The 124548-nt window shown below is 42.6% G+C and overlaps 31 non-coding genes across 31 annotated transcripts; 29 read left to right on the top strand and 2 right to left on the bottom strand.

Moving 5' to 3' along the window:
* Positions 1–31378: 31378 nt before the first annotated feature.
* Positions 31379–31452, top strand: trnai-gau (transfer RNA isoleucine (anticodon GAU)). Its single transcript has one exon. It is a non-coding gene; the product is annotated as a tRNA-Ile (tRNA).
* A 1444-nt stretch (positions 31453–32896) lies between these two features.
* trnas-aga (transfer RNA serine (anticodon AGA)) lies at positions 32897–32978 on the top strand. Its single transcript has one exon. It is a non-coding gene; the product is annotated as a tRNA-Ser (tRNA).
* A 2835-nt stretch (positions 32979–35813) lies between these two features.
* trnai-gau (transfer RNA isoleucine (anticodon GAU)) lies at positions 35814–35887 on the top strand. Its single transcript has one exon. It is a non-coding gene; the product is annotated as a tRNA-Ile (tRNA).
* Positions 35888–38472: 2585 nt separating this feature from the next.
* trnas-cga (transfer RNA serine (anticodon CGA)) lies at positions 38473–38554 on the top strand. The gene has a single exon. It is a non-coding gene; the product is annotated as a tRNA-Ser (tRNA).
* Positions 38555–39486: 932 nt separating this feature from the next.
* On the bottom strand, positions 39487–39559 carry trnap-agg (transfer RNA proline (anticodon AGG)). The gene has a single exon. It is a non-coding gene; the product is annotated as a tRNA-Pro (tRNA).
* A 2530-nt stretch (positions 39560–42089) lies between these two features.
* On the top strand, positions 42090–42171 carry trnas-aga (transfer RNA serine (anticodon AGA)). The gene has a single exon. It is a non-coding gene; the product is annotated as a tRNA-Ser (tRNA).
* A 10666-nt stretch (positions 42172–52837) lies between these two features.
* Positions 52838–52919, top strand: trnas-aga (transfer RNA serine (anticodon AGA)). The gene has a single exon. It is a non-coding gene; the product is annotated as a tRNA-Ser (tRNA).
* An 11667-nt stretch (positions 52920–64586) lies between these two features.
* Positions 64587–64657, top strand: trnag-gcc (transfer RNA glycine (anticodon GCC)). The gene has a single exon. It is a non-coding gene; the product is annotated as a tRNA-Gly (tRNA).
* A 558-nt stretch (positions 64658–65215) lies between these two features.
* Positions 65216–65289, top strand: trnai-gau (transfer RNA isoleucine (anticodon GAU)). The gene has a single exon. It is a non-coding gene; the product is annotated as a tRNA-Ile (tRNA).
* Positions 65290–66783: 1494 nt separating this feature from the next.
* trnag-gcc (transfer RNA glycine (anticodon GCC)) lies at positions 66784–66854 on the top strand. Its single transcript has one exon. It is a non-coding gene; the product is annotated as a tRNA-Gly (tRNA).
* A 558-nt stretch (positions 66855–67412) lies between these two features.
* trnai-gau (transfer RNA isoleucine (anticodon GAU)) lies at positions 67413–67486 on the top strand. Its single transcript has one exon. It is a non-coding gene; the product is annotated as a tRNA-Ile (tRNA).
* A 1445-nt stretch (positions 67487–68931) lies between these two features.
* trnas-aga (transfer RNA serine (anticodon AGA)) lies at positions 68932–69013 on the top strand. Its single transcript has one exon. It is a non-coding gene; the product is annotated as a tRNA-Ser (tRNA).
* A 2834-nt stretch (positions 69014–71847) lies between these two features.
* On the top strand, positions 71848–71921 carry trnai-gau (transfer RNA isoleucine (anticodon GAU)). Its single transcript has one exon. It is a non-coding gene; the product is annotated as a tRNA-Ile (tRNA).
* A 1444-nt stretch (positions 71922–73365) lies between these two features.
* On the top strand, positions 73366–73447 carry trnas-aga (transfer RNA serine (anticodon AGA)). Its single transcript has one exon. It is a non-coding gene; the product is annotated as a tRNA-Ser (tRNA).
* A 2834-nt stretch (positions 73448–76281) lies between these two features.
* On the top strand, positions 76282–76355 carry trnai-gau (transfer RNA isoleucine (anticodon GAU)). The gene has a single exon. It is a non-coding gene; the product is annotated as a tRNA-Ile (tRNA).
* A 1444-nt stretch (positions 76356–77799) lies between these two features.
* trnas-aga (transfer RNA serine (anticodon AGA)) lies at positions 77800–77881 on the top strand. Its single transcript has one exon. It is a non-coding gene; the product is annotated as a tRNA-Ser (tRNA).
* A 2206-nt stretch (positions 77882–80087) lies between these two features.
* trnag-gcc (transfer RNA glycine (anticodon GCC)) lies at positions 80088–80158 on the top strand. The gene has a single exon. It is a non-coding gene; the product is annotated as a tRNA-Gly (tRNA).
* A 557-nt stretch (positions 80159–80715) lies between these two features.
* Positions 80716–80789, top strand: trnai-gau (transfer RNA isoleucine (anticodon GAU)). The gene has a single exon. It is a non-coding gene; the product is annotated as a tRNA-Ile (tRNA).
* Positions 80790–82233: 1444 nt separating this feature from the next.
* trnas-aga (transfer RNA serine (anticodon AGA)) lies at positions 82234–82315 on the top strand. Its single transcript has one exon. It is a non-coding gene; the product is annotated as a tRNA-Ser (tRNA).
* Positions 82316–84522: 2207 nt separating this feature from the next.
* Positions 84523–84593, top strand: trnag-gcc (transfer RNA glycine (anticodon GCC)). The gene has a single exon. It is a non-coding gene; the product is annotated as a tRNA-Gly (tRNA).
* Positions 84594–85148: 555 nt separating this feature from the next.
* trnai-gau (transfer RNA isoleucine (anticodon GAU)) lies at positions 85149–85222 on the top strand. The gene has a single exon. It is a non-coding gene; the product is annotated as a tRNA-Ile (tRNA).
* Positions 85223–86666: 1444 nt separating this feature from the next.
* On the top strand, positions 86667–86748 carry trnas-aga (transfer RNA serine (anticodon AGA)). Its single transcript has one exon. It is a non-coding gene; the product is annotated as a tRNA-Ser (tRNA).
* A 2206-nt stretch (positions 86749–88954) lies between these two features.
* On the top strand, positions 88955–89025 carry trnag-gcc (transfer RNA glycine (anticodon GCC)). The gene has a single exon. It is a non-coding gene; the product is annotated as a tRNA-Gly (tRNA).
* A 558-nt stretch (positions 89026–89583) lies between these two features.
* trnai-gau (transfer RNA isoleucine (anticodon GAU)) lies at positions 89584–89657 on the top strand. The gene has a single exon. It is a non-coding gene; the product is annotated as a tRNA-Ile (tRNA).
* Positions 89658–91101: 1444 nt separating this feature from the next.
* On the top strand, positions 91102–91183 carry trnas-aga (transfer RNA serine (anticodon AGA)). The gene has a single exon. It is a non-coding gene; the product is annotated as a tRNA-Ser (tRNA).
* A 2206-nt stretch (positions 91184–93389) lies between these two features.
* trnag-gcc (transfer RNA glycine (anticodon GCC)) lies at positions 93390–93460 on the top strand. Its single transcript has one exon. It is a non-coding gene; the product is annotated as a tRNA-Gly (tRNA).
* A 558-nt stretch (positions 93461–94018) lies between these two features.
* Positions 94019–94092, top strand: trnai-gau (transfer RNA isoleucine (anticodon GAU)). Its single transcript has one exon. It is a non-coding gene; the product is annotated as a tRNA-Ile (tRNA).
* A 2585-nt stretch (positions 94093–96677) lies between these two features.
* Positions 96678–96759, top strand: trnas-cga (transfer RNA serine (anticodon CGA)). The gene has a single exon. It is a non-coding gene; the product is annotated as a tRNA-Ser (tRNA).
* Positions 96760–97691: 932 nt separating this feature from the next.
* trnap-agg (transfer RNA proline (anticodon AGG)) lies at positions 97692–97764 on the bottom strand. Its single transcript has one exon. It is a non-coding gene; the product is annotated as a tRNA-Pro (tRNA).
* Positions 97765–100294: 2530 nt separating this feature from the next.
* trnas-aga (transfer RNA serine (anticodon AGA)) lies at positions 100295–100376 on the top strand. Its single transcript has one exon. It is a non-coding gene; the product is annotated as a tRNA-Ser (tRNA).
* A 23046-nt stretch (positions 100377–123422) lies between these two features.
* Positions 123423–123496, top strand: trnai-gau (transfer RNA isoleucine (anticodon GAU)). Its single transcript has one exon. It is a non-coding gene; the product is annotated as a tRNA-Ile (tRNA).
* The last annotated feature ends 1052 nt before the right edge of the window (positions 123497–124548 follow it).

Below are 124548 nucleotides of genomic sequence, written 5' to 3'. Positions count from 1 at the left end.
GAGAAAGCACAGAAAACTGGCAGTTAGATTGATCAGATTAGTATTAAAAGTCATTTAGCAAAGGGAATTAGAAGAGTGACAAACTAGTATACTTTAGATCTTTTTTTCTGAACCAGGGACAATCTGATCATGTTTCCCTATAACAATAATAAAAAACTTTATTTGATATATCACCATTAAAGGTGGCATCTCAAAGCAATACAGTAGATGTAAAAACAGATGAAAGGACCACAGATTACAAAGTAAATGCATATAAGAAAGACAAGCAGTTAGAGGTGCTACCAAAATTAGAAAATGAAGCAGATACAGACACTAAGTCTTCTGAAAAGAAAGGTTCTGAGGTTAGATTTAAACTGGCCTTGGTGTGTGTGTGTTTGTGTCTGTCTGTCCTGTGATGGACTGGCGCTATGTCCAGGGTGTATTCTGCCTTGTGTCCGTCGCTTACTGGGATAGGCTCCAAATCCTCTGTACTGGATAAAGAGATTAGAAATGGATGGAAGTAAAGGCACTGTGTGGATGGAACTATACACAGTGTTAGAAACCCACTATGAAATGGCAGCATCTCACTGAGAATAAAACATTTTATTATTTTATTAAAATATTTTATATCTTAAGGAAACAGCCTTTCCACCTCTCTTGCACATCAGTATCCATACCTAGTTATTTAAACAAATTGCCTCTAATTATAAACATCTTAATATGCTGGCTCTGTGGATCCGCATCAGCTATGTTTGCCCATTCCTTCAATTCATGTGCATCCAACACAGTTCAATGCCAGCAACTACACATAATCTAAAATACAATCCTTATTTCAGTATCTATGTAAACATATAGTCTGTTAACTTCATCATCTTCATCAAAAGTATGCCTAACCCCATTACGAAGTGTTCTTGTTATAAGTGTATTCCTCAGCTTTCCCCAAACTATCTTCTTCTTGCCACCATCTCTAGTCTTTTATCCTGCAATAACTCAGCCAACACTTAAATCTCCAAAAGCTGCTTGTGTTAATTTCTTTAAATCACAAATATCATGTGTAAATACTGGCCATGTAATACTCTGCATTGTGGAATAATAGTTTATTTTAAAGGGAACTAGAGAAACTAAGAACTAGAGAAATCTAGTTTTTTTCTAGAATTAATAAATGCACATCCTGTTCACTGAGGAAATTAAATCCACACTGAGCAATCTTCAATATGTTCAGAATATGACAGCAAGAATCCTATCAGGGATGCATTACACCTGTTTTCAAGTCCTTGCACTGGTTACCTATCAGATTTCGAGTCAACTTCAAAATCCTTATCCTCCTTATATACTGTCCTACAACTGTTATTATTGATCTCCGAATTATTGTACTTGACATGACTTCATTCAGCCTTTCCTGAACGTCTATGACAGGCAGAGAGAGTGCTGTTTCTGGTGCGATCTTTTACAGCTGACATTTCACTGTTTTAAACGAACAAGAAATTAGATTGCTCATAAATCACTTATTCTATATAAACACAGCGTAATTGCCCTCCGAAAATCTTCTTTTTCTTGTTCGTTTTAGAGACCTTGATCGAAACTGATTTTAGATGTCAGAAAGGATTTATTTTCTCTGTATTTCCTACATTGCTTTGTCGAGATTTTAACTTTATATCTAACTTTATATCTAGGCTCAGATTTCAACTATAAATCGTACAGTAATTAATAGCAGTAAATACTGATGTTTATACATAAAAAAGTCATGCCTTGGAGTATAGACCCCCAAAGGAATGCCATAGACTCAAACTGCAAAATAAACACATACAGAAAGAAAGTATTTGTATTGTAATTGCAAATCCTGGTACTGTATGAGTGATTGGTATGACTTTCCTCATTACAAATCTCTTTTTAGAATTTACATTTCTCTGTAACTCCAGGTCAGAACAGAGAAAATGTAACTGCCTTAAGGAGTTTACGATTATGAAAAATAGAAGGATAAGCATGATACGTATGTCTTCTGTCATTTTCTAAGTCATGTTACTGAGCACCAAATCGTATTGAGAATATGAATCCATTTAAGGTTTATACCATTAAAGTAACGGTTTATTCCATGCTGAAAATGTTTGTACCAGACTTTTTTGAGGCCTGTTTAATTGTGTCTGAAGTCTGATGTTGTAAATTTTATTGTTAAAAAGATCCATGAAAATGTCACTACTAAAGTTAGCTGGTACTGTTGGTACTGTAAGTGGCAAGTAGAGCTCATATTTTAGATTTTAAGGAAGCAACGGACACAAGGCAGAATACACCCTGGACATAGCGCCAGTCCATCACAGGACAGACAGACACAAACACATACCAGTATGTTTTGGAGTGCGAGAGGGAGTCATATCACACATATGGAGAAAAACCATGTAACCCAGAGAGAACATGTAAACCCCACACACACAGGATGGCAGGAATTGAACCTAGGACCCCAGTGCTGCAAGATAGCAATGCTAACCACTTTGCCACCATTATAAATGGATGGATATCTTAGTTATCTTTCTAGTTCACAGGTTTGCATGCATAATTTAATTTTGAAAGCCACTGAGACATCAGGTACTACTGTTGTATTTATGAAAAAGAAACAAAACAAAAAACATACTAACAACTGTGCCATCCTACTCCTTAGCTAATACATTTTATTATTCATAAACAGTTAACATTGTTAGCAAAATATTTTGAATTATATTTAACCCTATTTTTTCTTTAGTTTTGTATTTAACTTATTATATGATAGTCAGACTTAATGTATATTTGAACAATGAACATATATTTTTACAAGATTTTACATTAAGCACTTAAAATTAATATGGTTAATAATAGTAAACTGTAACATGCTGTAACAAGATCGGTTAAACTGCGAAGAAAATGCTTTCAGAGAAAATGTTTCAGGTGTGAAGAACATAGATCTCCAATGCAATTTCAACCAAACCTGTTCCCACACACCCTGCCCCCACTACCATTAGAATATACACAAAGCACTCAAATCTTTCGAGCTAATGATCAGGTGACCCGAGAGAGAGCGAGAGAAACACCAAGGGGTGCGGAACCAGGGAACTATTTACATGGAAAACGGGCGATTTCCCAGACTGTCCGCCCGTTTCACTGTTACCTGGATACCTCTTTATTTAGAACTCACAGACACTGATTTTTAGTTTAGAAGGATTCAAGTAGGGTTTTAGATGAAAGGCAGCGACCTTAATCAAGCCCAAATCACACTTGAACCCATTCAGAGCCTACATTACATTTTAGCGTTTCATTCTGAGCAGAAGACCCTCACACCTGAAGAAGGGGGAGGTGTTTTTCGCTGTAAATCTCGCCTGCTTCTACTTTACAACCGGAGTGCTGGCTGTGACGAATTAAACCGGTTTTACAAGTTTCAATCACAGACCATGTGACATGGGAGTCAGGAAACTCCACCGGATTTGATAACGCTATAAAAACGCTATAAAATAATGTGACTTGGCACAGAACAAGTTTACAGCACAGTTCAATAATAAATGCTGACCATGACTTTAGAAGCATAAATTGCCTTACACTCAATTTAAACACAAGCTGTCTTTAGCCCTCTAAGCTGGTTCATACAGAAATGTAGAGATCTAGGCTCAGAACACACAGCTTCATTAGCGAATACATATGCAGGACAACTAGAGAAGACGTTTTACAGAGGATGGATTTTTGAAAACATCCCATCAGTGACATCACTGAAGTCAACTCCTAGGTACTGTAACTGTCGTGTGGATAGTTTCACAAGAATCAGACAAAGGTTTAAGCATCGCTTGTTCTAGATAAAACTGCAAAAAAAACAACAACAACCCATAATGTACTTCTTTGCGGCTCTGTTTGCCCAAATCATATATTCACAACGTGAAATCTAGAAAATAATATTACGTAACCAAAATCCGCAATATGGAAACAGAACCTGTGTAATTGTTGATAGATGATGTACTCGTAACATTTTTTCAAGACGAACTACAACATTTAAAAAATGACTTGTATGTACTTGATATCTCTAATCAATCCACGGGTCCCAGCACAAAACGAAACTAAAACGCATACCGTTTCGCGCTTCTTATTAGTTGCTCAAAAGTAATTTGACCGTATGAAATGTATAATATAAACCTAGAAACATATACGTGAGCAGTACTTAAGCACTGTAGTATCGGTGTTAAGACATACCTCTCAGTCTCCTCCTCTCTTGCCAAAACCCGTTGCTTTCTTGGTGTGGTGAGATTGGTGGTAATGCAAAGACGCCACATACTGCCGACAGACGAGAGTGTTGTGGGAGAAGAGAGAAGTGATGGAAGATTGAAGAGTGTCCTAGGTGGAGCCAAGATGAAGTGTCAAAATTGCCTAGGGGAGGATTTCAAATGTTTAAGATGGTTAAAATAACCGGAAGTGATCCCCCAGTCCGGCACAGTCTGACGTACTTCTGTCATATAAAGTGAAACTAGATGTCGAACTGGAGCCTCACCATTTGCATAAGTGAGGCTCCAGTTATACATCTAGTTTCACTTTAAATGACAAAACTGAAGAGACTTAAAAGAGCTGGAGAGGATTTCTTACAACTTTTGAGCCGGCACAGTTTTCGAAAACGTTTTCTTCACGCTGCACTATACAACACAGACAGCCAAGAGTCTCCAAAACAAAACGAATTGACAGATAGGAGAAAAGTCCCACTCGTCCTAAAGTTCCCAAAATCCAGCACTGAGCGTAAACAAAGTGTTCAAGTAGCGTGGGAATGCTACCCCTAATCCTAGCTGGAGTTTGAGCGTCTGGTTCAGAGTTTGCTCAAGAGTTTACCTTTCACAGATGCGCAAAGATGAATGTTGAGGGTGCACGCTTCAAGGCGCCTTACAGTGCAGGGAGTGATTAGAGACGATTCGTGACGTGTGCTCGTTCCCATATACCGTACGCCCCGGGTTGCAGTGCTAGGATGACGTCCAATACCGCTTCGGCACGTAACGGCATTATATTCAAGTGCAGGACATAAGGGTTTTATTTTGTTCGTTTTGTTCTGCTCTGCTTTGCTTTGTTTTGCTTTCCATGGCGTTCGTAAGAGCGTCAATAAAAAGGCGATTCCTGCGTCTAACACGAATGTAAGAGCTATTTCAAGTGCGGCTTCTAAAATGCTTGTAGACATTTGTCTGTTGTTGATTGTTTTTTTGTGTCTAACAAAGTGCCATTTTCCTGTCCGGACGGGGAGACTTTATCATTCCCACATGAAGCAACCCTTAATTCCTCGGAGGCATGTCTGTCTGCAAGGTTTGTATTTTGGAAAGGTTTTTTTTTTTTAACGGAGAACGACTTTGAAAAAGATTTCCGCCGGCGTCTCGCGATCCATGTGAGATTGTAGCAAGAACATGGTGCGGCTTCTTAAATGCTTGTGGACATTTGTCTGTTGTTGATTGTTTCTTTGTGTCTAACAAAGTGCCATTTTCCTGTCCGGACGGGGAGACTTTATCATTCCCACATGAAGCCACCCTTAAATCCTCTGAGGCGTGTCTGTCTGCATGGCTTGTATTTTGGAAAGGTTTTTTTTTTAATGGAGAACGACTTTGAAAAAGGTTTCCGCCGGCGCCTCGCGATCCATGTGAGATTGTAGCAAGAACGCAGCAATAGCGGTGCTTGCTGTAGTCGTGGCCGAGTGGTTAAGACGATGGACTAGAAATCCATTGGGGTCTCCCCACCCAGGTTTGAATCTTGCTGACTACGGTGTCCTCCTCACGTCGTCGTGTGCCGGCGCAAGCAAGGAAAAGTGCCTTTCTGCTTTTCCTGGTGGTTTTAAAACGCGAGATCGCTTGTACCCGCTGCCTTGGAAAGAAATGTCTACATGTTTACTTGCGCAATGTCTATTGTTTGTTTGTACATTGTCTTGATGCACTGTTTGCACTTTGTCTTGTTTTTTACACTTGTTTTACAATCGAGAGACCTTCTGGAAGTAAGAATTCCATTGTACCAGTACCGGTTACATATGGCAATAAAGTTCAAGTTCAAATGCTTCAGCGTCCGCAAACGGCATTTTGCAGCTGGAAGCAGATGGCGACGCTTTTTGCGGTCGCGTGTCTTGTGCCCCATTTCCGGCCTTTAACATCGAACCAATAAAGCTGTTAGAACCGACACCATAGGTGCTTTTCTTACAACTTTTGATCTGACTCAGTTTCGGAATGCAATTCCTGAACACTGCGAGAGACAACCTACAGATGCAGCCATTCAAAATGAGCGGTAAAAACCCGTGGTACAGTAACCAACCTGCATGGCACCGTAGGGCACCGTGATTGGCTGGCCAAAATGACCGACAGGGGCACTCGTGGTGCATTGGTTGGTAGTGAAAAGATTTAATCATTTAATTTCTTTACTGTGCACATTTCAATCCGCTTAGTTTTGAATATTTATATGGAATTTTACCACTAAAGGGAAATTTTAGTAGCTGAGCATAAAAAGAAGAGGAGCATAACGCATCTGAAGGTCATAAACGATATTAATTTAGGAACATAAACATTACTGTATGTACATAAACTGTACTGTGTATGGCTGGTCTTGATAGTGTAGTGGTTTGATGGGTTTACTGAGACAATTATCAATTGTAGCAGTAATCACAAGGTTGTTCGTTGGGGATTTTAGAAAATCAATCGTCAGAACAACTAACAACGCACACACACGGGTTCAATACACGAGATACATTTATTAATATAAACTGTGCACCAAACATATACTAGTCTGCCTGGATACGAGCGGCAGACCTTACTGTGAGGGTTATCAATATACAAGGTATATAATCTCGAAGAGATGCAAACACAAAGAGATACACAACAGAGAATATATGTCAATATATATCGTTCGGTAACCAAATCGCTAATCAGTGTTATTACCCACTGTTACTCTAAACTCAGAAGTAAATACATTACTCATGAATTAAATTGATAACATCTTGTGTTGAGGTACAATTAAATTCTCGAGACGCAATGTAGAACATGGGGTTTACTTATCCACTGTGTTTGGATTTGGAATTTCCCGGCACGAACACCAAACCAGCTGACAGGCTCTGTTGCAGCGGTTGTCCAATGGGCGTTGTGTCGGCGTCCTCTGGCTACCGGCCAACCAGTCGAGGTGCAGCTCGGAGTAGGACGGGCGGAGGAATCTGACTGCGGCGCACAGGGCAGTCGTTGCTCCGAGGGGATCTACCAGCAGTCCGGCTGGCTAGTAGAAAGTCTCTATGCACAGAGTGTGACCGCGAGTCCTCACAAGTCACTCTTTTGCCTGGGAAGAAGCTGGTTCGTTCCCGGTCCAGCGCTGCTTCTGAATAAGCTATTCAGGTTGTCGACGAGGGTCCAACTGTAGGCTGCCGTTGATCAAGCGGAGCATTCACGTTGGTAGAATTCTGAATACGTACGGGATCCTCGGCCTCGCGCTTAGAACAAAGTCCAAGTCCTTTTGCAGACAACAGCAGTTGTCACGTGATTGTCTCTGAGGATGCGCGAAAATGGCCAAGGAGAGCCCAGAACTGAGCTTGCGCTCCCTTTTTGATCAAGACCCAGATGTGTGCTGATTGGTTGAGAGTTTGGCGGGCATTGGAGACCCACGTGGTATTACCATGCCCTGCCAGTCCCTGATTGGTTGGTCAAGGTGAGATATAAGTCACTTACTCTTGACACTTAGAAATGCAGTCCAGATGTCCATTCGGCACTCCCTAGACTGATAGGCGCCAGTGGATGACCATTGATCATGATAGCCAGGCTTAGCTAATTGCATCCCCGTCTGGGAGCTTGCTTCTTATCAAAAGAAAAACATCTTAAATCAGCTTGCATGAATTCTTTCTCTGTGGCTGCACCACAGAGATGGAGGGTGAGATGGGGCCTCCTTTAGGAGCATACCAACGCTTAATTCTGTCTTATTAACAAGCATTGCCGCTACATATCCCCCCTTTTTGAAGGTCACGAGGTCCTGAGGCGTTGTTGCCTTCAAAACAAAAACAGAGTTAAGTGATGTTTGTTGTACCACGGTGGATTCTACCACCCAATATTCACATTACCTCTCGAGAATTTGTACAGGAAATAGTGTTGGAAAGAACGTTGCGTATACCTGCTCTCAGTTATAAGGTACCTAGGAATGAGGCATTGGGCATCATCATTAGCTCTAGACCTTAAACTTCCGGCAGTTCACTATCTGTATCGGATAGCTCTGCAGCAGGCAGACGTTTGGGAGTGGTTACCTGATTTCGGTGATAAACCATTGCTCCCTTTGTCTCATTCAAACTACCCCGCAAGGCTTTGATACAAGAGAACAGCATCCAACACATTACCCCAGCCATGATCCAGCTACCCAGCAGCAGTGTCAAGATGACCACGTTTATTGTTCCTAGCGCCCCAGAGGATCCACAACGACTGTGCTTGGGACCTACCAGTGTAGTTTTTAAGTTTGTGTCGTTAAGAACAAATTCGACTACCTGTACACCCTCAAGACTTACTGTCTCTTGGATTCTCTCATCCAAGTCAACGCCGTGTCCTCTGAAAGCGTCCACAATCTCGAGTTCCGTTTCGTACAGTTCTGACTCCAGGTGATACAGTGCTAAATCGTTGAGATGCACTATCGCTCCTTCAGGAACTTGTAGAAAAACTGTTTGGTTGGGTAGCTGCACTTCGGTAGCTGTATCATGCCTGTCATATGTTATTGTAACCGTTAACTGTGGTGTGCTGACCAGCCATTTCTTTCCCACCTGCTCAACCTGGGGTTCGTTAACCTCACTTTTGCTCGTCACTGTGGCTTTACACTTTTCAGTGGCAGCCCCCTTTCTGATACCACACAACCTCTGAGTTGTGTCCCTAAGGAATGGCTTACTTGGGCATACCCAGTGGATATCCTTGGTTGATATACACAGTTCCAGGTTTGGAACAAGATACAAATTTGGATCATCCTCCTGGTAAGCTACGAGCGGTGGGGTGGTCAACTTCACATGCATGTCCCCCCTCCAGAAGCCAACGTTCGATATAGACTTGAGTCTATAGATATCCTTGCCACTCACGATGGGAAGGTTCAACAGGAAACCTAGTTCCTTGGCTTCGGGGTTGACATGTATAGGAATGGCACTGCCTAGACTGTATGCAAGATGTACCTGTTTTGGCTGCACCATCTCAAAAGTGGTTGTCCTAAGTACTTCTTCTACTAAGGACAGTGGAACCAAGTAAGTTGGAATCTGTCCCATGGCTAGGCTAGTTATCGTGGCACTAAGCTCCCTAAGCAAATCCTGCATCAGCATCCTGACCTGTTGCACGTAAGCATAATCCCACTGTAACACGTCGACAATCCTGCCCACGGTGTGGAGGGTGTTATTTAACACTGCTGCATGAAGGTTTACTGCTAATATTGTGCCCTGTAAGGTTTTCCCTAGGCTTTCCAGCCGCTGCTGCTGTTGATACAGCCTGTCCTGAATTTCTGGCATTTCCTTAAGTAACCCAGACACCTGCCTTCTCAGGGTGGTCAGGGTGACAGTGTAAGCAGCAAACAGACCAGCTGAAAATAGCGAGCCCACGGCGGAGGCCGCAGCAATCAGACCCCCCAAGAACCTTTTGGGGCGGCTGAGGCCTGTCATCTCCTCCTGGCTGACTGTTGCCTTCCTCAGCTGGCGGAGCATGTGTATAGTGTCTAGCTGGGCATGCCATACAGCATCCTTAGCCCACTGCCTGCCATGATGGGACACCCTACTGTTCATGTTGATGTGCTTCCGAAACACATCACTTGGGTCCAGCCGCACATACACTCGCTGAGTATATGTTCTGCAATTTGTTAACAACAATCCGGGAGCGTCCTGCAGGACTATGCCGGTAGGAGGACCGGGTTCCACAACTTCAAGGGGCTGTGTCGAAGCGATCCACAGCACTGTCAGGACCAGCCGTGGCAGTTTTAGGATTCCCATTCTGGAACACAGATGAGGCACATGGTACAGTTCCACTATAATTTTGAATATATTTTCCTAGGAGGACCTACACTACAGTACCTAACTACCTGCAGCTACAAAAGGGCACCCCCCTCTTGATCGGGTTTAGACTTTTAACCCTATTCTGTGTCCTCCGGCGCCATTTGAGGTGGGCGATACAACCGGAGGTGGTTGCGATGCACCCACTTATAGACCAGAGATTGCCTTCCTTTTTCAATCCGAATTCGATAAGCTACCGGTGATACCTTATCGACAATCTCGTGGGGTCCTGTCCAACTGGGTAAGAATTTCCGGGCCACCCCTGTGGGTTTGGCAAATTGGAAGTACAGGACCTTGTCTCCTACTTGGAGTTCCTGGTTAACTGCCTTTCGGTCATAGTATGCTTTCCTACCCTCTGCACTCCTTCCCAGATTGTTCTGGGCAAAAGCAAAGGTTGCCTGCAGATGTGCTCGCTGACACATACTGATGGGCCGTAGCAGCCCCCGTCGTGCTCAGGTCCTCCACCCCATAAAGACAGTGTAGGGGAAGAGTCATCTTCCGAACTGTCATCATCTCAAAAGGTGGGACCCCCGTAGAGCAATGGGGCGTGGCTCGGATGGCCATCAGAACCAGGGGCAGCTTAATGTCCCAGTCCCTACTGCTGGTGGAGACAAACTTTTTGAGCATACTAACCACCGTTCGGTTTGCCCTTTCTGCCTGGCCCGAGGATTGAGGGTGGTAGGAGATATGCAACTGGGCCTTGACCCCAAGCATATTCCACAGGGTTGCCATTACTGTAGCTGTGAAATGGGTTCCCCGATCCGAGTCCACGGTCAGGGGGAGTCCCCATCGACTGAACACATGGTTCACCAACAGCACTGCAGTTGTCTCTGCCGTGTCGTTGGGTGCTGGGAGGCACTCAATCCATTTTGTGAATGCACACGTAACCGTGAGGAAATATTTGTTCCCTCTGGATGACCTCACCAGCGGCCCCACCCAATCCATTTGTAGATTGGACCAGGGGAATGTCATGCCCTTTTTCTGGAGTGGTGCACGGTGCAAGGGCCGTGATGGTTGGAACTGGCTACACGTCAGACACCCCTTTACATACGCGGCGATGTCTTGGCCCATGTGAGGCCAGAATGCCACCTGCTGGATAGTGTCGTACGTGGCCTTGATTCCCCGGTGACCCCCACAGGGCTCGTCATGAGCGTGTTGGATCATGACCCCCCGATGGCAGCGGGGAACTACCCACTTTGGGACACCTTGTGCAACTGGTACACAAACCAACAACCCCTTTATAATTTTTAGGTTGTCTTTCACCTCTGCCAGCTCCTTCAGCTCTGGAGACTGGCTCAGCACCTGCTCCGAAAGAGGTTGACGCACTGGGTCAGCGATATGCTGATACATTAGCCCAATTGCTGGGTCCTGTTTCTGCATTTCCGCAAGATCGGTGTTAAAACCCTATGACCCAAGCACTACAGATTGAGGGTCAGCTCCGACATCCTGTCTAGCCCTGCTTCGGGTGACCGCCTTGACCTCAGCCACGGTTTCTGGGGGTAGCCATTCCTGCTGGAACTGCCAGGGTTCACCCTCTAAGGCGCCAGATTTAGCCAGCCGGTCGGCCTCATCATTCCCGTCTTTGTCGGGTCCCTTCACCTGGGAGTGTCCCTTCACCTTCCTCCAGTAAACCATCATTCCAGCCTCGGTCGTGAGCTTGTCACTGGCCAGGAACAACTCTTTGTTCTTTACTTCCTTGCCCCGGGCATTTTTCATGCCGGTACCCTTCCAATACGGAAGATGGGACACGAAGCTATGTCGGGCGTAGTTCGAGTCACTACAGATGACAAATTGTTTAAGGCCATTTGTCAGGGCCTGCTGGAGGGTGATCAGCACCCCAGCTACTTCCGCATACTGACTAGTCTTTGGTCCTAGCTTATAGCGGGTCGGCCCACAGGGAGTATTGTCTTGCCAGACTACTCCTACCCTGCTAGCACCTGCTGTTCGTGGCGAAAAGAGCAACCGTCAACATAGGCCATGGGTAAGCCCTGGCCCACGTTTTCATCGTAGTACTGGTGATTGTTCGGTAGCTCAGCAGCGGGAATTGTTTCTGGAGCTTCCATGTCAGTGTCACAGCCGTGACACACTTGGCCCAAAGCCAGGCCCTGTCCCAGGTACATTTTCTTGCTCTGTGCATAACGTACCTCTATCTCATAGCCTTGTAGGGCCATCATCCATGCCACAATCCTGCTATTTGACACCCTGCCCGCTTTCAGTCTCTGGCTATGCAGGAATGTCACAGGTTGGTGGCAGGTTTCGATGATGATCTTTTGTCCCCCTACATAACTACGGAAGTGTTCTACTGACCAGATCGTAGACAACAGGGCCTTCTCGCAGTCCAAGAACTTTTGCTCCACTGGGCTCAGGGCTCGACTGGCATACGCCACCACCCTTCGCTCTTGGTCATATTCCTGACTCAGAGCAGCCCCAAGGCAGTGCTCTGAGAACCCTGCTTCAAGGTAGAAGACCTTATTTTTGTCAGGGTAGGCCAAGCACGGCGCACTACCGAGTCTGCGCTTCAGCTCCATCACAGCCTGTTCTGAGGAAGGTCCCCACTCAAAGGGCACGTCTTTCTGCAACAGCTTGTGGAGGGGCCTTGCTATTTCAGCGTAATCCTCAATGAACTGCCGGGAATAATTACATACTCCCAGAAAGCTGCGCAGTTCAGACAGGTTAGTGGGCGACTTCATATTCTGGATAGCTTGGACTCTGCTGGACTGTGGCTGTATGCCTTGGGCTCCAACCAATAGTCCCACGTACTCCACTTGGGTCCTACACCACTGTCCCTTAGCCAGAGACAGTTTGGCCCCTGCACGGGAGAGCTGGGTCAACACATGCCTGATCTCGGCCATGTGTTCTTCCCAGGTCTGACTCCGCATCAGAATATCGTCCACATAGACCAGGTTGCCCCTGGCGGCTGCATCACTCATGGCTTTGTGCAGAAATATGTTGAACTCCGCTGGGGAGTTGGAATACCCAAAGGGGCATCGATTCCAGGTGAACTGCCTGTTTCCAAAGGAAAAGGCCAGTTTGTACTGGTCTGTCGGTTCTACCTTAAGGGTCCAGAACCCATTGGCCACATCCACTGTGGTGAAATATTTCGCTGTTGTCACCTTGGCTAACTCCCGATCTAGGTAGATCATTGGCCATTGTGACAAAGGAACCTGTTTATTCAACTGCCGGTAGTCAATGGTCAGACGCCACTTACCATTGGGTTTCAGCACCGGCCACAGTGGGGAGTTATAAGTGGAGTTACACTCCCTTATGATCTGACGCTCTAGTAGAGCATCCAACGTCTGCTTTATGGACTCGTATGCCGTGAGGGGAATGCGATACTGCCTGACATAGGTTGGGCGGGCGCCAGGGGCCGTAGGAATGCGCACTGTGTGCAAATCCGTCACCCCGCAGTCAAAGGCGTCCCGTGCAAACACTTCCTGGAAATCCTGGAAGATCTGATGCAGCTGCTGACGCTGGCTTTCCGTTTCCAGGGCATCTGCCTTACCAACCTGTTCCTGTACCTGCTCTAGGAACCCCGCTTTTGACGGCATGGCGGTATCCCGGGTCGCACTCTCGGCTGAGTGGTCCGTCGGAACCCCTGCGTGTACTGTATACACAACCATCTCATCCTTATCGCTAAGGTCCACTCTGCACACCTCCTGGTTGCAGAATCCCTCTATTGGCATAATTGCAATCATCCGCCGGGGGTAGGTGTAGTACACCTGCTCGGTCCCCCCCTCCCTGGCCAAGGGACCAGGGAGCTGCCCCAGTACTGGGATGGCCAGTTCGAAATCATAGAACCCATTGTCAATTACCAGTCCCATGTCAGTGCGAGCAGGGATTTTGACATCTTGTTTTGCTATGTTTTGCACCAACAGGCAGGTGGCTCGGCCATTCCTTTCCAGTCTGGGGGTACCACAGACTGCTAGGTTCAGTCTGATAAACTGAGCTGATGGTTGGAAGAAAACTCAGCATCCATCCTCTGTCCCTTCTTTAGGACAAGGCGTACCGGAAACCCTGCTGTTGACGCAGGAACGATCAGGTCCGATTCGTTTACTACCTGGCAGGCCTGAGGAATCGTCTGACCTGACCGAATGTTCTCGGGGTCGCCGCTTAGAGAGTGGGCATCTGGGTTCACCCGTGTCCACAGCACACTGTTACTGTGTCCAGCTGGGCGCCCAGTCGAACCAACAGGTCTGCACCAATACAGACCGAATGGGTCAGCTGAGGTGCTACCTGGAAGTAGTGAGCAAACTTCCTTTTTCCGATGGAGATGGAAGCTGCACAGCTTCCTTTGCTCCAAATGGACCTATGAGGTGGGGGTGCCCACCACAGACCCTGTGATTGCGTCACCAGGGTCACCTGACGGCTTCGCGACAGGTCCTCGAACAGACCTTCACTGATTATGGACTTCTCAGAGCTGAGGCTGAGAATTACATCATCAACCTGCACTTCTGCCACCTGGACCCCTCCCACCACCATGGGGTGGTAGTCCTTGTCCCCCTGAGGTACCAGGGCGCACAGAAAGGACTCCCATTCATTACCGGACAGGGAGATCCACTCTTCTTCAGGGATGAAAAAGGGGTGTGCTTTACCTGGCGGGTCAAGCAGCTGCTCGGAGCACTGCTCCTGTAGTTGGGAGACCGTGGGAGTGCTGGCCTGGGCAGGACTTCCCTGTAGTTTTGGAAAGCAAGAAGAGACATTTATTTCTCGTCCAGAGGAACCAGGAGGATCCTCCAACTCAGCTATGGTGTTCAGTGGGCACTGTATGATCACAGCATAACCACTGAACCCCCCTTTTTGCTGTACGACAGGCTTAGGGTGCTTGACCTGAGCCCACAATTTTCCACGCTGGCAGTCCACCAGAGGCTCCAGCCTGTCAAGCAGGTCTTGGCCAATGAGTAGTGGCTCTGTTTTAAACCTAGAGATGTAAACAGGATGCACCACGTTCATTGGCCCGAACCTAAGTGCCACCCACACTCGGTGTGTGATCCTGGCATGATCCTGGGTATAGCTGGAAATATCTATCTTACACGGTTCTACCTTAAGTCTGATGCCTTTTCCTTTCGCTACTCGTTTGAGCTCGCTGAGTAGATCGGCTGACATCAAACTAATTTCAGCCCCAGTGTCAACCAGTGCTTCTCTATCTAAGACGTTTTCAAGAGAAACCTTGATATAAATACGCCTTGCTTTGCCTTTCTGGCTGAGATTCCCTAAGAATTGTTGGAAGCCTGCCTTTTCTTTGACTTCAGGGGCGGGGTCAGCGCCCAACTCAGAGTCACAGCCTTCTTCCAGGCAGGAACCCTCCCACCCAATCAGATAGACTGAGGGAGGGGTTTGGGATGGATCCCCGCCTCCTCCAGTGAGAAGGGGCGTGGTCCCCCTAAGCTCATTCACGCTTCCGGCATTCGGTGCGGAAGGTTTACCCTGTCCTGATCTCTCAAGCAGGGCTTGTTCAAGCCTGGCCAGGCGGGTTGCAGTCGACTCCCTTCGTCCAGCCTTCTGATAGGCTCTGCCTGTGCCCTTGCCTTCCCCGTAGCGCTCACGGCGGCTCTGACGCTTAGTGCGGTCCTGCCTGCCTATTTTGCGCCGGGGCTTAGCGGGCTCAGGAACCTCAGCTCCCTCGAGCTGAGGCGAGTCGTCAACCCTGCTGGCTTTAGTGGCTAACACGGCCGTTTTAGCAGGTTTTCGCTCTGAGGAAGCAGAGACTTCAGCTCCCCAGGCTTTTTGAGCCAACCTTCTAATGTCAGCCATTTTCATCGCTTTTGCATCAGTGTGCATCACAATCATTTTCCTGAGGGATGCAGATTAGCAATGAATAAACCTTTGAAATTCACGTTCTCTTCGCAACCCTCTTCATTCCCCCCTGCAAAATAAGTGCGCCTAAGCCTCTCATAATAGTCGCAAGGGGCTTCAGCTTTTTCGTGCTTAATATGGTGCGCAGCGGCCACGGCAGCTATGGGATCGATAAAAGCCGAAAATTCTCCGATCATTGCCTGACACAGCTCCTCAAAGCTATTACAGACCTCCGGTCCTTGTCTAGACATCCACTCGTGGACCGCTCGGCTAGTAGTTTTCCTTACTAACATAGCCTTTTCCTGTTCGGACGCTCCGGGCATAAACTGCAAAGTATGTCTCAGCTCATCGATGTAGGTTTCCACATTATTCCCTGACACTGACGGGCCAAACCTTTCTACATCTTTGGCTAACTGCCTCAGGGAGTGGAGGTTAATTTTTACGGTTTCTCCGCGGGCAGGGGGGCAGCCGTGATCAGGAGCAGGGGGTCTATGCCTGAATTGCATCGCCCTTGCGTCTCGCGCAGGACTCGGCGATCTCCCCCATGCCGATCCGACCACAGACCCTGGCCGGGAGAAACCTCCTCCCGGCGCGCTGGGTGAGCGCTCCGGGCTGCTAGGTGGGCTGGCATGCAAGTGGGATCTAGCCTGTTTTGCTTCCAGTACGGCAGCATCTAACTCCTTTTGCCTTTCCTGGCTGAGCTCATTTAAACGCTCAATTTCTTTTTCTTTTTCTTTCAAGCTCGCTTCCAGGTCTCTCCTAGCTACCTCAGCCGCAGTTTCTCTAGCAGACAGGTCATCTAATTTACCTAAAACTTCCCTGAGTCTGTCTTCACTTTCCTCATTTTTCACTCTCTTTTCTCTGATTATATCCAACAACTCAACTCGCTCCGCCTTATATCTTTCTAGCTTTCCCTGAAGCTTTTGAAACTTTGTCAGCTCGGACAAAGACAGTTCCAGCTGTTTAGCTAGATTTAAGGCAAAACTCGATAGGACCTGAACTGCGTTCACGGACCCTCCTGTGTTAAGCTGGTTCGCTACCTTAGCTACTAAATCTACTTGCAGCTTCTCAATATCATCAAAGTTCAACTTTTCGATACCGCTCCAGTAACCAGGATTGTCGTCGCTAGAAATAGTACTTATAAGCGACTCCACTTCAGACATTTTAGCAGCCATTGTCATTACGTCAGAGAAACTTTAAGAGTATTACTTTTTTTTCTTTTACCAAAATACAGTATGGAATCTAAACACCCGAGCAGATGGATTTCCAATCAGTACACGTTACACTAAACGCTAGAAAACAGGGGGATTTCTTTACGCAGTTATCAGCACACCCGGTATTCGCGTATAGAAGCCGCGGTGCTGTGCTGAACTTGAACTCACAGCAATATCAGTTATTCTGTGCGATTGATTCTCATTTCATTCTAAACTCGCCCACCCAGGGACGCCATTAAATGTAGTGGTTTGATGGGTTTACTGAGACAATTATCAATTGTAGCAGTAATCACGAGGTTGTTCGTTGGGGCTTTTAGAAAATCAATCGTCAGAACAACTAACAACGCACACACACGGGTTCAATACACGAGATACATTTATTAATATAAACTGTGCACCAAACATATACTAGTCTGCCTGGATACGAGCGGCAGACCTTACTGTGAGGGTTATCAATATACAAGGTATATAATCTCGAAGAGATGCAAACACAAAGAGATACACAACAGAGAATATATGTCAATATATATCGTTCGGTTACCAAATCGCTAATCAGTGTTATTACCCACTGTTACTCTAAACTCGGAAGTAAATACATTACTCATGAATTAAATTGATAACAACTTGTGTTGAGGTACAATTAAATTCTCGAGACGCAATGTAGAACATGGGGTTTACTTATCCACTGTGTTTGGATTTGGAATTTCCCGGCACGAACACCAAACCAGCTGACAGGCTCTGTTGCAGCGGTTGTCCAATGGGCGTTGTGTCGGCGTCCTCTGGCTACCGGCCAACCAGTCGAGGTGCAGCTCGGAGTAGGACGGGCGGAGGAATCTGACTGCGGCGCGCAGGGCAGTCGTTGCTCCGAGGGGATCTACCAGCAGTCCGGCTGGCTAGTAGAAAGTCTCTATGCACAGAGTGTGACCGCGAGTCCTCACAAGTCACTCTTTTGCCTGGGAAGAAGCTGGTTCGTTCCCGGTCCAGCGCTGCTTCTGAATAAGCTATTCAGGTTGTCGACGAGGGTCCAACTGTAGGCTGCCGTTGATCAAGCGGAGCATTCACGTTGGTAGAATTCTGAATACGTACGGGATCCTCGGCCTCGCGCTTAGAACAAAGTCCAAGTCCTTTTGCAGACAACAGCAGTTGTCACGTGATTGTCTCTGAGGATGCGTGAAAATGGCCAAGGAGAGCCCAGAACTGAGCTTGCGCTCCCTTTTTGATCAAGACCCAGATGTGTGCTGATTGGTTGAGAGTTTGGCGGGCATTGGAGACCCACGTGGTATTACCACGCCCTGCCAGTCCCTGATTGGTTGGTCAAGGTGAGATATAAGTCACTTACTCTTGACACTTAGAAATGCAGTCCAGATGTCCATTCGGCACTCCCTAGACAGATAGGCGCCAGTGGATGACCATTGATCATGATAGCCAGTTTAGCTAATTGCATCCCCGTCTGGGAGCTTGCTTCTTATCAAAAGAAAAACATCTTAAATCAGCTTGCATGAATTCTTTCTCTGTGGCTGCACCACAGAGATGGAGGGTGAGATGGGGCCTCCTTTAGGAGCATACCAACGCTTAATTCTGTCTTATTAACAAGCATTGCCACTACAATAGTTTAAAGAAAAAATACACACCAGTCTTCCATTTCTCCCTAAACATTTTAAGCATGAAAGTTTTATGAAAGAGAGGACATTAGCTAGCCAATATGATAAAGAAATAAATGATTATTTTATTTCTTTTGCATATTTATTTGAACATTTCCATCGATTGTACAAGCACTTGGAAACTGTCCAATCCCTAGTTCATCAAGCATTTACCGGTCTGGTGCCGGTCTGTGTCTTCTAGGATATAATGCCAGCAAACTCTCGTTTTTATGTCCACTATAACTACGCTGGGCAAACGTTCCGAGGTCAAATTCTTCCAGCACGGGGGTACCTTTAAAGCGGAGACGACGGCACCGAAATTTTTTGGCGCGCCTTCTCTTTAAAGCCCTGGCCAAATATGAAGACAGTACGTACAGTTATAATTCAAACGGAATTAAAAACTACACATCCCAGTTACCATGGTGGTGCTTGTGATCATTGCGTTTAACCAACGAAACAGGGCGAAAAATCAGTCACATGACTTTGGGGCAGAGTTTCGAAAGCTTAACCTATCAGCAACAAAGCGAAATTTACACGATAGGCTACCTCAAACTGTCAGTTACACGACTGTGTATGTCGCTTAAGCCACTCCTATTTGGCATTTTAGTTATGGAGGCGAGAAGACGCCCCCCCCCCCCTCTCTGGGTGTCTGATTTGCCGCCATCTTTAACTGTTCGGTGTCCGAATCGGAGTAGCTACGCGTACGAAATATAGTTAATCCCAACTACAAAACATATATTTTTGTGGTAAGAGGGCGCAAAACATCAGTATTTACTACTATTAATTACTGTACGATTTATAGTTGAAATCTGAGCCTAGATATAAAGTTAGATATAAAGTTAAAATCTCGACAAAGCAATGTAGGAAATACAGAGAAAATAAATCCTTTCTGACATCTAAAATCAGTTTCGATCAAGGTCTCTAAAACGAACAAGAAAAAGAGGATTTTCGGAGGGCAATTACGCTGTGTTTATATAGAATAACTGATTTATGAGCAATCTAATTTCTTGTTTGTTTAAAACAGTGAAATGTCAGCTGCAAAAGATCGCACCAGAAACAGCACTCTCTCTGCCTGTCATAGACGTTCAGGAAAGGCTGAATGAAGTCATGTCAAGTACAATAATTCGGTGATCAATAATAACAGTTGTAGGACAGTATATAAGGAGGATAAGGATTTTGAAGTTGACTCGAAATCTGATAGGTAACCAGTGCAAGGACTTGAAAACAGGTGTAATGCATCCCTGATAGGATTCTTGCTGTCATATTCTGAACATATTGAAGATTGCTCAGTGTGGATTTAATTTCCCCAGTGAACAGGATGTGCATTTATTAATTCTAGAAAAAAAGCCTTTCTTGATTTCTCTAGTTCCCTTTAAAATAAACTATTATTCCACAATGCAGAGTATTACATGGCCAGTATTTACACATGATATTTGTGATTTAAAGAAATTAACACAAGCAGCTTTTGGAGATTTAAGTGTTGGCTGAGTTATTGCAGGATAAAAGACTAGAGATGTTGGCAAGAAGAAGATAATTTGGGGAAAGCTGAGGAATACACTTATAACAAGAACACTTCCTAATGGGGTTAGGCATACTTTTGATGAAGATGATGAAGTTAACAGACTATATGTTTACATAGATACTGAAATAAGGATTGTATTTTAGATTATGTGTAGTTGCTGGCATTGAACTGTGTGTTGGATGCACATGAATTGAAGGAATGGGCAAACATAGCTGATGCGGATCCACAGAGCCAGCATATTAAGATGTTTATAATTAGAGGCAATTTGTTTAAATAACTAGGTATGGATACTGATGTGCAAGAGAGGTGGAAAGGCTGTTTCCTTAAGCCAGCACTATTAAATATTTTATTCTCAGTGAGATGCTGCCATTTCATCGTGGGTTTCTAACACTGTGTATAGTTCCATCCACACAGTACCTTTACTTCCATCCATTTCTAATCTCTTTATCCAGTACAGAGGATTTGGAGCCTATCCCAGTAAGCAACGGACCCTGGACATAGCGCCAGTCCATCACAGGACAGACAGACACAAACACACACACACCAGGGCCAGTTTTCCCATAAACCAATTAACTTACCAGTATGTTTCGGAGTGCGAGAGGGAGTCATATCACACATATGGAGAAAAACCATGTAACCCAGAGAGAACATGTAAAACCCCCACACACAGGATGGCAGGAATTGAACCTAGGACCCCAGTACTGCAAGATAGCAATGCTAACCACTTCGCCACCATTATAAATGGATGGGTATCTTAGTTATCTTTCTAGTTCACAGGTTTGCATGCATAATTTAATTTTGAAAGCCACTGAGACATGTCATGGAAATATAACTATCAAGGAAGCCACAAGAGAGAGTTCTCACCTGAGTAAGGTCTTTATTTCAATATTGCAATATTGGGAGCCCTGCTACCACTTCGCAAAGTGCAACCAAAGACTCAATTTGTTACAAGCAGTATAGGGTTTTTATAAGACGTTGCGCTGTAAAAAAGTTCAGCACGTGGTCCCTTCTAAAACTTCCCCTTTCTCTAAGAGAAAACAGATTACATCATAGAGCGAGAGAAGAAAAACTAGATTTGTTATTCAAAGCTTATCAGTTACTTTCAGCTAATTCTAATGACCCAGACAGCATATATTGTTTTGGTACATTGTCTTCTAAACTAACCTAAACAGTGTACTTTGTTGACAAACTGTTTTCTAAAATTCTGCACGTACTGTAGCACAGCAGTTACATCCTTGAAATATATTATCTAAAAGCACCAATATATTTTTTTCAAAGCTCTCTACATTTTTAAGAATCAATTTACTTATTAGATTTCCACTTCAATTCCCTCCTTTTTATTCTTGAAAATGATTAAAAGTTAGATTCTTCATATGGACTCCCAGGAGGCTCCCATACTTCGGATTCTTGCGTTCTTATCAGAACATACTGATGCACAAACATATTCATTACCATATTTCAAAGCATTGGAATAATATATTTCGTACAGCAACACAAAAACAGGAAGACAAGTATCACAGCCCCTATAATCGGTGTTAGTAACTTAAAGAAAAACATTCCCCCTGGCCCAAACCGTGATTTTAACCAGGAGAGAAATGGGTGAGGCTGTAGAATGAGGCATTAAAGCACATACATAACAAGATGCATTACATTTCTTTAACTTTACTGTATGATTTATAAATTTATACCACAAATTACTCCTATCCCCCTCATTATCAGTTTCATTCAGCCAGTTTGTATACAAAGAGGCTTCGCGTTTAGATTCTTCCTCTTTCTGGGTGGTGACAGGCTTCCACATAAAAAGGAAAAAGGCTGGGCACATCAGTCCCAAGCATGTGATCCCCATCTGTGCTTGTGCACTTTGCTCAGTTCGTTTACAGTGGGAAGCATGAATCCAGGGAACCCTTTCCGTGACTTTCACAGCACTCGCAGTGGTCAGCAGCCTTGGTACGGCCCCCTCCACCTGAGCGAACACCACCTCTTTTTCCTGTCTTTCACCAGAATCCAGTCTCCTTATTCATGCATTAGTTCTTACAGCACAGGTAAATCCCTGTGGGCTGGAGCCCAGCATTTTTCTTAGGGTTTTTTTTTTACAAGATTGGTCAACAGCTGGGTCACCTAAACAGCTGTCTATCACCCTAATAGAGAATGGCCTGAAACTGTGATTATAGCGAGGAGCATACAGTTATTTCCATTCTAATACATCTGAGTTACACTCAGACTAAAAGCAGGGCTATTTACCCATGCCAATAAACCTAAATAATCACCTCTATCAAAGGGGATTACTCCCATGAGCATCTTTTATAGCAATACAATCCCAACATGAGCTCTGATTATTATTTGTGGCTGACTGATAAAGTATTGATTCCATATCCCCATTTTATCAAAGTAAAGCTCCTTACACTTAACAGGTACACTGTCGCCCCCCCTCAGGAAGCTCAACAAACACAGAAACAGTGACAATATAATAATTAATGTTCACTCAGTCTCTGGTGCAGTGGTTCGGTGTCGGCGCAATGCGTAGATCCAGCGATCTCATCCTGTCACTCAGATGGCAGAGTCGGTAGTCAGTTGCACTTGATATGGTCCTTCCCAGCAGGGTTGCAACATCAGGCAGGGTATATCTTCCTCACCACACCCACTCGCCAGGTATCAGGTCGTGTCTTCCCTCTACTGGAGGTCTCCAAGTGTCCAGCACCTGTTCACCAGCCCCGTGCACCACTTCAATTAACAACCTACAAAAAAACCTACAATACTACAATAGAGAATTAGCAAATTCAACAATCCATTAGCCAAATTCGTCCCTCCAGGAAGTTTCGTTGATTGGCCTGTGATGATATCAAACAGGCTCTATTACACAGTTCTGTTTGATCCAGCCCGCATCCCATGGCGCTCCTTCAGTCTGATGTCTAGTCGATCTTTTAGAGTTCTGTTCCTTCATTCCACTGTTCCAGCAGACTGAGGGTGATCTCAGTCCATCTCACCCCGAATAATCCAGCCACAGCCTGTCCCTTGATCATAATACAAGCGGTAGGGCAGTGCCCACCGAGGGCTTATCTCTGTTATCAAGTGTTTGGTAGACACAGAGGCAGTGGCAGCAACCCACTGGGAAAACAGATTATAAGAGCCCAGGTTTCTCTTGACAATTGTCAATTTGCCAGTGCATGAAAGGTTCCTCAGGAGCAGGCCTTTTGAGCTGTAGCACCCGCACCTGAACTGTAGCTGAGTTCCTTTGATAAGCATCACATTGAGATACCACATAAGTGGCTACTGCTTCAAACACGGTCCCCACCCAGGTTTGGGTAACCAGCACACCATTTCTCACACCCAGGTGTCCGACAGAGTGCATTTGTCGAGCTACAAAGGGCATTAGGCTGTGAAGGCATGCAGGGCGTCCAGTGTGCTGGCAGCACCACACCCAATCATCATGAAGCACCACACTCTTTTCTAACCATGTCCTTTTCTCTGCTTTAGAGGCCTCAGCCTGAATATCCTGTAGCTGTCCCCTTTTCACCAACAGAGGTCTCACAGGGGTCTCAGACTCCTGCTCTACCAGGACTGCTCACCTGACAGCTGCATCTGCAAAGTTGTTCCCTCGAGTTACTGGAAACATTTCTTTATTATGTGATTTACACTTTACCACAGCTACTTCAATAAGCAGCTGCAAAGCTTCTAACAGTTCAGAGACAAACCCAGCATTCTTAACTGGAGTCCCTGCCATGTTGGGGAAATCCCTATTCCTTCACTGCCATCCAAAATTGTGGCATCCACCAAATGTATATATACAGTCTATATAAATTGCTACAAGTTTCCATTTAGCATATTTACAAGTTTCAATTAAATATTTTCATTCGGTCTGCTAGTTCTACACCAGATTATTCACAGTTTATACAGCCAGGCAGGTAACCTGCACAACACATAAACACGGCCCCTTGGCCACCGCATCAAGGGGTCCTGAATAATAATAACCCACCAGACGATGCCTATCTCCATGCTCCTGCACCAGCACAGCAGCTCACAACCCATTTCTTTCACTTACATACAGATTACATACAGATGATCCGTCTGAGGGAATCCAGTCCAGGGCCAGTGCCTGCAAGAAAGCTTGTCTCAAAACATCAAAACCGGTTTCTGCTGCAGGGGTCAAGGCAATTTTGTCTTTAGACTGCACTACCCCCCTTAAACCAATACGTCACTAGACAAGCTCGTTCTGAGAAGGCATTCACCCTGGCTTTATCATGTAGTTGGTTTTATACTCCTTTTTTTTCAAGATCCAGTACTTGGAGTAGCCCGGCCTTATGGATTCCCTCATTAGGTAAAACAATCACAATATCACATAACTCTATTAAGTTAGTTTACATAAATGCTATTTCATGCAGTAATTCCTTATAAAATGCTGCAGTCTGGGCCTAAAATAGGTCTGGGGTGTCCCCCACCCACATCAGTAGTTGAAACTGTACATCTTTACCCAAGCAGACTGTGACAGCTTATATTTGCTTTAAACACAACCCTTGCACCCCTTCTCCTGTAGCCTCCTGTTACCCGTTAGAAAACTTTATATCACATTTTTATGCTGTTTTAGTCTAAAAGTAGGACAGCTGTGCTCCTGTGTCCCCCAGTTACTGCACACTGTAAAATTATTTCACTTTTATTTCAATCCTGAGATAAATTTAGGAAGGCTACAGAGGGGTTTACTAGATTAAAACTTTTAGTTCACGCACGGCTCTCGTTTCAGCTTCTGACATGTTCTTTAATTGTGAATTCAAGCCTCTTTCTTCCAATTTCTCCAAAAAACACCTTTTTTTTAGTAACTGCACACCAGCTTATTAGTAGTTTTGTCTTTGGGGTTTTATATCTCGGTATAACATGAAAGTCGCACAATAATTTCGACAAACTGGCGGCTCCCTTTTCTCCTCCTTGGGAGTCTTTTTACCTCCCATTTGCAGCGCTCGCACTTCTGCATGCATGCTTCGCGAGTTATTAAATCAAATCTCTCTCCGCTGTCCGTAATATCAGGAAAGCATAGTTGTACATTCTTGGCAACATCAGGTTTAACACACTCAAGTAAATTTGTTTTATTACTGTGGAAGTATCTTCATTCACTTCCTTTTCATCGGCTAACCCCGAGTATACTATCCATAAAGCTATAAACCTTTCTGTAAAATCTGAAAACATCCTCACTTCCTTCTGCTGACATGCTGTTACTTTTCTCTAATCAGTTTTCGGTGGGTAATGCTCTTTCAAAAATCTCCACACTGATTCCCACCCTTCTCCCAGATTCTCTCTCAAGGCGTTCTATTTCTTCTTTTGCTTTTTCTTTTTCTGCATATATAACTTCCTTTCGTTCAGCCATTGCTTTTAGCTTTTCCATCAGGGATTTTTGCGTCTCATCTATGATATTCTGTTGAATTCTCAAATATTCCTCTAACTATTGTTTATTTTTATCCAAATGTTCATACACTTTTCTACATTCCTGTTCAGCCTAAATTCCGTCTGACAGTCAATATTTCTTTTAAGTTTCACTTTGGATTAATCAAACTTTTTTTCTTCACACCAAACCATTTTCACGTCTCCCACGCGCCCCGCGGAATCCCCCAGTCGAGACAAACTGACGAACTATCACAATTCGGGAACACGGACCAGGTTCCAAATCCTGGCTTTAAATACACAGTTGAATCGAGTTACCATTTTTGGCTCTTCTGCGAGTACAGTTCTAGTTATTACCTTCAGCCGTACTGCAGTCGTGTACCAGGATGCAACACCTGGATTTTTTCGCACGGGCAGGGCGAGACGCTACTCCTTCAGCAATCCCTCTTTTTCTACCCCACCTTCACAAAACAGGCATCTAAAACACATACACCATAACTCATTTTTTCTGTTGTACTTGCTTCAGCTTCAGGAAAACCCTGAACCCGCCACAGCAACATGGAGAGGACAAGGGACTTTTTAGAAAAGAGGAGTCCTTACCTCTTTTTAGAAGCGTCCGCCTATCTTTTCCTCTCCATGTCCGTGTGGTTTAATTTAGATGGATACTTCTTCATCATTTGGGTCATGTATCCGCCAATCTGCCTCCTCCTTTTTAGAGGACGTTGTAAACCTTTAGGAACAATATGATCTAGCAACAAGGTTATGTCACTGTAATTAGGCTTAAGACAATCGAGAACAAGGCTTGCCTTTCTTCTAAATTCTTTACGGTCATCAGGCAATTTAGGAAAAGACTTAACTAATGCAAATAATTCACTAGGAGACCAATGTCAATGTACATATGCTGGAGTTCCTTCTGGACCTGGAAAAGTGCACATTGGCATTTCACAAACAAGTGAAAAGGCTTTGGCTCCGGACCGCTTTCTAATTTCGGTGGAGACTTTTTCTTTTTAGTACGCATGGCCATGACTTTAGCTGCAGCTTGCTGTTCTTTACTTTCAAGACTAGTCTTTTTTGAAGCTTCCCATTATTTCTGTGATTCCTCTTTCCATTCCATAAGTTTTCCAATTCAATTTCTTTCCTTTCTTCTCCTTCTCTTCTAAGTTTCCCCTTCTTCAGGAAACTTCTTTTTCCTAATTCAACTTTCCTCTGTCGATTCTGATTCACTTACAAAGATAGTTATAGTTATAGTTATATACTTCATAGTTATGGGCCCCTAATTATCATATATAAATTATGTGCAAGTTCCCTTACACCTATTACCCTAGCTTTACAGTTCATGAACATAATTTTTTTTTTTACTCTAACCCAGGCTATAATTGTTTCTCTGAATTTGTCGTACATGTACTTTTGCTGGACTGCTCGGTCCCATTTTCGTCTCTGAATTTTAATTTCCCATTTTTACCGATCGGTGCCTTACTTAGAACCTTATCACATTAACTACTCCGCAGAGCAAAAACCACACGTCTGTGTTAAGATAAGTTCTTTATATGAGTCCTGGACTCATCAAACCCGCGTGAGAACACCCCTGTGGCTCGCTTCTCAAACTATTAATTTTAAAGGATCACTTACTTACTTACAGACAACTGCCAATTCTCCAGACGCGTCTCTGGAAGGATAAACAGTTTATCCTCCGAGGTTCGTCCAATTTGCTAAAATTGTCCGGGTCCGGATGGAGTTTCAGCAGCCGTTCGCGCTCAGGTTTGTGATCCCGGACGAGCCCCCAAATTGTCATGGAAATATAACTATCAAGGAAGCCACAAGAAAGAGTTCTCACCTGAGTAAGGTCTTTATTTCAATATTGCAATATTGGGAGCCCTGCTGCCACTTCGCAAAGTGCAACCAGAAACTCAATTTGTTACAAGCAGTACAGGGTTTTTATAAGACGTTGCGCTGTAAAAAAGTTCAGCACTTGGTCCCTTCTAAAACTTCCCCTTTCTCTAAGAGAAAACAGATTACATCATAGAGCGAGAGAAGAAAAACTAGATTTGTTATTCAAAGCTTATCAGTTACTTTCAGCTAATTCTAATGACCCAGACAGCATATATTGTTTTGGTACATTGTCTTCTAAACTAACCTAAACAGTGTACTTTGTTGACAAACTGATTTCTAAAATTCTGCACGTACTGTAGCACAGCAGTTACATCCTTGAAATATATTATCTAAAAGCACCAATATATTTTTTTCAAAGCTCTCTACATTTTTAAGAATCAATTTACTTATTAGATTTCCACTTCAGACATCAGGTACTACTGTTGTATTTATGAAAAAGAAACAAAACAAAAATCATACTAACAAGAGTGCCATCCTACTCCTTAGTTAATACATTTTATTATTCATAAACAGTTAACATTGTTAGCAAAATATTTTGAATTATATTTAACCCTATTTTTTCTTTAGTTTTGTATTTAACTTTAATTTAATATTATTGATTGCTAATAGTTTATGCTAACACCTAACTTTCTTAATTAGATGTATTTAAAACAGTGAACTAAGTGTAACATACTATTCAGAAATACAATCGAAAATAGTTTTGTGGTGTTTGTATGGATGAAACGTTTCTAAAATGTATAACGTAACAAAATTAAAGACGATTAAAATCTGTAATCTTTCCACTTGTAATGTCATTAGACAGAACAACACGTTTCTGGTTTGTTTTAATTAGTATTAGTTAGTAGTTAGTAGTTTTAATTTAATTAGTATTGCAATTCGAACTGATTCCCTTGCGAAGATATGGACTTAAGAATATTCGTGCCTGGTCAAAAAATGGCATTAAGCACTTAAAATTAATATGGTTAATAATAGTAAACTGTAACATGCTGTAACAAGATCGGTTAAACAGCGAAGAAAATGCTTTCAGAGAAAATGTTTCAGGTGTGAAGAACATAGATCTCCAATGCAATTTCAACCAAACCTGTTCGCACACACCCTGCCCCCACTACCATTAGAATATACACAAAGCACTGAAATCTTTCGAGCTAATGATCAGGTGACCCGAGAGAGAGCGAGAGAAACACCAAGGGGTGCGGAACCAGGGAACTATTTACATGGAAAACGGGCGATCTCCCCAGACTGTCCGCCCGTTTCACTGTTACCTGGATACCTCTTTATTTAGAACTCACAAACACTGATTTTTAGTTTCGAAGGATTCAAGTAGAGTTTTAGATGAAAGGCAGCGACCTTAATCAAGCCCAAATCATAATTGAACCCATTCAGAGCCTACATTACATTTTAGCGTTTCATTCTGAGCAGAAGACCCTCACACCTGAAGAAGGCTTGCGTTTTCTCTCTTCTCTTTTAAGCATGTGTACAATGTGTAATACAATTACAATGTGTAATTACAATGCTGTAATACAATTTGAATCGTATGAGGGTGGGGGGGAGGTGTCTTTCGCTGGAAATCTCGCCTGCTTCTACTTTACGAGCACAACCCCCTCTCTGCCGGAGTGCTGGCTGTGACGAATTAAACCGGTTTCACAGGTTTCAATCACAGACCATGTGACATGGGAGTCAGGAAACTAACACACAGCGTCACCGGATTTGATAACACTATAAAAACGCTATAAAATAATATGACTAGGCACAGAACAAGTTTACAGCACAGTACAATAATAAATGCTGACCATGACTTTAGAAGCATAAATTGCCTTATACTCAATTTAAACACAAGCTGTCTTTAGCCCTCTAAGCTGGTTCATACAGAAATGTAGAGATCCAGGCTCAGAACACACAGCTTCATTAGCGAATACATATGCAGGACAACTAGAGAAGACGTTTTACAGAGGATGGATTTTTAGAAACATCCCATCAGTGACATCACTGAAGTCAACTCCTAGGTACTGTAACTGTCGTGTGGATAGTTTCACAAGAATCAGACAAAGGTTTAAGCATCGCTTGTTCTAGATAAAACTGCAAAAAAAACAACAACAACCCATAATGTACTTCTTTGCGGCTCTGTTTGCCCAAATCATATATTCACAACGTGAAATCTAGAAAATAATATTACGTAACCAAAATCCTCAATATGGAAACAGAACCTGTGTAATTGTTGATAGATGATGTACTCGTAACATTTTTTCAAGACGAACTACAACATTTAAAAAATGACTTGTATGTACTTGATATCTCTAAGCAATCCACGGGTCCCAGCACAAAACGAAACTAAAACGCATACCGTTTCGCGCTTCTTATTAGTTGCTCAAAAGTAATTTGACTATATGAAATGCATAATATAAACCTAGAAACATATACGTGAGCAGTACTTAAGCACTGTAGTATCGGTGTTAAGACATACCTCTCAAATACTGTAAATCAAGTTAAAAATATCTCAAGACCGATTCTGGTCATAATGAAACCATGTTTCGTGTATGTTTTCTTTAAAGTACCGAGACCAGCCATATACTGTATGTTTATGTTCCAAAATTAATATCGTTTATGGCCTTCACACGCGTTGCAGTATGCTCCTATTCTTTTTATCCTCAGCTACTAAGATTTCCCTTCAGTGGTAAAATTAGATATGAATATTCAATACTTAAACGGGCACAGGTAAGACATTAAATATACATATACATACTGTATACAGTACAGTTTTCATACGGTAATATGTTTATGTTCCTAAATCAATCTCTTTTATGAGCATGTGAAAGGCATGGTGAATCGATTCTCAAAAATTACTGTACTTTGCATGATTGGAAACAAATGCGCGATTGCGAAATGCTGTGGTGTTACTTTTACAAAGACGGTCAATGAAAAAAAGAATGTTGACCAGGGCAATACTTTGAGTTTACACTTACAGCTTGTCCAAGGTCATTCATTATTAATACTATTAGTAATATCTTCGTTAAAGACTTTGATGGCCACAGCTCAAACATGAGAGGTTGAGCTTTATTAGCTCCACCTTGCGGAAATTCCGGATACTATTATTTTGCTTGTCGTATTATAGGAGAATTTACGGTAACTCGCGGTATTTACCGGTAGCTTGCGGTAGACTGCGTACAGCGTACCGCAAAATAATGCGTTATCGCCCGCGCATTTTGAATGGCTGCATCTGTAGGCTGCCAAAAGTCTCCGAAACCAAATTTTGATAGCAGAAAATTCTCACTCGTCCAGAAGTTCCCTTGGGACCCAACATCCAGCACAGAGTGGTAAAAAAGCGTCTTTTTTGGAGACCCTTGCAGCGTGCATTGGTGGTTCAGTGGCAGAATTCTCGCCTGCCACGCAGGAGGCCCGGGTTCGATTCCCGGCCAGTGCAGTGGCTTTTGCAGTGAGCGGCTCCATCACTTGCATCCCCTTTCAACTCGCAACTGAAAACCCACTGAAGCTTAGAAGCTGTGAGCCAGGTCAGTACCCGGATGAGGGTGAACTACAGGGAAAAGCAAAGCTTACAGCTGGAAGCGGTGTTAATGGAGCCAGCGGTGGGGTGCTCACCCTGAGGTCTGTGCGGGTCCCAATGCCCCAGTATAGTGACGGAGACGCTGTGTGGTAAAAAGGCGCTGTCTTTTGGATGAGATGTAAAACCGAGGTCATAGCTCTCTGTGGTCATTAAAAGTGACCACCAAAACCTTTGACAAAAGCTCTTGGTAATTGATGGTCTTCAATAATGCTTCTCCTTTAGGTACATTTGAAATCAGCTGAAAAATGCTGTGAAATGGGGGGGCACTTCAGGCCATTGTAGGATTTGGGTTACAAGAACCATTAAACAGCACGAGAAAGCCCGTACACTGAATCGCAGGGCTTTCTATTCAAAGAAGGACAAAAGAAACTTCCCTGAATTCCATTTTTTGCAGCACAGAGAGGACAGGGGGCACGAGGCCTGTTAGCTCAGTTGGTTAGAGTGTGGTGCTGATAACGCCAAGGTTGCGGGTTCGATCCCCGTTCGGGCCAGGCAGTCTCCTCCTCTCTTGCCAAAACCTGTTGCTGTGGTGAGATTGGTGGTAATGCAAAGACGCCACATACTACCAACAGATGAGAGTGTTGCGGGAGAAGAGAGAAGTGATGGAAGATTGAAGAGTGTCCTAGGTGGAGCCAAGATGAAGTGTCACAATTGCATAGGGGAGGATTTCAAATGTTTAAGATGGTAAAAATAACCGGAAGTGATCCCCCAGTCCGGCACAGTCTGACGTACTTCTGTTATATAAAGTGAAACTAGATGTCGAACTGGAGCCTCACCATTTGCATAAGTGAGGCTCCAGTTATACATCTAGTTTCACTTTAAATGACAAAACTGAAGAGACTTAAAAGAGCTGGAGAGGATTTCTTACAACTTTTGAGCCGGCACAGTTTTCGAAAACGTTTTCTTCACGCTGCACTATACAACACAGACAGCCAAGAGTCTCCAAAACAAAACGAATTGACAGATAGGAGAAAAGTCCCACTCGTCCTAAAGTTCCCAAAATCCAGCACTGAACGTAAACAAAGTGTTCAAGTAGCGTGGGAATGCTACCCCTAATCCTAGCTGGAGTTTGAGCGACTGGTTCAGAGTTTGCTCAAGAGTTTACCTTTCACAGATGCGCAAAGATGAATGTTGAGGGTGCACGCTTCAAGGCGCCTTACAGTGCAGGGAGTGATTAGAGACAATTCGTGACGTGTGCTCGTTCCCGTATACCGTACGCCCCGGGTTGCAGTGCTAGGATGACGTCCAATACCGCTTCGGCACGTAACGGCATTATATTCAAGTGCTGGTCGTGAGGGTTTTATTTTGTTCGTTTTGTTCTGCTCTGCTTTGCTTTGTTTTGCTTTCCATGGCGTTCGTAAGAGCGTCAATAAAAAGGCGATTCCTGCGTCTAACACGAATATAAGAGCTATTTCAAGTGCGGCTTCTAAAATGCTTGTAGACATTTGTCTGTTGTTGATTGTTTTTTTGTGTCTAACAAAGTGCCATTTTCCTGTCCGGACGGGGAGACTTTATCATTCCGACATGAAGCAACCCTTAAGTCCTCTGAGGCGTGTCTGTCTGCAAGGTTTGTATTTTGGAAAGGTTTTTTTTTTTTAACGGAGAACGACTTTGAAAAAGATTTCCGCCGGCGTCTCGCGATCCGTGTGAGATTGTAGCAAGAACATGGTGCGGCTTCTTAAATGCTTGTGGACATTTGTCTGTTGTTGATTGTTTCTTTGTGTCTAACAAAGTGCCATTTTCCTGTCCGGACGGGGAGACTTTATCATTCCCACATGAAGCCACCCTTAAGTCATCTGAGGCGTGTCTGTCTGCAAGGCTTGTATTTTGGAAAGGTTTTTTTTTTAATGGAGAACGACTTTGAAAAAGGTTTCCGCCGGCGCCTCGCGATCCATGTGAGATTGTAGCAAGAACGCAGCAACGGCGGCGCGCGCTGTAGTCGTGGCCGAGTGGTTAAGGCGATGGACTAGAAATCCATTGGGGTCTCCCCGCGCAGGTTCGAATCCTGTCGACTACGGTGTCCTCCTCACGTTGTTGTGTGCCGGCGCAAGCAAGGAAAAGTGCCTTTCTGCTTTTCCTGGTGGTTTTAAAACGCGAGATCGCTTGTACCCGCTGCCTTGGAAAGAAATGTCTACATGTTTACTTGCACATTGTCTATTGTTTGTTTGTACATTGTCTTGATGCACTGTTTGCACTTTGTCTTGTTTTTTACACTTGTTTTACAATCGAGAGACCTTCTGTAAGTAAGAATTCCATTGTACCAGTACCGGTTACATATGGCAATAAAGTTCAAGTTCATTCTGAGCAGAAGACCCTCACACCTGAAGAAGGCTTGCGTTTTCTCTCTTCTCTTTAAGCATGTGTACAATGTGTAATACAATTACAATGTGTAATTACAATGCGAATCGTATGAGGGTGGGGGGGAGGTGTCTTTCGCTGGAAATCTCGCCTGCTTCTACTTTACGAGTACAACCCCCTCTCTGCCGGAGTGCTGGCTGTGACGAATTAAACCGGTTTCACAGGTTTCAATCACAGACCATGTGACATGGGAGTCAGGAAACTAACACACAGCGCCACCGGATTTGATAACACTATAAAAACGCTATAAAATAATGTGACTAGGCACACAAACAAGTTTACAGCACAGTACAATAATAAATGCTGACCATGACTTTAGAAGCATAAATTGCCTTACACTCAATTTAAACACAAGCTGTCTTTAGCCCTCTAAGCTGGTTCATACAGAAATGTAGAGATCCAGGCTCAGAACACACAGCTTCATTAGCGAATACATATGCAGGACAACTAGAGAAGACGTTTTACAGAGGATGGATTTTTAGAAACATCCCATCAGTGACATCACTGAAGTCAACTCCTAGGTACTGTAACTGTCGTGTGGATAGTTTCACAAGAATCAGACAAAGGTTTAAGCATCGCTTGTTCTAGATAAAACTGCAAAAAAAACAACAACAACCCATAATGTACTTCTTTGCGGCTCTGTTTGCCCAAATCATATATTCACAACGTGAAATCTAGAAAATAATATTACGTAACCAAAATCCGCAATATGGAAACAGAACCTGTGTAATTGTTGATAGATGATGTACTCGTAACATTTTTTCAAGACGAACTACAACATTTAAAAAATGACTTGTATGTACTTGATATCTCTAAGCAATCCACGGGTCCCAGCACAAAACGAAACTAAAACGCATACCGTTTCGCGCTTCTTATTAGTTGCTCAAAAGTAATTTGACCGTATGAAATGCATAATATAAACCTAGAAATATATGCGTGAGCAGTACTTAAGCACTGTAGTATCGGTGTTAAGACATACCTCTCAAATACTGTAAATCAAGTTAAAAATATCTCAAGACCGATTCTGGTCATAATGAAACCATGTTTCGTGTATGTTTTCTTTAAAGTACCGAGACCAGCCATATACTCTATGTTTATGTTCCAAAATTAATATCGTTTATGGCCTTCACACGCGTTGCAGTATGCTCCTATTCTTTTTATGCTCAGCTACTAAGATTTCCCTTCAGTGGTAAAATTAGATATGAATATTCAATACTTAAACGGGCACAGTTAAGACATTAAATATACATATACATACTGTATACAGTACAGTTTTCATACGGTAATATGTTTATGTTCCTAAATCAATCTCTTTTATGAGCATGTGAAAGGCATGGTGAATCGATTCTCAAAAATTACTGTACTTTGCATGATTGGAAACAAATGCATGATTGCGAAATGCTGTGGTGTTACTTTTACAAAGACGGTCAATGAAAAAAAGAATGTTGACCAGGGCAATACTTTGAGTTTACACTTACAGCTTGTCCAAGGTCATTCATTATTAATACTATTAGTAATATCTTCGTTAAAGACTTTGATGGCCACAGCTCAAACATGAGAGGTTGAGCTTTATTAGCTCCACCTTGCGGAAATTCCGGATACTATTATTTTGCTTGTCGTATTATAGGAGAATTTACGGTAACTCGCGGTATTTACCGGTAGCTTGCGGTAGACTGCGTACAGCGTACCGCAAAATAATGCGTTATCGCCCGCGCATTTTGAATGGCTGCATCTGTAGGCTGCCAAAAGTCTCCGAAACCAAATTTTGATAGCAGAAAATTCTCACTCGTCCAGAAGTTCCCTTGGGACACAACATCCAGCACAGAGTGGTAAAAAAGCGTCTTTTTTGTAGAGCCCTGCAGCGTGCATTGGTGGTTCAGTGGTAGAATTCTCACCTGCCACGCGGGAGGCCCGGGTTCGATTCCCGGCCAATGCAGTGGCTTTTGCAGCGAGCGGCTCCATCACTTGCATCCCCTTTCAACTCGCAACTGAAAACCCACTGAAGCTTAGAAGCTGTGAGCCAGGTCAGTACCCGGATGAGGGTGACCTACAGGGAAAAGCAAAGCTTACAGCTGGAAGCGGTGTTAATGGAGCCAGGGGTGGGGCGCTCACCTTGAGGTCTGTGCGGGTCCCAATGCCCCAGTATAGTGACGGAGACGCTGTGTGGTAAAAAGGCGCCGTCTTTTGGATGAGATGTAAAACCGAGGTCATAGCTCTCTGTGGTCATTAAAAGTGACCACCAAAACCTTTGACAAAAGCTCTTGGTAATTGATGGTCTTCAATAATGCTTCTCCTTTAGGTACATTTGAAATCAGCTGAAAAATGCTGTGAAATGGGGGGGCACTTCAGGCCAGTGTAGGATTTGGGTTACAAGAACCATTAAACAGCACGAGAAAGCCCGTACACTGAATCGCAGGGCTTTCTATTCAAAGAAGGACAAAAGAAACTTCCCTGAATTCCATTTTTTGCAGCACAGAGAGGACAGGGGGCACGAGGCCTGTTAGCTCAGTTGGTTAGAGTGTGGTGCTGATAACGCCAAGGTAGTGGGTTCGATCCCCGTTCGGGCCAGGCAGTCTCCTCCTCTCTTGCCAAAACCTGTTGCTGTGGTGAGATTGGTGGTAATGCAAAGACGCCACATACTACCAACAGATGAGAGTGTTGCGGGAAAAGAGAGAAGTGATGGAAGATTGAAGAGTGTCCTAGGTGGAGCCAAGATGAAGTGTCACAATTGCATAGGGGAGGATTTCAAATGTTTAAGATGGTAAAAATAACCGTAAGTGATCCCCCATTCCGGCGCAGTCTGACGTACTTCTGTCATATAAAGTGAAACTAGATGTTGAACTGGAGCCTCACCATTTGCATAAGTGAGGCTCCAGTTATACATCTAGTTTCACTTTAAATGACAAAACTGAAGAGACTTAAAAGAGCTGGAGAGGATTTCTTACAACTTTTGAGCCGGCACAGTTTTCGAAAACGTTTTCTTCACGCTGCACTATACAACACAGACAGCCAAGAGTCTCCAAAACAAAACGAATTGACAGATAGGAGAAAAGTCCCACTCGTCCTAAAGTTCCCAAAATCCAGCACTGAGCGTAAACAAAGTGTTCAAGTAGCGTGGGAATGCTACCCCTAATCCTAGCTGGAGTTTGAGCGTCTGGTTCAGAGTTTGCTCAAGAGTTTACCTTTCACAGATGCGCAAAGATGAATGTTGAGGGTGCACGCTTCAAGGCGCCTTACAGTGCAGGGAGTGATTAGAGACGATTCGTGACGTGTGCTCGTTCCCATATACCGTACGCCCCGGGTTGCAGTGCTAGGATGACGTCCAATACCGCTTCGGCACGTAACGGCATTATATTCAAGTGCAGGACATAAGGGTTTTATTTTGTTCGTTTTGTTCTGCTCTGCTTTGCTTTGTTTTGCTTTCCATGGCGTTCGTAAGAGCGTCAATAAAAAGGCGATTCCTGCGTCTAACACGAATGTAAGAGCTATTTCAAGTGCGGCTTCTAAAATGCTTGTAGACATTTGTCTGTTGTTGATTGTTTTTTTGTGTTTAACAAAGTGCCATTTTCCTGTCCGGACGGGGAGACTTTATCATTCCCACATGAAGCAACCCTTAATTCCTCGGAGGCGTGTCTGTCTGCAAGGTTTGTATTTTGGAAAGGTTTTTTTTTTTTAACGGAGAACGACTTTGAAAAAGATTTACGCCGGCGTCTCGCGATCCATGTGAGATTGTAGCAAGAATGCAGCAATAACAGCGTTTGCTGTAGTCGTGGCTGAGTGGTTAAGGCAATGGACTACTAATACATTGTGCTCTGCATGCATGGGTTCAAATCACACACCTGTTGCTCTCCATGTCTGACACGTGTGGTACAAAAGCAGTACGTTTTCCAGCGGTGGCTGAACATGGTATAGTAGGCTAACGTTAGTATCAAGCAGTGACAATAACAGTAGTTAAGTGCCGCTACTGCCAAGTGACTCTGGGTTGAGACTGTGTTTTCATTTACTTGCAACGCAAATGGAGAAAGAGATTTTTGACAGTCTCTCGAGAGACTGCGCTAGTTGTTTAGAGATAGACTTTGTCAGTTCCCCCTGGAATGATGGCCTCTCAAATAGTTTGTGATTCCTCTAGACGTTTATACAGTAGAAGCATGGTTCGTGGCTTAAATTCAAGCTGACCAAGACTTAGGAAACGAGTTAGAGGTCTGATGCAGAACTGCGAATTCAGTGAACGGGAACACTACAGTACATTGCACTGCATGTGTGAGGAAAGCTGCCCACTTCAGTCCCTTGTCGACCGAACAGAGGACTGTAAAGGATACCACCAAGAAACTTTAGGATGCTGGTTGGAATTCAACTCCAAAGAAGCCCCTTTGGATGTTTTGTCATCAAAAAGTAAGAACAACGAATCTCCCTTTGATCAAAAGCGCAACAAAACTGTTTTCTGTGGAGCAGGTTTCAGACCCGTAGACCTGTTTCATTTTTAGGGCAGGGCGCATTCCCAAACGCGAATCTCCTGTTTTAGAAATGCTTTGGGCGGCGTGAAGTGAAAATAAGAAATGAACTCCAGATGCACATGGAAGCAATCAAGTGTTTCATCCGAGCTGTTTCAAAACTGCTCAAGAGCTTTCCTTTCACAGAGGCGCAACGATTAATGATGGCGGTGCACCCTTCAATGCGCCTTACAACTCTAGGGAGTGATTGAGACGATTCGTAGCGTGTGCTCATTTCCCTATATTCCCCGTGCTGCAGTGGTAGGATGACGTACGTTACTGCTTCGACACGTAACGGCATTATATTCAACTGCAGGAGCTGAGGGCTTTCGTAAGCGCGTAAACCAAAGGCAATTCCTGCGTCTAACACTAATTTAAATGCTTTTCAAAGTGCAGTGTGGTGCAGCTTGTAAAATCCTTGTCCACATTTGTGGTTTGTTGATGTTTTTTCTGTCTGCCAAAGTTGCATTTTGACATCAGGACGGGGAGACTTTATCCTTTGAACGTGAAGCCACCCTTAAACCCTCGGAGGCGTGTCTGTCTGCCGGCACGTATTTTGTCAAAGGTATTTTTTTTTAACGGGGAGCGACTCTGAAAAGGTTTCCCCAGCCACCTCGCACTCGTGTTAGATTATAGGAGGAATGCGGCAGTGGCGAGCTCGCTGTAGTCGTGGCCGAGTGGTTAAGGTGATGGACTCGAAATCTGGTGGGGACTCCCCGCGCGGGGTCAAATCCTGCCGTCTACAGCGTCTGCCGCCTGTTGTAGTGTGCCTGCGCGGCAGAGGCGAAGTGCCGCTTCTCCTTTTCTGGTACTATAAAAACGCTAAATCGCTTGGACCCGCTGCCATGGAAATCAATTCTTCAGATAACCACACATTTTGCGTTCGCACGTCTGGTGCTCTACTTATGCCTTTGAAAATCGGATCAATAAAGCTCAAAGAACCGACAAGATAGGTGCTCGTAAAGCACGCAGTAAAGAATTCTTATCAGCGAGGGTTTCAGTGGGTTAACTGAGGAGAAGGCGTGATCGCTAATTGTTGAGTTTTTATTTGGTGTTAGAAACACTCTTACTGTGCATGAAGTGCAACAAATGTAGCCACAGAAATTGCATCGTGCTTTCATTTATGCTATTGCAGACACCAACGTTGCCTAGATAGAAAACCGAAAAAGCCGTGGGTTTGCTTGCCAGTCTGAAGGATCTCTCTTCGAATCTCTATCATTTGTCAATGGAAGTAAAAGGCGCTGCAATCTGATACGTTCACATTCAAACCCTCAGCTGTTGTTCGACTTTATTTCTTGACTAATTATAACTGAGTGTCGCATGAGCAGTTACGTAAACTTGTCTGCTATATTTGAACACAAATGCCGTTCTTCAATTAAAACTAACAGTACATTGTCAGGGACATTCAGTTATATACAAACAAGAGACAGACGAGAATATTTCTACCTTTCATGTGGACTACGTGTTGACTTACTGATCGGAATAATTGAAATGTTCGGGTTCATAGCCGATGCAGTGCGTGCTAATTAGAACAGCAATGCTGGGCTCTCAGCACCGTACTGAGCCCAGGTGCAGTTCATTTACATGAAGGAAATCTCGTACTGGGTACGATTACACCCACATACAGTAAGTAGCACAGGCTACTTAGGGAGTAGCCTGATGCGTTTAAAAGTGACCCGAGCCAGGCAGGAGTCGAACCTACAATCTCCTGATCCCTAGTCAGACGCGTTATCCATTGCGCCACTGGCGCTGGTGTCACACTGCACGACTGCAACCCAGTGAGCTCAGCACTGCAACTAGTAAAACATTACCCCCGGTCCATTCTTTTCCAAAAGTGAGAAACACCTGTTTTCTACATTGTGTCTGTTTAAAACCATATCTCTTTAAACCAAACCAAGAGTTTGTCCTTTGCACTGATATTCTGATTCATTTCGATTTCAAAGAAAAAAAAAACACTTTCTTCCAAAGCATCATAAAATTGTCCCTTCTTCCAGACTCTACTTCTCTCTTGTAGTAGTACAGCAGACCTTTCCAGGTGAGCAGATCACAGAGTCCGAAATGAGCTTCCTCCATCCAGCAAAGTACCTGAACATGACTCTGTCATCATAAAAGCACCCCTGTAGTAAAGCAATTAAATCCGAAATCAAGAGGGCAATTGCCTACTGAAGTTCAAGAAGTCATCAATTTTAACCTAGCAACACATTAAAGGCTGCATCTATACAAGTACGATTCTAGAAATGCTCACCAGATTACGTTTTAAGAAGGAACTGCGGCTCAGGTTCCGCCGAGATCTAAACTCGGATGGCAGGATTCAGAGTCCAGAGTTTGGACGGGTGGCGCACAGAGGGTCCATATACTGTAGATCCCTCAGTGATCTTCCGCGTGTTCAAACCGCCAGCGTGTGACTCCCCTGTCCCCGTGACCTCATTGCTCTGCTCTCGCCTGTGTGCAACCGAGCCCGACTCACGGTAAAGTGGAAAAAAAATGCCCTCAACGTGTGATTTACTCTGGAGCGAGGACAGATGTCACCTTCTTATCATTGAACAGGATGTATGTGATGTGGCGACTAGGTTCAATTTTTTATCCTCTTTAAAAGATTAAGGACTGGGTGAGCCTGATTTACCACCCTTTCAGCTAAGAACCCGACGTGCGGACCGTTTAAGCTACGTAGACTCGGTCGTTTAACTCTTCTCCATTAGCAGGGTTAAGGTTAAAGAAAAAACATTGCTGACTTCTTTTTTGTTTTCCAGCCGCGAGCGCTGATTAGCAAGGTTTGCATTTCATGTTTTGCAAGTTGCATTCTAAGAAAAACAAGTCGTTCAAGACAGGAAATGAATACTTGCATTTAATTAAGTCTAGCCGTAGGCGGTTGTCCATAATGACCAGTCCTGTTCGAGAAGACAGAACAAAAAAAGGAACCGCTGGGATTCGGACCCGGGATCTCCTGTTTACTAGGCAGGCGCTTTAACCAACTAAGCCACAGCGCGCCAGGAGCTCTGTCCTTTTGCAGCCACTTGGACACACAACTCAGACACATCTGCATTCGCTGTGCGCTCCGCCTGCTCGCTGAGCAAGTTGCCACCTTTACATACAATAGCAACATCGACACCAAGAGAAAGGATGACAAATGGCTTTTAACTGGAACTTTTCATGTCCAAGGAGCTCAATGTGCTTTCCGTGTACAACAGGGCCACTGAACTCCACACCGGCCACTGAAGCACAGCAGTGGCTTGCTGGCTTGACATCTCCCAAGGAAGATGTTGAAATTGCATGTGGAACAGGAAAATGACCCTCGAGTACGAGGGAAAAAAAAGAAAAAGAAAATCTGGAGCGCGCCAACTCATGTCCGGACAGCCTGGTTTGAACAAAGTGTTCAAGTAGCATGGGAATGCGACCCCTAATCCTAGCTGGAGTTTGAGCGTCTGGTTCAGAGTTTGCTCAAGAGTTTACCTTTCACAGATGCGCAAAGATGAATGTTGAGGGTGCACGCTTCAAGGCGCCTTACAGTGCAGGGAGTGATTAGAGACGATTCGTGACGTGTGCTCGTTCCCATATACCGTACGCCCCGGGTTGCAGTGCTAGGATGACGTCCAATACCGCTTCGGCACGTAACGGCATTATATTCAAGTGCAGGACATGAGGGTTTTATTTTGTTCGTTTTGTTCTGCTCTGCTTTGCTTTATTTTGCTTTCCATGGTGTTCGTAAGAACGTCAATAAAAAGGCGATTCCTGCGTCTAACACGAATATAAGAGCTATTTCAAGTGCGGCTTCTAAAATGCTTGTAGACATTTGTCTGTTGTTGATTGTTTTTTTGTGTCTAACAAAGTGCCATTTTCCTGTCCGGACGGGGAGACTTTATCATTCCCACATGAAGCAACCCTTAAGTCCTCTGAGGCGTGTCTGTCTGCAAGGTTTGTATTTTGGAAAGGTTTTTTTTTTTTAACGGAGAACGACTTTGAAAAAGATTTCCGCCGGCGTCTCGCGATCCGTGTGTGATTGTAGCAAGAACATGGTGCGGCTTCTTAAATGCTTGTGGACATTTGTCTGTTGTTCATTGTTTCTTTGTGTCTAACAAAGTGCCATTTTCCTGTCCGGACGGGGAGGCTTTATCATTCCCACATGAAGCCACCCTTAAGTCCTCTGAGGCGTGTCTGTCTGCATGGCTTGTATTTTGGAAAGGTTTTTTTTTTAATGGAGACTGACTTTGAAAAATGTTTCCGCCGGCGCCTCGCGATCCATGTGAGATTGTAGCAAGAACGCAGCAATGGCGGTGCTTGCTGTAGTTGTGGCCGAGTGGTTAAGGCGATGGACTAGAAATCCATTGGGGTCTCCCCGCGCAAGTTCGAATCCTGCCGACTACGGTGTCCTCCTCACATCGTTGTGTGCTGGCGCAAGCAAGGAAAAGTGCCTTTCTGCTTTTCCTGGTGGTTTTAAAACGCGAGATCGCTTGTACCCGCTGCCTTCGAAAGAAATGTCTACATGTTTACTTGCACATTGTCTATTGTTTGTACATTGTCTTGATGCACTGTTTGCACTTTGTCTTGTTTTTTACACTTGTTTTACAATCGAGAGACCTTCTGTAAGTAAGAATTCCATTGTACCAGTACCGGTTACATATGGCAATAAAGTTCAAGTTCAAATGCTTCAGCGTCCGCAAACGGCATTTTGCAGCTGGAAGCAGATGGCGACGCTTTTTGCGGTCGCGTGTCTTGTGCCCCATTTCCGGCCTTTAACATCGAATCAATAAAGCTGTTAGAACCGACACCATAGGTGCTTTTCTTACAACTTTTGATCTGACTCAGTTTCGGAATGCAATTCCTGAACACTGCGAGAGACAACCTACAGATGCAGCCATTCAAAATGAGCGGTAAAAACCCGTAGTACAGTAACCAACCCGCAGGGCACCGTAGGGCACCGCGGTAAGTGATTGGCTGGTCAAAATGACCGACAGGGGCACTCGTGGTGCCTTTACTGTGCACCTTTACTAATGTCTTTACTGTGCACATTTCAATCCGCTTAGTTTTGAATATTTATATGGAATTTTACCACTAAAGGGAAATTTTAGTAGCTGAGCATAAAAAGAAGAGGAGCATAACGCATCTGAAGGTCATAAACGATATTAATTTAGGAACATAAACATTACTGTATGTACATAAACTGTACTGTGTATGGCTGGTCTTGATAGTTTAAAGAAAAAATTCACACCAGTCTTCCATTTCTCCCTAAACATTTTAAGCATGAAAGTTTTATGAAACGGTACCCAAATATGTGATTGCTGTATAGAATGAATTTTAATTTTTAAAAATTATTTAACACGAAAATTAAGCTGTTTACATCTTCCGCCTGAGAACAGTCACCCGTTGCTACCCAACGCAGAAACACAGCCATTAACTATCAAAGAGAGGACATTAGCTAGCCAATATGATAAAGAAATAAATGATTATTTTGTTTATTTCTTTTGCACATTTATTTGAACATTTCCATCGATTGTACAAGCACTTGGAAACTGTCCAATCCCTAGTTCATCAAGCATTTACCGGTCTGGTGCCGGTCTGTGTCTTCTATGATATAATGCCAGCGAACTCTTGTTTTTATGTCCACTATAACTACGCTGGGCAAACGTTCCGAGGTCAAATTCTTCCAGCACAGGGGTACCTTTAAAGCGGAGACGACGGCACCGAAATTTTTTGGCGCGCCTTCTCTTTAAAGCCCTGGCCAAATATGAAGACAGTACGTACAGTTATAATTCAAACGGAATTAAAAACTACACATCCCAGTTACCATGGTGGTGCTTGTGATCATTGCGTTTAACCAACGAAACAGGGCGAAAAATCAGTCACATGACTTTGGGGCAGAGTTTCGAAAGCTTAACCTATCAGCAACAAAGCGAAATTTACACGATAGGCTACCTCAAACTGTCAGTTACACGACTGTGTATGTCGCTTAAGCCACTCCTATTTGGCCTTTTAGTTATGGAGGCGAGAAGACGCCCCCCCCCCTCTCTGGGTGTCTGATTTGCCGCCATCTTTAACTGTTCGGTGTCTGAATCGGAGTAGCTACGCGTACGAAATAAAGTTAATCCCAACTACAAAACATATATTTTTGTGGTAAGAGGGTGCAAAACTTCAGTATTTACTGCTATTAATTACTGTACGATTTATAGTTGAAATCTGAGCCTAGATATAAAGTTAGATATAAAGTTAAAATCTCGACAAAGCAATGTAGGAAATACTGAGAAAATAAATCCTTTCTGACATCTAAAATCAGTTTCGATCAAGGTCTCTAAAACGAACAAGAAAAAGAGGATTTTCGGAGGGCAATTACGCTGTGTTTATATGGAATAACTGATTTATGAGCAATCTAATTTCTTGTTCGTTTAAAACAGTGAAATGTCAGCTGCAAAAGATCGCACCAGAAACAGCACTCTCTCTGCCTGTCATAGACGTTCAGGAAAGGCTGAATGAAGTCATGTCAAGTACAATAATTCGGTGATCAATAATAACAGTTGTAGGACAGTATATAAGGAGGATAAGGATTTTGAAGTTGACTCGAAATCTGATAGGTAACCAGTGCAAGGACTTGAAAACAGGTGTAATGCATCCCTGATAGGATTCTTGCTGTCATATTCTGAACATATTGAAGATTGCTCAGTGTGGATTTAATTTCCCCAGTGAACAGGATGTGCATTTATTAATTCTAGAAAAAAAGCCTTTCTTGATTTCTCTAGTTCCCTTTAAAATAAACTATTATTCCACAATGCAGAGTATTACATGGCCAGTATTTACACATGATATTTGTGATTTAAAGAAATTAACACAAGCAGCTTTTGGAGATTTAAGTGTTGGCTGAGTTATTGCAGGATAAAAGACTAGAGATGTTGGCAAGAAGAAGATAATTTGGGGAAAGCTGAGGAATACACTTATAACAAGAACACTTCCTAATGGGGTTAGGCATACTTTTGATGAAGATGATGAAGTTAACAGACTATATGTTTACATAGATACTGAAATAAGGATTGTATTTTAGATTATGTGTAGTTGCTGGCATTGAACTGTGTGTTGGATGCACATGAATTGAAGAAATGGGCAAACATAGCTGATGCGGATCCACAGAGCCAGCATATTAAGATGTTTATAATTAGAGGCAATTTGTTTAAATAACTAGGTATGGATACTGATGTGCAAGAGAGGTGGAAAGGCTGTTTCCTTAAGCCAGCACTATAAAATATTTTATTCTCAGTGAGATGCTGCCATTTCATCGTGGGTTTCTAACACTGTGTATAGTTCCATCCACACAGTGCCTTTACTTCCATCCATTTCTAATCTCTTTATCCAGTACAGAGGATTTGGAGCCTATCCCAGTAAGCAACGGACACAAGGCAGAATACACCCTGGACATAGCGCCAGTCCATCACAGGACAGGCAGACACAAACACACACACACCAGGGCCAGTTTTCCCATAAACCAATTAACTTACCAGTATGTTTTGGAGTGCGAGAGGGAGTCATATCACACATATGGAGAAAAACCATCTAACCCAGAGAGAACATGTAAACCCCTCACACACAGGATGGCAGGAATTGAACCTAGGACCCCAGTGCTGCAAGATAGCAATGCTTACCACTTCGCCACCATTATAAATGGATGGATATCTTAGTTATCTTTCTAGTTCACAGGTTTGCATGCATAATTTAATTTTGAAAGCCACTGAGACATCAGGTACTACTGTTGTATTTATGAAAAAGAAACAAAACAAAAAAACATACTAACAACTGAGCCATCCTACTCCTTAGTTAATAGATTTTATTATTCATAAACAGTTAACATTGTTAGCAAAATATTTTGAATTATATTTAACCCTATTTTTTCTTTAGTTTTGTATTTAACTTATTATATGATAGTCAGACTTAATGTATACTTGAACAATGAAAATATATTTTTACAAGATGCGGGGGAAAGTGCAACAGCTTATTACAGTGCTAAATTTAATATTATTGATTGCTAATAGTTTATGCTAACACTTAACTTTCTTAATTAGATCTATTTAAAACAGTGAACTAAGTGTAACATACAGATGCAGCCATTCAAAGTGCGCGGTACAGACACCGCGGTACAGATACCGCAGGTATGATGACACGGGATACCGCGGTGCGTGATTGGTTGACCGACAGGGCACTCGTGGTCCATTGGTCTGTCGTAGAAAGACTTACTGTAAACGTCTTTACTGTGCTCGTTGTAGATATTGAATTTTACCACTGAAGGGAAATCTTAGTAGCTGAGCATAAAAAGAATAGGAGCATACTGTAACGCGTGTGAAGGCCATAAACGATATTAATTTTGGAACATAAACATACAGTATATAGCTGGTCTTGGTACTTTAAAGAAAAAAATACACACCGGTATTCCATTTCTCCCTAAACATTGTAAGCTTCGAAGTCTTTAACAAACGTGATACCGGAGTCAACAAGCATACTTTTAGAATTTGATTAAAAGGGAATATAATATGGAATCGCGTATCTCAAGAATTTAATAACGGTATGATTATATCCGTGTACTGCGGCAGGGCTGTGTAGGGCTGTTTCGCCTGCCTGATCATGCGAGCTGTCTTGTAGCCTACTGGTCTAGGTGTGTGACTACCAACTGGCAGGTTGTGTGTTCGAATCCAGCTGGTGCTGGACTTTTATTTTAACAAACATTTCTTCGAAAAAATAGGTAAGCGATATTATGGACAAATCCATTTCCTTTTTCTGATCACTCGCTTTCTGGCTACACATCTCACCTGTCCTGTTCTTTGTTTTCCTGGTTTGCTGATTATGCCTGCTGCGGTCCACTCCTACCCTCACACCTAAAGAAAACTATTTTAAATTTCTTGGCGCAGTTCATTAACCCTTGTATGTGCTGTCCGCGCCCAAAATGCAATTTTAAGAAAGTCAAAAACCGTGCTCAAATGCAATTTTCAAAGTGCAATGAAATACAATATTGTTGTCGCTGCTGTTCTGGTTGTTTTTATCCCGTAAAGCGTTTTGAGAAGCCACCTTTAAAGGCGATATATGTTGTAGAACCGCTGATTCTTATGGAATGTGTTCCGCAGGAGATTCAAATTTTTATTTATTTTTTAATCGCGTATCTAAGGAAGCCTAAGTATAACTTTGTTCATGAACAAACAGTGGCATGTTACATTGTCATTGTTTTTTTTAACAAGGCTCGCCAGCTAATGTGAATCGAAACCTGTCTTGCTAGCTTTTAAAGTCGTGCATGTGTAAACGACAATTGAAAAAGAGAAAAAAAGACCTGACTGACAAGCCGATACATACTCTTAGAGTTTGATTAATAGGGAATATAATACGAAAAAACCATAAGGGACTTAAAAGCTAAAGGAGATGCTTCATATTGCTTGACTAATTTTAAAAACTAAGTTATAAATGCAGACGCTCCCTCGGTGACGCGCCGGGTGTAAATATCAAAGTATACATTCCCAACAAGAATTGTACCCATCTGTCATGCAAATAAAACACCTTGAATTGAATTGAATTGAGGGAGATAGGGGGACAAATATACTGTAGACAGGCCTCAAGGCAAATAAGATACTTATGGGTACGCAGGCATTCAAGACAGCAACATACAAAACGTTTGCACGTACTGAGTTAAGTTATTACTTGGTTTTCAAAGTGCAATGAAATACAATATTGTTGTTGCTGCTGTTCTGGTTGTTTTTATCCCGTAAAGCGTTTTGAGAAGCCACCTTTAAAGGCGATATATGTTGTAGAACCGCTGATTCTTATGGAATGTGTTCCGCAGGAGATTCAAATTTTTATTTATTTTTTAATCGTGTATCTAAGGAAATCTCAGTATAACTTTGTTCATGAACAAACAGTGGCATGTTACATTGTCATTGTTTTTTTTAACAAGGCTCGCCAGCTAATGTGAATCGAAACCTGTCATGCTAGCTTTTAAAGTCGTGCATGTGTAAACGACAATTGAAATAGAGAAAAAAAGACCTGACTGACAAGATTTAATTAATGCAGATCAGTAAATCAAGGGACAAAACAACTATTGCGCCCGGGTCCTCAATGCGCTTTGACGTGCTAATGCGTTGGTTTAACAGTCCGGGTGTGGCAAGCCCCCAATGTCTCCCGACTTCGGCAAAAGGCACCCGCCTTTCATTGGAAGACAATGAACACACTCTAGGTGAATATAGCATAAAAGACACCAAGGGATTGGGTGAGCTCCCATCGCAAAAAAAAAAACTGCGAACCTGCACTACAGCGACCATAGTACAGTATGGAGACCAAGACCTTTTACGGGAAGAGACGAGGTGCTTCTGCCGCCCCAGCTTCCAAAGAGCGAAGGTTAAGCAAATACAGCAGACTTCATCTGAAATACGTGATTACAGCGCATATTACAAGGTATTATTGCCGTTTTGAATTTTAAATTCAATTATAATTATTTCTTCGTAGCCTGTTCTTCAAGAAAACACCGCACGGGCGAAACGATCTACCACAAGGACAGTAAAAAAGAAAGCGGTAAGACGGAAAAAAAGAAAAGTTTATTTTGACTTCTGTTCCGCGACTGATGAATACTACTGTGTGACTTTATTTCTTACATGACTTATGTTATTTTGCCACAGGCCGTGGGTCTCTGCTCTCGGCCACTGGCCAGGGTGCCAACCTGTAGAAGCAGCACCTGTATGGAGACATTTCGGCAGCAGCGGGAGCAGTACGATGCATTACTGGGGAGGACTGGGAGGCTAGAGACACTCCTGAAAATGCAGAGGAAGGAGACAGTATGTTCCAGCAGTCAAACAGTTGAGCAGCTGTCTCCTGAAAAGTGCCTCTCCCCGCCGCGCAGGTTGCAAGTACGACTGGAAAAGAATTCGTGATCGGATCAACGAAATGCTTCGTAGGAGGAGGCGGTCTTTTCCTCTTGTCTAACAGTCTGTCCACAAACAAAACATTCCTGTTAGACAAGAGGAATTGAAAAAAAAACAATGTTGTCAATGAAAACCGGTGTGTGTGTCTCTCCCTGCTGGATGTCCCTCTCACAAACTGCTGAATGAATAAAATAATTTTATTGAAAACGAGTTTGCGATTGTCTGGTCTTTAAATTCTGGAGATACGCGATTCCATATTATATTCCCTTTTAATCAAATTCTAAAAGTATGCTTGTTGACTCCGGTATCACGTTAGTTAAAGACTTCGAAGCTTACAATGTTTAGGGAGAAATGGAATACCGGTGTGTATTTTTCCTTGTGATATTTTAAGCTCTAGTTGAATGATAGGTGTCGCATTTTAAATCATTTTCGTAGCTAGAAATTATGAAACGCCCTGTTAAAAGCAAGGAAGTTTTTATGCCCGTTGAAGTAAAACAAAATGCCTGACAAAGTATGGCTTGGACAGATTCCAAGTGCTTGTACAAATGTGCTAAAGAAATTATACTTTGAGTATACAGCTTGTCCAAAGTCATCCATTATTAATACTATTAGTAATATCTTCAGTAAAGGCTTTGATATTTCTGATAAAGGTAGGTTGTGTACTTTTGTCCAACTGAGCAATCTTGCTTTCATAAAATATACCAACATTTTAATGACTGAAGATTAACATGCTGTAATACACAGTTCAAAATTAAAGGCTCAAATGCTGTACATGAGAGGTTAAGCTCCCCCTGGCGGTTTTACAAGGCGACGCCGGATAGTGAACCACGTGACACCACGTTAACTGCGTCATACCGCGTGATACTGTGACACGCCTACCGGGGTATGCCGTGAAATACCTCACGCATTTTGAATGGCTGCATCTGTACTATTCAGAAATACAATCGAAAATAGTTTTGTGGTGTTTGTATGGATGAAACGTTTCTAAAATGTATAACGTAACAAAATTAAAGACGATTAAAATCTGCAATCTTTCCACTTGTAATGTCATTAGACAGAACAACACGTTTCTGGTTTGTTTTAATTAGTATTAGTTAGTAGTTAGTAGTTTTAATTTAATTAGTATTGCAATTCGCACTGATTCCCTTGCGAAGATATGGACTTAAGAATATTCGTGCCTGGTCAAAAAATGGCATTAAGCACTTAAAATTAATATGGTTAATAATAGTAAACTGTAACATGCTGTAACAAGATCGGTTAAACTGCGAAGAAAATGCTTTCAGAGAAAATGTTTCAGGTGTGAAGAACATAGATCTCCAATGCAATTTCAACCAAACCTGTTCCCACACACCCTGCCCCCACTACCATTAGAATATACACAAAGCACTGAAATCTTTCGAGCTAATGATCAGGTGACCCGAGAGAGAGCGAGAGAAACACCAAGGGGTGCGGAACCAGGGAACTATTTACATGGAAAACGGGCGATCTCCCCAGACTGTCCGCCCGTTTCACTGTTACCTGGATACCTCTTTATTTAGAACTCACTAACACTGATTTTTAGTTTCGAAGGATTCAAGTAGGGTTTTAGATGAAAGGCAGCGACCTTAATCAAGCCCAAATCATAATTGAACCCATTCAGAGCCTACATTACATTTTAGCGTTTCACTCTGAGCAGAAGACCCTCACACCTGAAGAAGGCTTGCGTTTTCTCTCTTCTCTTTTAAGCATGTGTACAATGTGTAATACAATTACAATGTTTAATTACAATGCGAATCGTATGAGGGTGGGGGGGAGGTGTCTTTCGCTGGAAATCTCGCCTGCTTCTACTTTACGAGCACAACCCCCTCTCTGCCGGAGTGCTGGCTGTGACGAATTAAACCGGTTTCACAGGTTTCAATCACAGACCATGTGACATGGGAGTCAGGAAACTAACAAACAGCGCCACCGGATTTGATAACACTATAAAAACGCTATAAAATAATGTGACTAGGCACAGAACAAGTTTACAGCACAGTACAATAATAAATGCTGACCATGACTTTAGAAGCATAAATTGCCTTACACTCAATTTAAACACAAGCTGTCTTTAGCCCTCTAAGCTGGTTCATACAGAAATGTAGAGATCCAGGCTCAGAACACACAGCTTCATTAGCGAATACATATGCAGGACAACTAGAGAAGACGTTTTACAGAGGATGGATTTTTAGAAACATCCCATCAGTGACATCACTGAAGTCAACTCCTAGGTACTGTAACTGTCGTGTGGATAGTTTCACAAGAATCAGACAAAGGTTTAAGCATCGCTTGTTTTAGTTAAAACTGCAAAAAAAACAACAACAACCCATAATGTACTTCTTTGCGGCTCTGTTTGCCCAAATCATATATTCACAACGTGAAATCTAGAAAATAATATTACGTAACCAAAATCCGCAATATGGAAACAGAACCTGTGTAATTGTTGATAGATGATGTACTCGTAACATTTTTTCAAGACGAACTACAACATTTAAAAAATGACTTGTATGTACTTGATATCTCTAATCAATCCACGGGTCATAGCACAAAACGAAACTAAAACGCATACCGTTTCGCGCTTCTTATTAGTTGCTCAAAAGTAATTTGACCGTATGAAATGCATAATATGAACCAAGAAACATGTACGTGAGCAGTACTTAAGCACTGTAGTATCGGTGTTAAGACATACCTCTCAGTCTCCTCCTCTCTTGCCAAAACACGTTGCTTTCTTGCTGTGGTGAGATTGGTGGTAATGCAAAGACGCCACATACTGCCGACAGACGAGAGTGTTGCGGGAGAAGAGAGAAGTGATGGAAGATTGAAGAGTGTCCTAGGTGGAGCCAAGATGAAGTGTCACAATTGCATAGGGGAGGATTTCAAATATTTAAGATGGTAAAAATAACCGGAAGTGATCCCCCAGTCCGGCACAGTCTGACGTACTTCTGTCATATAAAGTGAAACTAGATGTCGAACTGGAGCCTCACCATTTGCATAAGTGAGGCTCCAGTTATACATCTAGTTTCACTTTAAATGACAAAACTGAAGAGACTTAAAAGAGCTGGAGAGGATTTCTTACAACTTTTGAGCCGGCACAGTTTTCGAAAACGTTTTCTTCACGCTGCACTATACAACACAGACAGCCAAGAGTCTCCAAAACAAAACGAATTGACAGATAGGAGAAAAGTCCCACTCGTCCTAAAGTTCCCAAAATCCAGCACTGAGCATAAACAAAGTGTTCAAGTAGCGTGGGAATGCTACCCCTAATCCTAGCTGGAGTTTGAGCGTCTGGTTCAGAGTTTGCTCAAGAGTTTACCTTTCACAGATGCGCAAAGATGAATGTTGAGGGTGCACGCTTCAAGGCGCCTTACAGTGCAGGGAGTTATTAGAGACAATTCGTGACGTGTGCTCGTTCCCATATACCGTACGCCCCGGGTTGCAGTGCTAGGATGACGTCCAATACCGCTTCAGCACGTAACGGCATTATATTCAAGTGCAGGACGTGAGGGTTTCATTTTGTTCGTTTTGTTCTGCTCTGCTTTGCTTTGTTTTGCTTTCCATGGCGTTCGTAAGAGCGTCAATAAAAAGGCGATTCCTGCGTCTAACACGAATGTAAGAGCTATTTCAAGTGCGGCTTCTAAAATGCTTGTGGACATTTGTCTGTTGTTGATTGTTTTTTTGTGTCTAACAAAGTGCCATTTTCCTGTCCGGACGGGGAGACTTTATCATTCCCACATGAAGCAACCCTTAATTCCTCGGAGGCGTGTCTGTCTGCAAGGTTTGTATTTTGGAAAGGTTTTTTTTTTTAACGGAGAACGACTTTGAAAAAGATTTCCGCCAGCGTCTCGCGATCCATGTGAGATTGTAGCAAGAACATGGTGCGGCTTCTTAATTGCTTGTGGACATTTGTCTGTTGTTGATTGTTTCTTTGTGTCTAACAAAGTGCCATTTTCCTGTCCGGACGGGGAGACTTTATCATTCCCACATGAAGCCACCCTTAAGTCCTCTGAGGCGTGTCTGTCTGCAAGGCTTGTATTTTGTAAAGGTTTTTTTTTTAATGGAGATCGACTTTGAAAAAGGTTTCCGCCGGTGCCTCGCGATCCATGTGAGATTGTAGCAAGAACGCAGCAACGGTGGCACTTGCTGTAGTCGTGGCCGAGTGGTTAAGGCAATGGACTAGAAATCCCTTGGGGTCTCCCCGCGCAGGTTCGATTCCTGCTGACTACGGTGTTCTCCTCATGTTGTCGTGTGCCGGCGCAAGCAAGGAAAAGTGCCTTTTTGCTTTTCCTGGTGGTTTTAAAACGTGAGATCGCTTGTACCCGCTGCCTTGGAAAGAAATGTCTACATGTTTACTTGCACATTGTCTATTGTTTGTTTGTACATTGTCTTGATGCACTGTTTGCACTTTGTCTTGTTTTTTACACTTGTTTTACAACCGAGAGACCTTCTGTAAGTAATAATTCCATTGTACCAGTACCGGTTATATATGGCAATAAAGTTCAAGTTCAAATGCTTCAGCGTCCGCAAACGGCATTTTGCAGCTGGAAGCAGATGGCGACGCTTTTTGCGGTCGCGTGTCTTGTGCCCCATTTCCGGCCTTTAACATCGAATCAATAAAGCTGTTCGAACCGACACCATAGGTGCTTTTCTTACAACTTTTGATCTGACTCAGTTTCGGAATGCAATTCCTGAACACTGCGAGAGACAACCTACAGATGCAGCCATTCAAAATGAGCGGTAAAAACCCGTGGTACAGTAACCAACCCGCAGGGCACCGTAGGGCACCGCGGTAAGTGATTGGCTGGCCAAAATGACCGACAGGGGCACTCGTGGTGCATTGGTTGGTAGTGAAAAGATTTAATCATCTAATGTCTTTACTGTGCACATTTCAATCCGCTTAGTTTTGAATATTTATATGGAATTTTACCACTAAAGGGAAATTTTAGTAGCTGAGCATAAAAAGAAGAGGAGCATAACGCATCTGAAGGTCATAAACGATATTAATTTAGGAACATAAACATTACTGTATGTACATAAACTGTACTGTGTATGGCTGGTCTTGATAGTTTAAAGAAAAAATACACACCAGTCTTCCATTTCTCCCTAAACATTTTAAGCATGAAAGTTTTATGAAACGGTACCCAAATATGTGATTGCTGTATAGAATGAATTTTAATTTTTAAAAATTATTTAAGACGAAAATTAAGCTGTTTACATCTTCCGCCTGAGAACAGTCACCCGTTGCTACCCAACGCAGAAACACAGCCACTAACTAGCAAAGAGAGGACATTAGCTAGCCAATATGATAAAGAAATAAATGATTATTTTGTTTATTTCTTTTGCACATTTATTTGAACATTTCCATCGATTGTACAAGCACTTGGAAACTGTCCAATCCCTAGTTCATCAAGCATTTACCGGTCTGGTGCCGGTCTGTGTCTTCTAGGATATAATGCCAGCGAACTCTTGTTTTTATGTCCACTATAACTACGCTGGGCAAACGTTCCGAGGTCAAATTCTTCCAGCACGGGGGTACCTTTAAAGCGGAGACGACGGCACCGATTTTTTTTGGCGCGCCTTCTCTTTAAAGCCCTGGCCAAATATGAAGACAGTACGTACAGTTATAATTCAAACGGAATTAAAAACTACACATCCCAGTTACCATGGTGGTGCTTGTGATCATTGCGTTTAACCAACGAAACAGGGCGAAAAATCAGTCACATGACTTTGGGGCAGAGTTTCGAAAGCTTAACCTATCAGCAACAAAGCGAAATTTACACGATAGGCTACCTCAAACTGTCAGTTACACGACTGTGTATGTCGCTTAAGCCACTCCTATTTGGCATTTTAGTTATGGAGGCGAGAAGACGCCCCCCCCCCCCCCCTCTCTGGATGTCTGATTTGCCGCCATCTTTAACTGTTCGGTGTCCGAATCGGAGTAGCTACGCGTACGAAATAAAGTTAATCCCAACTACAAAACATATATTTTTGTGGTAAGAGGGCGCAAAACATCAGTATTTACTGCTATTAATTACTGTACAATTTATACTTGAAATCTGAGCCTAGATATAAAGTTAGATGTAAAGTTAAAATCTCGACAAAGCAATGTAGGAAATACAGAGAAAATAAATCCTTTCTGACATCTAAAATCAGTTTCGATCAAGGTCTCTAAAACGAACAAGAAAAAGAGGATTTTCGGAGGGCAATTACGCTGTGTTTATATAGAATAACTGATTTATGAGCAGTATAGGGTTTTTATAAGACGTTGCACTGTAAAAAAGTTCAGCACGTGGTCCCTTCTAAAACTTCCCCTTTCTCTAAGAGAAAACAGATTACATCATAGAGCGAGAGAAGAAAAACTAGATTTGTTATTCAAAGCTTATCAGTTACTTTCAGCTAATTCTAATGACCCAGACAGCATATATTGTTTTGGTACATTGTCTTCTAAACTAACCTAAACAGTGTACTTTGTTGACAAACTGTTTTCTAAAATTCTGCACGTACTGTAGCACAGCAGTTACATCCTTGAAATATATTATCTAAAAGCACCAATATATTTTTTTCAAAGCTCTCTACATTTTTAAGAATCAATTTACTTATTAGATTTCCACTTCAATTCCCTCCTTTTTATTCTTGAAAATGATTAAAAGTTAGATTCTTCATATGGACTCCCAGGAGGCTCCCATACTTCGGATTCTTGCGTACTTATCAGAACATACTGATGCACAAACATATTCATTACCATATTTCAAAGCATTGGAATAATATATTTCGTACAGCAACACAAAAACAGGAAGACAAGTATCACAGCCCCTATAATCGGTGTTAGTAACTTAAAGAAAAACATTCCCCCTGGCCCAAACCGTGATTTTAACCAGGAGAGAAATGGGTGAGGCTGTAGAATGAGGCATTAAAGCACATACATAACAAGATGCATTACATTTCTTTAACTTTACTGTATGATTTATAAATTTATACCACAAATTACTCCTATCCCCCTCATTATCAGTTTCATTCAGCCAGTTTGTATACAAAGAGGCTTCGCGTTTAGATTCTTCCTCTTTCTGGGTGGTGACAGGCTTCCACATAAAAAGGAAAAAGGCTGGGCACATCAGTCCCAAGCATGTGATCCCCATCTGTGCTTGTGCACTTTGCTCAGTTCGTTTACAGTGGGAAGCATGAATCCAGGGAACCCTTTCCGTGACTTTCACAGCAGTCGCAGTGGTCAGCAGCCTTGGTACGGCCCCCTCCACCTGAGCGAACACCACCTCTTTTTCCTGTCTTTCACCAGAATCCAGTCTCCTTATTCATGCATTAGTTCTTACAGCACAGGTAAATCCCTGTGGGCTGGAGCCCAGCATTTTTCTTAGGGTTTTTTTTTTACAAGATTGGTCAACAGCTGGGTCACCTAAACAGCTGTCTATCACCCTAATAGAGAATGGCCTGAAACTGTGATTATAGCGAGGAGCATACAGTTATTTCCATTCTAATACATCTGAGTTACACTCAGACTAAAAGCAGGGCTATTTACCCATGCCAATAAACCTAAATAATCACCTCTATCAAAGGGGATTACTCCCATGAGCATCTTTTATAGCAATACAATCCCAACATGAGCTCTGATTATTATTTGTGGCTGACTGATAAAGTATTGATTCCATATCCCCATTTTATCAAAGTAAAGCTCCTTACACTTAACAGGTACACTGTCGCCCCCCCTCAGGAAGCTCAACAAACACAGAAACAGTGACAATATAATAATTAATGTTCACTCAGTCTCTGGTGCAGTGGTTCGGTGTCGGCGCAATGCGTAGATCCAGCGATCTCATCCTGTCACTCAGATGGCAGAGTCGGTAGTCAGTTGCACTTGATATGGTCCTTCCCAGCAGGGTTGCAACATCAGGCAGGGTATATCTTCCTCACCACACCCACTCGCCAGGTATCAGGTCGTGTCTTCCCTCTACTGGAGGTCTCCAAGTGTCCAGCACCTGTTCACCAGCCCCGTGCACCACTTCAATTAACAACCTACAAAAAAACCTACAATACTACAATAGAGAATTAGCAAATTCAACAATCCATTAGCCAAATTCGTCCCTCCAGGAAGTTTCGTTGATTGGCCTGTGATGATATCAAACAGGCTCTATTACACAGTTCTGTTTGATCCAGCCCGCATCCCATGGCGCTCCTTCAGTCTGATGTCTAGTCGATCTTTTAGAGTTCTGTTCCTTCATTCCACTGTTCCAGCAGACTGAGGGTGATCTCAGTCCATCTCACCCCGAATAATCCAGCCACAGCCTGTCCCTTGATCATAATACAAGCGGTAGGGCAGTGCCCACCGAGGGCTTATCTCTGTTATCAAGTGTTTGGTAGACACAGAGGCAGTGGCAGCAACCCACTGGGAAAACAGATTATAAGAGCCCAGGTTTCTCTTGACAATTGTCAATTTGCCAGTGCATGAAAGGTTCCTCAGGAGCAGGCCTTTTGAGCTGTAGCACCCGCACCTGAACTGTAGCTGAGTTCCTTTGATAAGCATCACATTGAGATACCACATAAGTGGCTACTGCTTCAAACACGGTCCCCACCCAGGTTTGGGTAACCAGCACACCATTTCTCACACCCAGGTGTCCGACAGAGTGCATTTGTCGAGCTACAAAGGGCATTAGGCTGTGAAGGCATGCAGGGCGTCCAGTGTGCTGGCAGCACCACACCCAATCATCATGAAGCACCACACTCTTTTCTAACCATGTCCTTTTCTCTGCTTTAGAGGCCTCAGCCTGAATATCCTGTAGCTGTCCCCTTTTCACCAACAGAGGTCTCACAGGGGTCTCAGACTCCTGCTCTACCAGGACTGCTCACCTGACAGCTGCATCTGCAAAGTTGTTCCCTCGAGTTACTGGAAACATTTCTTTATTATGTGATTTACACTTTACCACAGCTACTTCAATAAGCAGCTGCAAAGCTTCTAACAGTTCAGAGACAAACCCAGCATTCTTAACTGGAGTCCCTGCCATGTTGGGGAAATCCCTATTCCTTCACTGCCATCCAAAATTGTGGCATCCACCAAATGTATATATACAGTCTATATAAATTGCTACAAGTTTCCATTTAGCATATTTACAAGTTTCAATTAAATATTTTCATTCGGTCTGCTAGTTCTACACCAGATTATTCACAGTTTATACAGCCAGGCAGGTAGCCTGCACAACACATAAACACGGCCCCTTGGCCACCGCATCAAGGGGTCCTGAATAATAATAACCCACCAGACGATGCCTATCTCCATGCTCCTGCACCAGCACAGCAGCTCACAACCCATTTCTTTCACTTACATACAGATTACATACAGATGATCCGTCTGAGGGAATCCAGTCCAGGGCCAGTGCCTGCAAGAAAGCTTGTCTCAAAACATCAAAACCGGTTTCTGCTGCAGGGGTCAAGGCAATTTTGTCTTTAGACTGCACTACCCCCCTTAAACCAATACGTCACTAGACAAGCTCGTTCTGAGAAGGCATTCACCCTGGCTTTATCATGTAGTTGGTTTTATACTCCTTTTTTTTCAAGATCCAGTACTTGGAGTAGCCCGGCCTTATGGATTCCCTCATTAGGTAAAACAATCACAATATCACATAACTCTATTAAGTTAGTTTACATAAATGCTATTTCATGCAGTAATTCCTTATAAAATGCTGCAGTCTGGGCCTAAAATAGGTCTGGGGTGTCCCCCACCCACATCAGTAGTTGAAACTGTACATCTTTACCCAAGCAGACTGTGACAGCTTATATTTGCTTTAAACACAACCCTTGCACCCCTTCTCCTGTAGCCTCCTGTTACCCGTTAGAAAACTTTATATCACATTTTTATGCTGTTTTAGTCTAAAAGTAGGACAGCTGTGCTCCTGTGTCCCCCAGTTACTGCACACTGTAAAATTATTTCACTTTTATTTCAATCCTGAGATAAATTTAGGAAGGCTACAGAGGGGTTTACTAGATTAAAACTTTTAGTTCACGCACGGCTCTCGTTTCAGCTTCTGACATGTTCTTTAATTGTGAATTCAAGCCTCTTTCTTCCAATTTCTCCAAAAAACACCTTTTTTTTAGTAACTGCACACCAGCTTATTAGTAGTTTTGTCTTTGGGGTTTTATATCTCGGTATAACATGAAAGTCGCACAATAATTTCGACAAACTGGCGGCTCCCTTTTCTCCTCCTTGGGAGTCTTTTTACCTCCCATTTGCAGCGCTCGCACTTCTGCATGCATGCTTCGCGAGTTATTAAATCAAATCTCTCTCCGCTGTCCGTAATATCAGGAAAGCATAGTTGTACATTCTTGGCAACATCAGGTTTAACACACTCAAGTAAATTTGTTTTATTACTGTGGAAGTATCTTCATTCACTTCCTTTTCATCGGCTAACCCCGAGTATACTATCCATAAAGCTATAAACCTTTCTGTAAAATCTGAAAACATCCTCACTTCCTTCTGCTGACATGCTGTTACTTTTCTCTAATCAGTTTTCGGTGGGTAATGCTCTTTCAAAAATCTCCACACTGATTCCCACCCTTCTCCCAGATTCTCTCTCAAGGCGTTCTATTTCTTCTTTTGCTTTTTCTTTTTCTGCATATATAACTTCCTTTCGTTCAGCCATTGCTTTTAGCTTTTCCATCAGGGATTTTTGCGTCTCATCTATGATATTCTGTTGAATTCTCAAATATTCCTCTAACTATTGTTTATTTTTATCCAAATGTTCATACACTTTTCTACATTCCTGTTCAGCCTAAATTCCGTCTGACAGTCAATATTTCTTTTAAGTTTCACTTTGGATTAATCAAACTTTTTTTCTTCACACCAAACCATTTTCACGTCTCCCACGCGCCCCGCGGAATCCCCCAGTCGAGACAAACTGACGAACTATCACAATTCGGGAACACGGACCAGGTTCCAAATCCTGGCTTTAAATACACAGTTGAATCGAGTTACCATTTTTGGCTCTTCTGCGAGTACAGTTCTAGTTATTACCTTCAGCCGTACTGCAGTCGTGTACCAGGATGCAACACCTGGATTTTTTCGCACGGGCAGGGCGAGACGCTACTCCTTCAGCAATCCCTCTTTTTCTACCCCACCTTCACAAAACAGGCATCTAAAACACATACACCATAACTCATTTTTTCTGTTGTACTTGCTTCAGCTTCAGGAAAACCCTGAACCCGCCACAGCAACATGGAGAGGACAAGGGACTTTTTAGAAAAGAGGAGTCCTTACCTCTTTTTAGAAGCGTCCGCCTATCTTTTCCTCTCCATGTCCGTGTGGTTTAATTTAGATGGATACTTCTTCATCATTTGTGTCATGTATCCGCCAATCTGCCTCCTCCTTTTTAGAGGACGTTGTAAACCTTTAGGAACAATATGATCTAGCAACAAGGTTATGTCACTGTAATTAGGCTTAAGACAATCGAGAACAAGGCTTGCCTTTCTTCTAAATTCTTTACGGTCATCAGGCAATTTAGGAAAAGACTTAACTAATGCAAATAATTCACTAGGAGACCAATGTCAATGTACATATGCTGGAGTTCCTTCTGGACCTGGAAAAGTGCACATTGGCATTTCACAAACAAGTGAAAAGGCTTTGGCTCCGGACCGCTTTCTAATTTCGGTGGAGACTTTTTCTTTTTAGTACGCATGGCCATGACTTTAGCTGCAGCTTGCTGTTCTTTACTTTCAAGACTAGTCTTTTTTGAAGCTTCCCATTATTTCTGTGATTCCTCTTTCCATTCCATAAGTTTTCCAATTCAATTTCTTTCCTTTCTTCTCCTTCTCTTCTAAGTTTCCCCTTCTTCAGGAAACTTCTTTTTCCTAATTCAACTTTCCTCTGTCGATTCTGATTCACTTACAAAGATAGTTATAGTTATAGTTATATACTTCATAGTTATGGGCCCCTAATTATCATATATAAATTATGTGCAAGTTCCCTTACACCTATTACCCTAGCTTTACAGTTCATGAACATAATTTTTTTTTTTACTCTAACCCAGGCTATAATTGTTTCTCTGAATTTGTCGTACATGTACTTTTGCTGGACTGCTCGGTCCCATTTTCGTCTCTGAATTTTAATTTCCCATTTTTACCGATCGGTGCCTTACTTAGAACCTTATCACATTAACTACTCCGCAGAGCAAAAACCACACGTCTGTGTTAAGATAAGTTCTTTATATGAGTCCTGGACTCATCAAACCCGCGTGAGAACACCCCTGTGGCTCGCTTCTCAAACTATTAATTTTAAAGGATCACTTACTTACTTACAGACAACTGCCAATTCTCCAGACGCGTCTCTGGAAGGATAAACAGTTTATCCTCCGAGGTTCGTCCAATTTGCTAAAATTGTCCGGGTCCGGATGGAGTTTCAGCAGCCGTTCGCGCTCAGGTTTGTGATCCCGGACGAGCCCCCAAATTGTCATGGAAATATAACTATCAAGGAAGCCACAAGAAAGAGTTCTCACCTGAGTAAGGTCTTTATTTCAATATTGCAATATTGGGAGCCCTGCTGCCACTTCGCAAAGTGCAACCAGAAACTCAATTTGTTACAAGCAGTACAGGGTTTTTATAAGACGTTGCGCTGTAAAAAAGTTCAGCACTTGGTCCCTTCTAAAACTTCCCCTTTCTCTAAGAGAAAACAGATTACATCATAGAGCGAGAGAAGAAAAACTAGATTTGTTATTCAAAGCTTATCAGTTACTTTCAGCTAATTCTAATGACCCAGACAGCATATATTGTTTTGGTACATTGTCTTCTAAACTAACCTAAACAGTGTACTTTGTTGACAAACTGATTTCTAAAATTCTGCACGTACTGTAGCACAGCAGTTACATCCTTGAAATATATTATCTAAAAGCACCAATATATTTTTTTCAAAGCTTTCTACATTTTTAAGAATCAATTTACTTATTAGATTTCCACTTCAGACATCAGGTACTACTGTTGTATTTATGAAAAAGAAACAAAACAAAAAACATACTAACAACTGTGCCATCCTACTCCTTAGTTAATACATTTTATTATTCATAAACAGTTAACATTGTTAGCAAAATATTTTGAATTATATTTAACCCTATTTTTTCTTTAGTTTTATATTTAACTTTAATTTAATATTATTGATTGCTAATAGTTTATGCTAACACCTAACTTTCTTAATTAGATGTATTTAAAACAGTGAACTAAGTGTAACATACTATTCAGAAATACAATCGAAAATAGTTTTGTGGTGTTTGTATGGATGAAACGTTTCTAAAATGTATAACGTAACAAAATTAAAGACGATTAAAATCTGTAATCTTTCCACTTGTAATGTCATTAGACAGAACAACACGTTTCTGGTTTGTTTTAATTAGTATTAGTTAGTAGTTAGTAGTTTTAATTTAATTAGTATTGCAATTCGCACTGATTCCCTTGCGAAGATATGGACTTAAGAATATTCGTGCCTGGTCAAAAAATGGCATTAAGCACTTAAAATTAATATGGTTAATAATAGTAAACTGTAACATGCTGTAACAAGATCGGTTAAACAGCGAAGAAAATGCTTTCAGAGAAAATGTTTCAGGTGTGAAGAACATAGATCTCCAATGCAATTTCAACCAAACCTGTTCGCACACACCCTGCCCCCACTACCATTAGAATATACACAAAGCACTGAAATCTTTCGAGCTAATGATCAGGTGACCCGAGAGAGAGCGAGAGAAACACCAAGGGGTGCGGAACCAGGGAACTATTTACATGGAAAACGGGCGATCTCCCCAGACTGTCCGCCCGTTTCACTGTTACCTGGATACCTCTTTATTTAGAACTCACAAACACTGATTTTTAGTTTCGAAGGATTCAAGTAGGGTTTTAGATGAAAGGCAGCGACCTTAATCAAGCCCAAATCATAATTGAAACCATTCAGAGCCTACATTACATTTTAGCGTTTCATTCTGAGCAGAAGACCCTCACACCTGAAGAAGGCTTACGTTTTCTCTCTTCTCTTTTAAGCATGTGTACAATGTGTAATACAATTACAATGTGTAATTACAATGCTGTAATACAATTTGAATCGTATGAGGGTGGGGGGGAGGTGTCTTTCGCTGGAAATCTCGCCTGCTTCTACTTTACGAGCACAACCCCCTCTCTGCCGGAGTGCTGGCTGTGACGAATTAAACCGGTTTCACAGGTTTCAATCACAGACCATGTGACATGGGAGTCAGGAAACTAACACACAGCGCCACCGGATTTGATAACACTATAAAAACGCTATAAAATAATGTGACTAGGCACAGAACAAGTTTACAGCACAGTACAATAATAAATGCTGACCATGACTTTAGAAGCATAAATTGCCTTACACTCAATTTAAACACAAGCTGTCTTTAGCCCTCTAAGCTGGTTCATACAGAAATGTAGAGATCCAGGCTCAGAACACACAGCTTCATTAGCGAATACATATGCAGGACAACTAGAGAAGACGTTTTACAGAGGATGGATTTTTAGAAACATCCCATCAGTGACATCACTGAAGTCAACTCCTAGGTACTGTAACTGTCGTGTGGATAGTTTCACAAGAATCAGACAAAGGTTTAAGCATCGCTTGTTCTAGATAAAACTGCAAAAAAAACAACAACAACCCATAATGTACTTCTTTGCGGCTCTGTTTGCCCAAATCATATATTCACAACGTGAAATCTAGAAAATAATATTACGTAACCAAAATCCGCAATATGGAAACAGAACCTGTGTAATTGTTGATAGATGATGTACTCGTAACATTTTTTCAAGACGAACTACAACATTTAAAAAATGACTTGTATGTACTTGATATCTCTAAGCAATCCACGGGTCCCAGCACAAAACGAAACTAAAACGCATACCGTTTCGCGCTTCTTATTAGTTGCTCAAAAGTAATTTGACCGTATGAAATGCATAATATAAACCTAGAAATATATGCGTGAGCAGTACTTAAGCACTGTAGTATCGGTGTTAAGACATACCTCTCAAATACTGTAAATCAAGTTAAAAATATCTCAAGACCGATTCTGGTCATAATGAAACCATGTTTCGTGTATGTTTTCTTTAAAGTACCGAGACCAGCCATATACTGTATGTTTATGTTCCAAAATTAATATCGTTTATGGCCTTCACACGCGTTGCAGTATGCTCCTATTCTTTTTATGCTCAGCTACTAAGATTTCCCTTCAGTGGTAAAATTAGATATGAATATTCAATACTTAAACGGGCACAGTTAAGACATTAAATATACATATACATACTGTATACAGTACAGTTTTCATACGGTAATATGTTTATGTTCCTAAATCAATCTCTTTTATGAGCATGTGAAAGGCATGGTGAATCGATTCTCAAAAATTACTGTACTTTGCATGATTGGAAACAAATGCGTGATTGCGAAATGCTGTGGTGTTACTTTTACAAAGACGGTCAATGAAAAAAAGAATGTTGACCAGGGCAATACTTTGAGTTTACACTTACAGCTTGTCCAAGGTCATTCATTATTAATACTATTAGTAATATCTTCGTTAAAGACTTTGATGGCCACAGCTCAAACATGAGAGGTTGAGCTTTATTAGCTCCACCTTGCGGAAATTCCGGATACTATTATTTTGCTTGTCGTATTATAGGAGAATTTACGGTAACTCGCGGTATTTACCGGTAGCTTGCGGTAGACTGCGTACAGCGTACCGCAAAATAATGCGTTATCGCCCGCGCATTTTGAATGGCTGCATCTGTAGGCTGCCAAAAGTCTCCGAAACCAAATTTTGATAGCAGAAAATTCTCACTCGTCCAGAAGTTCCCTTGGGACACAACATCCAGCACAGAGTGGTAAAAAAGCGTCTTTTTTGTAGAGCCTTGCAGCGTGCATTGGTGGTTCAGTGGTAGAATTCTCGCCTGCCACGTGGGAGGCCCGGGTTCGATTCCCGGCCAATGCAGTGGCTTTTGCAGCGAGCGGCTCCATCACTTGCATCCCCTTTCAACTCGCAACTGAAAACCCACTGAAGCTTAGAAGCTGTGAGCCAGGTCAGTACCCGGATGAGGATGACCTACAGGGAAAAGCAAAGCTTACAGCTGGAAGCGGTGTTAATGGAGCCAGGGGTGGGGCGCTCACCTTGAGGTCTGTGCGGGTCCCAATGCCCCAGTATAGTGACGGAGACGCTGTGTGGTAAAAAGGCGCCGTCTTTTGGATGAGATGTAAAACCGAGGTCATAGCTCTCTGTGGTCATTAAAAGTGACCACCAAAACCTTTGACAAAAGCTCTTGGTAATTGATGGTCTTCAATAATGCTTCTCCTTTAGGTACATTTGAAATCAGCTGAAAAATGCTGTGAAATGGGGGGGCACTTCAGGCCAGTGTAGGATTTGGGTTACAAGAACCATTAAACAGCACGAGAAAGCCCGTACACTAAATCGCAGGGCTTTCTATTCAAAGAAGGACAAAAGAAACTTCCCTGAATTCCATTTTTTGCAGCACAGAGAGGACAGGGGGCACGAGGCCTGTTAGCTCAGTTGGTTAGAGTGTGGTGCTGATAACGCCAAGGTCGTGGGTTCGATCCCCGTTCGGGCCAGGCAGTCTCCTCCTCTCTTGCCAAAACCTGTTGCTGTGGTGAGATTGGTGGTAATGCAAAGACGCCACATACTACCAACAGATGAGAGTGTTGCGGGAAAAGAGAGAAGTGATGGAAGATTGAAGAGTGTCCTAGGTGGAGCCAAGATGAAGTGTCACAATTGCATAGGGGAGGATTTCAAATGTTTAAGATGGTAAAAATAACCGTAAGTGATCCCCCATTCCGGCGCAGTCTGACGTACTTCTGTCATATAAAGTGAAACTAGATGTTGAACTGGAGCCTCACCATTTGCATAAGTGAGGCTCCAGTTATACATCTAGTTTCACTTTAAATGACAAAACTGAAGAGACTTAAAAGAGCTGGAGAGGATTTCTTACAACTTTTGAGCCGGCACAGTTTTCGAAAACGTTTTCTTCACGCTGCACTATACAACACAGACAGCCAAGAGTCTCCAAAACAAAACGAATTGACAGATAGGAGAAAAGTCCCACTCGTCCTAAAGTTCCCAAAATCCAGCACTGAGCGTAAACAAAGTGTTCAAGTAGCGTGGGAATGCTACCCCTAATCCTAGCTGGAGTTTGAGCGACTGGTTCAGAGTTTGCTCAAGAGTTTACCTTTCACAGATGCGCAAAGATGAATGTTGAGGGTGCACGCTTCAAGGCGCCTTACAGTGCAGGGAGTGATTAGAGACAATTCGTGACGTGTGCTCGTTCCCGTATACCGTACGCCCCGGGTTGCAGTGCTAGGATGACGTCCAATACCGCTTCGGCACGTAACGGCATTATATTCAAGTGCTGGACGTGAGGGTTTTATTTTGTTCGTTTTGTTCTGCTCTGCTTTGCTTTGTTTTGCTTTCCATGGCGTTCGTAAGAGCGTCAATAAAAAGGCGATTCCTGCGTCTAACACGAATATAAGAGCTATTTCAAGTGCTGTTGTTGATTGTTTTTTTGTGTCTAACAAAGTGCCATTTTCCTGTCCGGACGGGGAGACTTTGTTTCATGATTGGAAACAAATGCGTGATTGCGAAATGCTGTGGTGTTACTTTTACAAAGACGGTCAATGAAAAAAAGAATGTTGACCAGGGCAATACTTTGAGTTTACACTTACAGCTTGTCCAAGGTCATTCATTATTAATACTATTAGTAATATCTTCGTTAAAGACTTTGATGGCCACAGCTCAAACATGAGAGGTTGAGCTTTATTAGCTCCACCTTGCGGAAATTCCGGATACTATTATTTTGCTTGTCGTATTATAGGAGAATTTACGGTAACTCGCGGTATTTACCGGTAGCTTGCGGTAGACTGCGTACAGCGTACCGCAAAATAATGCGTTATCGCCCGCGCATTTTGAATGGCTGCATCTGTAGGCTGCCAAAAGTCTCCGAAACCAAATTTTGATAGCAGAAAATTCTCACTCGTCCAGAAGTTCCCTTGGGACACAACATCCAGCACAGAGTGGTAAAAAAGCGTCTTTTTTGTAGAGCCTTGCAGCGTGCATTGGTGGTTCAGTGGTAGAATTCTCGCCTGCCACGTGGGAGGCCCGGGTTCGATTCCCGGCCAATGCAGTGGCTTTTGCAGCGAGCGGCTCCATCACTTGCATCCCCTTTCAACTCGCAACTGAAAACCCACTGAAGCTTAGAAGCTGTGAGCCAGGTCAGTACCCGGATGAGGGTGACCTACAGGGAAAAGCAAAGCTTACAGCTGGAAGCGGTGTTAATGGAGCCAGGGGTGGGGCGCTCACCTTGAGGTCTGTGCGGGTCCCAATGCCCCAGTATAGTGACGGAGACGCTGTGTGGTAAAAAGGCGCCGTCTTTTGGATGAGATGTAAAACCGAGGTCATAGCTCTCTGTGGTCATTAAAAGTGACCACCAAAACCTTTGACAAAAGCTCTTGGTAATTGATGGTCTTCAATAATGCTTCTCCTTTAGGTACATTTGAAATCAGCTGAAAAATGCTGTGAAATGGGGGGGCACTTCAGGCCAGTGTAGGATTTGGGTTACAAGAACCATTAAACAGCACGAGAAAGCCCGTACACTGAATCGCAGGGCTTTCTATTCAAAGAAGGACAAAAGAAACTTCCCTGAATTCCATTTTTTGCAGCACAGAGAGGACAGGGGGCACGAGGCCTGTTAGCTCAGTTGGTTAGAGTGTGGTGCTGATAACGCCAAGGTAGTGGGTTCGATCCCCGTTCGGGCCAGGCAGTCTCCTCCTCTCTTGCCAAAACCTGTTGCTGTGGTGAGATTGGTGGTAATGCAAAGACGCCACATACTACCAACAGATGAGAGTGTTGCGGGAAAAGAGAGAAGTGATGGAAGATTGAAGAGTGTCCTAGGTGGAGCCAAGATGAAGTGTCACAATTGCATAGGGGAGGATTTCAAATGTTTAAGATGGTAAAAATAACCGTAAGTGATCCCCCATTCCGGCGCAGTCTGACGTACTTCTGTCATATAAAGTGAAACTAGATGTTGAACTGGAGCCTCACCATTTGCATAAGTGAGGCTCCAGTTATACATCTAGTTTCACTTTAAATGACAAAACTGAAGAGACTTAAAAGAGCTGGAGAGGATTTCTTACAACTTTTGAGCCGGCACAGTTTTCGAAAACGTTTTCTTCACGCTGCACTATACAACACAGACAGCCAAGAGTCTCCAAAACAAAACGAATTGACAGATAGGAGAAAAGTCCCACTCGTCCTAAAGTTCCCAAAATCCAGCACTGAGCGTAAACAAAGTGTTCAAGTAGCGTGGGAATGCTACCCCTAATCCTAGCTGGAGTTTGAGCGACTGGTTCAGAGTTTGCTCAAGAGTTTACCTTTCACAGATGCGCAAAGATGAATGTTGAGGGTGCACGCTTCAAGGCGCCTTACAGTGCAGGGAGTGATTAGAGACAATTCGTGACGTGTGCTCGTTCCCGTATACCGTACGCCCCGGGTTGCAGTGCTAGGATGACGTCCAATACCGCTTCGGCACGTAACGGCATTATATTCAAGTGCTGGACGTGAGGGTTTTATTTTGTTCGTTTTGTTCTGCTCTGCTTTGCTTTGTTTTGCTTTCCATGGCGTTCGTAAGAGCGTCAATAAAAAGGCGATTCCTGCGTCTAACACGAATATAAGAGCTATTTCAAGTGCGGCTTCTAAAATGCTTGTAGACATTTGTCTGTTGTTGATTGTTTTTTTGTGTCTAACAAAGTGCCATTTTCCTGTCCGGACGGGGAGACTTTATCATTCCGACATGAAGCAACCCTTAAGTCCTCTGAGGCGTGTCTGTCTGCAAGGTTTGTATTTTGGAAAGGTTTTTTTTTTTTTAACGGAGAACGACTTTGAAAAAGATTTCCGCCGGCGTCTCGCGATCCGTGTGAGATTGTAGCAAGAACATGGTGCGGCTTCTTAAATGCTTGTGGACATTTGTCTGTTGTTGATTGTTTCTTTGTGTCTAACAAAGTGCCATTTTCCTGTCCGGACGGGGAGACTTTATCATTCCCACATGAAGCCACCCTTAAGTCCTCTGAGGCGTGTCTGTCTGCAAGGCTTGTATTTTGGAAAGGTTTTTTTTTTAATGGAGAACGACTTTGAAAAAGGTTTCCGCCGGCGCCTCGCGATCCATGTGAGATTGTAGCAAGAACGCAACAACGGCGGCGCGCGCTGTAGTCGTGGCCGAGTGGTTAAGGCGATGGACTAGAAATCCATTGGGGTCTCCCCGCGCAGGTTCGAATCCTGCCGACTACGGTGTCCTCCTCACGTTGTTGTGTGCCGGCGCAAGCAAGGAAAAGTGCCTTTCTGCTTTTCCTGGTGGTTTTAAAACGCGAGATCGCTTGTACCCGCTGCCTTGGAAAGAAATGTCTACATGTTTACTTGCACATTGTCTATTGTTTGTTTGTACATTGTCTTGATGCACTGTTTGCACTTTGTCTTGTTTTTTACACTTGTTTTACAATCGAGAGACCTTCTGTAAGTAAGAATTCCATTGTACCAGTACCGGTTACATATGGCAATAAAGTTCAAGTTCATTCTGAGCAGAAGACCCTCACACCTGAAGAAGGCTTGCGTTTTCTCTCTTCTCTTTAAGCATGTGTACAATGTGTAATACAATTACAATGTGTAATTACAATGCGAATCGTATGAGGGTGGGGGGGAGGTGTCTTTCGCTGGAAATCTCGCCTGCTTCTACTTTACGAGTACAACCCCCTCTCTGCCGGAGTGCTGGCTGTGACGAATTAAACCGGTTTCACAGGTTTCAATCACAGACCATGTGACATGGGAGTCAGGAAACTAACACACAGCGCCACCGGATTTGATAACACTATAAAAACGCTATAAAATAATGTGACTAGGCACACAAACAAGTTTACAGCACAGTACAATAATAAATGCTGACCATGACTTTAGAAGCATAAATTGCCTTACACTCAATTTAAACACAAGCTGTCTTTAGCCCTCTAAGCTGGTTCATACAGAAATGTAGAGATCCAGGCTCAGAACACACAGCTTCATTAGCGAATACATATGCAGGACAACTAGAGAAGACGTTTTACAGAGGATGGATTTTTAGAAACATCCCATCAGTGACATCACTGAAGTCAACTCCTAGGTACTGTAACTGTCGTGTGGATAGTTTCACAAGAATCAGACAAAGGTTTAAGCATCGCTTGTTCTAGATAAAACTGCAAAAAAAAACAACAACAACCCATAATGTACTTCTTTGCGGCTCTGTTTGCCCAAATCATATATTCACAACGTGAAATCTAGAAAATAATATTACGTAACCAAAATCCGCAATATGGAAACAGAACCTGTGTAATTGTTGATAGATGATGTACTCGTAACATTTTTTCAAGACGAACTACAACATTTAAAAAATGACTTGTATGTACTTGATATCTCTAAGCAATCCACGGGTCCCAGCACAAAACGAAACTAAAACGCATACCGTTTCGCGCTTCTTATTAGTTGCTCAAAAGTAATTTGACCGTATGAAATGCATAATATAAACCTAGAAATATATGCGTGAGCAGTACTTAAGCACTGTAGTATCGGTGTTAAGACATACCTCTCAAATACTGTAAATCAAGTTAAAAATATCTCAAGACCGATTCTGGTCATAATGAAACCATGTTTCGTGTATGTTTTCTTTAAAGTACCGAGACCAGCCATATACTCTATGTTTATGTTCCAAAATTAATATCGTTTATGGCCTTCACACGCGTTGCAGTATGCTCCTATTCTTTTTATGCTCAGCTACTAAGATTTCCCTTCAGTGGTAAAATTAGATATGAATATTCAATACTTAAACGGGCACAGTTAAGACATTAAATATACATATACATACTGTATACAGTACAGTTTTCATACGGTAATATGTTTATGTTCCTAAATCAATCTCTTTTATGAGCATGTGAAAGGCATGGTGAATCGATTCTCAAAAATTACTGTACTTTGCATGATTGGAAACAAATGCGTGATTGCGAAATGCTGTGGTGTTACTTTTACAAAGACGGTCAATGAAAAAAAGAATGTTGACCAGGGCAATACTTTGAGTTTACACTTACAGCTTGTCCAAGGTCATTCATTATTAATACTATTAGTAATATCTTCGTTAAAGACTTTGATGGCCACAGCTCAAACGTGAGAGGTTGAGCTTTATTAGCTCCACCTTGCGGAAATTCCGGATACTATTATTTTGCTTGTCGTATTATAGGAGAATTTACGGTAACTCGCGGTATTTACCGGTAGCTTGCGGTAGACTGCGTACAGCGTACCGCAAAATAATGCGTTATCGCCCGCGCATTTTGAATGGCTGCATCTGTAGGCTGCCAAAAGTCTCCGAAACCAAATTTTGATAGCAGAAAATTCTCACTCGTCCAGAAGTTCCCTTGGGACACAACATCCAGCACAGAGTGGTAAAAAAGCGACTTTTTGTAGAGCCTTGCAGCGTGCATTGGTGGTTCAGTGGTAGAATTCTGCCTGCCACGTGGGAGGCCCGGGTTCGATTCCCGGCCAATGCAGTGGCTTTTGCAGCGAGCGGCTCCATCACTTGCATCCCCTTTCAACTCGCAACTGAAAACCCACTGAAGCTTAGAAGCTGTGAGCCAGGTCAGTACCCGGATGAGGGTGACCTACAGGGAAAAGCAAAGCTTACAGCTGGAAGCGGTGTTAATGGAGCCAGGGGTGGGGCGCTCACCTTGAGGTCTGTGCGGGTCCCAATGCCCCAGTATAGTGACGGAGACGCTGTGTGGTAAAAAGGCGCCGTCTTTTGGATGAGATGTAAAACCGAGGTCATAGCTCTCTGTGGTCATTAAAAGTGACCACCAAAACCTTTGACAAAAGCTCTTGGTAATTGATGGTCTTCAATAATGCTTCTCCTTTAGGTACATTTGAAATCAGCTGAAAAATGCTGTGAAATGGGGGGGCACTTCAGGCCAGTGTAGGATTTGGGTTACAAGAACCATTAAACAGCACGAGAAAGCCCGTACACTGAATCGCAGGGCTTTCTATTCAAAGAAGGACAAAAGAAACTTCCCTGAATTCCATTTTTTGCAGCACAGAGAGGACAGGGGGCACGAGGCCTGTTAGCTCAGTTGGTTAGAGTGTGGTGCTGATAACGCCAAGGTCGTGGGTTCGATCCCCGTTCGGGCCAGGCAGTCTCCTCCTCTCTTGCCAAAACCTGTTGCTGTGGTGAGATTGGTGGTAATGCAAAGACGCCACATACTACCAACAGATGAGAGTGTTGCGGGAAAAGAGAGAAGTGATGGAAGATTGAAGAGTGTCCTAGGTGGAGCCAAGATGAAATGTCACAATTGCATAGGGGAGGATTTCAAATGTTTAAGATGGTAAAAATAACCGTAAGTGATCCCCCATTCCGGCGCAGTCTGACGTACTTCTGTCATATAAAGTGAAACTAGATGTTGAACTGGAGCCTCACCATTTGCATAAGTGAGGCTCCAGTTATACATCTAGTTTCACTTTAAATGACAAAACTGAAGAGACTTAAAAGAGCTGGAGAGGATTTCTTACAACTTTTGAGCCGGCACAGTTTTCGAAAACGTTTTCTTCACGCTGCACTATACAACACAGACAGCCAAGAGTCTCCAAAACAAAACGAATTGACAGATAGGAGAAAAGTCCCACTCGTCCTAAAGTTCCCAAAATCCAGCACTGAGCGTAAACAAAGTGTTCAAGTAGCGTGGGAATGCTACCCCTAATCCTAGCTGGAGTTTGAGCGACTGGTTCAGAGTTTGCTCAAGAGTTTACCTTTCACAGATGCGCAAAGATGAATGTTGAGGGTGCACGCTTCAAGGCGCCTTACAGTGCAGGGAGTGATTAGAGACAATTCGTGACGTGTGCTCGTTCCCGTATACCGTACGCCCCGGGTTGCAGTGCTAGGATGACGTCCAATACCGCTTCGGCACGTAACGGCATTATATTCAAGTGCTGGACGTGAGGGTTTTATTTTGTTCGTTTTGTTCTGCTCTGCTTTGCTTTGTTTTGCTTTCCATGGCGTTCGTAAGAGCGTCAATAAAAAGGCGATTCCTGCGTCTAACACGAATATAAGAGCTATTTCAAGTGCGGCTTCTAAAATGCTTGTAGACATTTGTCTGTTGTTGATTGTTTTTTTGTGTCTAACAAAGTGCCATTTTCCTGTCCGGACGGGGAGACTTTATCATTCCGACATGAAGCAACCCTTAAGTCCTCTGAGGCGTGTCTGTCTGCAAGGTTTGTATTTTGGAAAGGTTTTTTTTTTTTAACGGAGAACGACTTTGAAAAAGATTTCCGCCGGCGTCTCGCGATCCGTGTGAGATTGTAGCAAGAACATGGTGCGGCTTCTTAAATGCTTGTGGACATTTGTCTGTTGTTGATTGTTTCTTTGTGTCTAACAAAGTGCCATTTTCCTGTCCGGACGGGGAGACTTTATCATTCCCACATGAAGCCACCCTTAAGTCCTCTGAGGCGTGTCTGTCTGCAAGGCTTGTATTTTGGAAAGGTTTTTTTTTTAATGGAGAACGACTTTGAAAAAGGTTTCCGCCGGCGCCTCGCGATCCATGTGAGATTGTAGCAAGAACGCAACAACGGCGGCGCGCGCTGTAGTCGTGGCCGAGTGGTTAAGGCGATGGACTAGAAATCCATTGGGGTCTCCCCGCGCAGGTTCGAATCCTGCCGACTACGGTGTCCTCCTCACGTTGTTGTGTGCCGGCGCAAGCAAGGAAAAGTGCCTTTCTGCTTTTCCTGGTGGTTTTAAAACGCGAGATCGCTTGTACCCGCTGCCTTGGAAAGAAATGTCTACATGTTTACTTGCACATTGTCTATTGTTTGTTTGTACATTGTCTTGATGCACTGTTTGCACTTTGTCTTGTTTTTTACACTTGTTTTACAATCGAGAGACCTTCTGTAAGTAAGAATTCCATTGTACCAGTACCGGTTACATATGGCAATAAAGTTCAAGTTCATTCTGAGCAGAAGACCCTCACACCTGAAGAAGGCTTGCGTTTTCTCTCTTCTCTTTAAGCATGTGTACAATGTGTAATACAATTACAATGTGTAATTACAATGCGAATCGTATGAGGGTGGGGGGGAGGTGTCTTTCGCTGGAAATCTCGCCTGCTTCTACTTTACGAGTACAACCCCCTCTCTGCCGGAGTGCTGGCTGTGACGAATTAAACCGGTTTCACAGGTTTCAATCACAGACCATGTGACATGGGAGTCAGGAAACTAACACACAGCGCCACCGGATTTGATAACACTATAAAAACGCTATAAAATAATGTGACTAGGCACACAAACAAGTTTACAGCACAGTACAATAATAAATGCTGACCATGACTTTAGAAGCATAAATTGCCTTACACTCAATTTAAACACAAGCTGTCTTTAGCCCTCTAAGCTGGTTCATACAGAAATGTAGAGATCCAGGCTCAGAACACACAGCTTCATTAGCGAATACATATGCAGGACAACTAGAGAAGACGTTTTACAGAGGATGGATTTTTAGAAACATCCCATCAGTGACATCACTGAAGTCAACTCCTAGGTACTGTAACTGTCGTGTGGATAGTTTCACAAGAATCAGACAAAGGTTTAAGCATCGCTTGTTCTAGATAAAACTGCAAAAAAAAACAACAACAACCCATAATGTACTTCTTTGCGGCTCTGTTTGCCCAAATCATATATTCCCAACGTGAAATCTAGAAAATAATATTACGTAACCAAAATCCGCAATATGGAAACAGAACCTGTGTAATTGTTGATAGATGATGTACTCGTAACATTTTTTCAAGACGAACTACAACATTTAAAAAATGACTTGTATGTACTTGATATCTCTAAGCAATCCACGGGTCCCAGCACAAAACGAAACTAAAACGCATACCGTTTCGCGCTTCTTATTAGTTGCTCAAAAGTAATTTGACCGTATGAAATGCATAATATAAACCTAGAAATATATGCGTGAGCAGTACTTAAGCACTGTAGTATCGGTGTTAAGACATACCTCTCAAATACTGTAAATCAAGTTAAAAATATCTCAAGACCGATTCTGGTCATAATGAAACCATGTTTCGTGTATGTTTTCTTTAAAGTACCGAGACCAGCCATATACTCTATGTTTATGTTCCAAAATTAATATCGTTTATGGCCTTCACACGCGTTGCAGTATGCTCCTATTCTTTTTATGCTCAGCTACTAAGATTTCCCTTCAGTGGTAAAATTAGATATGAATATTCAATACTTAAACGGGCACAGTTAAGACATTAAATATACATATACATACTGTATACAGTACAGTTTTCATACGGTAATATGTTTATGTTCCTAAATCAATCTCTTTTATGAGCATGTGAAAGGCATGGTGAATCGATTCTCAAAAATTACTGTACTTTGCATGATTGGAAACAAATGCGTGATTGCGAAATGCTGTGGTGTTACTTTTACAAAGACGGTCAATGAAAAAAAGAATGTTGACCAGGGCAATACTTTGAGTTTACACTTACAGCTTGTCCAAGGTCATTCATTATTAATACTATTAGTAATATCTTCGTTAAAGACTTTGATGGCCACAGCTCAAACGTGAGAGGTTGAGCTTTATTAGCTCCACCTTGCGGAAATTCCGGATACTATTATTTTGCTTGTCGTATTATAGGAGAATTTACGGTAACTCGCGGTATTTACCGGTAGCTTGCGGTAGACTGCGTACAGCGTACCGCAAAATAATGCGTTATCGCCCGCGCATTTTGAATGGCTGCATCTGTAGGCTGCCAAAAGTCTCCGAAACCAAATTTTGATAGCAGAAAATTCTCACTCGTCCAGAAGTTCCCTTGGGACACAACATCCAGCACAGAGTGGTAAAAAAGCGACTTTTTGTAGAGCCTTGCAGCGTGCATTGGTGGTTCAGTGGTAGAATTCTGCCTGCCACGTGGGAGGCCCGGGTTCGATTCCCGGCCAATGCAGTGGCTTTTGCAGCGAGCGGCTCCATCACTTGCATCCCCTTTCAACTCGCAACTGAAAACCCACTGAAGCTTAGAAGCTGTGAGCCAGGTCAGTACCCGGATGAGGGTGACCTACAGGGAAAAGCAAAGCTTACAGCTGGAAGCGGTGTTAATGGAGCCAGGGGTGGGGCGCTCACCTTGAGGTCTGTGCGGGTCCCAATGCCCCAGTATAGTGACGGAGACGCTGTGTGGTAAAAAGGCGCCGTCTTTTGGATGAGATGTAAAACCGAGGTCATAGCTCTCTGTGGTCATTAAAAGTGACCACCAAAACCTTTGACAAAAGCTCTTGGTAATTGATGGTCTTCAATAATGCTTCTCCTTTAGGTACATTTGAAATCAGCTGAAAAATGCTGTGAAATGGGGGGGCACTTCAGGCCAGTGTAGGATTTGGGTTACAAGAACCATTAAACAGCACGAGAAAGCCCGTACACTGAATCGCAGGGCTTTCTATTCAAAGAAGGACAAAAGAAACTTCCCTGAATTCCATTTTTTGCAGCACAGAAAGGACAGGGGGCACGAGGCCTGTTAGCTCAGTTGGTTAGAGTGTGGTGCTGATAACGCCAAGGTCGTGGGTTCGATCCCCGTTCGGGCCAGGCAGTCTCCTCCTCTCTTGCCAAAACCTGTTGCTGTGGTGAGATTGGTGGTAATGCAAAGACGCCACATACTACCAACAGATGAGAGTGTTGCGGGAAAAGAGAGAAGTGATGGAAGATTGAAGAGTGTCCTAGGTGGAGCCAAGATGAAATGTCACAATTGCATAGGGGAGGATTTCAAATGTTTAAGATGGTAAAAATAACCGTAAGTGATCCCCCATTCCGGCGCAGTCTGACGTACTTCTGTCATATAAAGTGAAACTAGATGTTGAACTGGAGCCTCACCATTTGCATAAGTGAGGCTCCAGTTATACATCTAGTTTCACTTTAAATGACAAAACTGAAGAGACTTAAAAGAGCTGGAGAGGATTTCTTACAACTTTTGAGCCGGCACAGTTTTCGAAAACGTTTTCTTCACGCTGCACTATACAACACAGACAGCCAAGAGTCTCCAAAACAAAACGAATTGACAGATAGGAGAAAAGTCCCACTCGTCCTAAAGTTCCCAAAATCCAGCACTGAGCGTAAACAAAGTGTTCAAGTAGCGTGGGAATGCTACCCCTAATCCTAGCTGGAGTTTGAGCGACTGGTTCAGAGTTTGCTCAAGAGTTTACCTTTCACAGATGCGCAAAGATGAATGTTGAGGGTGCACGCTTCAAGGCGCCTTACAGTGCAGGGAGTGATTAGAGACAATTCGTGACGTGTGCTCGTTCCCGTATACCGTACGCCCCGGGTTGCAGTGCTAGGATGACGTCCAATACCGCTTCGGCACGTAACGGCATTATATTCAAGTGCTGGACGTGAGGGTTTTATTTTGTTCGTTTTGTTCTGCTCTGCTTTGCTTTGTTTTGCTTTCCATGGCGTTCGTAAGAGCGTCAATAAAAAGGCGATTCCTGCGTCTAACACGAATATAAGAGCTATTTCAAGTGCGGCTTCTAAAATGCTTGTAGACATTTGTCTGTTGTTGATTGTTTTTTTGTGTCTAACAAAGTGCCATTTTCCTGTCCGGACGGGGAGACTTTATCATTCCGACATGAAGCAACCCTTAAGTCCTCTGAGGCGTGTCTGTCTGCAAGGTTTGTATTTTGGAAAGGTTTTTTTTTTTTAACGGAGAACGACTTTGAAAAAGATTTCCGCCGGCGTCTCGCGATCCGTGTGAGATTGTAGCAAGAACATGGTGCGGCTTCTTAAATGCTTGTGGACATTTGTCTGTTGTTGATTGTTTCTTTGTGTCTAACAAAGTGCCATTTTCCTGTCCGGACGGGGAGACTTTATCATTCCCACATGAAGCCACCCTTAAGTCCTCTGAGGCGTGTCTGTCTGCAAGGCTTGTATTTTGGAAAGGTTTTTTTTTTAATGGAGAACGACTTCGAAAAAGGTTTCCGCCGGCGCCTCGCGATCCATGTGAGATTGTAGCAAGAACGCAACAACGGCGGCGCGCGCTGTAGTCGTGGCCGAGTGGTTAAGGCGATGGACTAGAAATCCATTGGGGTCTCCCCGCGCAGGTTCGAATCCTGCCGACTACGGTGTCCTCCTCACGTTGTTGTGTGCCGGCGCAAGCAAGGAAAAGTGCCTTTCTGCTTTTCCTGGTGGTTTTAAAACGCGAGATCGCTTGTACCCGCTGCCTTGGAAAGAAATGTCTACATGTTTACTTGCACATTGTCTATTGTTTGTTTGTACATTGTCTTGATGCACTGTTTGCACTTTGTCTTGTTTTTTACACTTGTTTTACAATCGAGAGACCTTCTGTAAGTAAGAATTCCATTGTACCAGTACCGGTTACATATGGCAATAAAGTTCAAGTTCATTCTGAGCAGAAGACCCTCACACCTGAAGAAGGCTTGCGTTTTCTCTCTTCTCTTTAAGCATGTGTACAATGTGTAATACAATTACAATGTGTAATTACAATGCGAATCGTATGAGGGTGGGGGGGAGGTGTCTTTCGCTGGAAATCTCGCCTGCTTCTACTTTACGAGTACAACCCCCTCTCTGCCGGAGTGCTGGCTGTGACGAATTAAACCGGTTTCACAGGTTTCAATCACAGACCATGTGACATGGGAGTCAGGAAACTAACACACAGCGCCACCGGATTTGATAACACTATAAAAACGCTATAAAATAATGTGACTAGGCACACAAACAAGTTTACAGCACAGTACAATAATAAATGCTGACCATGACTTTAGAAGCATAAATTGCCTTACACTCAATTTAAACACAAGCTGTCTTTAGCCCTCTAAGCTGGTTCATACAGAAATGTAGAGATCCAGGCTCAGAACACACAGCTTCATTAGCGAATACATATGCAGGACAACTAGAGAAGACGTTTTACAGAGGATGGATTTTTAGAAACATCCCATCAGTGACATCACTGAAGTCAACTCCTAGGTACTGTAACTGTCGTGTGGATAGTTTCACAAGAATCAGACAAAGGTTTAAGCATCGCTTGTTCTAGATAAAACTGCAAAAAAAACAACAACAACCCATAATGTACTTCTTTGCGGCTCTGTTTGCCCAAATCATATATTCACAACGTGAAATCTAGAAAATAATATTACGTAACCAAAATCCGCAATATGGAAACAGAACCTGTGTAATTGTTGATAGATGATGTACTCGTAACATTTTTTCAAGACGAACTACAACATTTAAAAAATGACTTGTATGTACTTGATATCTCTAAGCAATCCACGGGTCCCAGCACAAAACGAAACTAAAACGCATACCGTTTCGCGCTTCTTATTAGTTGCTCAAAAGTAATTTGACCGTATGAAATGCATAATATAAACCTAGAAATATATGCGTGAGCAGTACTTAAGCACTGTAGTATCGGTGTTAAGACATACCTCTCAAATACTGTAAATCAAGTTAAAAATATCTCAAGACCGATTCTGGTCATAATGAAACCATGTTTCGTGTATGTTTTCTTTAAAGTACCGAGACCAGCCATATACTCTATGTTTATGTTCCAAAATTAATATCGTTTATGGCCTTCACACGCGTTGCAGTATGCTCCTATTCTTTTTATGCTCAGCTACTAAGATTTCCCTTCAGTGGTAAAATTAGATATGAATATTCAATACTTAAACGGGCACAGTTAAGACATTAAATATACATATACATACTGTATACAGTACAGTTTTCATACGGTAATATGTTTATGTTCCTAAATCAATCTCTTTTATGAGCATGTGAAAGGCATGGTGAATCGATTCTCAAAAATTACTGTACTTTGCATGATTGGAAACAAATGCGTGATTGCGAAATGCTGTGGTGTTACTTTTACAAAGACGGTCAATGAAAAAAAGAATGTTGACCAGGGCAATACTTTGAGTTTACACTTACAGCTTGTCCAAGGTCATTCATTATTAATACTATTAGTAATATCTTCGTTAAAGACTTTGATGGCCACAGCTCAAACATGAGAGGTTGAGCTTTATTAGCTCCACCTTGCGGAAATTCCGGATACTATTATTTTGCTTGTCGTATTATAGGAGAATTTACGGTAACTCGCGGTATTTACCGGTAGCTTGCGGTAGACTGCGTACAGCGTACCGCAAAATAATGCGTTATCGCCCGCGCATTTTGAATGGCTGCATCTGTAGGCTGCCAAAAGTCTCCGAAACCAAATTTTGATAGCAGAAAATTCTCACTCGTCCAGAAGTTCCCTTGGGACACAACATCCAGCACAGAGTGGTAAAAAAGCGTCTTTTTTGTAGAGCCTTGCAGCGTGCATTGGTGGTTCAGTGGTAGAATTCTCGCCTGCCACGTGGGAGGCCCGGGTTCGATTCCCGGCCAATGCAGTGGCTTTTGCAGCGAGCGGCTCCATCACTTGCATCCCCTTTCAACTCGCAACTGAAAACCCACTGAAGCTTAGAAGCTGTGAGCCAGGTCAGTACCCGGATGAGGGTGACCTACAGGGAAAAGCAAAGCTTACAGCTGGAAGCGGTGTTAATGGAGCCAGGGGTGGGGCGCTCACCTTGAGGTCTGTGCGGGTCCCAATGCCCCAGTATAGTGACGGAGACGCTGTGTGGTAAAAAGGCGCCGTCTTTTGGATGAGATGTAAAACCGAGGTCATAGCTCTCTGTGGTCATTAAAAGTGACCACCAAAACCTTTGACAAAAGCTCTTGGTAATTGATGGTCTTCAATAATGCTTCTCCTTTAGGTACATTTGAAATCAGCTGAAAAATGCTGTGAAATGGGGGGGCACTTCAGGCCAGTGTAGGATTTGGGTTACAAGAACCATTAAACAGCACGAGAAAGCCCGTACACTGAATCGCAGGGCTTTCTATTCAAGAAGGACAAAAGAAACTTCCCTGAATTCCATTTTTTGCAGCACAGAGAGGACAGGGGGCACGAGGCCTGTTAGCTCAGTTGGTTAGAGTGTGGTGCTGATAACGCCAAGGTCGTGGGTTCGATCCCCGTTCGGGCCAGGCAGTCTCCTCCTCTCTTGCCAAAACCTGTTGCTGTGGTGAGATTGGTGGTAATGCAAAGACGCCACATACTACCAACAGATGAGAGTGTTGCGGGAAAAGAGAGAAGTGATGGAAGATTGAAGAGTGTCCTAGGTGGAGCCAAGATGAAGTGTCACAATTGCATAGGGGAGGATTTCAAATGATTAAGATGGTAAAAATAACCGTAAGTGATCCCCCATTCCGGCGCAGTCTGACGTACTTCTGTCATATAAAGTGAAACTAGATGTTGAACTGGAGCCTCACCATTTGCATAAGTGAGGCTCCAGTTATACATCTAGTTTCACTTTAAATGACAAAACTGAAGAGACTTAAAAGAGCTGGAGAGGATTTCTTACAACTTTTGAGCCGGCACAGTTTTCGAAAACGTTTTCTTCACGCTGCACTATACAGCACAGACAGCCAAGAGTCTCCAAAACAAAACGAATTGACAGATAGGAGAAAAGTCCCACTCGTCCTAAAGTTCCCAAAATCCAGCACTGAGCGTAAACAAAGTGTTCAAGTAGCGTGGGAATGCTACCCCTAATCCTAGCTGGAGTTTGAGCGACTGGTTCAGAGTTTGCTCAAGAGTTTACCTTTCACAGATGCGCAAAGATGAATGTTGAGGGTGCACGCTTCAAGGCGCCTTACAGTGCAGGGAGTGATTAGAGACAATTCGTGACGTGTGCTCGTTCCCGTATACCGTACGCCCCGGGTTGCAGTGCTAGGATGACGTCCAATACCGCTTCGGCACGTAACTGCATTATATTCAAGTGCTGGACGTGAGGGTTTTATTTTGTTCGTTTTGTTCTGCTCTGCTTTGCTTTGTTTTGCTTTCCATGGCGTTCGTAAGAGCGTCAATAAAAAGGCGATTCCTGCGTCTAACACGAATATAAGAGCTATTTCAAGTGCGGCTTCTAAAATGCTTGTAGACATTTGTCTGTTGTTGATTGTTTTTTTGTGTCTAACAAAGTGCCATTTTCCTGTCCGGACGGGGAGACTTTATCATTCCGACATGAAGCAACCCTTAAGTCCTCTGAGGCGTGTCTGTCTGCAAGGTTTGTATTTTGGAAAGGTTTTTTTTTTTTAACGGAGAACGACTTTGAAAAAGATTTCCGCCGGCGTCTCGCGATCCGTGTGAGATTGTAGCAAGAACATGGTGCGGCTTCTTAAATGCTTGTGGACATTTGTCTGTTGTTGATTGTTTCTTTGTGTCTAACAAAGTGCCATTTTCCTGTCCGGACGGGGAGACTTTATCATTCCCACATGAAGCCACCCTTAAGTCCTCTGAGGCGTGTCTGTCTGCAAGGCTTGTATTTTGGAAAGGTTTTTTTTTTAATGGAGAACGACTTTGAAAAAGGTTTCCGCCGGCGCCTCGCGATCCATGTGAGATTGTAGCAAGAACGCAACAACGGCGGCGCGCGCTGTAGTCGTGGCCGAGTGGTTAAGGCGATGGACTAGAAATCCATTGGGGTCTCCCCGCGCAGGTTCGAATCCTGCCGACTACGGTGTCCTCCTCACGTTGTTGTGTGCCGGCGCAAGCAAGGAAAAGTGCCTTTCTGCTTTTCCTGGTGGTTTTAAAACGCGAGATCGCTTGTACCCGCTGCCTTGGAAAGAAATGTCTACATGTTTACTTGCACATTGTCTATTGTTTGTTTGTACATTGTCTTGATGCACTGTTTGCACTTTGTCTTGTTTTTTACACTTGTTTTACAATCGAGAGACCTTCTGTAAGTAAGAATTCCATTGTACCAGTACCGGTTACATATGGCAATAAAGTTCAAGTTCATTCTGAGCAGAAGACCCTCACACCTGAAGAAGGCTTGCGTTTTCTCTCTTCTCTTTAAGCATGTGTACAATGTGTAATACAATTACAATGTGTAATTACAATGCGAATCGTATGAGGGTGGGGGGGAGGTGTCTTTCGCTGGAAATCTCGCCTGCTTCTACTTTACGAGTACAACCCCCTCTCTGCCGGAGTGCTGGCTGTGACGAATTAAACCGGTTTCACAGGTTTCAATCACAGACCATGTGACATGGGAGTCAGGAAACTAACACACAGCGCCACCGGATTTGATAACACTATAAAAACGCTATAAAATAATGTGACTAGGCACACAAACAAGTTTACAGCACAGTACAATAATAAATGCTGACCATGACTTTAGAAGCATAAATTGCCTTACACTCAATTTAAACACAAGCTGTCTTTAGCCCTCTAAGCTGGTTCATACAGAAATGTAGAGATCCAGGCTCAGAACACACAGCTTCATTAGCGAATACATATGCAGGACAACTAGAGAAGACGTTTTACAGAGGATGGATTTTTAGAAACATCCCATCAGTGACATCACTGAAGTCAACTCCTAGGTACTGTAACTGTCGTGTGGATAGTTTCACAAGAATCAGACAAAGGTTTAAGCATCGCTTGTTCTAGATAAAACTGCAAAAAAAAACAACAACAACCCATAATGTACTTCTTTGCGGCTCTGTTTGCCCAAATCATATATTCCCAACGTGAAATCTAGAAAATAATATTACGTAACCAAAATCCGCAATATGGAAACAGAACCTGTGTAATTGTTGATAGATGATGTACTCGTAACATTTTTTCAAGACGAACTACAACATTTAAAAAATGACTTGTATGTACTTGATATCTCTAAGCAATCCACGGGTCCCAGCACAAAACGAAACTAAAACGCATACCGTTTCGCGCTTCTTATTAGTTGCTCAAAAGTAATTTGACCGTATGAAATGCATAATATAAACCTAGAAATATATGCGTGAGCAGTACTTAAGCACTGTAGTATTGGTGTTAAGACATACCTCTCAAATACTGTAAATCAAGTTAAAAATATCTCAAGACCGATTCTGGTCATAATGAAACCATGTTTCGTGTATGTTTTCTTTAAAGTACCGAGACCAGCCATATACTCTATGTTTATGTTCCAAAATTAATATCGTTTATGGCCTTCACACGCGTTGCAGTATGCTCCTATTCTTTTTATGCTCAGCTACTAAGATTTCCCTTCAGTGGTAAAATTAGATATGAATATTCAATACTTAAACGGGCACAGTTAAGACATTAAATATACATATACATACTGTATACAGTACAGTTTTCATACGGTAATATGTTTATGTTCCTAAATCAATCTCTTTTATGAGCATGTGAAAGGCATGGTGAATCGATTCTCAAAAATTACTGTACTTTGCATGATTGGAAACAAATGCGTGATTGCGAAATGCTGTGGTGTTACTTTTACAAAGACGGTCAATGAAAAAAAGAATGTTGACCAGGGCAATACTTTGAGTTTACACTTACAGCTTGTCCAAGGTCATTCATTATTAATACTATTAGTAATATCTTCGTTAAAGACTTTGATGGCCACAGCTCAAACATGAGAGGTTGAGCTTTATTAGCTCCACCTTGCGGAAATTCCGGATACTATTATTTTGCTTGTCGTATTATAGGAGAATTTACGGTAACTCGCGGTATTTACCGGTAGCTTGCGGTAGACTGCGTACAGCGTACCGCAAAATAATGCGTTATCGCCCGCGCATTTTGAATGGCTGCATCTGTAGGCTGCCAAAAGTCTCCGAAACCAAATTTTGATAGCAGAAAATTCTCACTCGTCCAGAAGTTCCCTTGGGACACAACATCCAGCACAGAGTGGTAAAAAAGCGTCTTTTTTGTAGACCCTTGCAGCGTGCATTGGTGGTTCAGTGGTAGAATTCTCGCCTGCCACGCGGGAGGCCCGGGTTCGATTCCCGGCCAATGCAGTGGCTTTTGCAGCGAGCGGCTCCATCACTTGCATCCCCTTTCAACTCGCAACTGAAAACCCACTGAAGCTTAGAAGCTGTGAGCCAGGTCAGTACCCGGATGAGGGTGACCTACAGGGAAAAGCAAAGCTTACAGCTGGAAGCGGTGTTAATGGAGCCAGGGGTGGGGCGCTCACCTTGAGGTCTGTGCGGGTCCCAATGCCCCAGTATAGTGACGGAGACGCTGTGTGGTAAAAAGGCGCCGTCTTTTGGATGAGATGTAAAACCGAGGTCATAGCTCTCTGTGGTCATTAAAAGTGACCACCAAAACCTTTGACAAAAGCTCTTGGTAATTGATGGTCTTCAATAATGCTTCTCCTTTAGGTACATTTGAAATCAGCTGAAAAATGCTGTGAAATGGGGGGGCACTTCAGGCCAGTGTAGGATTTGGGTTACAAGAACCATTAAACAGCACGAGAAAGCCCGTACACTGAATCGCAGGGCTTTCTATTCAAAGGACAAAAGAAACTTCCCTGAATTCCATTTTTTGCAGCACAGAGAGGACAGGGGGCACGAGGCCTGTTAGCTCAGTTGGTTAGAGTGTGGTGCTGATAACGCCAAGGTCACGGGTTCGATCCCCGTTCGGGCCAGGCAGTCTCCTCCTCTCTTGCCAAAACCTGTTGCTGTGGTGAGATTGGTGGTAATGCAAAGACGCCACATACTACCAACAGATGAGAGTGTTGCGGGAAAAGAGAGAAGTGATGGAAGATTGAAGAGTGTCCTAGGTGGAGCCAAGATGAAGTGTCACAATTGCATAGGGGAGGATTTCAAATGTTTAAGATGGTAAAAATAACCGTAAGTGATCCCCCATTCCGGCGCAGTCTGACGTACTTCTGTCATATAAAGTGAAACTAGATGTTGAACTGGAGCCTCACCATTTGCATAAGTGAGGCTCCAGTTATACATCTAGTTTCACTTTAAATGACAAAACTGAAGAGACTTAAAAGAGCTGGAGAGGATTTCTTACAACTTTTGAGCCGGCACAGTTTTCGAAAACGTTTTCTTCACGCTGCACTATACAACACAGACAGCCAAGAGTCTCCAAAACAAAACGAATTGACAGATAGGAGAAAAGTCCCACTCGTCCTAAAGTTCCCAAAATCCAGCACTGAGCGTAAACAAAGTGTTCAAGTAGCGTGGGAATGCTACCCCTAATCCTAGCTGGAGTTTGAGCGACTGGTTCAGAGTTTGCTCAAGAGTTTACCTTTCACAGATGCGCAAAGATGAATGTTGAGGGTGCACGCTTCAAGGCGCCTTACAGTGCAGGGAGTGATTAGAGACAATTCGTGACGTGTGCTCGTTCCCGTATACCGTACGCCCTGGGTTGCAGTGCTAGGATGACGTCCAATACCGCTTCGGCACGTAACGGCATTATATTCAAGTGCTGGACGTGAGGGTTTTATTTTGTTCGCTTTGTTCTGCTCTGCTTTGCTTTGTTTTGCTTTCCATGGCGTTCGTAAGAGCGTCAATAAAAAGGCGATTCCTGCGTCTAACACGAATATAAGAGCTATTTCAAGTGCGGCTTCTAAAATGCTTGTAGACATTTGTCTGTTGTTGATTGTTTTTTTGTGTCTAACAAAGTGCCATTTTCCTGTCCGGACGGGGAGACTTTATCATTCCGACATGAAGCAACCCTTAAGTCCTCTGAGGCGTGTCTGTCTGCAAGGTTTGTATTTTGGAAAGGTTTTTTTTTTTTAACGGAGAACGACTTTGAAAAAGATTTCCGCCGGCGTCTCGCGATCCGTGTGAGATTGTAGCAAGAACATGGTGCGGCTTCTTAAATGCTTGTGGACATTTGTCTGTTGTTGATTGTTTCTTTGTGTCTAACAAAGTGCCATTTTCCTGTCCGGACGGGGAGACTTTATCATTCCCACATGAAGCCACCCTTAAGTCCTCTGAGGCGTGTCTGTCTGCAAGGCTTGTATTTTGGAAAGGTTTTTTTTTTAATGGAGAACGACATTGAAAAAGGTTTCCGCCGGCGCCTCGCGATCCATGTGAGATTGTAGCAAGAACGCAACAACGGCGGCGCGCGCTGTAGTCGTGGCCGAGTGGTTAAGGCGATGGACTAGAAATCCATTGGGGTCTCCCCGCGCAGGTTCGAATCCTGCCGACTACGGTGTCCTCCTCACGTTGTTGTGTGCCGGCGCAAGCAAGGAAAAGTGCCTTTCTGCTTTTCCTGGTGGTTTTAAAACGCGAGATCGCTTGTACCCGCTGCCTTGGAAAGAAATGTCTACATGTTTACTTGCACATTGTCTATTGTTTGTTTGTACATTGTCTTGATGCACTGTTTGCACTTTGTCTTGTTTTTTACACTTGTTTTACAATCGAGAGACCTTCTGTAAGTAAGAATTCCATTGTACCAGTACCGGTTACATATGGCAATAAAGTTCAAGTTCATTCTGAGCAGAAGACCCTCACACCTGAAGAAGGCTTGCGTTTTCTCTCTTCTCTTTAAGCATGTGTACAATGTGTAATACAATTACAATGTGTAATTACAATGCGAATCGTATGAGGGTGGGGGGGAGGTGTCTTTCGCTGGAAATCTCGCCTGCTTCTACTTTACGAGTACAACCCCCTCTCTGCCGGAGTGCTGGCTGTGACGAATTAAACCGGTTTCACAGGTTTCAATCACAGACCATGTGACATGGGAGTCAGGAAACTAACACACAGCGCCACCGGATTTGATAACACTATAAAAACGCTATAAAATAATGTGACTAGGCACACAAACAAGTTTACAGCACAGTACAATAATAAATGCTGACCATGACTTTAGAAGCATAAATTGCCTTACACTCAATTTAAACACAAGCTGTCTTTAGCCCTCTAAGCTGGTTCATACAGAAATGTAGAGATCCAGGCTCAGAACACACAGCTTCATTAGCGAATACATATGCAGGACAACTAGAGAAGACGTTTTACAGAGGATGGATTTTTAGAAACATCCCATCAGTGACATCACTGAAGTCAACTCCTAGGTACTGTAACTGTCGTGTGGATAGTTTCACAAGAATCAGACAAAGGTTTAAGCATCGCTTGTTCTAGATAAAACTGCAAAAAAAACAACAACAACCCATAATGTACTTCTTTGCGGCTCTGTTTGCCCAAATCATATATTCACAACGTGAAATCTAGAAAATAATATTACGTAACCAAAATCCGCAATATGGAAACAGAACCTGTGTAATTGTTGATAGATGATGTACTCGTAACATTTTTTCAAGACGAACTACAACATTTAAAAAATGACTTGTATGTACTTGATATCTCTAAGCAATCCACGGGTCCCAGCACAAAACGAAACTAAAACGCATACCGTTTCGCGCTTCTTATTAGTTGCTCAAAAGTAATTTGACCGTATGAAATGCATAATATAAACCTAGAAATATATGCGTGAGCAGTACTTAAGCACTGTAGTATCGGTGTTAAGACATACCTCTCAAATACTGTAAATCAAGTTAAAAATATCTCAAGACCGATTCTGGTCATAATGAAACCATGTTTCGTGTATGTTTTCTTTAAAGTACCGAGACCAGCCATATACTCTATGTTTATGTTCCAAAATTAATATCGTTTATGGCCTTCACACGCGTTGCAGTATGCTCCTATTCTTTTTATGCTCAGCTACTAAGATTTCCCTTCAGTGGTAAAATTAGATATGAATATTCAATACTTAAACGGGCACAGTTAAGACATTAAATATACATATACATACTGTATACAGTACAGTTTTCATACGGTAATATGTTTATGTTCCTAAATCAATCTCTTTTATGAGCATGTGAAAGGCATGGTGAATCGATTCTCAAAAATTACTGTACTTTGCATGATTGGAAACAAATGCGTGATTGCGAAATGCTGTGGTGTTACTTTTACAAAGACGGTCAATGAAAAAAAGAATGTTGACCAGGGCAATACTTTGAGTTTACACTTACAGCTTGTCCAAGGTCATTCATTATTAATACTATTAGTAATATCTTCGTTAAAGACTTTGATGGCCACAGCTCAAACATGAGAGGTTGAGCTTTATTAGCTCCACCTTGCGGAAATTCCGGATACTATTATTTTGCTTGTCGTATTATAGGAGAATTTACGGTAACTCGCGGTATTTACCGGTAGCTTGCGGTAGACTGCGTACAGCGTACCGCAAAATAATGCGTTATCGCCCGCGCATTTTGAATGGCTGCATCTGTAGGCTGCCAAAAGTCTCCGAAACCAAATTTTGATAGCAGAAAATTCTCACTCGTCCAGAAGTTCCCTTGGGACACAACATCCAGCACAGAGTGGTAAAAAAGCGTCTTTTTTGTAGAGCCTTGCAGCGTGCATTGGTGGTTCAGTGGTAGAATTCTCGCCTGCCACGCGGGAGGCCCGGGTTCGATTCCCGGCCAATGCAGTGGCTTTTGCAGCGAGCGGCTCCATCACTTGCATCCCCTTTCAACTCGCAACTGAAAACCCACTGAAGCTTAGAAGCTGTGAGCCAGGTCAGTACCCGGATGAGGGTGACCTACAGGGAAAAGCAAAGCTTACAGCTGGAAGCGGTGTTAATGGAGCCAGGGGTGGGGCGCTCACCTTGAGGTCTGTGCGGGTCCCAATGCCCCAGTATAGTGACGGAGACGCTGTGTGGTAAAAAGGCGCCGTCTTTTGGATGAGATGTAAAACCGAGGTCATAGCTCTCTGTGGTCATTAAAAGTGACCACCAAAACCTTTGACAAAAGCTCTTGGTAATTGATGGTCTTCAATAATGCTTCTCCTTTAGGTACATTTGAAATCAGCTGAAAAATGCTGTGAAATGGGGGGGCACTTCAGGCCAGTGTAGGATTTGGGTTACAAGAACCATTAAACAGCACGAGAAAGCCCGTACACTGAATCGCAGGGCTTTCTATTCAAAGAAGGACAAAAGAAACTTCCCTGAATTCCATTTTTTGCAGCACAGAGAGGACAGGGGGCACGAGGCCTGTTAGCTCAGTTGGTTAGAGTGTGGTGCTGATAACGCCAAGGTCGTGGGTTCGATCCCCGTTCGGGCCAGGCAGTCTCCTCCTCTCTTGCCAAAACCTGTTGCTGTGGTGAGATTGGTGGTAATGCAAAGACGCCACATACTACCAACAGATGAGAGTGTTGCGGGAAAAGAGAGAAGTGATGGAAGATTGAAGAGTGTCCTAGGTGGAGCCAAGATGAAGTGTCACAATTGCATAGGGGAGGATTTCAAATGTTTAAGATGGTAAAAATAACCGTAAGTGATCCCCCATTCCGGCGCAGTCTGACGTACTTCTGTCATATAAAGTGAAACTAGATGTTGAACTGGAGCCTCACCATTTGCATAAGTGAGGCTCCAGTTATACATCTAGTTTCACTTTAAATGACAAAACTGAAGAGACTTAAAAGAGCTGGAGAGGATTTCTTACAACTTTTGAGCCGGCACAGTTTTCGAAAACGTTTTCTTCACGCTGCACTATACAACACAGACAGCCAAGAGTCTCCAAAACAAAACGAATTGACAGATAGGAGAAAAGTCCCACTCGTCCTAAAGTTCCCAAAATCCAGCACTGAGCGTAAACAAAGTGTTCAAGTAGCGTGGGAATGCTACCCCTAATCCTAGCTGGAGTTTGAGCGACTGGTTCAGAGTTTGCTCAAGAGTTTACCTTTCACAGATGCGCAAAGATGAATGTTGAGGGTGCACGCTTCAAGGCGCCTTACAGTGCAGGGAGTGATTAGAGACAATTCGTGACGTGTGCTCGTTCCCGTATACCGTACGCCCCGGGTTGCAGTGCTAGGATGACGTCCAATACCGCTTCGGCACGTAACGGCATTATATTCAAGTGCTGGACGTGAGGGTTTTATTTTGTTCGTTTTGTTCTGCTCTGCTTTGCTTTGTTTTGCTTTCCATGGCGTTCGTAAGAGCGTCAATAAAAAGGCGATTCCTGCGTCTAACACGAATATAAGAGCTATTTCAAGTGCGGCTTCTAAAATGCTTGTAGACATTTGTCTGTTGTTGATTGTTTTTTTGTGTCTAACAAAGTGCCATTTTCCTGTCCGGACGGGGAGACTTTATCATTCCGACATGAAGCAACCCTTAAGTCCTCTGAGGCGTGTCTGTCTGCAAGGTTTGTATTTTGGAAAGGTTTTTTTTTTTTAACGGAGAACGACTTTGAAAAAGATTTCCGCCGGCGTCTCGCGATCCGTGTGAGATTGTAGCAAGAACATGGTGCGGCTTCTTAAATGCTTGTGGACATTTGTCTGTTGTTGATTGTTTCTTTGTGTCTAACAAAGTGCCATTTTCCTGTCCGGACGGGGAGACTTTATCATTCCCACATGAAGCCACCCTTAAGTCCTCTGAGGCGTGTCTGTCTGCAAGGCTTGTATTTTGGAAAGGTTTTTTTTTTAATGGAGAACGACTTTGAAAAAGGTTTCCGCCGGCGCCTCGCGATCCATGTGAGATTGTAGCAAGAACGCAACAACGGCGGCGCGCGCTGTAGTCGTGGCCGAGTGGTTAAGGCGATGGACTAGAAATCCATTGGGGTCTCCCCGCGCAGGTTCGAATCCTGCCGACTACGGTGTCCTCCTCACGTTGTTGTGTGCCGGCGCAAGCAAGGAAAAGTGCCTTTCTGCTTTTCCTGGTGGTTTTAAAACGCGAGATCGCTTGTACCCGCTGCCTTGGAAAGAAATGTCTACATGTTTACTTGCACATTGTCTATTGTTTGTTTGTACATTGTCTTGATGCACTGTTTGCACTTTGTCTTGTTTTTTACACTTGTTTTACAATCGAGAGACCTTCTGTAAGTAAGAATTCCATTGTACCAGTACCGGTTACATATGGCAATAAAGTTCAAGTTCATTCTGAGCAGAAGACCCTCACACCTGAAGAAGGCTTGCGTTTTCTCTCTTCTCTTTAAGCATGTGTACAATGTGTAATACAATTACAATGTGTAATTACAATGCGAATCGTATGAGGGTGGGGGGGAGGTGTCTTTCGCTGGAAATCTCGCCTGCTTCTACTTTACGAGTACAACCCCCTCTCTGCCGGAGTGCTGGCTGTGACGAATTAAACCGGTTTCACAGGTTTCAATCACAGACCATGTGACATGGGAGTCAGGAAACTAACACACAGCGCCACCGGATTTGATAACACTATAAAAACGCTATAAAATAATGTGACTAGGCACACAAACAAGTTTACAGCACAGTACAATAATAAATGCTGACCATGACTTTAGAAGCATAAATTGCCTTACACTCAATTTAAACACAAGCTGTCTTTAGCCCTCTAAGCTGGTTCATACAGAAATGTAGAGATCCAGGCTCAGAACACACAGCTTCATTAGCGAATACATATGCAGGACAACTAGAGAAGACGTTTTACAGAGGATGGATTTTTAGAAACATCCCATCAGTGACATCACTGAAGTCAACTCCTAGGTACTGTAACTGTCGTGTGGATAGTTTCACAAGAATCAGACAAAGGTTTAAGCATCGCTTGTTCTAGATAAAACTGCAAAAAAAACAACAACAACCCATAATGTACTTCTTTGCGGCTCTGTTTGCCCAAATCATATATTCACAACGTGAAATCTAGAAAATAATATTACGTAACCAAAATCCGCAATATGGAAACAGAACCTGTGTAATTGTTGATAGATGATGTACTCGTAACATTTTTTCAAGACGAACTACAACATTTAAAAAATGACTTGTATGTACTTGATATCTCTAAGCAATCCACGGGTCCCAGCACAAAACGAAACTAAAACGCATACCGTTTCGCGCTTCTTATTAGTTGCTCAAAAGTAATTTGACCGTATGAAATGCATAATATAAACCTAGAAATATATGCGTGAGCAGTACTTAAGCACTGTAGTATCGGTGTTAAGACATACCTCTCAAATACTGTAAATCAAGTTAAAAATATCTCAAGACCGATTCTGGTCATAATGAAACCATGTTTCGTGTATGTTTTCTTTAAAGTACCGAGACCAGCCATATACTCTATGTTTATGTTCCAAAATTAATATCGTTTATGGCCTTCACACGCGTTGCAGTATGCTCCTATTCTTTTTATGCTCAGCTACTAAGATTTCCCTTCAGTGGTAAAATTAGATATGAATATTCAATACTTAAACGGGCACAGTTAAGACATTAAATATACATATACATACTGTATACAGTACAGTTTTCATACGGTAATATGTTTATGTTCCTAAATCAATCTCTTTTATGAGCATGTGAAAGGCATGGTGAATCGATTCTCAAAAATTACTGTACTTTGCATGATTGGAAACAAATGCGTGATTGCGAAATGCTGTGGTGTTACTTTTACAAAGACGGTCAATGAAAAAAAGAATGTTGACCAGGGCAATACTTTGAGTTTACACTTACAGCTTGTCCAAGGTCATTCATTATTAATACTATTAGTAATATCTTCGTTAAAGACTTTGATGGCCACAGCTCAAACATGAGAGGTTGAGCTTTATTAGCTCCACCTTGCGGAAATTCCGGATACTATTATTTTGCTTGTCGTATTATAGGAGAATTTACGGTAACTCGCGGTATTTACCGGTAGCTTGCGGTAGACTGCGTACAGCGTACCGCAAAATAATGCGTTATCGCCCGCGCATTTTGAATGGCTGCATCTGTAGGCTGCCAAAAGTCTCCGAAACCAAATTTTGATAGCAGAAAATTCTCACTCGTCCAGAAGTTCCCTTGGGACACAACATCCAGCACAGAGTGGTAAAAAAGCGTCTTTTTTGTAGAGCCTTGCAGCGTGCATTGGTGGTTCAGTGGTAGAATTCTCGCCTGCCACGCGGGAGGCCCGGGTTCGATTCCCGGCCAATGCAGTGGCTTTTGCAGCGAGTGGCTCCATCACTTGCATCCCCTTTCAACTCGCAACTGAAAACCCACTGAAGCTTAGAAGCTGTGAGCCAGGTCAGTACCCGGATGAGGGTGACCTACAGGGAAAAGCAAAGCTTACAGCTGGAAGCGGTGTTAATGGAGCCAGGGGTGGGGCGCTCACCGTGAGGTCTGTGCGGGTCCCAATGCCCCAGTATAGTGACGGAGACGCTGTGTGGTAAAAAGGCGCCGTCTTTTGGATGAGATGTAAAACCGAGGTCATAGCTCTCTGTGGTCATTAAAAGTGACCACCAAAACCTTTGACAAAAGCTCTTGGTAATTGATGGTCTTCAATAATGCTTCTCCTTTAGGTACATTTGAAATCAGCTGAAAAATGCTGTGAAATGGGGGGGCACTTCAGGCCAGTGTAGGATTTGGGTTACAAGAACCATTAAACAGCACGAGAAAGCCCGTACACTGAATCGCAGGGCTTTCTATTCAAAGAAGGACAAAAGAAACTTCCCTGAATTCCATTTTTTGCAGCACAGAGAGGACAGGGGGCACGAGGCCTGTTAGCTCAGTTGGTTAGAGTGTGGTGCTGATAACGCCAAGGTCGCGGGTTCGATCCCCGTTCGGGCCAGGCAGTCTCCTCCTCTCTTGCCAAAACCTGTTGCTGTGGTGAGATTGGTGGTAATGCAAAGACGCCACATACTACCAACAGATGAGAGTGTTGCAGGAAAAGAGAGAAGTGATGGAAGATTGAAGAGTGTCCTAGGTGGAGCCAAGATGAAGTGTCACAATTGCATAGGGGAGGATTTCAAATGTTTAAGATGGTAAAAATAACCGTAAGTGATCCCCCAGTCCGGCGCAGTCTGACGTACTTCTGTCATATAAAGTGAAACTAGATGTTGAACTGGAGCCTCACCATTTGCATAAGTGAGGCTCCAGTTATACATCTAGTTTCACTTTAAATGACAAAACTGAAGAGACTTAAAAGAGCTGGAGAGGATTTCTTACAACTTTTGAGCCGGCACAGTTTTCGAAAACGTTTTCTTCACGCTGCACTATACAACACAGACAGCCAAGAGTCTCCAAAACAAAACGAATTGACAGATAGGAGAAAAGTCCCACTCGTCCTAAAGTTCCCAAAATCCAGCACTGAGCGTAAACAAAGTGTTCAAGTAGCGTGGGAATGCTACCCCTAATCCTAGCTGGAGTTTGAGCGTCTGGTTCAGAGTTTGCTCAAGAGTTTACCTTTCACAGATGCGCAAAGATGAATGTTGAGGGTGCACGCTTCAAGGCGCCTTACAGTGCAGGGAGTGATTAGAGACGATTCGTGACGTGTGCTCGTTCCCATATACCGTACGCCCCGGGTTGCAGTGCTAGGATGACGTCCAATACCGCTTCGGCACGTAACGGCATTATATTCAAGTGCAGGACATAAGGGTTTTATTTTGTTCGTTTTGTTCTGCTCTGCTTTGCTTTGTTTTGCTTTCCATGGCGTTCGTAAGAGCGTCAATAAAAAGGCGATTCCTGCGTCTAACACGAATGTAAGAGCTATTTCAAGTGCGGCTTCTAAAATGCTTGTAGACATTTGTCTGTTGTTGATTGTTTTTTTGTGTTTAACAAAGTGCCATTTTCTTGTCCGGACGGGGAGACTTTATCATTCCCACATGAAGCAACCCTTAATTCCTCGGAGGCGTGTCTGTCTGCAAGGTTTGTATTTTGGAAAGGTTTTTTTTTTTTAACGGAGAACGACTTTGAAAAAGATTTACGCCGGCGTCTCGCGATCCATGTGAGATTGTAGCAAGAATGCAGCAATAACAGCGTTTGCTGTAGTCGTGGCTGAGTGGTTAAGGCGATGGACTACTAATACATTGTGCTCTGCATGCATGGGTTCAAATCACACACTTGTCGCTCTCCATGTCTGACACGTGTGGTACTAAAGCAGTACGTTTTCCAGCGGTGGCTGAACATGGTATAGTAGGCTAACGTTGGTATCAAGCAGTGACAATAACAGTAGTTAAGTGCCGCTACTGCCAAGTGACTCTGGGTTGAGCCTGTGTTTTCATTTACTTGCAACGCAAATGGAGAAAGAGATTTTTGACAGTCTCTCGAGAGACTGCGCTAGTTGTTTAGAGATAGACTTTGTCAGTTCCCCCTGGAATGATGGCCTCTCAAATAGTTTGTGATTCCTCTAGACGTTTATACAGTAGAAGCATGGTTCGTGGCTTAAATTCAAGCTGACCAAGACTTAGGAAACGAGTTAGAGGTCTGATGCAGAACTGCGAATTCAGTGAACGGGAACACTACAGTACATTGCACTGCATGTGTGAGGAAAGCTGCCCACTTCAGTCCCTTGTCGACCGAACAGAGGACTGTAAAGGATACCACCAAGAAACTTTAGGATGCTGGTTGGAATTCAGCTCCAAAGAAGCCCCTTTGGATGTTATGTCATCAAAAAGTAAGAACAACGAATCTCCCTTTGATCAAAAGCGCAACAAAACTGTTTTCTGTGGAGCAGGTTTCAGACCCGTAGACCTGTTTTATTTTTAGGGCAGGGCGCATTCCCAAACGCGAATCTCCTTTTTTAGAAATGCTTTGGGCGGCGTGAAGTGAAAATAAGAAATGAACTCCAGATGCACATGGAAGCAATCAAGTGTTTCATCCGAGCTGTTTCAAAACTGCTCAAGAGCTTTCCTTTCACAGAGGCGCAACGATTAATGATGGCGGTGCACCCTTCAATGCGCCTTACAACTCTAGGGAGTGATTGAGACGATTCGTAGCGTGTGCTCATTTCCCTATATTCCCCGTGCTGCAGTGGTAGGATGACGTACGTTACTGCTTCGACACGTAACAGCATTATATTCAACTGCAGGAGCTGAGGGCTTTCGTAAGCGCGTAAACCAAAGGCAATTCCTGCGTCTAACACTAATTTAAATGCTTTTCAAAGTGCAGTGTGGTGCAGCTTGTAAAATCCTTGTCCACATTTGTGGTTTGTTGATGTTTTTTCTGTCTGCCAAAGTTGCATTTTGACATCAGGACGGGGAGACTTTATCCTTTGAACGTGAAGCCACCCTTAAACCCTCGGAGGCGTGTCTGTCTGCCGGCACGTATTTTGTCAAAGGTATTTTTTTTTAACGGGGAGCGACTCTGAAAAGGTTTCCCCAGCCACCTCGCACTCGTGTTAGATTATAGGAGGAATGCGGCAGTGGCGAGCTCGCTGTAGTCGTGGCCGAGTGGTTAAGGTGATGGACTCGAAATCTGGTGGGGACTCCCCGCGCAGGGTCAAATCCTGCCGTCTACAGCGTCTGCCGCCTGTTGTAGTGTGCCTGCGCGGCAGAGGCGAAGTGCCGCTTCTCCTTTTCTGGTACTATAAAAACGCTAAATCGCTTGGACCCGCTGCCATGGAAATCAATTCTTCAGATAACCACACATTTTGCGTTCGCACGTCTGGTGCTCTACTTATGCCTTTGAAAATCGGATCAATAAAGCTCAAAGAACCGACAAGATAGGTGCTCGTAAAGCACGCAGTAAAGAATTCTTATCAGCGAGGGTTTCAGTGGGTTAACTGAGGAGAAGGCGTGATCGCTAATTGTTGAGTTTTTATTTGGTGTTAGAAACACTCTTACTGTGCATGAAGTGCAACAAATGTAGCCACAGAAATTGCATCGTGCTTTCATTTATGCTATTGCAGACACCAACGTTGCCTAGATAGAAAACCGAAAAAGCCGTGGGTTTGCTTGCCAGTCTGAAGGATCTCTCTTCGAATCTCTATCATTTGTCAATGGAAGTAAAAGGCGCTGCAATCTGATACGTTCACATTCAAACCCTCAGCTGTTGTTCGACTTTATTTCTTGACTAATTATAACTGAGTGTCGCATGAGCAGTTACGTAAACTTGTCTGCTATATTTGAACACAAATGCCGTTCTTCAATTAAAACTAACAGTACATTGTCAGGGACATTCAGTTATATACAAACAAGAGACAGACGAGAATATTTCTACCTTTCATGTGGACTACGTGTTGACTTACTGATCGGAATAATTGAAATGTTCGGGTTCATAGCCGATGCAGTGCGTGCTAATTAGAACAGCAATGCTGGGCTCTCAGCACCGTACTGAGCCCAGGTGCAGTTCATTTACATGAAGGAAATCTCGTACTGGGTACGATTACACCCACATACAGTAAGTAGCACAGGCTACTTAGGGAGTAGCCTGATGCGTTTAAAAGTGACCCGAGCCAGGCAGGAGTCGAACCTACAATCTCCTGATCCCTAGTCAGACGCGTTATCCATTGCGCCACTGGCCCTGGTGTCACACTGCACGACTGCAACCCAGTGAGCTCAGCACTGCAACTAGTAAAACATTACCCCCGGTCCATTCTTTTCCAAAAGTGAGAAACACCTGTTTTCTACATTGTGTCTGTTTAAAACCATATCTCTTTAAACCAAACCAAGAGTTTGTCCTTTGCACTGATATTCTGATTCATTTCGATTTCAAAGAAAAAAAAAACACTTTCTTCCAAAGCATCATAAAATTGTCCCTTCTTCCAGACTCTACTTCTCTCTTGTAGTAGTACAGCAGACCTTTCCAGGTGAGCAGATCACAGAGTCCGAAATGAGCTTCCTCCATCCAGCAAAGTACCTGAACATGACTCTGTCATCATAAAAGCACCCCTGTAGTAAAGCAATTAAATCCGAAATCAAGAGGGCAATTGCCTACTGAAGTTCAAGAAGTCATCAATTTTAACCTAGCAACACATTAAAGGCTGCATCTATACAAGTACGATTCTAGAAATGCTCACCAGATTACGTTTTAAGAAGGAACTGCGGCTCAGGTTCCGCCGAGATCTAAACTCGGATGGCAGGATTCAGAGTCCAGAGTTTGGACGGGTGGCGCACAGAGGGTCCATATACTGTAGATCCCTCAGTGATCTTCCGCGTGTTCAAACCGCCAGCGTGTGACTCCCCTGTCCCCGTGACCTCATTGCTCTGCTCTCGCCTGTGTGCAACCGAGCCCGACTCACGGTAAAGTGGAAAAAAAATGCCCTCAACGTGTGATTTACTCTGGAGCGAGGACAGATGTCACCTTCTTATCATTGAACAGGATGTATGTGATGTGGCGACTAGGTTCAATTTTTTATCCTCTTTAAAAGATTAAGGACTGGGTGAGCCTGATTTACCACCCTTTCAGCTAAGAACCCGACGTGCGGACCGTTTAAGCTACGTAGACTCGGTCGTTTAACTCTTCTCCATTAGCAGGGTTAAGGTTAAAGAAAAAACATTGCTGACTTCTTTTTTGTTTTCCAGCCGCGAGCGCTGATTAGCAAGGTTTGCATTTCATGTTTTGCAAGTTGCATTCTAAGAAAAACAAGTCGTTCAAGACAGGAAATGAATACTTGCATTTAATTAAGTCTAGCCGTAGGCGGTTGTCCATAATGACCAGTCCTGTTCGAGAAGACAGAACAAAAAAAGGAACCGCTGGGATTCGGACCCGGGATCTCCTGTTTACTAGGCAGGCGCTTTAACCAACTAAGCCACAGCGCGCCAGGAGCTCTGTCCTTTTGCAGCCACTTGGACACACAACTCAGACACATCTGCATTCGCTGTGCGCTCCGCCTGCTCGCTGAGCAAGTTGCCACCTTTACATACAATAGCAACATCGACACCAAGAGAAAGGATGACAAATGGCTTTTAACTGGAACTTTTCATGTCCAAGGAGCTCAATGTGCTTTCCGTGTACAACAGGGCCACTGAACTCCACACCGGCCACTGAAGCACAGCAGTGGCTTGCTGGCTTGACATCTCCCAAGGAAGATGTTGAAATTGCATGTGGAACAGGAAAATGACCCTCGAGTACGAGGGAAAAAAAAGAAAAAGAAAATCTGGAGCGCGCCAACTCATGTCCGGACAGCCTGGTTTGAACAAAGTGTTCAAGTAGCATGGGAATGCGACCCCTAATCCTAGCTGGAGTTTGAGCGTCTGGTTCAGAGTTTGCTCAAGAGTTTACCTTTCACAGATGCGCAAAGATGAATGTTGAGGGTGCACGCTTCAAGGCGCCTTACAGTGCAGGGAGTGATTAGAGACGATTCGTGACGTGTGCTCGTTCCCATATACCGTACGCCCCGGGTTGCAGTGCTAGGATGACGTCCAATACCGCTTCGGCACGTAACGGCATTATATTCAAGTGCAGGACATGAGGGTTTTATTTTGTTCGTTTTGTTCTGCTCTGCTTTGCTTTATTTTGCTTTCCATGGTGTTCGTAAGAACGTCAATAAAAAGGCGATTCCTGCGTCTAACACGAATATAAGAGCTATTTCAAGTGCGGCTTCTAAAATGCTTGTAGACATTTGTCTGTTGTTGATTGTTTTTTTGTGTCTAACAAAGTGCCATTTTCCTGTCCGGACGGGGAGACTTTATCATTCCCACATGAAGCAACCCTTAAGTCCTCTGAGGCGTGTCTGTCTGCAAGGTTTGTATTTTGGAAAGGTTTTTTTTTTTTAACGGAGAACGACTTTGAAAAAGATTTCCGCCGGCGTCTCGCGATCCGTGTGTGATTGTAGCAAGAACATGGTGCGGCTTCTTAAATGCTTGTGGACATTTGTCTGTTGTTCATTGTTTCTTTGTGTCTAACAAAGTGCCATTTTCCTGTCCGGACGGGGAGGCTTTATCATTCCCACATGAAGCCACCCTTAAGTCCTCTGAGGCGTGTCTGTCTGCATGGCTTGTATTTTGGAAAGGTTTTTTTTTTAATGGAGACTGACTTTGAAAAATGTTTCCGCCGGCGCCTCGCGATCCATGTGAGATTGTAGCAAGAACGCAGCAACAGCGGTGCTCGCTGTAGTTGTGGCCGAGTGGTTAAGGCGATGGACTAGAAATCCATTGGGGTCTCCCCGCGCAAGTTCGAATCCTGCCGACTACGGTGTCCTCCTCACATCGTTGTGTGCTGGCGCAAGCAAGGAAAAGTGCCTTTCTGCTTTTCCTGGTGGTTTTAAAACGCGAGATCGCTTGTACCCGCTGCCTTCGAAAGAAATGTCTACATGTTTACTTGCACATTGTCTATTGTTTGTACATTGTCTTGATGCACTGTTTGCACTTTGTCTTGTTTTTTACACTTGTTTTACAATCGAGAGACCTTCTGTAAGTAAGAATTCCATTGTACCAGTACCGGTTACATATGGCAATAAAGTTCAAGTTCAAATGCTTCAGCGTCCGCAAACGGCATTTTGCAGCTGGAAGCAGATGGCGACGCTTTTTGCGGTCGCGTGTCTTGTGCCCCATTTCCGGCCTTTAACATCGAATCAATAAAGCTGTTAGAACCGACACCATAGGTGCTTTTCTTACAACTTTTGATCTGACTCAGTTTCGGAATGCAATTCCTGAACACTGCGAGAGACAACCTACAGATGCAGCCATTCAAAATGAGCGGTAAAAACCCGTAGTACAGTAACCAACCCGCAGGGCACCGTAGGGCACCGCGGTAAGTGATTGGCTGGTCAAAATGACCGACAGGGGCACTCGTGGTGCCTTTACTGTGCACCTTTACTAATGTCTTTACTGTGCACATTTCAATCCGCTTAGTTTTGAATATTTATATGGAATTTTACCACTAAAGGGAAATTTTAGTAGCTGAGCATAAAAAGAAGAGGAGCATAACGCATCTGAAGGTCATAAACGATATTAATTTAGGAACATAAACATTACTGTATGTACATAAACTGTACTGTGTATGGCTGGTCTTGATAGTTTAAAGAAAAAATTCACACCAGTCTTCCATTTCTCCCTAAACATTTTAAGCATGAAAGTTTTATGAAACGGTACCCAAATATGTGATTGCTGTATAGAATGAATTTTAATTTTTAAAAATTATTTAACACGAAAATTAAGCTGTTTACATCTTCCGCCTGAGAACAGTCACCCGTTGCTACCCAACGCAGAAACACAGCCATTAACTATCAAAGAGAGGACATTAGCTAGCCAATATGATAAAGAAATAAATGATTATTTTGTTTATTTCTTTTGCACATTTATTTGAACATTTCCATCGATTGTACAAGCACTTGGAAACTGTCCAATCCCTAGTTCATCAAGCATTTACCGGTCTGGTGCCGGTCTGTGTCTTCTATGATATAATGCCAGCGAACTCTTGTTTTTATGTCCACTATAACTACGCTGGGCAAACGTTCCGAGGTCAAATTCTTCCAGCACAGGGGTACCTTTAAAGCGGAGACGACGGCACCGAAATTTTTTGGCGCGCCTTCTCTTTAAAGCCCTGGCCAAATATGAAGACAGTACGTACAGTTATAATTCAAACGGAATTAAAAACTACACATCCCAGTTACCATGGTGGTGCTTGTGATCATTGCGTTTAACCAACGAAACAGGGCGAAAAATCAGTCACATGACTTTGGGGCAGAGTTTCGAAAGCTTAACCTATCAGCAACAAAGCGAAATTTACACGATAGGCTACCTCAAACTGTCAGTTACACGACTGTGTATGTCGCTTAAGCCACTCCTATTTGGCCTTTTAGTTATGGAGGCGAGAAGACGCCCCCCCCCCTCTCTGGGTGTCTGATTTGCCGCCATCTTTAACTGTTCGGTGTCTGAATCGGAGTAGCTACGCGTACGAAATAAAGTTAATCCCAACTACAAAACATATATTTTTGTGGTAAGAGGGTGCAAAACTTCAGTATTTACTGCTATTAATTACTGTACGATTTATAGTTGAAATCTGAGCCTAGATATAAAGTTAGATATAAAGTTAAAATCTCGACAAAGCAATGTAGGAAATACAGAGAAAATAAATCCTTTCTGACATCTAAAATCAGTTTCGATCAAGGTCTCTAAAACGAACAAGAAAAAGAGGATTTTCGGAGGGCAATTACGCTGTGTTTATATGGAATAACTGATTTATGAGCAATCTAATTTCTTGTTCGTTTAAAACAGTGAAATGTCAGCTGCAAAAGATCGCACCAGAAACAGCACTCTCTCTGCCTGTCATAGACGTTCAGGAAAGGCTGAATGAAGTCATGTCAAGTACAATAATTCGGTGATCAATAATAACAGTTGTAGGACAGTATATAAGGAGGATAAGGATTTTGAAGTTGACTCGAAATCTGATAGGTAACCAGTGCAAGGACTTGAAAACAGGTGTAATGCATCCCTGATAGGATTCTTGCTGTCATATTCTGAACATATTGAAGATTGCTCAGTGTGGATTTAATTTCCCCAGTGAACAGGATGTGCATTTATTAATTCTAGAAAAAAAGCCTTTCTTGATTTCTCTAGTTCCCTTTAAAATAAACTATTATTCCACAATGCAGAGTATTACATGGCCAGTATTTACACATGATATTTGTGATTTAAAGAAATTAACACAAGCAGCTTTTGGAGATTTAAGTGTTGGCTGAGTTATTGCAGGATAAAAGACTAGAGATGTTGGCAAGAAGAAGATAATTTGGGGAAAGCTGAGGAATACACTTATAACAAGAACACTTCCTAATGGGGTTAGGCATACTTTTGATGAAGATGATGAAGTTAACAGACTATATGTTTACATAGATACTGAAATAAGGATTGTATTTTAGATTATGTGTAGTTGCTGGCATTGAACTGTGTGTTGGATGCACATGAATTGAAGAAATGGGCAAACATAGCTGATGCGGATCCACAGAGCCAGCATATTAAGATGTTTATAATTAGAGGCAATTTGTTTAAATAACTAGGTATGGATACTGATGTGCAAGAGAGGTGGAAAGGCTGTTTCCTTAAGCCAGCACTATAAAATATTTTATTCTCAGTGAGATGCTGCCATTTCATCGTGGGTTTCTAACACTGTGTATAGTTCCATCCACACAGTGCCTTTACTTCCATCCATTTCTAATCTCTTTATCCAGTACAGAGGATTTGGAGCCTATCCCAGTAAGCAACGGACACAAGGCAGAATACACCCTGGACATAGCGCCAGTCCATCACAGGACAGGCAGACACAAACACACACACACCAGGGCCAGTTTTCCCATAAACCAATTAACTTACCAGTATGTTTTGGAGTGCGAGAGGGAGTCATATCACACATATGGAGAAAAACCATCTAACCCAGAGAGAACATGTAAACCCCTCACACACAGGATGGCAGGAATTGAACCTAGGACCCCAGTGCTGCAAGATAGCAATGCTTACCACTTCGCCACCATTATAAATGGATGGATATCTTAGTTATCTTTCTAGTTCACAGGTTTGCATGCATAATTTAATTTTGAAAGCCACTGAGACATCAGGTACTACTGTTGTATTTATGAAAAAGAAACAAAACAAAAAAACATACTAACAACTGAGCCATCCTACTCCTTAGTTAATAGATTTTATTATTCATAAACAGTTAACATTGTTAGCAAAATATTTTGAATTATATTTAACCCTATTTTTTCTTTAGTTTTGTATTTAACTTATTATATGATAGTCAGACTTAATGTATACTTGAACAATGAAAATATATTTTTACAAGATGCGGGGGAAAGTGCAACAGCTTATTACAGTGCTAAATTTAATATTATTGATTGCTAATAGTTTATGCTAACACTTAACTTTCTTAATTAGATCTATTTAAAACAGTGAACTAAGTGTAACATACAGATGCAGCCATTCAAAGTGCGCGGTACAGACACCGCGGTACAGATACCGCAGGTATGATGACACGGGATACCGCGGTGCGTGATTGGTTGACCGACAGGGCACTCGTGGTCCATTGGTCTGTCGTAGAAAGACTTACTGTAAACGTCTTTACTGTGCTCGTTGTAGATATTGAATTTTACCACTGAAGGGAAATCTTAGTAGCTGAGCATAAAAAGAATAGGAGCATACTGTAACGCGTGTGAAGGCCATAAACGATATTAATTTTGGAACATAAACATACAGTATATAGCTGGTCTTGGTACTTTAAAGAAAAAAATACACACCGGTATTCCATTTCTCCCTAAACATTGTAAGCTTCGAAGTCTTTAACTAACGTGATACCGGAGTCAACAAGCATACTTTTAGAATTTGATTAAAAGGGAATATAATATGGAATCGCGTATCTCAAGAATTTAATAACGGTATGATTATATCCGTGTACTGCGGCAGGGCTGTGTAGGGCTGTTTCGCCTGCCTGATCATGCGAGCTGTCTTGTAGCCTACTGGTCTAGGTGTGTGACTACCAACTGGCAGGTTGTGTGTTCGAATCCAGCTGGTGCTGGACTTTTATTTTAACAAACATTTCTTCGAAAAAATAGGTAAGCGATATTATGGACAAATCCATTTCCTTTTTCTGATCACTCGCTTTCTGGCTACACATCTCACCTGTCCTGTTCTTTGTTTTCCTGGTTTGCTGATTATGCCTGCTGCGGTCCACTCCTACCCTCACACCTAAAGAAAACTATTTTAAATTTCTTGGCGCAGTTCATTAACCCTTGTATGTGCTGTCCGCGCCCAAAATGCAATTTTAAGAAAGTCAAAAACCGTGCTCAAATGCAATTTTCAAAGTGCAATGAAATACAATATTGTTGTCGCTGCTGTTCTGGTTGTTTTTATCCCGTAAAGCGTTTTGAGAAGCCACCTTTAAAGGCGATATATGTTGTAGAACCGCTGATTCTTATGGAATGTGTTCCGCAGGAGATTCAAATTTTTATTTATTTTTTAATCGCGTATCTAAGGAAGCCTAAGTATAACTTTGTTCATGAACAAACAGTGGCATGTTACATTGTCATTGTTTTTTTTAACAAGGCTCGCCAGCTAATGTGAATCGAAACCTGTCTTGCTAGCTTTTAAAGTCGTGCATGTGTAAACGACAATTGAAAAAGAGAAAAAAAGACCTGACTGACAAGCCGATACATACTCTTAGAGTTTGATTAATAGGGAATATAATACGAAAAAACCATAAGGGACTTAAAAGCTAAAGGAGATGCTTCATATTGCTTGACTAATTTTAAAAACTAAGTTATAAATGCAGACGCTCCCTCGGTGACGCGCCGGGTGTAAATATCAAAGTATACATTCCCAACAAGAATTGTACCCATCTGTCATGCAAATAAAACACCTTGAATTGAATTGAATTGAGGGAGATAGGGGGACAAATATACTGTAGACAGGCCTCAAGGCAAATAAGATACTTATGGGTACGCAGGCATTCAAGACAGCAACATACAAAACGTTTGCACGTACTGAGTTAAGTTATTACTTGGTTTTCAAAGTGCAATGAAATACAATATTGTTGTTGCTGCTGTTCTGGTTGTTTTTATCCCGTAAAGCGTTTTGAGAAGCCACCTTTAAAGGCGATATATGTTGTAGAACCGCTGATTCTTATGGAATGTGTTCCGCAGGAGATTCAAATTTTTATTTATTTTTTAATCGTGTATCTAAGGAAATCTCAGTATAACTTTGTTCATGAACAAACAGTGGCATGTTACATTGTCATTGTTTTTTTTAACAAGGCTCGCCAGCTAATGTGAATCGAAACCTGTCATGCTAGCTTTTAAAGTCGTGCATGTGTAAACGACAATTGAAATAGAGAAAAAAAGACCTGACTGACAAGATTTAATTAATGCAGATCAGTAAATCAAGGGACAAAACAACTATTGCGCCCGGGTCCTCAATGCGCTTTGACGTGCTAATGCGTTGGTTTAACAGTCCGGGTGTGGCAAGCCCCCAATGTCTCCCGACTTCGGCAAAAGGCACCCGCCTTTCATTGGAAGACAATGAACACACTCTAGGTGAATATAGCATAAAAGACACCAAGGGATTGGGTGAGCTCCCATCGCAAAAAAAAAAACTGCGAACCTGCACTACAGCGACCATAGTACAGTATGGAGACCAAGACCTTTTACGGGAAGAGACGAGGTGCTTCTGCCGCCCCAGCTTCCAAAGAGCGAAGGTTAAGCAAATACAGCAGACTTCATCTGAAATACGCGATTACAGCGCATATTACAAGGTATTATTGCCGTTTTGAATTTTAAATTCAATTATAATTATTTCTTCGTAGCCTGTTCTTCAAGAAAACACCGCACGGGCGAAACGATCTACCACAAGGACAGTAAAAAAGAAAGCGGTAAGACGGAAAAAAAGAAAAGTTTATTTTGACTTCTGTTCCGCGACTGATGAATACTACTGTGTGACTTTATTTCTTACATGACTTATGTTATTTTGCCACAGGCCGTGGGTCTCTGCTCTCGGCCACTGGCCAGGGTGCCAACCTGTAGAAGCAGCACCTGTATGGAGACATTTCGGCAGCAGCGGGAGCAGTACGATGCATTACTGGGGAGGACTGGGAGGCTAGAGACACTCCTGAAAATGCAGAGGAAGGAGACAGTATGTTCCAGCAGTCAAACAGTTGAGCAGCTGTCTCCTGAAAAGTGCCTCTCCCCGCCGCGCAGGTTGCAAGTACGACTGGAAAAGAATTCGTGATCGGATCAACGAAATGCTTCGTAGGAGGAGGCGGTCTTTTCCTCTTGTCTAACAGTCTGTCCACAAACAAAACATTCCTGTTAGACAAGAGGAATTGAAAAAAAAACAATGTTGTCAATGAAAACCGGTGTGTGTGTCTCTCCCTGCTGGATGTCCCTCTCACAAACTGCTGAATGAATAAAATAATTTTATTGAAAACGAGTTTGCGATTGTCTGGTCTTTAAATTCTGGAGATACGCGATTCCATATTATATTCCCTTTTAATCAAATTCTAAAAGTATGCTTGTTGACTCCGGTATCACGTTAGTTAAAGACTTCGAAGCTTACAATGTTTAGGGAGAAATGGAATACCGGTGTGTATTTTTCCTTGTGATATTTTAAGCTCTAGTTGAATGATAGGTGTCGCATTTTAAATCATTTTCGTAGCTAGAAATTATGAAACGCCCTGTTAAAAGCAAGGAAGTTTTTATGCCCGTTGAAGTAAAACAAAATGCCTGACAAAGTATGGCTTGGACAGATTCCAAGTGCTTGTACAAATGTGCTAAAGAAATTATACTTTGAGTATACAGCTTGTCCAAAGTCATCCATTATTAATACTATTAGTAATATCTTCAGTAAAGGCTTTGATATTTCTGATAAAGGTAGGTTGTGTACTTTTGTCCAACTGAGCAATCTTGCTTTCATAAAATATACCAACATTTTAATGACTGAAGATTAACATGCTGTAATACACAGTTCAAAATTAAAGGCTCAAATGCTGTACATGAGAGGTTAAGCTCCCCCTGGCGGTTTTACAAGGCGACGCCGGATAGTGAACCACGTGACACCACGTTAACTGCGTCATACCGCGTGATACTGTGACACGCCTACCGGGGTATGCCGTGAAATACCTCACGCATTTTGAATGGCTGCATCTGTACTATTCAGAAATACAATCGAAAATAGTTTTGTGGTGTTTGTATGGATGAAACGTTTCTAAAATGTATAACGTAACAAAATTAAAGACGATTAAAATCTGCAATCTTTCCACTTGTAATGTCATTACACAGAACAACACGTTTCTGGTTTGTTTTAATTAGTATTAGTTAGTAGTTAGTAGTTCTAATTTAATTAGTATTGCAATTCGCACTGATTCCCTTGCGAAGATATGGACTTAAGAATATTCGTGCCTGGTCAAAAAATGGCATTAAGCACTTAAAATTAATATGGTTAATAATAGTAAACTGTAACATGCTGTAACAAGATCGGTTAAACTGCGAAGAAAATGCTTTCAGAGAAAATGTTTCAGGTGTGAAGAACATAGATCTCCAATGCAATTTCAACCAAACCTGTTCCCACACACCCTGCCCCCACTACCATTAGAATATACACAAAGCACTGAAATCTTTCGAGCTAATGATCAGGTGACCCGAGAGAGAGCGAGAGAAACACCAAGGGGTGCGGAACCAGGGAACTATTTACATGGAAAACGGGCGATCTCCCCAGACTGTCCGCCCGTTTCACTGTTACCTGGATACCTCTTTATTTAGAACTCACTAACACTGATTTTTAGTTTCGAAGGATTCAAGTAGGGTTTTAGATGAAAGGCAGCGACCTTAATCAAGCCCAAATCATAATTGAACCCATTCAGAGCCTACATTACATTTTAGCGTTTCACTCTGAGCAGAAGACCCTCACACCTGAAGAAGGCTTGCGTTTTCTCTCTTCTCTTTTAAGCATGTGTACAATGTGTAATACAATTACAATGTTTAATTACAATGCGAATCGTATGAGGGTGGGGGGGAGGTGTCTTTCGCTGGAAATCTCGCCTGCTTCTACTTTACGAGCACAACCCCCTCTCTGCCGGAGTGCTGGCTGTGACGAATTAAACCGGTTTCACAGGTTTCAATCACAGACCATGTGACATGGGAGTCAGGAAACTAACAAACAGCGCCACCGGATTTGATAACACTATAAAAACGCTATAAAATAATGTGACTAGGCACAGAACAAGTTTACAGCACAGTACAATAATAAATGCTGACCATGACTTTAGAAGCATAAATTGCCTTACACTCAATTTAAACACAAGCTGTCTTTAGCCCTCTAAGCTGGTTCATACAGAAATGTAGAGATCCAGGCTCAGAACACACAGCTTCATTAGCGAATACATATGCAGGACAACTAGAGAAGACGTTTTACAGAGGATGGATTTTTAGAAACATCCCATCAGTGACATCACTGAAGTCAACTCCTAGGTACTGTAACTGTCGTGTGGATAGTTTCACAAGAATCAGACAAAGGTTTAAGCATCGCTTGTTCTAGATAAAACTGCAAAAAAAACAACAACAACCCATAATGTACTTCTTTGCGGCTCTGTTTGCCCAAATCATATATTCACAACGTGAAATCTAGAAAATAATATTACGTAACCAAAATCCGCAATATGGAAACAGAACCTGTGTAATTGTTGATAGATGATGTACTCGTAACATTTTTTCAAGACGAACTACAACATTTAAAAAATGACTTGTATGTACTTGATATCTCTAATCAATCCACGGGTCATAGCACAAAACGAAACTAAAACGCATACCGTTTCGCGCTTCTTATTAGTTGCTCAAAAGTAATTTGACCGTATGAAATGCATAATATGAACCAAGAAACATGTACGTGAGCAGTACTTAAGCACTGTAGTATCGGTGTTAAGACATACCTCTCAGTCTCCTCCTCTCTTGCCAAAACACGTTGCTTTCTTGCTGTGGTGAGATTGGTGGTAATGCAAAGACGCCACATACTGCCGACAGACGAGAGTGTTGCGGGAGAAGAGAGAAGTGATGGAAGATTGAAGAGTGTCCTAGGTGGAGCCAAGATGAAGTGTCACAATTGCATAGGGGAGGATTTCAAATATTTAAGATGGTAAAAATAACCGGAAGTGATCCCCCAGTCCGGCACAGTCTGACGTACTTCTGTCATATAAAGTGAAACTAGATGTCGAACTGGAGCCTCACCATTTGCATAAGTGAGGCTCCAGTTATACATCTAGTTTCACTTTAAATGACAAAACTGAAGAGACTTAAAAGAGCTGGAGAGGATTTCTTACAACTTTTGAGCCGGCACAGTTTTCGAAAACGTTTTCTTCACGCTGCACTATACAACACAGACAGCCAAGAGTCTCCAAAACAAAACGAATTGACAGATAGGAGAAAAGTCCCACTCGTCCTAAAGTTCCCAAAATCCAGCACTGAGCGTAAACAAAGTGTTCAAGTAGCGTGGGAATGCTACCCCTAATCCTAGCTGGAGTTTGAGCGTCTGGTTCAGAGTTTGCTCAAGAGTTTACCTTTCACAGATGCGCAAAGATGAATGTTGAGGGTGCACGCTTCAAGGCGCCTTACAGTGCAGGGAGTTATTAGAGACAATTCGTGACGTGTGCTCGTTCCCATATACCGTACGCCCCGGGTTGCAGTGCTAGGATGACGTCCAATACCGCTTCAGCACGTAACGGCATTATATTCAAGTGCAGGACGTGAGGGTTTCATTTTGTTCGTTTTGTTCTGCTCTGCTTTGCTTTGTTTTGCTTTCCATGGCGTTCGTAAGAGCGTCAATAAAAAGGCGATTCCTGCGTCTAACACGAATGTAAGAGCTATTTCAAGTGCGGCTTCTAAAATGCTTGTGGACATTTGTCTGTTGTTGATTGTTTTTTTGTGTCTAACAAAGTGCCATTTTCCTGTCCGGACGGGGAGACTTTATCATTCCCACATGAAGCAACCCTTAATTCCTCGGAGGCGTGTCTGTCTGCAAGGTTTGTATTTTGGAAAGGTTTTTTTTTTTAACGGAGAACGACTTTGAAAAAGATTTCCGCCAGCGTCTCGCGATCCATGTGAGATTGTAGCAAGAACATGGTGCGGCTTCTTAATTGCTTGTGGACATTTGTCTGTTGTTGATTGTTTCTTTGTGTCTAACAAAGTGCCATTTTCCTGTCCGGACGGGGAGACTTTATCATTCCCACATGAAGCCACCCTTAAGTCCTCTGAGGCGTGTCTGTCTGCAAGGCTTGTATTTTGGAAAGGTTTTTTTTTTAATGGAGAACGACTTTGAAAAAGGTTTCCGCCGGTGCCTCGCGATCCATGTGAGATTGTAGCAAGAACGCAGCAACGGTGGCACTTGCTGTAGTCGTGGCCGAGTGGTTAAGGCAATGGACTAGAAATCCCTTGGGGTCTCCCCACGCAGGTTCGAATCCTGCTGACTACGGTGTTCTCCTCATGTTGTCGTGTGCCGGCGCAAGCAAGGAAAAGTGCCTTTTTGCTTTTCCTGGTGGTTTTAAAACGCGAGATCGCTTGTACCCGCTGCCTTGGAAAGAAATGTCTACATGTTTACTTGCACATTGTCTATTGTTTGTTTGTACATTGTCTTGATGCACTGTTTGCACTTTGTCTTGTTTTTTACACTTGTTTTACAACCGAGAGACCTTCTGTAAGTAAGAATTCCATTGTACCAGTACCGGTTATATATGGCAATAAAGTTCAAGTTCAAATGCTTCAGCGTCCGCAAACGGCATTTTGCAGCTGGAAGCAGATGGCGACGCTTTTTGCGGTCGCGTGTCTTGTGCCCCATTTCCGGCCTTTAACATCGAATCAATAAAGCTGTTCGAACCGACACCATAGGTGCTTTTCTTACAACTTTTGATCTGACTCAGTTTCGGAATGCAATTCCTGAACACTGCGAGAGACAACCTACAGATGCAGCCATTCAAAATGAGCGGTAAAAACCCGTGGTACAGTAACCAACCCGCAGGGCACCGTAGGGCACCGCGGTAAGTGATTGGCTGGCCAAAATGACCGACAGGGGCACTCGTGGTGCATTGGTTGGTAGTGAAAAGATTTAATCATCTAATGTCTTTACTGTGCACATTTCAATCCGCTTAGTTTTGAATATTTATATGGAATTTTACCACTAAAGGGAAATTTTAGTAGCTGAGCATAAAAAGAAGAGGAGCATAACGCATCTGAAGGTCATAAACGATATTAATTTAGGAACATAAACATTACTGTATGTACATAAACTGTACTGTGTATGGCTGGTCTTGATAGTTTAAAGAAAAAATACACACCAGTCTTCCATTTCTCCCTAAACATTTTAAGCATGAAAGTTTTATGAAACGGTACCCAAATATGTGATTGCTGTATAGAATGAATTTTAATTTTTAAAAATTATTTAAGACGAAAATTAAGCTGTTTACATCTTCCGCCTGAGAACAGTCACCCGTTGCTACCCAACGCAGAAACACAGCCACTAACTAGCAAAGAGAGGACATTAGCTAGCCAATATGATAAAGAAATAAATGATTATTTTGTTTATTTCTTTTGCACATTTATTTGAACATTTCCATCGATTGTACAAGCACTTGGAAACTGTCCAATCCCTAGTTCATCAAGCATTTACCGGTCTGGTGCCGGTCTGTGTCTTCTAGGATATAATGCCAGCGAACTCTTGTTTTTATGTCCACTATAACTACGCTGGGCAAACGTTCCGAGGTCAAATTCTTCCAGCACGGGGGTACCTTTAAAGCGGAGACGACGGCACCGATTTTTTTTGGCGCGCCTTCTCTTTAAAGCCCTGGCCAAATATGAAGACAGTACGTACAGTTATAATTCAAACGGAATTAAAAACTACACATCCCAGTTACCATGGTGGTGCTTGTGATCATTGCGTTTAACCAACGAAACAGGGCGAAAAATCAGTCACATGACTTTGGGGCAGAGTTTCGAAAGCTTAACCTATCAGCAACAAAGTGAAATTTACACGATAGGCTACCTCAAACTGTCAGTTACACGACTGTGTATGTCGCTTAAGCCACTCCTATTTGGCATTTTAGTTATGGAGGCGAGAAGACGCCCCCCCCCCCCCCCCCCTCTGGGTGTCTGATTTGCCGCCATCTTTAACTGTTCGGTGTCCGAATCGGAGTAGCTACGCGTACGAAATAAAGTTAATCCCAACTACAAAACATATATTTTTGTGGTAAGAGGGCGCAAAACATCAGTATTTACTGCTATTAATTACTGTACAATTTATAGTTGAAATCTGAGCCTAGATATAAAGTTAGATGTAAAGTTAAAATCTCGACAAAGCAATGTAGGAAATACAGAGAAAATAAATCCTTTCTGACATCTAAAATCAGTTTCGATCAAGGTCTCTAAAACGAACAAGAAAAAGAGGATTTTCGGAGGGCAATTACGCTGTGTTTATATAGAATAACTGATTTATGAGCAGTATAGGGTTTTTATAAGACGTTGCACTGTAAAAAAGTTCAGCACGTGGTCCCTTCTAAAACTTCCCCTTTCTCTAAGAGAAAACAGATTACATCATAGAGCGAGAGAAGAAAAACTAGATTTGTTATTCAAAGCTTATCAGTTACTTTCAGCTAATTCTAATGACCCAGACAGCATATATTGTTTTGGTACATTGTCTTCTAAACTAACCTAAACAGTGTACTTTGTTGACAAACTGTTTTCTAAAATTCTGCACGTACTGTAGCACAGCAGTTACATCCTTGAAATATATTATCTAAAAGCACCAATATATTTTTTTCAAAGCTCTCTACATTTTTAAGAATCAATTTACTTATTAGATTTCCACTTCAATTCCCTCCTTTTTATTCTTGAAAATGATTAAAAGTTAGATTCTTCATATGGACTCCCAGGAGGCTCCCATACTTCGGATTCTTGCGTACTTATCAGAACATACTGATGCACAAACATATTCATTACCATATTTCAAAGCATTGGAATAATATATTTCGTACAGCAACACAAAAACAGGAAGACAAGTATCACAGCCCCTATAATCGGTGTTAGTAACTTAAAGAAAAACATTCCCCCTGGCCCAAACCGTGATTTTAACCAGGAGAGAAATGGGTGAGGCTGTAGAATGAGGCATTAAAGCACATACATAACAAGATGCATTACATTTCTTTAACTTTACTGTATGATTTATAAATTTATACCACAAATTACTCCTATCCCCCTCATTATCAGTTTCATTCAGCCAGTTTGTATACAAAGAGGCTTCGCGTTTAGATTCTTCCTCTTTCTGGGTGGTGACAGGCTTCCACATAAAAAGGAAAAAGGCTGGGCACATCAGTCCCAAGCATGTGATCCCCATCTGTGCTTGTGCACTTTGCTCAGTTCGTTTACAGTGGGAAGCATGAATCCAGGGAACCCTTTCCGTGACTTTCACAGCAGTCGCAGTGGTCAGCAGCCTTGGTACGGCCCCCTCCACCTGAGCGAACACCACCTCTTTTTCCTGTCTTTCACCAGAATCCAGTCTCCTTATTCATGCATTAGTTCTTACAGCACAGGTAAATCCCTGTGGGCTGGAGCCCAGCATTTTTCTTAGGGTTTTTTTTTTACAAGATTGGTCAACAGCTGGGTCACCTAAACAGCTGTCTATCACCCTAATAGAGAATGGCCTGAAACTGTGATTATAGCGAGGAGCATACAGTTATTTCCATTCTAATACATCTGAGTTACACTCAGACTAAAAGCAGGGCTATTTACCCATGCCAATAAACCTAAATAATCACCTCTATCAAAGGGGATTACTCCCATGAGCATCTTTTATAGCAATACAATCCCAACATGAGCTCTGATTATTATTTGTGGCTGACTGATAAAGTATTGATTCCATATCCCCATTTTATCAAAGTAAAGCTCCTTACACTTAACAGGTACACTGTCGCCCCCCCTCAGGAAGCTCAACAAACACAGAAACAGTGACAATATAATAATTAATGTTCACTCAGTCTCTGGTGCAGTGGTTCGGTGTCGGCGCAATGCGTAGATCCAGCGATCTCATCCTGTCACTCAGATGGCAGAGTCGGTAGTCAGTTGCACTTGATATGGTCCTTCCCAGCAGGGTTGCAACATCAGGCAGGGTATATCTTCCTCACCACACCCACTCGCCAGGTATCAGGTCGTGTCTTCCCTCTACTGGAGGTCTCCAAGTGTCCAGCACCTGTTCACCAGCCCCGTGCACCACTTCAATTAACAACCTACAAAAAAACCTACAATACTACAATAGAGAATTAGCAAATTCAACAATCCATTAGCCAAATTCGTCCCTCCAGGAAGTTTCGTTGATTGGCCTGTGATGATATCAAACAGGCTCTATTACACAGTTCTGTTTGATCCAGCCCGCATCCCATGGCGCTCCTTCAGTCTGATGTCTAGTCGATCTTTTAGAGTTCTGTTCCTTCATTCCACTGTTCCAGCAGACTGAGGGTGATCTCAGTCCATCTCACCCCGAATAATCCAGCCACAGCCTGTCCCTTGATCATAATACAAGCGGTAGGGCAGTGCCCACCGAGGGCTTATCTCTGTTATCAAGTGTTTGGTAGACACAGAGGCAGTGGCAGCAACCCACTGGGAAAACAGATTATAAGAGCCCAGGTTTCTCTTGACAATTGTCAATTTGCCAGTGCATGAAAGGTTCCTCAGGAGCAGGCCTTTTGAGCTGTAGCACCCGCACCTGAACTGTAGCTGAGTTCCTTTGATAAGCATCACATTGAGATACCACATAAGTGGCTACTGCTTCAAACACGGTCCCCACCCAGGTTTGGGTAACCAGCACACCATTTCTCACACCCAGGTGTCCGACAGAGTGCATTTGTCGAGCTACAAAGGGCATTAGGCTGTGAAGGCATGCAGGGCGTCCAGTGTGCTGGCAGCACCACACCCAATCATCATGAAGCACCACACTCTTTTCTAACCATGTCCTTTTCTCTGCTTTAGAGGCCTCAGCCTGAATATCCTGTAGCTGTCCCCTTTTCACCAACAGAGGTCTCACAGGGGTCTCAGACTCCTGCTCTACCAGGACTGCTCACCTGACAGCTGCATCTGCAAAGTTGTTCCCTCGAGTTACTGGAAACATTTCTTTATTATGTGATTTACACTTTACCACAGCTACTTCAATAAGCAGCTGCAAAGCTTCTAACAGTTCAGAGACAAACCCAGCATTCTTAACTGGAGTCCCTGCCATGTTGGGGAAATCCCTATTCCTTCACTGCCATCCAAAATTGTGGCATCCACCAAATGTATATATACAGTCTATATAAATTGCTACAAGTTTCCATTTAGCATATTTACAAGTTTCAATTAAATATTTTCATTCGGTCTGCTAGTTCTACACCAGATTATTCACAGTTTATACAGCCAGGCAGGTAGCCTGCACAACACATAAACACGGCCCCTTGGCCACCGCATCAAGGGGTCCTGAATAATAATAACCCACCAGACGATGCCTATCTCCATGCTCCTGCACCAGCACAGCAGCTCACAACCCATTTCTTTCACTTACATACAGATTACATACAGATGATCCGTCTGAGGGAATCCAGTCCAGGGCCAGTGCCTGCAAGAAAGCTTGTCTCAAAACATCAAAACCGGTTTCTGCTGCAGGGGTCAAGGCAATTTTGTCTTTAGACTGCACTACCCCCCTTAAACCAATACGTCACTAGACAAGCTCGTTCTGAGAAGGCATTCACCCTGGCTTTATCATGTAGTTGGTTTTATACTCCTTTTTTTTCAAGATCCAGTACTTGGAGTAGCCCGGCCTTATGGATTCCCTCATTAGGTAAAACAATCACAATATCACATAACTCTATTAAGTTAGTTTACATAAATGCTATTTCATGCAGTAATTCCTTATAAAATGCTGCAGTCTGGGCCTAAAATAGGTCTGGGGTGTCCCCCACCCACATCAGTAGTTGAAACTGTACATCTTTACCCAAGCAGACTGTGACAGCTTATATTTGCTTTAAACACAACCCTTGCACCCCTTCTCCTGTAGCCTCCTGTTACCCGTTAGAAAACTTTATATCACATTTTTATGCTGTTTTAGTCTAAAAGTAGGACAGCTGTGCTCCTGTGTCCCCCAGTTACTGCACACTGTAAAATTATTTCACTTTTATTTCAATCCTGAGATAAATTTAGGAAGGCTACAGAGGGGTTTACTAGATTAAAACTTTTAGTTCACGCACGGCTCTCGTTTCAGCTTCTGACATGTTCTTTAATTGTGAATTCAAGCCTCTTTCTTCCAATTTCTCCAAAAAACACCTTTTTTTTAGTAACTGCACACCAGCTTATTAGTAGTTTTGTCTTTGGGGTTTTATATCTCGGTATAACATGAAAGTCGCACAATAATTTCGACAAACTGGCGGCTCCCTTTTCTCCTCCTTGGGAGTCTTTTTACCTCCCATTTGCAGCGCTCGCACTTCTGCATGCATGCTTCGCGAGTTATTAAATCAAATCTCTCTCCGCTGTCCGTAATATCAGGAAAGCATAGTTGTACATTCTTGGCAACATCAGGTTTAACACACTCAAGTAAATTTGTTTTATTACTGTGGAAGTATCTTCATTCACTTCCTTTTCATCGGCTAACCCCGAGTATACTATCCATAAAGCTATAAACCTTTCTGTAAAATCTGAAAACATCCTCACTTCCTTCTGCTGACATGCTGTTACTTTTCTCTAATCAGTTTTCGGTGGGTAATGCTCTTTCAAAAATCTCCACACTGATTCCCACCCTTCTCCCAGATTCTCTCTCAAGGCGTTCTATTTCTTCTTTTGCTTTTTCTTTTTCTGCATATATAACTTCCTTTCGTTCAGCCATTGCTTTTAGCTTTTCCATCAGGGATTTTTGCGTCTCATCTATGATATTCTGTTGAATTCTCAAATATTCCTCTAACTATTGTTTATTTTTATCCAAATGTTCATACACTTTTCTACATTCCTGTTCAGCCTAAATTCCGTCTGACAGTCAATATTTCTTTTAAGTTTCACTTTGGATTAATCAAACTTTTTTTCTTCACACCAAACCATTTTCACGTCTCCCACGCGCCCCGCGGAATCCCCCAGTCGAGACAAACTGACGAACTATCACAATTCGGGAACACGGACCAGGTTCCAAATCCTGGCTTTAAATACACAGTTGAATCGAGTTACCATTTTTGGCTCTTCTGCGAGTACAGTTCTAGTTATTACCTTCAGCCGTACTGCAGTCGTGTACCAGGATGCAACACCTGGATTTTTTCGCACGGGCAGGGCGAGACGCTACTCCTTCAGCAATCCCTCTTTTTCTACCCCACCTTCACAAAACAGGCATCTAAAACACATACACCATAACTCATTTTTTCTGTTGTACTTGCTTCAGCTTCAGGAAAACCCTGAACCCGCCACAGCAACATGGAGAGGACAAGGGACTTTTTAGAAAAGAGGAGTCCTTACCTCTTTTTAGAAGCGTCCGCCTATCTTTTCCTCTCCATGTCCGTGTGGTTTAATTTAGATGGATACTTCTTCATCATTTGGGTCATGTATCCGCCAATCTGCCTCCTCCTTTTTAGAGGACGTTGTAAACCTTTAGGAACAATATGATCTAGCAACAAGGTTATGTCACTGTAATTAGGCTTAAGACAATCGAGAACAAGGCTTGCCTTTCTTCTAAATTCTTTACGGTCATCAGGCAATTTAGGAAAAGACTTAACTAATGCAAATAATTCACTAGGAGACCAATGTCAATGTACATATGCTGGAGTTCCTTCTGGACCTGGAAAAGTGCACATTGGCATTTCACAAACAAGTGAAAAGGCTTTGGCTCCGGACCGCTTTCTAATTTCGGTGGAGACTTTTTCTTTTTAGTACGCATGGCCATGACTTTAGCTGCAGCTTGCTGTTCTTTACTTTCAAGACTAGTCTTTTTTGAAGCTTCCCATTATTTCTGTGATTCCTCTTTCCATTCCATAAGTTTTCCAATTCAATTTCTTTCCTTTCTTCTCCTTCTCTTCTAAGTTTCCCCTTCTTCAGGAAACTTCTTTTTCCTAATTCAACTTTCCTCTGTCGATTCTGATTCACTTACAAAGATAGTTATAGTTATAGTTATATACTTCATAGTTATGGGCCCCTAATTATCATATATAAATTATGTGCAAGTTCCCTTACACCTATTACCCTAGCTTTACAGTTCATGAACATAATTTTTTTTTTTACTCTAACCCAGGCTATAATTGTTTCTCTGAATTTGTCGTACATGTACTTTTGCTGGACTGCTCGGTCCCATTTTCGTCTCTGAATTTTAATTTCCCATTTTTACCGATCGGTGCCTTACTTAGAACCTTATCACATTAACTACTCCGCAGAGCAAAAACCACACGTCTGTGTTAAGATAAGTTCTTTATATGAGTCCTGGACTCATCAAACCCGCGTGAGAACACCCCTGTGGCTCGCTTCTCAAACTATTAATTTTAAAGGATCACTTACTTACTTACAGACAACTGCCAATTCTCCAGACGCGTCTCTGGAAGGATAAACAGTTTATCCTCCGAGGTTCGTCCAATTTGCTAAAATTGTCCGGGTCCGGATGGAGTTTCAGCAGCCGTTCGCGCTCAGGTTTGTGATCCCGGACGAGCCCCCAAATTGTCATGGAAATATAACTATCAAGGAAGCCACAAGAAAGAGTTCTCACCTGAGTAAGGTCTTTATTTCAATATTGCAATATTGGGAGCCCTGCTGCCACTTCGCAAAGTGCAACCAGAAACTCAATTTGTTACAAGCAGTACAGGGTTTTTATAAGACGTTGCGCTGTAAAAAAGTTCAGCACTTGGTCCCTTCTAAAACTTCCCCTTTCTCTAAGAGAAAACAGATTACATCATAGAGCGAGAGAAGAAAAACTAGATTTGTTATTCAAAGCTTATCAGTTACTTTCAGCTAATTCTAATGACCCAGACAGCATATATTGTTTTGGTACATTGTCTTCTAAACTAACCTAAACAGTGTACTTTGTTGACAAACTGATTTCTAAAATTCTGCACGTACTGTAGCACAGCAGTTACATCCTTGAAATATATTATCTAAAAGCACCAATATATTTTTTTCAAAGCTTTCTACATTTTTAAGAATCAATTTACTTATTAGATTTCCACTTCAGACATCAGGTACTACTGTTGTATTTATGAAAAAGAAACAAAACAAAAAACATACTAACAACTGTGCCATCCTACTCCTTAGTTAATACATTTTATTATTCATAAACAGTTAACATTGTTAGCAAAATATTTTGAATTATATTTAACCCTATTTTTTCTTTAGTTTTATATTTAACTTTAATTTAATATTATTGATTGCTAATAGTTTATGCTAACACCTAACTTTCTTAATTAGATGTATTTAAAACAGTGAACTAAGTGTAACATACTATTCAGAAATACAATCGAAAATAGTTTTGTGGTGTTTGTATGGATGAAACGTTTCTAAAATGTATAACGTAACAAAATTAAAGACGATTAAAATCTGTAATCTTTCCACTTGTAATGTCATTAGACAGAACAACACGTTTCTGGTTTGTTTTAATTAGTATTAGTTAGTAGTTAGTAGTTTTAATTTAATTAGTATTGCAATTCGCACTGATTCCCTTGCAAAGATATGGACTTAAGAATATTCGTGCCTGGTCAAAAAATGGCATTAAGCACTTAAAATTAATATGGTTAATAATAGTAAACTGTAACATGCTGTAACAAGATCGGTTAAACAGCGAAGAAAATGCTTTCAGAGAAAATGTTTCAGGTGTGAAGAACATAGATCTCCAATGCAATTTCAACCAAACCTGTTCGCACACACCCTGCCCCCACTACCATTAGAATATACACAAAGCACTGAAATCTTTCGAGCTAATGATCAGGTGACCCGAGAGAGAGCGAGAGAAACACCAAGGGGTGCGGAACCAGGGAACTATTTACATGGAAAACGGGCGATCTCCCCAGACTGTCCGCCCGTTTCACTGTTACCTGGATACCTCTTTATTTAGAACTCACAAACACTGATTTTTAGTTTCGAAGGATTCAAGTAGGGTTTTAGATGAAAGGCAGCGACCTTAATCAAGCCCAAATCATAATTGAACCCATTCAGAGCCTACATTACATTTTAGCGTTTCATTCTGAGCAGAAGACCCTCACACCTGAAGAAGGCTTGCGTTTTCTCTCTTCTCTTTTAAGCATGTGTACAATGTGTAATACAATTACAATGTGTAATTACAATGCTGTAATACAATTTGAATCGTATGAGGGTGGGGGGGAGGTGTCTTTCGCTGGAAATCTCGCCTGCTTCTACTTTACGAGCACAACCCCCTCTCTGCCGGAGTGCTGGCTGTGACGAATTAAACCGGTTTCACAGGTTTCAATCACAGACCATGTGACATGGGAGTCAGGAAACTAACACACAGCGTCACCGGATTTGATAACACTATAAAAACGCTATAAAATAATATGACTAGGCACAGAACAAGTTTACAGCACAGTACAATAATAAATGCTGACCATGACTTTAGAAGCATAAATTGCCTTATACTCAATTTAAACACAAGCTGTCTTTAGCCCTCTAAGCTGGTTCATACAGAAATGTAGAGATCCAGGCTCAGAACACACAGCTTCATTAGCGAATACATATGCAGGACAACTAGAGAAGACGTTTTACAGAGGATGGATTTTTAGAAACATCCCATCAGTGACATCACTGAAGTCAACTCCTAGGTACTGTAACTGTCGTGTGGATAGTTTCACAAGAATCAGACAAAGGTTTAAGCATCGCTTGTTCTAGATAAAACTGCAAAAAAAACAACAACAACCCATAATGTACTTCTTTGCGGCTCTGTTTGCCCAAATCATATATTCACAACGTGAAATCTAGAAAATAATATTACGTAACCAAAATCCGCAATATGGAAACAGAACCTCTGTAATTGTTGATAGATGATGTACTCGTAACATTTTTTCAAGACGAACTACAACATTTAAAAAATGACTTGTATGTACTTGATATCTCTAAGCAATCCACGGGTCCCAGCACAAAACGAAACTAAAACGCATACCGTTTCGCGCTTCTTATTAGTTGCTCAAAAGTAATTTGACCATATGAAATGCATAATATAAACCTAGAAACATATACGTGAGCAGTACTTAAGCACTGTAGTATCGGTGTTAAGACATACCTCTCAAATACTGTAAATCAAGTTAAAAATATCTCAAGACCGATTCTGGTCATAATGAAACCATGTTTCGTGTATGTTTTCTTTAAAGTACCGAGACCAGCCATATACTGTATGTTTATGTTCCAAAATTAATATCGTTTATGGCCTTCACACGCGTTGCAGTATGCTCCTATTCTTTTTATCCTCAGCTACTAAGATTTCCCTTCAGTGGTAAAATTAGATATGAATATTCAATACTTAAACGGGCACAGGTAAGACATTAAATATACATATACATACTGTATACAGTACAGTTTTCATACGGTAATATGTTTATGTTCCTAAATCAATCTCTTTTATGAGCATGTGAAAGGCATGGTGAATCGATTCTCAAAAATTACTGTACTTTGCATGATTGGAAACAAATGCGTGATTGCGAAATGCTGTGGTGTTACTTTTACAAAGACGGTCAATGAAAAAAAGAATGTTGACCAGGGCAATACTTTGAGTTTACACTTACAGCTTGTCCAAGGTCATTCATTATTAATACTATTAGTAATATCTTCGTTAAAGACTTTGATGGCCACAGCTCAAACATGAGAGGTTGAGCTTTATTAGCTCCACCTTGCGGAAATTCCGGATACTATTATTTTGCTTGTCGTATTATAGGAGAATTTACGGTAACTCGCGGTATTTACCGGTAGCTTGCGGTAGACTGCGTACAGCGTACCGCAAAATAATGCGGTATCGCCCGCGTATTTTGAATGGCTGCATCTGTAGGCTGCCAAAAGTCTCCGAAACCAAATTTTCGATAGCAGAAAATTCTCACTCGTCCAGAAGTTCCCTTGGGACCCAACATCCAGCACAGAGTGGTAAAAAAGCGTCTTTTTTGTAGACCCTTGCAGTGTGCGTTGGTGGTTCAGTGGTAGAATTCTCGCCTGCCACGCAGGAGGCCCGGGTTCGATTCCCGGCCAGTGCAGTGGCTTTTACAGTGAGCGGCTCCATCACTTGCATCCCCTTTCAACTCGCAACTGAAAACCCACTGAAGCTTAGAAGCTGTGAGCCAGGTCAGTACCCGGATGAGGGTGACCTACAGGGAAAAGCAAAGCTTACAGCTGGAAGCGGTGTTAATGGAGCCAGGGGTGGGGCGCTCACCTTGAGGTCTGTGCGGGTCCCAATGCCCCAGTATAGTGACGGAGACGCTGTGTGGTAAAAAGGCGCTGTCTTTTGGATGAGATGTAAAACCGAGGTCATAGCTCTCTGTGGTCATTAAAAGTGACCACCAAAACCTTTGACAAAAGCTCTTGGTAATTGATGGTCTTCAATAATGCTTCTCCTTTAGGTACATTTGAAATCAGCTGAAAAATGCTGTGAAATGGGGGGGCACTTCAGGCCAGTGTAGGATTTGGGTTACAAGAACCATTAAACAGCACGAGAAAGCCCGTACACTGAATCGCAGGGCTTTCTATTCAAAGAAGGACAAAAGAAACTTCCCTGAATTCCATTTTTTGCAGCACAGAGAGGACAGGGGGCACGAGGCCTGTTAGCTCAGTTGGTTAGAGTGTGGTGCTGATAACGCCAAGGTCGTGGGTTCGATCCCCGTTCGGGCCAGGCAGTCTCCTCCTCTCTTGCCAAAACCTGTTGCTGTGGTGAGATTGGTGGTAATGCAAAGACGCCACATACTACCAACAGATGAGAGTGTTGCGGGAAAAGAGAGAAGTGATGGAAGATTGAAGAGTGTCCTAGGTGGAGCCAAGATGAAGTGTCACAATTGCATAGGGGAGGATTTCAAATGTTTAAGATGGTAAAAATAACCGGAAGTGATCCCCCAGTCCGGCACAGTCTGACGTACTTCTGTTATATAAAGTGAAACTAGATGTCGAACTGGAGCCTCACCATTTGCATAAGTGAGGCTCCAGTTATACATCTACTTTCACTTTAAATGACAAAACTGAAGAGACTTAAAAGAGCTGGAGAGGATTTCTTACAACTTTTGAGCCGGCACAGTTTTCGAAAACGTTTTCTTCACGCTGCACTATACAACACAGACAGCCAAGAGTCTCCAAAACAAAACGAATTGACAGATAGGAGAAAAGTCCCACTCGTCCTAAAGTTCCCAAAATCCAGCACTGAGCGTAAACAAAGTGTTCAAGTAGCGTGGGAATGCTACCCCTAATCCTAGCTGGAGTTTGAGCGACTGGTTCAGAGTTTGCTCAAGAGTTTACCTTTCACAGATGCGCAAAGATGAATGTTGAGGGTGCACGCTTCAAGGCGCCTTACAGTGCAGGGAGTGATTAGAGACAATTCGTGACGTGTGCTCGTTCCCGTATACCGTACGCCCCGGGTTGCAGTGCTAGGATGACGTCCAATACCGCTTCGGCACGTAACGGCATTATATTCAAGTGCTGGACGTGAGGGTTTTATTTTGTTCGTTTTGTTCTGCTCTGCTTTGCTTTGTTTTGCTTTCCATGGCGTTCGTAAGAGCGTCAATAAAAAGGCGATTCCTGCGTCTAACACGAATATAAGAGCTATTTCAAGTGCGGCTTCTAAAATGCTTGTAGACATTTGTCTGTTGTTGATTGTTTTTTTGTGTCTAACAAAGTGCCATTTTCCTGTCCGGACGGGGAGACTTTATCATTCCGACATGAAGCAACCCTTAAGTC

This window comes from Atractosteus spatula, assembly GCF_055471065.1.
Source record: "Atractosteus spatula isolate fAtrSpa1 chromosome 16 unlocalized genomic scaffold, fAtrSpa1.hap1 SUPER_16_unloc_2, whole genome shotgun sequence".
In the NCBI taxonomy this organism is placed as follows: domain Eukaryota; kingdom Metazoa; phylum Chordata; class Actinopteri; order Semionotiformes; family Lepisosteidae; genus Atractosteus; species Atractosteus spatula.
Note: the sequence above shows the minus strand (reverse complement) of the source record. Positions and strands in the feature narration are given on the sequence as shown.